This window comes from Pimephales promelas, chromosome 18 (genome assembly GCF_988280905.1).
Source record: "Pimephales promelas chromosome 18, fPimPro1.hap1.1, whole genome shotgun sequence".
Taxonomy (NCBI): Eukaryota; Metazoa; Chordata; class Actinopteri; order Cypriniformes; family Leuciscidae; genus Pimephales; species Pimephales promelas.
The window spans coordinates 31,435,118-31,579,296 of record NC_142786.1 but is presented as its reverse complement, the minus strand read 5'-3'; the positions used below and the strand labels follow the sequence as shown (position 1 = coordinate 31,579,296).

Sequence of the window (144,179 nt, the reverse complement as noted above, 5' to 3'; positions counted from 1 at the left end):
TTCAAAATTTCGACCCGAAAAAAAAACGACAGTGTTACCCCTTTTGTTTTTTTTCATTTTTGGGCGAAAAATTAAGTTTCTCCAATCTTCTCAAAACTCTGGATTATGATAGAGGGCCGCGAGACTTTGACCTGAGTGCAAAAATGGAGGCTCTAGACCCTTCCAGAGCTGAGATATCAAAATTCAAAATTTCGACCCGAAAAAAAAACGACAGTGTTACCCCTTTTTCTTTTTTTTCATTTTTGGGCGAAAAATTAAGTTTCTCCAATCTTCTCAAAACTCTGGATTATGATAGAGGGCCCCGAGACTTTGACCTGAGTGCAAAAATGGAGGCTCTAGACCCTTCCAGAGCTGAGATATCAAAATTCAAAATTTCGACCCGAAAAAAAAACGACAGTGTTACCCCTTTTGTTTTTTTTCATTTTTGGGCGAAAAATTAAGTTTCTCCAATCTTCTCAAAACTCTGGATTATGATAGAGGGCCACGAGACTTTGACCTGAGTGCAAAAATGGAGGCTCTAGACCCTTCCAGAGCTGAGATATCAAAATTCAAAATTTCGACCCGAAAAAAAACGACAGTGTTACCCCTTTTGTTTTTTTTCATTTTTGGGCGAAAAATTAAGTTTCTCCAATCTTCTCAAAACTCTGGATTATGATAGAGGGCCACGAGACTTTGACCTGAGTTCAAAAATGGAGGCTCTAGACCCTTCCAGAGCTGAGATATCAAAATTCAAAATTTCGACCCGAAAAAAAAACGACAGTGTTACCCCTTTCGTTTTTTTTCATTTTTGGGCGAAAAATTAAGTTTCTCCAATCTTCTCAAAACTCTGGATTATGATAGAGGGCCACGAGACTTTGACCTGAGTGCAAAAATGGAGGCTCTAGACCCTTCCAGAGCTGAGATATCAAAATTCAAAATTTCGACCCGAAAAAAAACGACAGTGTTACCCCTTTTGATTTTTTTCATTTTTGGGCGAAAAATTAAGTTTCTCCAATCTTCTCAAAACTCTGGATTATGATAGAGGGCCACGAGACTTTGACCTGAGTTCAAAAATGGAGGCTCTAGACCCTTCCAGAGCTGAGATATCAAAATTCAAAATTTCGACCCGAAAAAAAAACGACAGTGTTACCCCTTTCGTTTTTTTTCATTTTTGGGCGAAAAATTAAGTTTCTCCAATCTTCTCAAAACTCTGGATTATGATAGAGGGCTGTGAGACTTTGACCTGAGTGCAAAAATGGAGGCTCTAGACCCTTCCAGAGCTGAGATATCAAAATTCAAAATTTCGACCCGAAAAAAAACGACAGTGTTACCCCTTTTGTTTTTTTTCATTTTTGGGCGAAAAATTAAGTTTCTCCAATCCTCTCAAAACTCTGGATTATGATAGAGGGCCGCGAGACTTTGACCTGAGTGCAAAAATGGAGGCTCTAGACCCTTCCAGAGCTGAGATATCAAAATTCAAAATTTCGACCCGAAAAAAAAACGACAGTGTTACCCCTTTTGTTTTTTTTCATTTTTGGGCGAAAAATTAAGTTTCTCCAATCTTCTCAAAACTCTGGATTATGATAGAGGGCTGCGAAACTTTGACCTGAGTGCAAAAATGGAGGCTCTAGACCCTTCCAGAGCTGAGATATCAAAATTCAAAATTTCGACCCGAAAAAAAAACGACAGTGTTACCCCTTTTGTTTTTTTTCATTTTTGGGCGAAAAATTAAGTTTCTCCAATCTTCTCAAAACTCTGGATTATGATAGAGGGCTGTGAAACTTTGACCTGAGTGCAAAAATGGAGGCTCTAGACTCTTCCAGAGCTGAGATATCAAAATTCAAAATTTCGACCCCAAAAAAAAACGACAGTGTTACCCCTTTTGTTTTTTTTCATTTTTGGGCGAAAAATTAAGTTTCTCCAATCTTCTCAAAACTCTGGATTATGATAGAGGGCTGTGAAACTTTGACCTGAGTGCAAAAATGGAGGCTCTAGACCCTTCCAGAGCTGAGATATCAAAATTCAAAATTTCGACCCCAAAAAAAAACGACAGTGTTACCCCTTTTGTTTTTTTTCATTTTTGGGCGAAAAATTAAGTTTCTACAATCTTCTCAAAACTCTGGATTATGATAGAGGGCTGTGAAACTTTGACCTGAGTGCAAAAATGGAGGCTCTAGACCCTTCCAGAGCTGAGATATCAAAATTCAAAATTTCGACCCCAAAAAAAAACGACAGTGTTACCCCTTTTGTTTTTTTTCATTTTTGGGCGAAAAATTAAGTTTCTCCAATCTTCTCAAAACTCTGGATTATGATAGAGGGCTGTGAGACTTTGACCTGAGTGCAAAAATGGAGGCTCTAGACCCTTCCAGAGCTGAGATATCAAAATTCAAAATTTCGACCCGAAAAAAAAACGACAGTGTTACCCCTTTTGTTTTTTTTTCATTTTTGGGCGAAAAATTAAGTTTCTCCAATCTTCTCAAAACTCTGGATTATGATAGAGGGCCACGAGACTTTGACCTGAGTGCAAAAATGGAGGCTCTAGACCCTTCCAGAGCTGAGATATCAAAATTCAAAATTTCGACCCGAAAAAAAAACGACAGTGTTACCCCTTTTGTTTTTTTTCATTTTTGGGCGAAAAATTAAGTTTCTCCAATCTTCTCAAAACTCTGGATTATGATAGAGGGCCACGAGACTTTGACCTGAGTGCAAAAATGGAGGCTCTAGACCCTTCCAGAGCTGAGATATCAAAATTCAAAATTTCGACCCGAAAAAAAAACGACAGTGTTACCCCTTTTGTTTTTTTTAATTTTTGGGCGAAAAATTAAGTTTCTCCAATCTTCTCAAAACTCTGGATTATGATAGAGGGCCACGAGACTTTGACCTGAGTGCAAAAATGGAGGCTCTAGACCCTTCCAGAGCTGAGATATCAAAATTCAAAATTTCGACCCGAAAAAAAAACGACAGTGTTACCCCTTTTGTTTTTTTTCATTTTTGGGCGAAAAATTAAGTTTCTCCAATCTTCTCAAAACTCTGGATTATGATAGAGGGCTGTGAAACTTTGACCTGAGTGCAAAAATGGAGGCTCTAGACCCTTCCAGAGCTGAGATATCAAAATTCAAAATTTCGACCCGAAAAAAAAACGACAGTGTTACCCCTTTTGTTTTTTTTCATTTTTGGGCGAAAAATTAAGTTTCTCCAATCTTCTCAAAACTCTGGATTATGATAGAGGGCTGTGAAACTTTGACCTGAGTGCAAAAATGGAGGCTCTAGACCCTTCCAGAGCTGAGATATCAAAATTCAAAATTTCGACCCGAAAAAAAAAACGACAGTGTTACCCCTTTTGTTTTTTTTCATTTTTGGGCGAAAAATTAAGTTTCTCCAATCTTCTCAAAACTCTGGATTATGATAGAGGGCTGTGAAACTTTGACCTGAGTGCAAAAATGGAGGCTCTAGACCCTTCCAGAGCTGAGATATCAAAATTCAAAATTTCGACCCGAAAAAAAAACGACAGTGTTACCCCTTTCGTTTTTTTTTTCATTTTTGGGCGAAAAATTAAGTTTCTCCAATCTTCTCAAAACTCTGGATTATGATAGAGGGCTGTGAGACTTTGACCTGAGTGCAAAAATGGAGGCTCTAGACCCTTCCAGAGCTGAGATATCAAAATTCAAAATTTCGACCCGAAAAAAAAACGACAGTGTTACCCCTTTTGTTTTTTTTCATTTTTGGGCGAAAAATTAAGTTTCTCCAATCTTCTCAAAACTCTGGATTATGATAGAGGGCTGTGAAACTTTGACCTGAGTGCAAAAATGGAGGCTCTAGACCCTTCCAGAGCTGAGATATCAAAATTCAAAATTTCGACCCGAAAAAAAAACGACAGTGTTACCCCTTTCGTTTTTTTTCATTTTTGGGCGAAAAATTAAGTTTCTCCAATCTTCTCAAAACTCTGGATTATGATAGAGGGCTGTGAAACTTTGACCTGAGTGCAAAAATGGAGGCTCTAGACCCTTCCAGAGCTGAGATATCAAAATTCAAAATTTCGACCCGAAAAAAAAACGACAGTGTTACCCCTTTCGTTTTTTTTCATTTTTGGGCGAAAAATTAAGTTTCTCCAATCTTTTCAAAACTCTGGATTATGATAGAGGGCTGTGAGACTTTGACCTGAGTGCAAAAATGGAGGCTCTAGACCCTTCCAGAGCTGAGATATCAAAATTCAAAATTTCGACCCCAAAAAATAACGACAGTGTTACCCCTTTCGTTTTTTTTCATTTTTGGGCGAAAAATTAAGTTTCTCCAATCTTCTCAAAACTCTGGATTATGATAGAGGGCTGTGAAACTTTGACCTGAGTGCAAAAATGGAGGCTCTAGACCCTTCCAGAGCTGAGATATCAAAATTCAAAATTTCGACCCGAAAAAAAAACGACAGTGTTACCCCTTTTGTTTTTTTTCATTTTTGGGCGAAAAATTAAGTTTCTCCAATCTTCTCAAAACTCTGGATTATGATAGAGGGCTGTGAAACTTTGACCTGAGTGCAAAAATGGAGGCTCTAGACCCTTCCAGAGCTGAGATATCAAAATTCAAAATTTCGACCCCAAAAAAAAACGACAGTGTTACCCCTTTCGTTTTTTTTCATTTTTGGGCGAAAAATTAAGTTTCTCCAATCTTCTCAAAACTCTGGATTATGATAGAGGGCTGTGAAACTTTGACCTGAGTGCAAAAATGGAGGCTCTAGACCCTTCCAGAGCTGAGATATCAAAATTCAAAATTTCAACCCCAAAAAAAAACGACAGTGTTACCCCTTTCGTTTTTTTTCATTTTTGGGCCAAAAATTTAAGTTTCTCCAATCTTCTCAAAACTCTGGATTATGATAGAGGGCTGTGAAACTTTGACCTGAGTGCAAAAATGGAGGCTCTAGACCCTTCCAGAGCTGAGATATCAAAATTCAAAATTTCGACCCGAAAAAAAAACGACAGTGTTACCCCTTTTGTTTTTTTTCATTTTTGGGCGAAAAATTAAGTTTCTCCAATCTTCTCAAAACTCTGGATTATGATAGAGGGCTGTGAAACTTTGACCTGAGTGCAAAAATGGAGGCTCTAGACCCTTCCAGAGCTGAGATATCAAAATTCAAAATTTCGACCCGAAAAAAAAACGACAGTGTTACCCCTTTTGTTTTTTTTCATTTTTGGGCGAAAAATTAAGTTTCTCCAATCTTCTCAAAACTCTGGATTATGATAGAGGGCTGTGAAACTTTGACCTGAGTGCAAAAATGGAGGCTCTAGACCCTTCCAGAGCTGAGATATCAAAATTCAAAATTTCGACCCGAAAAAAAAACGACAGTGTTACCCCTTTCGTTTTTTTTCATTTTTGGGCGAAAAATTAAGTTTCTCCAATCTTCTCAAAACTCTGGATTATGATAGAGGGCTGTGAAACTTTGACCTGAGTGCAAAAATGGAGGCTCTAGACCCTTCCAGAGCTGAGATATCAAAATTCAAAATTTCGACCCCAAAAAAAAACGACAGTGTTACCCCTTTTGTTTTTTTTCATTTTTGGGCGAAAAATTAAGTTTCTCCAATCTTCTCAAAACTCTGGATTATGATAGAGGGCTGTGAAACTTTGACCTGAGTGCAAAAATGGAGGCTCTAGACCCTTCCAGAGCTGAGATATCAAAATTCAAAATTTCGACCCGAAAAAAAAACGACAGTGTTACCCCTTTTGTTTTTTTTCATTTTTGGGCGAAAAATTAAGTTTCTCCAATCTTCTCAAAACTCTGGATTATGATAGAGGGCTGTGAAACTTTGACCTGAGTGCAAAAATGGAGGCTCTAGACCCTTCCAGAGCTGAGATATCAAAATTCAAAATTTCGACCCGAAAAAAAAACGACAGTGTTACCCCTTTTGTCTTTTTTCATTTTTGGGCGAAAAATTAAGTTTCTCCAATCTTCTCAAAACTCTGGATTATGATAGAGGGCTGTGAAACTTTGACCTGAGTGCAAAAATGGAGGCTCTAGACCCTTCCAGAGCTGAGATATCAAAATTCAAAATTTCGACCCGAAAAAAAAACGACAGTGTTACCCCTTTTGTTTTTTTTCATTTTTGGGCGAAAAATTAAGTTTCTCCAATCTTCTCAAAACTCTGGATTATGATAGAGGGCTGTGAAACTTTGACCTGAGTGCAAAAATGGAGGCTCTAGACCCTTCCAGAGCTGAGATATCAAAATTCAAAATTTCGACCCGAAAAAAAAACGACAGTGTTACCCCTTTTGTTTTTTTTCATTTTTGGGCGAAAAATTAAGTTTCTCCAATCTTCTCAAAACTCTGGATTATGATAGAGGGCTGTGAAACTTTGACCTGAGTGCAAAAATGGAGGCTCTAGACCCTTCCAGAGCTGAGATATCAAAATTCAAAATTTCGACCCGAAAAAAAAACGACAGTGTTACCCCTTTTGTTTTTTTTCATTTTTGGGCGAAAAATTAAGTTTCTCCAATCTTCTCAAAACTCTGGATTATGATAGAGGGCTGTGAAACTTTGACCTGAGTGCAAAAATGGAGGCTCTAGACCCTTCCAGAGCTGAGATATCAAAATTCAAAATTTCGACCCCAAAAAAAAACGACAGTGTTACCCCTTTTGTTTTTTTTCATTTTTGGGCGAAAAATTAAGTTTCTCCAATCTTCTCAAAACTCTGGATTATGATAGAGGGCTGTGAAACTTTGACCTGAGTGCAAAAATGGAGGCTCTAGACCCTTCCAGAGCTGAGATATCAAAATTCAAAATTTCGACCCGAAAAAAAAACGACAGTGTTACCCCTTTTGTTTTTTTTCATTTTTGGGCGAAAAATTAAGTTTCTCCAATCTTCTCAAAACTCTGGATTATGATAGAGGGCTGTGAGACTTTGACCTGAGTGCAAAAATGGAGGCTCTAGACCCTTCCAGAGCTGAGATATCAAAATTCAAAATTTCGACCCGAAAAAAAAACGACAGTGTTACCCCTTTTGTTTTTTTTCATTTTTGGGCGAAAAATTAAGTTTCTCCAATCTTCTCAAAACTCTGGATTATGATAGAGGGCTGTGAAACTTTGACCTGAGTGCAAAAATGGAGGCTCTAGACCCTTCCAGAGCTGAGATATCAAAATTCAAAATTTCGACCCGAAAAAAAAACGACAGTGTTACTTACCCCTTTTGTTTTTTTTCATTTTTGGGCGAAAAATTAAGTTTCTCCAATCTTCTCAAAACTCTGGATTATGATAGAGGGCCGCGAGACTTTGACCTGAGTGCAAAAATGGAGGCTCTAGACCCTTCCAGAGCTGAGATATCAAAATTCAAAATTTCGACCCGAAAAAAAAAACGACAGTGTTACCCCTTTTGTTTTTTTTTTTCATTTTTGGGCGAAAAATTAAGTTTCTCCAATCTTCTCAAAACTCTGGATTATGATAGAGGGCTGTGAAACTTTGACCTGAGTGCAAAAATGGAGGCTCTAGACCCTTCCAGAGCTGAGATATCAAAATTCAAAATTTCGACCCGAAAAAAAAAACGACAGTGTTACCCCTTTTGTTTTTTTTCATTTTTGGGCGAAAAATTAAGTTTCTCCAATCTTCTCAAAACTCTGGATTATGATAGAGGGCTGTGAAACTTTGACCTGAGTGCAAAAATGGAGGCTCTAGACCCTTCCAGAGCTGAGATATCAAAATTCAAAATTTCGACCCGAAAAAAAAAACGACAGTGTTACCCCTTTCGTTTTTTTTCATTTTTGGGCGAAAAATTAAGTTTCTCCAATCTTCTCAAAACTCTGGATTATGATAGAGGGCCACGAGACTTTGACCTGAGTGCAAAAATGGAGGCTCTAGACCCTTCCAGAGCTGAGATATCAAAATTCAAAATTTCGACCCCAAAAAAAAACGACAGTGTTACCCCTTTCGTTTTTTTTTCATTTTCGGGCGAAAAATTAAGTTTCTCCAATCTTCTCAAAACTCTGGATTATGATAGAGGGCCACGAGACTTTGACCTGAGTGCAAAAATGGAGGCTCTAGACCCTTCCAGAGCTGAGATATCAAAATTCAAAATTTCGACCCGAAAAAAAAACGACAGTGTTACCCCTTTTGTTTTTTTTCATTTTCGGGCGAAAAATTAAGTTTCTCCAATCTTCTCAAAACTCTGGATTATGATAGAGGGCCACGAGACTTTGACCTGAGTGCAAAAATGGAGGCTCTAGACCCTTCCAGAGCTGAGATATCAAAATTTCGACCCGAAAAAAAAACGACAGTGTTACCCCTTTTGTTTTTTTTTGTTTTTGGGCGAAAAATTAAGTTTCTCCAATCTTCTCAAAACTCTGGATTATGATAGAGGGCCACGAGACTTTGACCTGAGTGCAAAAATGGAGGCTCTAGACCCTTCCAGAGCCGAGATATTGAGATCCCACGTAGTAGTTATGCCATAATGGCATAACTACTACGTGGGATCTCAATTTATAAGCTCTGGAAGGGTCTAGAGCCTCCATTTTTGCACTCAGATGTAAGTCCCATGGCCCTCTGTCAGAATCCAGAGTTTCAAGAAAATCAGAGAACCCCAACTTATTCTTATCTCATGGCCATGCTTTGTTTCAATTGTTTGAAATGTTTAATAAATACGTATTAAAAGCTATCTGTGTGTTTCCTTATTTTAGAATCACAAAGAGAGGAATAGGATTAAGGATTATGCACCATGTAATAAGAAAAACTAACCGTGAAGATATAGTATACGCCTTGCCAGTGACATATGAGAAAGAAAAAAAAATGAAAACAATCATTCAGTAATTGTAAACGAATTAACTTGTTCGATTAAAGGGGGGGGGGGGGTTGATTTGCGATTTCGCTTTTTTCATTTTAAATAGTGTGTAATGTTGATGTTGGTGCATCTGCAAACAGTATCTGCAAAGTTGCAGCGCTGATGTTGTGAATATAACTGTGCCTAAGACTTTTGCACAATACTGCACGTATGATCATATTAGAGACAACATTTTTCCAAATACTATTTTACGCATATTTACAATGTTAATTTTCACAGTATAAATTTGGTCTTTGTACATGAATACAAAGATGCTTCTAGGATTGGATGCCTTCAGGTGTATTAAATCTAAAAGAAACCCCTGTGCTAAAGTACATTGACTACGAACATATGTTGTTGGGTGTCTCTTTAGGACGTGGGAATCCAGTTAATTCAATAAAAGAGTGTTTTCGTGTATTTCGGTGAGATGTCACGGTGAACAGAGAGCATTTGCTCTGCCCACTCACCTCAGCACTGATAGTGATTGAGCTCCGGCAGATGGCATGTGTTTATCTCTTATCTCTACATCACAGTCTTTTGCCAAACCAAATTAAACCCAAGCCACCTCTGCCTGAACCGATGGCTTTATTGCAGGGCTGCTGGACCTGGACAATATCCGCCCAGTGAATGTCCTCATACAGACTGTGTGCTGATGGACGAACGCTCTCCATTTCAGAAACTGTTTGGGAAATTACTTTTTAAAATGGAGCAATATACCACAATGAAAGTCATCTATTTTAATAGCATATGACTAGCTTCTGTTGATGTACTGTACATCCACTACATCATATAGGCCTATGAGCAAAACAACCACCTGCTGAAACATCATCATCATCAACCAGAGATTTTATACACAAGGTGATTCATTTTCTTATCCTCTCATCTATTATAATCTGATATTTGTTTGGATGTGTTCTTGAATTATTATTTGAGGTCTGGTTGTGCTCTGGATTTTAAATGGTTCACAGGATGTGAATTTCAGCAAGAGGTGTGCTAGCACAGCATTCGATATCTGCTCAAGACTTCTAGCTCTTCAATGAATTCATTTCACTAGGTATAGGGTTGCACAATGACATTAACCCTATAAAACATGCATCATATTTGATTCACAAATTTCTAAAGCCTCTAAATGAGCAGCATGTTAAAAACGTTGCACAATCTTCTCCACATCACTCCTGTTGTCTGACTGACTTTATACTGTAAAATGTTTTCTGATTTGTACTGATTTAAACCAAAGATTAACTTTAATATTCTTGACATATCAACACAAAAACTTAAAAAGGTTTTAGGTTTACTTTTTATAGAAAAAGTAATATTTTAATGTATTTATTAACATTTATCCACAATCATCATATTTCCTTGCATTATGGGTTTTGTTACAGAGCTTTGATCATAAACAAAGCATTAAAAACCTTAGACATAAGATATAGAGTGACAACTGATATTTATATACATTTTATGTAAGTAATCTGTTAAAGCTCTCGCTTATTTATCTGCAATAATTTCATCTTACATTTTTGCCATTTATACAAATAGTTTAGGATAGATGGATAGATTATTGTAGTGACTTTTACGCTGCACCTGCAAAAATTATGCTCTGGTGACGTTCTTGTTTGACGTTGATTTTGTTTCATGCTCAATGGAAGACATAAAATCATACAACTATATGAATAAATGACAGATTTTTTTGATTATTTTATCCCTACAGTGTTAAAATAGTTTTCAGTAAAGTATTGTTGCATAATATGCATCACTAAAATGTAATTTTGATGTCATAAAAATTACATTTTAGTGGTGCAGTATTGAAACCAGAGTCATGTCTTGATTTGAGAGTGTTTTGAAATGTATCTGACATCCAGGCGCGGAGTTTGCGGGGGGGGGCAGGGGGAGCGTTGCCCCCCCGGTGGCTGAAACGGGTAATCGCATTTTCTTAAAAAAGCTGTAAAAAAACTACCAACCCCAATCTCTTTAAGTTATCGCTCACTCGGTAGATTGTGTCATCTAACTCTGAGAGAAGCTTTTCTGCGATAAATGGGCGTCAATTTGAAATGTGCTGGGGACAGAGACGTACTCGAAAGGGCATTTTCACAAGTGCTGGGTACGCATTCATTCTTTTTCTCTCTTTCGAGTAGGTCATGTTTTGAAAGACGATGTTCTGTAGCTCCTGATGTACATAAATAAAAATGAGCACAATGTCCGAGTATAGTGAGTATAAAGTATATACGCCCTTTATTGCATAAATAAAAATGAGCACAATGTCAGAGTATAGCACTTTTTTTCATGTGTATAGTGAGTATATAAAGTATATACTCCCTTTTTCGTGTATACAGTGATGGTCCAGATCCAGGACTCGGGAGGTTCGAGGTTCTAATCCGCACTCGTAAAGTTTTTTTTTTCCCCTCATCAAAACCAATAGGTAGCCTAATCCCGTGTCTAAAATTTTTTTCAATGATTCATGAAGTATAAATGCGAAATTTAACTAGTTTTTTAATCATTATCATTGCCAGAATGTGTTTTGAAAAAAGGAAAGAAAACTTTAAGGTTGAAGATAATATTTTAACAGTGCAAAAGTGGTCCACATTTCATGATGCGACGCGAAGTGGCTGTTAATGCGAAGTTCTAGCTGTTTACAATGACATAAAGGCAATAAAATATCAGTGTATTGTTTTACTGTTTTTTCTTGGGATAAAAATAAATATGTGTTTATTTAGCATGTTTTTTTTTTTTTTTTTTTTTTTTTTTTTTTGTCAAACTCCGCCTATGCTGACATCAGTAAGCAAAGCCAGAGCTATACATTTTTCAGAAGGAGGTTTAATTTTCATTTTAAAGATGTTTGATTCTGGGAGATTCTCTGCTTTGACTCCAGGGATTTGTGCAGTTATACTGCCTTCCAAACTAAACTGTTAATCCAATCTGACAAACAGAAACCAGTTGTCAGTATCATTTAAAATGATTTTGTAATGATCACCATATAGCTATGCACTACATTGCCCAGAATCCTCTGTGGCGCAACTGCAGTCACTCCTGAGTGACTCCAAATCACCTGCACCTGTTCCAAATCAGCAGCTAGCTCCATATAAACTCCCAGTTCTCACTCAGACTATGTTTACACGGAAACGATTCTCAGGAGAAATCGCGAAAGTGGCGTTGCTTCATCACTTTTTATTCTGCGTTTAGACGAGCGTTTTGGGTGGGAAATCCGCGTGCAGATGGTGACGGAAAAAGTCTGTGAAATTCAATGTAGTATGCACTCCAGGCGGCTAGTAAGCGTGCATACTACAACAACACCAAGCCCGCGCGCCTGCGTACAGCCTTCACAGTCAAGCAGACTTTTCCGTTTTTACCCTTCACACAGGAACGCGACAGTGGAGAGTTTTTAAGACTTCCACTCTGGAGGGTGGTTTCACTTTTATGCGTTTTCAAGCACTAAAATCGCCTTGAAAACGAAAGGGACGTCCGAAAAAATATTTTTACCTTTTCACCCGTCCCGGAATCGTTCTCGTGTAGCTACACAGGTCAAGCCTCCAACAGGAACAGACCCTAACCAGTCTCCAAGGAACGAGTCTGATTCATCCAGCACTAGTAATGTAACATAGTAACCTCTCTGTCCATGTTCTGATGTTCCCAGAATCTGCTCCTTGATCCATGTTTCCTGAGTCCTTGTAATCTTCCTGAGTCTCGTTTGCTGATGGGTGATCTGAAAGAGAAAGACGGGTATCACTGGACTGTTAGTTTGATGTTGATTACACTGAAGAGGATCTGCTCACCTGAATTCACCTCTGAAACGTTGAACACTCACCTTTGAACTTGAAATAAAGATTTATGTTTATTCACTTACCTCTGTCTCCGGGCCTGTATCCTGACAGATATCACTTATCTTGCAGATAGGGCCTCAATCACATTTATATCGTATATGTTATGTATTGTTCTTGGGGTATAAGGTTTGTAAATTGGACTGAAATTCACCATTTCAGACTGGAGGCAATGGGTTTTTATAAATCTATTAAATGTGGATACTGTTGATTACAGATTATCTGAATGTCTTATATTAAATAATCATCAGATCTCATTCCCCATTGACTACCATAGTATGTATTTTTTTTCCTACTATGGAAGTCAATGGGGAATGAGATCTGTTTGATTAAAACATTCTTCCAAATATCTTCCTTTGTGTTCAGCAGAACAAATAAACACATAGAGGTTTGGAACAACATGAGGGTGCGTAAATACTGACAGAAATTTCATTTTTGGGTGAACTAACCCTTTAGTACTAGTTATAACCCAGTTATTGTAATAATAAGTACATGTATATGCAGAACAAGACTGTAAAATAAAGTGCTACCCTATTTAGATTTTATCAAGTGAGCAAAGAATTAGTGTGACTCATTCACTTTACAATGTCAATCACTCCACATTTCCATCCACTGCTCAATTTAGCTCCATCAAGACGTCTGTTAAAGAGCGGAAATCAGTCAACTCACCCTCAAGACCTCCGACAAAAAACTAAGAAACAGCCTCGTGAAAGCACTCAAGCGCCGAGTCATTATGAATATGACATTTCCCAAGAGTGGAATGAAAACGAGTGAAATGCTATCACGTGGCGAGGACTAAATGGCCATTGTGTAGCATTACTGCATTATGCTGATAAATTATACTTTAAAACATCTTTATCTAATAGTTTTGGAAATCTCATGCTGTGCCATTGTATGCAACTGAAAATGGAAATGAAGCAAGAAAGATAATGTTTTTTACTAGTATTTGTGTTTGTCCCCACACCATTTATAAATAAGAGAATATACATCATCATCATGGTCAAACAAATAGCATGTTTGCTTTTGCATGTTTATATGTGCACTCCTGCATATAAACATGCATTTACTGCATTTTATTTACATGCATGCAATTGGCAAAAACATTTACCAAACTGGGAATAAATTTGTTCTTTTCATTTTTTTTTTTTTGGTACAGATCAAAAGAACCAAGTGAACCGAAGTACAACTGTGAAGCCGGTCAGATTTTTTCACTCCGAGTTGAAGTCAACTTGCTTTATCAGTTCAGAATGTCTCCTGCACACACACACACATGAACTGATTTTTGACATACACTTTGACAGTGTAGATAACCACTGCAAGTTTGACACATAAATGAGACGATAAGCTCATTATTGCCTAAGTCTTCAATTTCATATTCAGTTCAATGGCATGAGTTTTCCAAGAAAGATAGACAATTAAACAGCACATTCAGCGTTCAAAAGAGAAGTCAGACAAAACGTTTTTTTTAAATACTAAAATATATGCTATACATATGATATTATTATGCACTAATATACTCAGTGTTACAATTGCTCTTATGCAATACACATAGATCATAGCTAAAATCAAAACTGAAAGACTTAAATTCATTCACATTCACATTTATTGACTGTTTGATAGTAGTTTTTATTATTATTAAACTGGCAAAAACCTTACACTAAAAAAAAATGCTGGGTTGTTTCAACCCATGTTTGGGTCAAATATGGACTAACCGAACCTTTGGATTTAAAAAATGGAGTAGTTATTGCCCAGTTAGATATTACAAATACTTGTTGGTACATGTGGAACAGACCGGTGCTGCCAAAATGTTTTATATTCATAATTTTAAATCAATAGCCGCCTTCTTGTTTCACAGCGTTGTTGTTGCTTCTGTGTGTCCGGTGAAGCATATAATGGTCTGTGTAGCTGTCATACTCACAGTGACTGTTCAGAAGACGCTGTTATGCCACCACCGAAAAAAACATTTGCAAGCTGAGAGCAAAAGGAGATGCTGTATAATACATTAAAACTGCACAGCATCACATAACCAATGGTTGGACATTTTGATCAGACCATGAAGCACATGACAGCATTATTAGCTTCTCCTCAGCTTCTCGCCCACTTACAGGACGGCACACTACGTTAAACTAACTGTATGACTTGTCCAGTGGCAGAACTTGATTTTTCATTATGTGGATGCAAATGGGAAAGGATGAAGTGCAAGCTCCAGGGTCGAGCTAAAGCAATTTTCTCCCAAATAAAATACACTCTCAGAAAAAAAATTACAAAAGCTGTCACTAGTACAATTTCCTTTCAAAAGGTACAGCTTTTTACCTAAAGACTTGCCAAAAGTGCACATAATGGTACCCTCTCAGTGACAGCTTTTGTATAAAAAAAATTTGAAAGTATCTTGATAAATTAAAAAGTCAATAAATATTGCAACCATTAAATCTCAGCTAACTCCAAAAATTAGTGTATTGTAGCAATGCCATAGAAGAACAGAGTGCGTCACCCCCCCTTTTTTTTTAAAAGAAAATGAAAATGCACACTTCAAACAAGAATGCTTTGGAATATAGACGTAAGATTGGTCTCGTTTTAAAGACGACATTTGGCAGATTTTTGTAGAAGTGAAATTAATTTAGAAAGTGAAACGTGAAGTTTATAGAAGTTAATGAAAATGTACAATGTAAAAAAAAAATATATATATATATATATATATATATATTCAAAACCTGGGCGACTCTAAAACTGCAAAAAATATCAAAGCCAAAAATCTGAACAAGTTACGTTTCAAATTTTAGGTTGATATCTCAAAAAAAAAAAATAGCTTTCAGGAAGATTATGTTTGGGTGCAGTACAAAACTTTTTCACTAGACGATAGATGCTATGATACTAGATGATATTATATCACTCAAAACAAATATGGAAATGGAGGCGCTCCCCTATATTTAAAAACAAAATCAGACCTTTTTTTCTAAAATAATTGAATGGATGCTATCTATGAAAGTATTCTTGTTGCAAAACGATAATTTACAGCTCCTCTGTAATTTTGAAAATCAAAATATTACAAAATCACAAAATATTGAAACTATAGATTGTAAGCTTTCAAATGATATATACTGTACAACTGTAGTTTGTCAAAATTAGTCTAGGTTTAGTATGGGATATTAAAGTTTTAAAAATATAATGGATTTGGGCCCACTTAAGAGGTAAAATGAACCTTTTTTAAATGCGAAGAGCATCCTTTTTCCACTATAAAGAACTTGAATGGAAATATTTCATGAATATTAAACATTCTTCATGGAACCATTGATGCGAATATTTATTTTTTAGTGTGCGACTTGTTTAACAGAGAACAACAAACCAACCTTGATCTCAAGAACTTTAACAAACTGTCAAAAGTTATCAGAAGAAATGATCAAGCAAAAAGTTTAAGACAAGTTGGCAGGAACTATGGCACTGATTTAAAAGATTAAATCCCTACGTAAAACAAAACATTTCAGTCAACATGTAAATTTGATTAAAAACTGGATTAGAGCGTGAAACAGTTAATCACATAGCTCTGGCTGTGAATTGTTCAGCGCAGTCAGTAACCTTGGCAATGTTTCTGTCAAACAAGACACATTATTAATTTGTTCACTCACAAGCAGAGGTTTATGGAAACACAATGTGTCAGCCACAGCTTACATCCACAACAAACGACAAAAGGCACACATTTTTTACTGATTCTGGGCGGAAAAATAGTTTAACAACAGATCTAAATTATTTTCTTGTACTGTAATATTATATCACTTCACATAATCTTTACTGTGACGCTTGATGTATTCTGTGTTCACTTTAATTGAACAAGGTTACAGCCCTGAAGAAAAGCAGCAGAATCAATCAAACATTTATATTGTACTGATAGTCAGAAGACACACACACACACACACACATCCATCACGGTTCAGTCCCACTCAGACATTTACTGGCACAAACAATCACTAACGGGAAGAGAAACCAGCAATAATCACTAATCCCAGATGCAAGACCCATACAATAATGTGATAGGAAAGTGCTCTTACTGTAGTTTTAAAATTGCAATGAAATAGACGTAGGCACGGCAAGGCAAACTTATTTATATAGCACATTTCATACGCATGGTAATTCAAAGTGTTGTACAAAGAAGGAAACAAATGCATTGGAATAAAAATGGAAAAAATAAATAAAGCAAAGAATACCCTGAAAAGTTAAGATGGAAAGGTTTTCCAACTGCTTGTTTTTCCCATGTTGATTGTGCTGTTCTCTGTGCCTAAATAATCAATTGGATGTCTCTAATAGATCAGATTTTTCACCTAAACCCATCCAGGAACAACTCTAGGACTCATCCTCCAGTCCGCACCCCAAAGATTTGTGTCCTCGACCACGAGTTTCACTTAAACTCACTACTCTACCACAGACTCAGGTCACCAACATGGTTTCATCTCTCAATTTCCCAATTCATATTTCAGAATAATTTAATTTATGTTTGTCTCCTACATACTTACCAAATGTGCGTTCCATTCGACAGGTAAGTGGACTGCGAAGTGGACTTAACAGGATATTTCGCCATCTTAAGTGAGATTCCAATCCGAAAGGAACGATCATGTTCAGTTCGAAGGGCACTGCAAACGGCGCAGGGAATAAGGGAACATCGATACATCACTTCACAGGAATTTTTTTTTTTTTTAACCTTTATTTAACTAGGAAAGTCACATTGAGGTTAAAACCTCTTTTACAAGTGAGACCTAGTCAAGACAGGGTCAGATAGCAGGATTAAACAAACACTAAGAAACCAAGCAAGACAAGTCATTAGATACAAAAAAAAAAAAAAAAAAAAACACAAGCAAATTTCCATGACAACATACTATACAACACCATGACACAGCACAAACTACAAACATTTAGGTACTGCACCATGCCCTACATAATACTATTCACAGAAAAAATAAATTAAATCATAAGTTTGATAAAAAGTTAAGTGTTAATGGAATTGGCATAGCAACAGCAATTAATAGTGACCACCTCCTGGTCACTATTAATGGAGAGCGAAAATCAACCAACTGTCATTGTGCACCGCATCATCAGTCAGAACTAACCATACAGCAGAGCCATAGAGAGCCTAAGTCCCTCCCCTTCCGGTCGACCACCATGGGACCTTATTTCAGAAAAATATTGTATGGTAGTCAATGGCGAGAGACAACAAATATTTTGATCTCGTTTGAATTGTGCCCTGAATTGCACATATGATGTTTGTCAATTTAAAAGATAAATTTTAAAGTAAAGAAAGTTGCAGTTTGATGTAGAACCGTTGAGGTATAAGACTGTGAAAATACGTAATTACAAAAACTACAAACCCCAAAGGCGCACATTTTCTCTCAATGAATGAGGCTAACTTTACTGAGGCTAATGTCTGTCATTGTTTCTATAATCTTACGTTATAATCATAATGTTACACCGTCATACCTGAGTGTTTTGTACCAGACTGCACACACACGAGCAGCGACCTTGCTCGTTGTTTCGCTTCCCGGGAGATGTAGTTCATTGAGCGATTTTCACATAAAACTAAATGTTACTCTTCTGTTTTATGACAAACTGCGATGTTTTTGACTTTCAGAATTATTTTTTAAATTGACAAACATCATATGTGTAATTCAGGGCACAGTTCAGACGGAATAAAAAGATAAGTTGTCTCTCGCCATTGACTACCATACATATTTTTTCCGAAATAAGGTCCCATGAGCCGGAAGCGGAGGGGCGGGACTTAGGCTCTCTATTGGAAGAGAAGATTTTAAATTTAAATTTCTAACGGGTCTGAGTTTACATACACATTGAGCATTCTTAAATATTGTTATTATTATACAAACTAGAGTGTTTATGAACTGTTTGGGGTGATGAATGTATCTATAGGCCTAATTGATTTTAAATTAGAAAGATATATCATAATCCTGTTGTTGCCTTTCTTTGATGATGTTTCAGGGCATTCCAAATGAGTGATTATTGACAGCCAAGTCCACTTCAACTGATGTACTGTGTTCAGGGAGTAAGGAGCAGTGAACACTGCGTCAAATGGAACAAACCTCAAGTCTCCCAGCTCTTCCAAATAGACAGCAAGCCTTTAGCTTGTAATCATGTGCGTATTCAGTTACTCGAATGCACGGCTGTCTAAACACCACATGTGTTTTCTGTTTCACATGCATGAACATACACCATTATCGTCTCTGCGAGGATGTTAAGACGGCTACACCATCCACAGTGCGGTGCGCCAGGACTCACTCGACTGACGATATATGCTTGGACATAACTCTTGCTTTCTCCGAGTGTCATTAGCTTGTGTATCTGACATGAGTGAAACCCTCCAACCCACTGCATTGCTGCTCATTATGACAGTCAGCTGTATCCATCACCATCGGGACTTCAGGAGCAAAACTCGGGAGAAAATACTGCATTTGCGTCACTTGTGTTTGTGTGGGCTTGTGCAGTACAGCTTCCAAACAACACTTCAGCTGGGCTACAGAACTTACAAGACAGCTTCTGCTTCATCCAATTTCCATTGCAAAGCTCATAGAAATACTGTCCATGTACATTAAAGTGCCCTTATTATGCTATTTTTGAAGTTCCTATAGTTTTGGAGTCTCCTGCAATAGGTTTATTTACTACAAAACTATACTACAAAACTTTAAATAGTACAAAACTATACTATAAAACTTTAAATACTACAAAACTATACTATAAAACTTTAAATACTACAAAACTATACTATAAAACTTTAAATAACTTTAAATACTACAAAACTATACTATAAAACTTTAAATACTACAAAACTACACTATAAAATTTATATACTACAAAACTACACTATAAAACTTTAAATACTACAAAACTATACTATAAAACTTTAAATACTAAAACTTTAAATACTACAAAACTACAATAAAACTTTAAATACTACAAAACTATACTATAAAACTTAAAATACTACAAAACTATACTGTAAAATTTATATACTACAAGACTATACTATAAAACTTTAAATACTACAAAACTATACTGTAAAACTTTATATACTACAAAACTATACTGTAAAACTTTAAATCCTACAAAACTATACTATAAAACTTTAAATCCTACAAAACTATACTATAAAACTTTAAATCCTACAAAACTATACTATAAAACTTTATATACTACAAAACTATACTATAAAACTTTATATATTACAAAACTATACTATAAAACTTTAAATACTACAAAACTATACTATAAAACTTTATATACTACAAAACTAGACATACTACAAAACTATACTATAAAACTTTAAATACTACAAAACTATACTATAAACTTTAAATACTACAAAACTATACTATAAACTTTAAATACTACAAAACTATACTGTAAAACTTTATATACTACAAAACTATACTATAAAACTTTATATACTACAAAACTATACTAAAAAACTTTAAATACAACAAAACTATAGTATAAAACTTTAAATACTGCAAAACTATACTACAAAACTTTAAATACTACAAAACTATACTATAAACTTTAAATACTACAAAACTATACTATAAAACTTTAAATACTACAAAACTATAGTATAAAACTTTAAATCCTACAAAACTATGCTATAAAACTTTAAATCCTACAAAACTATACTATAAAACTTTAAATCCTACAAAACTATACTATAAAACTTTATATACTACAAAACTATACTATAAAACTTTACATACTACAAAACTATACTATAAAACTTTAAATACTACAAAACTATACTATAAAACTTTAAATACTACAAAACTATACTATAAAACTTTATATACTACAAAACTATACTATAAAACTTTATATACTACAAATCTATACTATAAAACTTTAAATACTACAAAACTTTATATACTACAAAACTTTACTATAAAACTTTAAATACTACAAAACTATACTATAAATCTTTAAATACTACAAAACTAGACATACTACAAAACTATACTATAAAACTTTAAATACTACAAAACTATACTATAAAACTTTAAATACTACAAATCTATACTATAAAACTTTAAATACTACAAAACTTTATATACTACAAAACTTTACTATAAAACTTCATATACTACAAAACTATACTATAAAACTTTAAATCCTACAAAACTATAAAAAACTTTATATACTACAAAACTAAACTATAAAAACTTTATATACTACAAAACTATAAAACTTGATATACTACAATACTATACTATAAAACTTTAAATCCTACAAAACTATAAAACTTTATATACTACAAAACTAAACTATAAAAACTTTATATACTACAAAACTATAAAACTTGATATACTACAAAACTATACTATAAAACTTTAAATACTACAAAACTATAAAACTTGATATACTACAAAACTATACTATAAAACTTTATATACTACAAAACTATACTATAAAACTTTATATACTACAAAACTATACTATAAAACTTTATATACTACAAAACTATACTATAAAACTTTAAATACTACAAAACTATACTATAAAACTTTATATACTACAAAACATATCTGAAATTCAGCTCCGGAGGCTTCCTCAGTATTTGTATACACAGTGATAGAAAGTGTAACAATGGCGTTGGTTTTATCCTTTGGAAGCTCATGCAAAGTGGATTTGCTTTTTTTTTGCGGCACAGAAAACAGCGTCTTCTCGACCTGTCAACAACACAAATCAAACTCTTCCAGGCCTCAACTGCAACTACGGTCAAAGTAGACGTTATTCGCGGGCATCTAATGAAGACCATTGGTATTATGCAAATTTGTTACCTGCGTAGGTTCGTGCAGGAAGAAAAACAGAAATGACTAAATCAGAAGTCACTGTAAGCTCACAAGGATGATGGTTAGTGATTCTGAACAAATGACAGACTTGATCTTTCTGCCCAAATTTAATTTAATTTTAGAATGGCTGTTGAGTCACTTTGAAGACTTTAAACTTGCATACAAAAACAATGAAAAATTTATAGACCATCCAATTCTCATCAAAAATTTGTATGGTCACATAACATCCTCTTTGCAGATACAAGAGAGAACAGACAACTTTCGACTTCACAATTAAAACATACAACTAGCTCGCGCTCATTAAACTCAGATGATTTACATAATGTTCAGAGTTTGTTTGGTGTGCAGAAAACAATAATGAGCAATATGATGCTGAGCATCTGACACACAGACGTGTTTCTACAGTCTACACATCAGCTCTCCGCCTTAATTACAAACCTCTCCTGATACATTGTTAATTTTGATTTCTCTCAGAGCAAAGCAACATGATTGTAAACAGGAAATACAGTTTATTCTGAGCTGGTCATGGGAATCGTTATTTCATTCTTTAAGTGCATTGCAGGAGCCAAATGTTTATTAATTGTGCCTTTGTGTCTGTCATTAAAGGGATGTTTTAAAACCATTTAAAATGGTCTCTTCCCAGGTTATTCTCAAATAATCTATAGCCGAATGGATACAAGTCAAAATTCAATACAGCACGTAAGTCAATACAACGTTTCGATTGAGACCTTAAAGGGATATTTCACATCTGGGAAGATGAAGGTGTATTTAAAATGGGTCATTTATGTCTAAAAAATTTGAAATTAGTTTTGAATTTGGAGCTTTCTAGACTGAGAAAAGCCAGAAAATGTATTTTTGCCTTATGTGGATGAAAGACAACAACTCCCAGAATGCACATGCTTCGCTACCCTAGGAGGCCACGTCAAATGGCACTTAGAGGCTTTTGCATCTGAACTCTTCATATATATATATATATATATATATATATATATACACACACACATACTGTTCACTGCATATTTAATCGGGAGACGGCTGCCCTTACCTTGGTACCTTCCTGTTCCAACATGACGAAGCAGGTCCATAAAGGCATGGATGAAGAGTTTGGTGTGGAGGAACTTGACTGGCCTGCACAGAGTCCTGACCTCAAACACCTTTGGGATGAATAAGAAACTGTTATCCAGGTCTAACATCAGTGCCTGACCTCACAAATGTGCTTCTAAAAGAATGGTCATAATTCCTATAGACACACTTGCATATGAAATTTATAATTATAATTTATACCCTCTGATAATGTCTTTTGAAATGCCATCTTTCAAAATGAGTGCCATTATTTTATCGTGGCTGGACCATTATATAATCAGGTTTATGTCTGTCTCTTCACGGGCCAATTGCAAAAGTTCACACAATCTAACCTTATTCATCATGCTTAAGTTGTATTATGTTTAACATTACACGTATCAAAGATTTCAATAACTCAGTAACTTAGGCCTAACATGACATTAGGCTAAAATGATTTGAGAAAGACCGTGCTCTCTTCATTATGTCTTCACGTTATGGAAATATAAAACATCACGAAATTAAAGCTATTACACATTATAGTAGTACATTTTACATGTTTTAGAAATCAAACGAGGTAATATACCACGTTCTGTAAGCTAAACGTGCGTTATAGACCATTCTGCAAGATGTAAACAACACTGTCCAGAAACACTTCCTGTTTCAGTTTGTAAATGGTTTCTTTATTTCAAATGTAAAGAAAACATCTTAGTAATGTTTGTTTAACTTTTTGATTCAGTTGTATATGTTCTGTTTGTTGGTTATATTTTATCCCAAGGTTTATGTAGTGTTAAAAAACTGAAACAGGAAGTGTTTCTGGACCAGTGTTGTTTACATCTCGCAAAATGGTCTTTTGGCATAGACTTTAAAGGAGAACTGATATGAATAAAAATGACATCATGACTTTTGCGTAAACATACACACCACTTTCAAGTCAAGTGGCGTATTATCTACGCATTTTGAGATATCCGCGTGTATGTGGAACTTACATGTCCACGCCGTTAAATGTCCGAGTGATTCCGCGTGTAACTGTTAACTTTATATAGTACACACCATTAACGTTAACTGTCCAAGCGAAACGAAGCAAAATGTAGATCTAGGGAGCGATATTTTTTCCTAGGATGGTAGGGGAAGACTCATAAATGCTATTAACCCCAGTGACGGGTATGTTTAGGGTTGGGGTAACGTTAGGTCATGTTTACAGTTAACGTTAAGTCAGCGGCGTTCTTAAACACTCTGAAAAGCGATTATGCGTGTTGATAGCACGCCAAAAATGGAAATACGAATTGGGGTGTCATACATACACCATTTCATGAGATCAGTCTGAAAATGATGTTAATTCAGCCAGCTCACATACCTCTATTTGCTTCCTGTTTTCGGTCGAAGCCGATAGTACTCGATTGTCGAGTTCATGCGCTCAATAGAGTGCCGAAGTGATGACGTCACTTTGTAGGACAACTCGGAAGCTAGCGGCGCATGGGTTCCCTCAGTTGAAAAGCAATGTATTTTCCCCAATGCATCACATATTTTAGCGCCATCTACTGTTTTAGAAGAGGAAGTGATCATCTGCATAACAGATATGCATTTGTATGCACTATAGGTATTTGTTCAACGGTTACATGCAATTTATTGGATGGTTTGTTTTTATTTGTGGAATATTATCATGGATAATTTAGTTATATTTGTAAAACTAACTCCACTGCATTTTCGCTCAAATTGACCTTTACAAATTCTTTTCTGTTTATTTGCGAGTCGAGTTTTCCTTTCCAAAGCAGATCGAGTTTGTTTGCAAAATGCTGAATTTGTTTGTTAAATTTTGGCACAATTTGCTCCATTAAATCCAGATCCTTCTATTATCTATAAATGTATCCATGCTTTTATTTTGTGTTTACTGCCACAAATAGACGGCTTGAATTCAAGATTTACAAAATCAATGTTTTAAAGTGTTCACTGCATCCATCCTCTGCAGAAACAAAACCTCGACAATTTGTTGACAAAATGTTGTTTTGATATTATATCTAGTTTATTAAATATTTATAAATGTTCATTTTAACAACAAATATGTTCTGTTTTACACATTCAAATATTGTATAGCATAGCTGGCTTTATACTTTTAGCAAAAAATGGCTAGATTTGTGTTTATTAGCTAGTCCATTCAACATTAGCCCTGGATTTGAAAATGTCATTAATTTTGTTTCAAATTAATGAAAAAAAAATTTATTCATTATTTATTTTTTTTTTTCAAATATATTTTTGCAACTTAAATATTTTTGCTCTTCCAACATTTTACAAATCGGCGTTTAAATACAGTAACTGGCTGGTAACACTGCTGTATTACTGTAAAATGTACAGGTAATGTTTAACACCCTGTATTTCAATATTATCTAGATTATAATTTTGTTATTATTCATAAAATGTATATTAATAGCCTATGATTATGCTTCTATTTATTGATGAATTAACACACGCCCATGAGAACTGCTACACCAATGAGACACGATGTGTGTCTAATGCAAAACGAATGACAAAAAGTTAAATATCTAGGCTAACGTTTTGATAAATGGAAAGAGCTCCTCTACATCCCGTCCACGTTCACGCGCAAATGAGCTGGGTTATAATGGGGATAACTTAATTAGTAAAATTAGAGAGGGAGAGAGAGTGTTTTAACGTATTTCTGCATGGTAGTGCTCTGTTATTACTAAGCAAGCAGACTCGGGTTGAGATGGGGACTCGAGTGTGCGCGTGAGAGCAGCAGTAACACCCATTAACAGATCCAGTGTTCTGACACGAAGACTGAGGAACAACTTTAGCAGTTGTGAAGGAGCTATGAGCTGGAGTCAGTCTGATGCTGGAACCAAATCATCCAGCAATACGGATGAAGGAATAAAAGTAGCCTAAATGTGCAAATGCATCGCATCACAACTTACACGTCCAAGCTGAAAATGAGCTGGGCAGCGAAAAATCAATGGGCTTAAAACGGGTAAGTCGACTGTTCATTTTGTATTTTTTTCGAGTTTGTATTTGTTTGCAATAAGTCTCCGGCTCTTGTATGTTTGTTTCTGCGTGCGTTATCGCAATATCAGGTCAATAAAGCACTGCAAATATCCAAAGCTTGCGCGGTGCTCTTCTGACTTCCAAACCGCTATGTTTGGAAATCGCTTGGTTTGAATACAAAATCTATAATTCATATCTACTGCGTTTCATTAGTATTTAGTATTACACTCCTCTTTTTCTCTGTAGATGATATTATTACACGGAATAGAGGAGTTTGTGATTTCAGGCAAATCACGATGTCAAACTATAAAGTTACATAACTGAGAATTTATATTAAATTTAAGCTATATTTAATAAAAACATGGCTTCATTTTACCAGCTCATTGATGAATCCATTTCATATCAGCTGTTGCAAAACAAAATGATTAGATAATTTTTATATAATATAATATTTTAATATGATTGTAATGCTTTCCAAATTTGTACATTTAAGGGTTGCCATGAAACTTAAATGTTCATATAGGCCTATTTATTCATAAATATCACTGTTAGCCTATATTATAAATGACTAAGCAAATACAAGTTAGAAAAAAGAAAACTTAGATGGTTGTGGACAACTGGAATGCATTGCGATGTGTGTTTGAAGAGAGGTGATAGGCACGTCATGACCTATTATTGAAGTGACATAGGCTAATTAACATGTTTATTTTGGTGGAAATTGGAATGGATAGTATAAATTCTTTGGATATAGGTTTTATTTATCATTTGGTTGAGTTGGTGACACATTACTATCTAACTAATGAGTTAAAGTACATTTGGTACAATGGCTATTAACAGTATTTTAATAATGTCTGTTTGAAAATAATTTAAAATAGTTAACCTGTGACATGCATAAGTGTGTATTAAAGTATTGAAAGATAATAAGAAGACTATACTTACTTTTTCTTGTCACTTAAAACTTCTTGACAGTCTCTTGGTTTTCTGTCGAACTTAAATTCATTCATAAATGTGTTTTTAATACTGAGGATCTGACAGTTTTGTATGTATTACTACACTGCTGAGAGAAATGACCCCTTAATTAGAAATGAAACAGACCTGTCACAGTTATCCAGCAGAGAGTCATTTAAATTAATACATTTTTAGTGTCTGAATTGACTCTAAGTATGATGTGCACATCTTTTCTTCTTCATTTATTTTCCAAGCTATGTTATATATATCCAGCTCCTGTCTCTAGAAACACTTTGGTCTTAGGTTCCATTCCCAGGTAATTAACTGATAAAATAAATAAATAAATCAACATAGTTTGTATAAAAGCATCATATTAAAATTCTTAATATTATTTTTATTTTTTAAATGAATAATATGTTTTTGTGTTATGTTTTATGTTTTGTTGAATGAGAGGACTTGCGGTTTTATCATAAACTTTAAGGGTTGCCTATAGCTAGCAGCATAACCCTTCACTCGAGGAGACATAAAACTGACAAAAAAGCAATCCACTTATTGTCTTTTCATTCGTTTTACAGCGCAGCGGCGTGAATAACGTCGTCACCTATTAAGAACAAGCACAAATCCCTCATATTGATTCATGAGTGCCTTAAACTGTCTGTACCTCAAAGTGCCATAGCAGAAATCTCCCCATCAGCACTATTGAATTTCATCTTCCACGGGAGACACACACACAGCACATGCAGCACCGCAATACTCATCATCAGCACCATCACTCATACAGGCCGTTCCTTTTCATCTCGCACCACCCCATAGGACCTCAGCTGTCTGTCTGTGCTGCTGGAGAGTTTGTGTGGCTGTGCTTTAACATACGGGGACCTTGATCAAGTAGTTCACAATGTTACAGGCATCTTAGAATGGATCTGTGCCGATTGCTAATTGTGATGACCGTCTCCAAGGGGCAGATTAACCCAAAGGCTGCAGTCTAGGGGCCTACCTGATCAGGGGCCTCTGTTGAGCAGCTTTTACAAAAGAAAATTAAAATTAATCTATTTCTAGGGCTATACAGTTATCTAGTGGTTACTTAATATTTGCATAAGTCTCCCATTTTGCTAGATGTAAACAACACTGGTCCAGAAGCACTTCCTGTTTCAGTTTGTAATTGTTTTCTTTATTTCACATGTAAAGAAAACATCTTAAAGATGTTTGTTTAACTTTTTGATTCAGTTTTACATGTTCTGTTGGTTGTATTTTATCCCGGCTTGGAAACAGGCTCTTACTCGCTCGATTTCCGGGATTGTATATAATTGGGGGGGGGGGGGGGAGTGGGGGGCCTCCAAGGTCTTTAACCATCGTTCACACAGACCAGCTTCAAAACCTCCTTCTTACTTCAATACAGACCCACAGGAGTAAAGAAATAGACTGGAAAGGGAAAGAAAAGAAAGAAAGAACTAGCAGACATACAGCTCTGCCCACACTGTCTCAGTCTGAACTCCCTCTTACACTCTTTGCCTTTAGGGATTTTCATCTAAATGTTTTATGTTTTCACTCCTCTTGTGCATGTTTTTATATTGTACATTACAATAGATCTGTAAAAAACATTCAGGGTTTGTAAGATGTTTTAAATGTTTTTTTTTAAGTCTCTCACTACATTAGGTTGATCGAAAAAGACAGTAAAAACAGTAACATTGCAAAATGTTAATACTTTGTAAATTGTAATACATTTTAAAATGCATTTTATATTTTATTGCTGTGATGGCAAAGCTGCTTAACAATTAATGACCGTTGAAAAGACATCCCGTTATCTGTTCTGTGTTACACATTTTTACTTATTTACTGTAATTGTTACATTTTCTCTTTACTCTTTTAAAATGGTTAACTTTTAATTGATTATTACTCAAATCTAATTTGTTAAATTTAATTAATAATATTGCTTGTAATCTTTTGCCACAATTGTTTTGATTAGATAAAGCATTAATTTTTACAGTGAGAACGAGTAACTTTAACTAGGCCTATAATATAGTGAATTATTACATTTTTTTATAGGCCTATGTGGAACATTATCTGAATTGAGAGAGTTAGAGTATGTTGAGAGTTGAGAGTATGGCAACATTTGGAGGTTACTAGGTTTGTCCAAAAGTCGCTAAATTTGTCGGTAGTCGCTTTTTGAAAAAAATGTCGCTAAAGGGGTCTGAAAAGGCGCTAAGTTGGCAACACTGGCCTCGTTTGCATTTTTCTAAATGCCTCGGTGCCTACTTCAACTGGCACATTATGTGCAGTTTGAGCTCATTCACAGTATGAGCTTCATGCAGGAAATGCTGGGTCATTTATTGAGTCATGGATTGAGCGGTAACACATGGCATGTCTCAGTTAGACACTGATTCATTTGGATTGACAGAGGCCTCTGTGCTCAGGCAACATGTTGAAAAATAAAATTACAGCCCAGATGAGACAGAAGCTGTGTCATGTACGATGTTCGGAAGTTTCTTTAATTGCTTCTTATATCATAACTTAGAGGAGATTTCATTTATAACATTTAAAATTGGGCTTGAAATAAAGCGAGCTTTAAAATTCTGCCTGCTGCCGTAATATTCACTATGATAGCACCACCTTTCATTATTCATTTCTGACGTCTTAATAAATATAACGAGGGAGACAACAGTCTGAGATTCCTTATAAATATAAATCATGCTTTAATTTAACTAGCCTTTGTGAGACCGATGGCTTTCCCCCAGAATTACAGATTGAATCCTCTGGCGTGAGAAGGTCTGTTTCATAAATCTCTTACTGCAGTTGCACTAATTATACCCAATGTTCATTTGAGCGCATTGGACCTTACCCTGCCATTGTGTAGAGAACATGGCTCATTTAGGAACTTACCCATGAATAGAAAAGAAAACATCATAATTAATTCCTCTGCTTTGGGATTCAACTTGTGTTGTGACGTGAATTTACTGCATCCCGAGACTCGTGAGCAATTACGACTTCCAAAGCCATGGGACTGATGGAAGAATCTATATTCACTACTGTTTGAAAAAAAAAAAGCAAAATTAGTCAGGAAAATGTGATGTATTTGGAGACAAGACGACGAATATATTAGTATGAATATATATTGTGATGCTTGAAAACCTGAGTATTTTTAGTATAACCTACTAGGGACCGTGTTTACTCCTTTCTTTTCAACCATTGGATAAGATATAAAAAAATGGCTGTTGTAGCTGCACGCTGTTAAATATACGTGAAAACCTACGCTGCAAAATAATAAATAAAATGCTTTCTTAAAAAGGCAAAGGAACGCATGCACGTTTTCTTAATATGATAATTAAAAACCAATAGACTGATGAAAATGCGGGACATTTCCTCAATATGCGACACGTGGGACAAGGGGTGAAAATGCTGTGCAGTAGGCCTACAACGCAAATGTTTCTAACTCAGACATTCAGGGAAAACATTTAAATAACTGAAATACTGAAAGAGTTATCAAAGCTTGGATGGCAGTAGAAACACATTTATTTATTTTAAATCTGTGCTACATGACAAAGAGAAAACCAAAAATACCCATAATGCATTTTCTTCCTTTCCGTCACTCCGACTGTCCATGGGTGGGAATTTAAAAACCAATGTCCAATCTGTAGCTTGTTTTGCATCATCTGGTGGATATTCGCAGACAATTAATAGGGATATCTGGATGCAGCTAACGAAGAAAAAGTGCTTTTTTTCCCGGTGTGTTTTGGATATATCTTGACCAAAGAATCTTTTTGTGTTGTGCCCGTTGTGCTCGGACCCTTGGGACGTCTTCATTATTAATATCTGCCTCTTTTATCTCTCAAAGCTCCGGCATGATGCCCACCGTGACCTGGTAGACTGTGTGTTCGTGGAGTGTACGACCTGCACAGCCACGCGGCAGAGATGTACCAAGAGGTGGCTTTCCTAGCAGGCAGCACTGATCATCAGTTTACCTCCTTCCACTTTAAAACTTTGGAGAACCCCCATGAAATCAGCAGCAAAAAGGGTGTGTTCTACAAACGCGTGCAAATTCAGCGCAAGGAGGACGAGGTTCGCCGGGATCGAGGGGCTGGAGCCGACGAGGGTGTTTTAGCTGACCGCACTGCCATCATCAATGTGGGCGGCATCCGTTATCGCATCCCATGGTCCACTCTTGAGGAGTTCCCACTGACGCGCCTGGGGAAGTTACGTAGCTGCAGCAATGCGGAGGAAATCCTCGACCTGTGTGACGACTACGACGCGCACTGCAATGAGTTCTTCTTCGACCGAAGCCCCAGCGCCTTCCGCTCCATCGTCACGTTCCTGGCGGCCGGGAAACTCCGCCTTCTGCGGGAGATGTGCGCGCTGTCCTTTCAGGAGGAGCTGCTGTACTGGGGTGTGGAGGAGGCCAGTCTGGAGTGGTGTTGCTTGAGAAAACTGCGTCTTCGGCAGGAGGAGCAGCGGCAGAGAATCCGACAGGAGGAGGAAGAGGTGGAGCTGACCTCACCCCAGTCGTATGAGGAGGCGCCGGGTGCCGGGGTCCCAGAGGAGGGGCGTTTGGCGGGGTGCATGCACAGCCTCCGAGACATGGTGGAGAACCCTCACTCTGGGATTCCCGGGAAGATCTTTGCCTGCCTCTCGGTGGTGTTTGTGGCCATCACGGCTGTTACGCTGTGTGTCAGCACCATGCCTGACATGCGGGAGGAGGAGGAGAGGGTGAGTGGACACTTACATGATCCAGACTGGGGCTTGTGTGAGTCAGTCTAGTTTTCCAGTTATCTAAACATCCTTAAAAATATTTTCAGGGAACACATACTGTATAGATTTTTTTTTTTTTAAGGGTGGCTTAAAGGGATACTCAACCTACAAATTCTTTCATCATTTGCTCACGACTCGACTCGGTTTCTCAACTCGCCACTGTATATTTGGCCATCTGCTAACGTCTTCTGTCCACTCCACTATAGTACACGGATCTGGTAGCCGGATAACATTTGATAAAGTTAAAGGATTAGTTCACTTTTGAAAAAACTTTTGCTGATAATTTACTCACCCCCATGTCATCCAAGATGTCCACGTCTTTCTTTCCTCAGTCGAAAAGAAATGAAGGTTTTTGATGAAAACATTCCAGGATTTTTCTCCATATAATGGACTTCAATGGGAACCGGATGGTTCAAGGTCGAAAAGACAGTTAATAACAGTTTCAGATGCAGCTTCAAATGTCTTTAAACGACACCAGACGATGAATAAGGGTCTTATCATGCGAAACGATCAGTTATTTCAAAACTTATTCCAAAAATGTAACTTTTCTAAGGACAAATGCTAGCCTTGCTCTATTCACTGAGGCGCGTTTGTAATGTCACGTAATACGTGATTACGTTCAAAAGGTCACGGGCGACGTAGGCGGAAGTACAGAATCAAAATCGTCCGACATAGTTGTTTTTCTTTTTAATTCCTTTTTTTTAAAACGGTGTTTGAGCTAGTTTTCACGTTCAACCTATGTGTTCAACTGTTGTAAACACTGACTCTGTACTTTCGGCTACGTCGCCCGTGACCTTTTGAACGTAATTACGTAATACGTGACGTTGCAAACGCGCCTCACAGAATAGAGCAAGGCTAGCATTTGTCCTTAGAAAAGTTACATTTTTGGAATAAGTTTTGAAATAACCGATCGTTTCGCATGATAAGACCCTTATTCATCGTCTGGTGTCGTTTAAAGACATTTGAAGCTGCATCTGAAACTGTTATTAACTGTCTTTTGGACCTTGAACCATCCGGTTCCCATTGAAGTCCATTATATGGAGAAAAATCCTGGAATGTTTTCATCAAAAACCTAAATTTCTTTTCGACTGAGGAAAGAAAGACATGGACATCTTGGATGACATGGGGGTGAGTAAATTATCAGCAAAAGTTTTCAAAAGTGAACTAATCCTTTAACTTTTTGAAATAACTTTCTCTGTCTGTGTTGCTTCCGCTCGCGTAGCTTGACACACTGCTGATTCTCGTCATACTTCCGTTGCCAATATGCGCGCATACATAGCCATGTCATCATTGTGTACAAACAGTAAAAGGGTCTATATAATGCAAGTAAATAGATCCCTCAAAGTTAAGGCTTCAAAAAACATACAAAGTGAACATGACTAATTTATACGTCCCTGGTTTGCGAAACAATGTCTTCTAAAGCTAAATTATAGCTACTATGTGTGCATATATATATGTGAGCCATTCTCATCATATACTGACACTTTTGCCAATGCGTATACAATGCACATGGCACCCTTTTGCGTCAATATGAGACGCAGATATATATGTGCCAGAACACGCCTCCTAGTGGTCTAACCCTAACACTACCCATAACTGAAGCGTGTTATATTGACACTAAAGGGTGCCATGTGTGTTGGATGTCTACACATTGGCAAAAGTGTCAGTATGACGCCTTGGGATGAGAATGCGTTGTGTGTATGTGTGTATATATATATATATATATATATATATATATGAAGAGTTCAGATGCAAAAGCCTCTAAGTGCCATTTGAAATTTTCTTCTAAAATGATCATTTTTATCAAGCTTATAAATTTAAATTCAGTAATTGCACTTAAATGACAATGAAGATTACATATGAATTGCCATTTAAGTGAAATTACTGAACTTAAATATACAAGCTTGATAAAAATGATCATTCTAGAAGAAAATTTCAAATGGCACTTAGAAGCTTTTGCATCTGAACTCTTCATATATATATATATTGCATTCGACAGTTGAGTGGAGGTGTGTGTGTTTTTTAAAGCATCAAATTAGGAGGTCCCATGCACTATATGGACTCAAAAAGATGGATTATTATTTCAAAAAATCTTCATCAGAAAAAAGTCATTTGCATCTGGGACGGCATGAGGGTGAGTAAATGATGAAAGAATTTTAAATTCTGGCTATACCTTTTAAATGTCTAAATTGGGGTCAGTGTGGGGTCTTATTCATTTTTTCTTCTTAAATGACATGTTTGTTTTTTTTACTATGAAACAAGACTTTTAAAAAAGGATTGTGAAAAAGATTGTTCTGCTATGTAATTACCTAATTACCAGGCAGTATCAACGGTCTGACAGTACGTTTGTGTGTGTGTGTGTGTGTGTGTGTGTGTGGCTAAGGAATGAAATTTTGAATATCCAAAAGTGTGGGTTACATTAACATAGACGGTGCAAAACAGATATGCCCCCTCACTTATAGTTTCTGTCTTTTAGTCACACATGGTTAGTTTCAGGAGTCTTCCTAGAAGTTTGAATGAGTTTTGACTGGTTTTTGGATGGTGAAAAGTCTAAACAGAAGTTAATTAATCTGCCATAAAGACAGATTATATATTAAAATGGCTTTTATTACACTTTTTTATGGTTGAAAGCTCCAATACTGATTAATTGCTTGGAAAATGAATAACCAGTATATTCTTTAAAATGTCTAATTTATTGTTCTATGCAAGAAAGAAAACCAAATGGATTTGGGATGGCATGATGCCTGGATGTTCATTAATGGGTGAACTATCCTTTTAAACGTTAAACTGAAGATAATTATACAAAATCAAAGTTTGATGCAGACTTGCATGAACAGGAGCAAAACTGCAGAAAACTTTTTTTTAATAAAGTCCAAAGTTAATGATATTTGAGAGAGTATAGTCACTTAAAACACCTCTGGGCATAAAACCAACCATCAGTTTGGCCTTTGACAAAAACTGAGTTCTCCTTCATCTCTGCAATTGATGATGTGAATCATTTTCTCTGTAAACAATTCAGATATGATGTTTGTGTAAGCTGTGTGTGTGTGAGAGTGAGTCTCAGTAGCTAAACTGTGTACTGTAGGAGGATTTTTTTTTTTTTTTGACAGAAACATTCATGACAGCCTGGGGGACAGCATCTCAAGTCCAGGGCCCGATCTCATGAATACCAAATTAGCCATATATACCACAGAACTATTGTAAAAGCCTGGCAGCTGTTCCTCTATCACTAGCACACATGTGCTTACTCAGTCACTCACACACACCAACACTCATTCACACAACTTTGTTTCATTGTATTCCTGAGGACATCTCTGAGACTTCTATTGTTTAAAGTTAATTAATTACTATTGACCAAATCAACCCCTAAAACACTAACATTTCAGACTTTTAAACAACAGTGTTTTCTTTATTTACGAATCAGTTTAGCAATTGAAGACATCTCCAATGAGAGTTTTTTTGTCACTTTCAGGGACTAGCCGAGACCCTAAACGAAATTTTAGAGTGCTAAACAACAGCATTTCTTTATTTATAAAACATTTAATAGTTTAGAATGTCCCAGAATAGGGAGGTTTTGTCAAATTTCATAAGCTTTCTGGGACAAAATCCAGTTTGTATAGTTTGTCCTCAAACTATATACAGTTCCAGCCCGTTCTCATCCCAAGGATTCATATACTGACGCTTTTGACATTTCGTCTACATCCAAAGCACATGGCACCCTTTAGCGTCAATATGAGACGCAGATATATATGGGCCAGAAGGCGCCTCCTAGTGGTGTAACCATAAACCTACCACTAAACCTGAACCTACCATAACCGAACAAAGCTCTATGCGCCTCATAATGACGCTAAAGGATGCTATGCGTTGGATTTAGACGAAATAGGATGAGAATGTGTTGGAAGTTTTGTGTATTAGTGTAAACTGTGACACTTTTGAAATTTCGTCTAAATCCAACACACAACAAACTTTTTTACAGTATCAATAGTAGTACTAGAATTTGTATGAGCGTATTAAATACATTTACAGTATTTGATTCTCCCACTTCATCCATTTTTCACTCAGCTTGTGGTTCTTAGTTTTTCTTGCAGCATGCAAGTAGCATGCAATGCCACATTAGGACTTTAGAGCTTATATCGTGATGGAGACTTCTGTTGCTTTTATATATAGTATGCTATTATATTCCAAAATCTCTTCCCAGCACACATTCATCCAAAGTTTTTTATCTTTGCTTTTTGGTCTGTATCCCAAGGAGCTTATTTTCCTAAGCAGCTTTAATATTAAATGACGCTTTATTAACAAAGTTCGGGAGGATCATGCTCAGATAATCATCCTTATTAGCACAGGAGGAGCACACTCAGTTAATCAACTCAATTAGCGTGACAGGAGGTATACATACAGCAGAATTACCTCTGTCCCACGACAGTTTGCTGCATCCCTCCACTACCCCAACAATGGGTGGAGCCCTCCCCTCGGACAGCAGCCTGATTATATGTAAATGTGAACTCATTAAACTCATTAAAAATTTAACAGTAGAACAGAATTAGTCATATATTATCTCAAATACACTCTTTTATAATGTGCTAATCAAGCCAAGACGTGTAATATCCCCAGTTGTACGAGCCTATTATCTGAAATGCCTTGACTATTAGTGATAATATTGACATTAGATGTAATAAGAGTTTAAGGAAAAACTCAAAAACGATAATAATCATATATATATATATAATAATAATAATCATATTCCTAATCATATTCCCAGGGCTTGTCCTAGCACTTCTAAATCATTCCAAGTTATGAGTGTTTGTGTACTGGAGCACAGACCTCCGAATGACATCAATAAAGACGATGGAAATTGAAGCGGAGAGAGAGAGAGAGAGAGAGAGAGAGAGAGAGAGAGAGACAGAGAGAGAGAGAGAGAGAGGTGTCTTCCACAATCAAAGGGCCACACTGAAGAACAGCAGGAGGAATCCAGGGAGCTCTTTATCTTCAAAGAGACAATCAATCACTGCCAGCAATGAATTCGGCTCCTTAACCCTCCGCTTACACACACACACACACTGAAACCGACAAATGAATTTCCATGTGAACACATCCATATACAGTGACCATGTTTTCATGTTTTAGGGGACTTTCAATATAGACATAATGATTTTTATACTGTGCAAACTATATATGATTTATATGTTGTTTTCCTCATGGAAAAAATGTCCACACAAGGACAAGGATTTCTGAGATTGCCATCTTTGTGAGGACATTTTTGTCCCCATAATGTATAGGATTTACCAGGAAACACATGCACACACTTTGGGTTTCTATGTTCCATTTTTGTAGACCATTTTGTAAGATGTAAACAACACTGGTCCTGTTTCAGTTTGTAACTGTTTTCTTTATTTCACATGGAAAGAAAAAATCTTAAAGATGTTTGTTTAACTTTTTGATTCAGTTGTACATGTTCTGTTGGTTGTATTTTATCCCAGCTTTTATGTAGTGTTAAAAAACCGAAATAGGAAGTGCTTCTGTACCAGTGTTGTTTACATCTTGCAAAATGGTCTATACCTTCAAAAAAATAAATAAATAAATAAATAAATTAAAAAAAAAAAATCACAATATAAGCTGATTTTCTCATTAGGACCAAAAAATATCCCCACAAAGTCAAAGATATCTGATATGCTATCCTTGTGGTAGCATTTTATCCATATCTAAATTGCTTTACGGCACGACGTCACATACATCAACAACATATGAAGCAGCCTTTATGGAAGACAATAGCACGCATTTCAGACGTGAATCATGGAAAGTCAAGGAACCGAAAACCGACGGCTTTTTGTGAGTGGTATTTACAACAGTAACGTTAAATACAAGTACTCCACGGTGACTCTAGGGGTCACTGTTTGAGAAAAATGTAAACTGCATAGTGTGCCTTTAATTGTGTTGAATGTGCACTTAGTGTAATTCAAATCTTAAAAATAAAAACCTATCCTTTTGGATAAAAGTGCACTTTGAAATCATGTCAAAGGAGAGCAGCCCTAGGAACTGTCCATTTGTGTGGCGTCTAATACTATAGCCTCAAGTGCTACATTACTGTCACAATAAGTGTACAAACTCAACTCAAAGCCTGACCTAACTCTCAATTCATACATTATACAACAGCAAACAATTACATTATCACACTAGACACATTATCAGTGGCCTCTGAGGAAACCTGCTGTTATCTATAATGAGTTTGTGATGCACTAAAATGCCTCAATTAGAGAATTAGTTGAGCAGCTCGGAGACAGACTGAAAAGAGAAAACACTTGATGAGTTCTGCGAGTTGCTTTTCTCGCACAGAAGACGACGATAAATGATTATTTCACAGATGCTGTGGCCCTTGTCAAACAGAAGTGCACAGTGTACTTCACATCTTAAAAGGGTTTTTTTATACTGTATTTGCAGATAATATAATATTAATGAAATAAAAGGGCACTTAAAGAAAAGTATACTTTCATGACAATATTTTTAACACTGACGTACACTTTGAAATAGTGCATTTTGTAATGTCAAGTTTTACTTTAAGATGCATTTTAAATCATGTTGTCATGCTTTAAAGAAGTGCACTTATTTCAGTGTTGAATAGCATTAAAGTACTTGACTATAATTTAAACTGTGGTGTTTAACTGTATGTTTAAATATGCAATTACACATTTATTTAAACGCATGTAACATTTAATACACTTTTCATTGGAAATTACATGAACTCTGAACTACATGAATCTGAATTACATGAACTCGAATCACATCAACATGCCAGTGGGCTAGCATGTCATTAAAAAGCCTCAAGAGAAGCCAGTTGATAATCTTAGGCTATATGTTTCTATTGATATGAACAATCGGGTACATTTTACAATATAGCTGGTTTATGATATATATTACGATATTGCCTTTCTCCACTGACGTTCGAAATTAATAGTCAAAGCGTCTGTGATGATTGTTAGAAGACAGCTGTCTGACTGACATGGCGAACAGGAACATGGTTCGTGTAACGTTAGCAACACATCATTAGCTGTTTGATAAAATAGTCAAGAAGAGGCTAATCATATTAATTGAATTAATCATCATACTGTTATGTGTCCGGCCGACATTGTAAAGAGAAATACCGTTGTGCAGCGTTTACCTCAGTAAGTTGGCCGAGTGAATCTGTGAGCTGGTGAGTGGAGGATGGGCTAATTTGCATATTCATGAATCCGCATATGCTAAATGAAGCAAGAGTGTAGAGTTACATTCAAGCTATTTTAAGGCATAGAGACATTTTTTCACAGGAAAAGAAAACATTTAAATATGTCATTTAGGTGTTCAAAGTGAGTTTTAAGGGATACAATTATTCACTACAGTGAGACTTTAAAGGGATAGTTCACTTTGAAATTAATTTTTGATTTGTTTTAGCTTACCTCAAGGGCTGTGGTTACACGAAGTAAAAACAATACTGTTCGTTTTCTCACACAAACCACTCGTTTCGTGTCTTAGGCCGTCAATGTGTACATTTACAAGTCATTAAATCATGTTTAATTTGGACTTCTCTGTGCATGCTCTTTGCATTATATGACTGAATATCAACAACGGTTTGACCGAAAAGTGTAAAAATTGAAAATACTGAGGAAACAAAGACGCATACATCTTGGATGCCCTTGAGGTAAGCTAAAACATATCAAAAATGTATTTCAAAGTGAACTATCCCTTTAAGACTGAAACAGTTATTGATAAAAATAACGATTTTGCACTCACACACACCTTTATACAACAGTCAACTGGTCCCATCCATCAGCTCAAATGCCCCTCTGAGATCCTGAGCAAGCTCTGACAAAGAGAAGAGGGCGATATTAAAGTTGTCAGTCTATTTAGCATCGAACAGAGTACTTGACCTTGAGTTATGATGTCTAGCAGCTGCTGGGAAAGAGCTAGAGGGTCCAGTGGGAGAAAGGGGGACAGGTCTCACAAAACATTTTGATCTCATACGATTTTAAATGAATATTGACAGAATGACACAAGTAAGGTAAGGTGAAAATGAAAAAATATTGAGATTATCATTAAACCTAAATGACAAATTTACTCCCGTCACTCATCAGATAACAAAGCTGTCAGCAACTATAGGGAAGGCCAATTATGTACTGTTGGATTGGAGCACCAAAATCCAGCTGAAGCACTCAGACGTGCTCACACACTCTCAGACAGGAGAGCACTGGAAACATTTGACCCTGACTGAGAGAAGGAGAGAAAGTCAAAGATGATTGCCGAATTGCTGCCCGATTTAGAAGGAAATAAAAAGGTGATGATGGACAGAAGTCATTTCATCCTGAGAACAGTTACGCAACCACATCAAACAGCACCAAACACATCTTTCCGATCAACAATGATGAATGCATTTCTTTGTTCGCCTTTTAAAATGAATGCGCTGTCGATTTATTTTACAACAGACTTGATAGCGAATCTATATATCTCAATTCTCCAGCTGCAGTGAACTTTGAGGGAAACCAGTTCAACCCAAGCACTCTTTGATAACGTGATGACGTAACTACATATCATCTGTTCATCACCCTGGCAATTTGATTGGCCCGGCAATTTCTGAACCGATCATAATGGATCGAGTCCAGACCGAACTTCCCGACCAAAAAATGTTTTATGTGGACTTTCCATGCACGTAATGATTTTATACTGTATCCCTATCCCTCTACAGATCAGAGAAAACTTTCCGCATTTTTATGTTTTCCTCATGGGAAAAAAAGTACCCACAAGGACAAGGATTTCGGATATATCCATCTTTGTGCGGACAATTTATCCCCATAATGTAGGGTTATCTAGGCCACACACACACATATTTCATTTAACACTACAGGAACAAACTAAACTCTTTGCACAAAACACAATGTAAAATTAATTTCATAGCCTGTGAATACAAATGGAAAATATATGAAACACATATAAACAATGAATTACAGATTTCTGTTTCCAAATTACGTGCCAAATGTGCCTGGAGAAGCACTTCTGTTTATATGAGAACATTCCCCTATATACACGCACATATTATGGACAGTAAACCCATGCCTTGCCACTGATAAAAAATGATTTTGTGGTGAAGTAAATTCTAGGAAAAAAAAACTGTAATTTCTACATGAAAAAGTTAGTTCAGGCGAGAATTTAAAAAACAAAGTAAATTATAGTGCATGTAGAATTAAAAATTAAGTAAAATTACTTAACTTTTCTGATCCTGGTGTTCCCATAATGCACTGTGCCTTGATTTTTTACCTTTTCCAGCTGTATTTACAATGTTTCATCATTGCTTTTGTTGTTAGGATTTGTAACTTGCCATTTTGTGACATTTGGAGTTCATTTTCTACTCAAAATGACATTCATATATATATGATCAATCAGATGTGCCATTGTGTATTGTGTACCGAGTATTGCTTTCTCTGCCTGTTAAGGAGAGTAACCTCAATTCCATATGTGAAATTGTATTAATGTTTTTTAAAGTTTTTGCTCGCATATTTTTACTTATTGTTCTATCTATAGTTTATCTATAGTTTGCCCACAAAATAAATATTGTCATAATTTATTTTAACCAACCCCCTTGGCCCTCCAAACTTTCTTTGACTTTTTTTTTAGGATTTGTTTTTTTACTCAAATTTCAGTCTGATCGCCACTCAAAGCCATCATAGGGCCTTAGAAGACTTGAAATATAGTCAGATGGACCACTTTCATCATGCTTTCATTTTTTTGGTCAATTTTAGTACTTGAAATATCCAATTATTCACTTTCATTTTATGGAAACAAGCAACATGGACGTTCTGCTAAAAATCTCATTTTGTGTTCCCGAGAAAATGTAATATTGGGGGAGTAAATATGGCAAATTTAAACTATTTATTTTACCTTAAGATAAACTCCACGAATAACAACTAAAACATCTTCTTCATCAACTCTTTTCATTATCAGGCAATAATCACATTTAATTATACCTTTAAATATTAATGCAGTTCATTAACTCCATGCAAAGCCTGATTGTTTCAGAGGAAGCTGGGGATCATGCTGGGCTAGTAAGGAAAAATGAAACCTTTTATAAATTAGAAATAGTTTTCTAACTGCCTGCCTGATCTGTGACGGGAAAACATATTTGTCTGGATGAAGCTCATTAATACATTTCAATCAGGGCTTCAGAGTGGGTGCGTTTTTTTTTTCCTTAGAGTAATTTGTAATTAAACATGGCCTGCAGAATTGTACAAGTCTGTTCCCTCAGAAACAGCATCATGCGTCAAACAGCTCATGTATGACTTTGAGGTCTACTGAGTAATTCTTGACATGCCCATTAAGCAGAAATGTCAGTTTGATATACTCACCAGTTTGCAGTATACGTGTCAGTCATAACATATGAATAAGTTATTAAATAGGAAAGGGTTGGTCCCACATGTGGCATATGCATTTCTAACTTTTTTCTGAAAATGTACTCACCCCCATGTCATCCAAGATGTCCATGTCATTCTTTCTTCAGTCGAAAAGAAATTAAGGTTTTTGATGAACACATTCCAGGATTCCGCTCCATATAATGGACTTCAATGGGGTCCAAACGGTTCAAGGTCCAAATGAGAGTTTCAGTGCAGCTTCAAATGGCTTTAAACGCTTCCAAACGATGAATAAGGGTCTTATCTAGCGAAAGTCGTTATGTAACCGACCAAACCAGACAGCTATGGAAGTGCAGAGGTCAGCTGGGCCTTTTTTGCAATACAGCAAATATGATTGTCCCACTTCAGGTCCTGAGAGATGGTATAGAGCCCAGCAACCTAAATGGCTCTTCATGATGGTGAGTGGGGTAATGCTGGGGTGGAGGCCACAATCATCTCCACTGTTTTGAGCATGTTGAGCTCCAGGTTGTAATGACTGCACCAGATTGCCAGCTGTTTTGTTCGTGTACAGGGGGAAGAGCAGTGGGGAAAGCACACATCCCTGCGAGGCACCATAACTGATTGTGCAGGTGTCGGATGTGAATTTCCCTCGTCTCACTAGCTGTTGCCTATCTGTCAGAAAGCTGATGATCCACTGACAAACAGAGCTCCTGTAGGAACAGAGAGCTGGACTAAGATGCGTTTTGGTTGATCGGATTTGATTGAATGGATTGCTTTCTTAGTGCAAACGCTCATGTGGTTGAATGCGTTCGAACAGCCACTAAAGACTCTCCGCCTATTGACCTAACGTGTAATCATTATGCGAAGTGCGCTAGCCTGACTGGATTTAAACTTTGGCGACTAAAGACCCAAGTTTGGTTTGAAGACTAAAAACATACCAAGGATGATGTTTTCTCATTCTCGATGTTTACTCACCGCATTCGCCATGGTCTTGCGGCTGTCTGAGAAGAAACTAAATATGTAAATTGCAAAAGCTTATTTTGTCCATTAGATCAAAAGAACTGGAAAAAACTTCCCTCAAAGAAATCAGGATAGAAGTGGTTGAAAGTGGACAAAAGAAACAGATTAAAATACCAGATGTAAACTGGGATGTGTCCACTTGTGTACCGATCAACCAAAACGCATCTTAATGAAGGTTGTAAACAGGGCCTTAGTCTGAGATGATAGTGTTGAAGGCCGAGCTGAGGTCCACAAACAGCATCCCTTGTTTGTCCAGATGTTGCGGGATATAATGCAGTCCTATGTTGACTGCATCATCCACTGACCGATATGGCCGATGAGCAAACTGCAGGGGTCCAACAAAGGTCCTGTGATGTCCTTTAGGTGGGCCAGCACCAGTCTTTTAAATGACTTTATGACCATGAGATTGACAGGATTGTAATCATTAAGTCCCGTTATTTGGGGGGATGGGGATGATGGTGGAGTGTTTGAAGTAGGAAGGGATGTCGCACAGCTCCAGTGATCTGTTGAAGATCTGAGAGAAGATGAAGTCCAGCTGGACAGCACAGATTTTCAGACCGGCTGCTGGGGATACACTGTCTGGGTCTTCTGTTTCCTGAAGACCCAATGCACATTCTCTTCACTGATCTGAAATGCAGGAGGTGGAGGGGTTGCTGGAGGTGTTGATGGATGTGCAAATAGACCATCAGAGTTGGTGTGAAGTGATGAGAGACTGGGATTTTCAAATCTGCAATAATCATTCAGGCTGTCGGCCAGTTGTTGATTCCCTACGTAATTGGGGGACAATGTCTTGTAGTTTGGAATTTCTTTCAGGCCTTTCCACACTAACACAGGGTCGCTGGCATAAAACAGCTTTTTAGAACATAAATCTCGTTTGTCAATTTGTTTTTGGCCTGATTGGACAAGATTTTGCACCCATTCCTATAGGCTTCCATTTTTTTTTTCATTTGTTCCAATTTTTTGAGTTTTGCATGTGTTTGTCGTTTTTGTATTTTAAAAAAGTCCCAGTAGGAATGTACATATCTATGGAAGCTTGTTTCCGTCACAGAATGAAAAATAAAAAAGGTAATTGCGACTTTTTGTCTCACAATTCTGACTTTTTTTCTCACAATTGCGAGTTTACATCTTGACTATTTATACGAATTGCGAGATGTAAAGTCAGAATTGCAAGATATAAAGTTAGAATTGTGTGATATAAAGTCAGAATTGTGTGATATAAAGTCAGAATTGTGGAATATAAAGTCAGAATTGTGTGATATAAAGTCAGAATTGCAAGATATAAAGTCAGAATTGCAAGATATAAAGTCGCAATTGCAAGATTAGGTGAAGAATACTTCACCTTCAAATATACTGTGATGGAAGGAAAACTAGGATGTATTTATCTAGTATAATATTTATCCAATATATTGAGACATAACAACCATCAAACGAAGACTCTAAATGACTTGAGAAATTCAACTAACCTGTGTTTCCTCTATCAGGGTGAGTGCTCCCAGAGGTGCTTCAACATCTTTGTGCTGGAAACGGTGTGTGTGGGCTGGTTCTCCCTGGAGTTCCTGCTCCGTTTCATCCAGACACAGAGCAAGTGCGTGTTCTTGCGCACACCCCTCAACATCATCGACGTGGTGGCCATCCTGCCCTATTACATCACTTTGATAGTGGACTCCCTGTCTGTGGGCGACCGTCCGACCGGCTCAGGAAACAACTACCTGGAGAAAGTGGGACTGGTCCTGCGAGTTCTTCGAGCGCTGCGGATCTTCTACGTGATGCGTTTAGCGCGTCACTCTTTGGGGTTGCAGACGCTGGGGTTGACCGTACGCAGATGCACTCGAGAGTTCGGACTGCTGCTGCTGTTCCTGTGCGTCGCCATGGCACTGTTCTCCCCTCTGGTCTTTCTGGCCGAGAGCGAGTTGGGCGCCAAGCAGGAGTTTACCAGTATCCCTGGGAGCTACTGGTGGGCCGTCATTTCCATGACCACAGTTGGATACGGCGACATGGTTCCACGCAGCATTCCTGGCCAGGTGGTGGCACTCAGCAGCATCCTGAGTGGAATCCTGCTCATGGCATTCCCAGTCACATCCATATTTCACACTTTTTCACGCTCCTACCTGGAACTAAAAGCGGAACAGTGTCGGGCCACGCGGCACAAGCCCGATTCACAAGACAGCACCAAGTCCCAAAACAGTGAGGATTCACAGGACACTGACAGTTCGTTACATGGAATCACAGAGACCGCTGCAGTCAGTGCGCACCATCGCAGATCTGTAGCTGTGGCAAGTCAAGGAGTCCCACAGGTCAGGCGATTTCTAAAGTCATAATGCAAACAATTAAGACTTAAGGAAAAACTCACGTACAAAGACATACTACAGGTGAGCGGCCATATATAGTACCTGTTTAAGCAGGTGACTTGACAATACTAGACTGGGAAAGGAACATTAAAATGGACAGGTTTGTTGTCCAAAGCACAATTCTTTAAAGGAGTTAGTTCACCCTAAAATGAATATTCTGTCATCATTTACTCCCCATCATGTTCCAAATGCATGACTTTCTTTCTTCCATGGAACACAAATGGAACTGTTGAAAGTGAATGGGTCTATAAGTTCCAAAAACAATTTAAAAAACACCATATGATGGAAAAGATGCAAAATGTAAGCTATTTTCCCCCTACTTAGTAGCGAATAAATATCATTTTTGACTCAGAATTAAATGTGTCATGCCAGGTTTGACATAAGTAACACGAAACAACATAGAGGAGTGAGGTCTACCACCCGCCTAAATCTCACTCTCATCTGGGTCACGGCACAAATTTTTACCACCCGCCTAAATCTCACTCTCATCTGGGTCACGGCACCAATTTTTACCACCCGCCTAAATCTCACTCTCATATGGGTCACGGCACCAATTTTTACCACCCGCCGAAATCTCACTCTCGTCCGGGTCACGGCACCAATTTTTACCACCCGCCGAAATCTCACTCTCATATGGGTCACGGCACCAATTTTTAATACCCACCTAAATCTCACTCTCATATGGGTCACGGCACCAATTTTTAATACCCACCTAAATCTCACTCTCATATGGGTCACGGCACCAATTTTTACCACCCGCCTAAATCTCACTCTCATCTGGGTCACGGCACCAATTTTTAATACCCACCTAAATCTCGCTCTCATCTGGGTCACGGCACCCATTTTTACCACCCGCCGAAATCTCACTCTCATATGGGTCATGGCACCAATTTTTAATACCCACCTAAATCTCGCTCTCATATGGGTCACGGCACCAATTTTTACCACCCGCCGAAATCTCACTCTCATCTGGGTCACGGCACCAATGTAACTGGTCCTACTTGCACCACTACAAGTGGGATTCGAACTAGCATTAACCGGCATGGGAGAAAGGCTAGCTAACAAGGATTTTAAAACTAACAGCCCCAAAAAATGTTCTAAGGTCAGGGAAGTGAGGTTTACCGGCACAGCTCGTAATAGCTGGCCTCTTTTATATATGCAGCAACTGTGTTTGTCCCCATTCACTTTAATTGTATAGAAAAAAAAACGGCATGAACATTCAGTTAAACATCTCCTTTTTGTTCCACCGAAGAAAAAACATCATATGGATTTGGAATGGCATGAGAGTGAGGGATGACTGATTTTTATTTAAGCTCGTGTACCTGGTAGATGGATGCTCCTACCTGTGAAAACTGTATGACTGTGAAGATTGACATTTTGCATCCACCTTTAAGGTAAAATGAGCTTTTCTCTGGTGTAAGAGCATACATTGTGTTACACTGTTCAAAACAGGCTATTGAACTTATTTATGTTACTATATCCCTGGTTTGCAATAACTATGTTTATGAAAACACATTTCAAACATATTTCTGTATAATTCTGCTTTTAGATGCCATAGTCTCAGGATCTGCCGGTTGTAATAAACACAGTGAAATACCCTTTAAAAGAATAAAGGTTTCTTATTTTCAAATTGTCTTGAGTGATAGCTGTTTTTTAGGATATACTGTATATGTCATTTTTAATTAGAAAGGAAATTGGTCTCAAAATATGAGGATACGTTCCATGGTATATGATTTTAGTAATCCTTTGGTTGCATGGCATTACCAACTGATACCGTCAGATTCTCACGGTTGGGTGTTGAAATATTCCTGAGATGTGTTTAATGAGTCCAAACTGATCTATTCCTATAAGCGATTAAATGTATGACAGAAGGTCAAGACCTCATAACATTGATCAGTGGTAGATACATCTATATTGATTCCCCCGAGAACCCTGTGCTCATAAAAGCATTGAGAGACCTGCCAGCACTATAATGACCACAGCCATAATGAATGCACACTCAGGTTTCCATTAGAATGAAACTCGTTCAATGCCTGTATTTTATAAATACGGGCTCAAATGTTCACAGCAATAACGCTTAAATCATTATACATCACAACCACCTGATTAGAAACTTGATTTTTAAACTGTCATTAATGTCACAACAAAATTGTGAGATTTTTGGATCAACATTTTGAAAATATAGCTTGATAATGGAACATCAAATAGATAATTTGGAGGAACCTGACTGCAAAATATTTTAAATTACTTTGAACTAAACATCTATTAGTTTAAATGAAATAGCAAAATCCAAACAGCCCTCTTTTTAAAAAAAATGTTTATTAACAAAACTCGCTATAAAAGTTGCATTGCATTGAGTGACCAACAGTATCTATGCTAACATGAACTGAACATTTGGCTAGAAAGAGACTGAACAGAACTGTTTAACAGAACAATAACCTTTAAAAGAAGACAGTTTAAAATAATGGCAATATAGGTACAAAAACGAAATAATATAAACCGGCTATAGTATCAAAATACAGCACAACGAGAAACAATATATTTAAATGAAGTTGAAGTCAAAAACATTTTAGAATCAACCAGGTAAAAAAAGACAGAATAAGATAGAAAATAGAAATAAATAACAGCAATAGCAATAAAAAGGTTTTTTTTTTTTTTGGTGGTGGTGGTGGTGGTGGTGGGGGGGGGGGGGGGGTTAAATTGGGAAAAAGTTTATCATAGATATTTTTTTCATGGTTTTTTTTGTGATTAATGAATCTGGACATAAAATAATGTCATGACATTTGGACAAAGCAAGAGTGGAAATATCACGCCAAAAGGCCATGAATTGTGTACTATTCCCTATTAAACAATGAAACCCGTTTACCTATATAACATTTATAAGCAGCATCTCACTTATAACAAAAGCGTGTGACATTCTGGAATATAACTACTGAACCAGTACTAATCTGCAAAATAATAATGTTCTTAAAAAAGTATTTGCCTACAAGTATTTTTGTAATTTTCAAGTCAGACAAAACTGGGGAAAAAAGCTTTTTTAAGCATTAGCAAAACATAATAATAAGAAAAAAAAATTACTGGAAAATGACTGACTTGAAGAAACACACAAAAATTTTTTTAATTAAAATTAACCCCCAAAATGCCACAAATACATTGTTAAAGTCTTTAGAGGATCAAAGGTCAGGATATGAATCTGGTATTTTCCTAATTTGTCATGGTAACTAAAATGATTGCACGCAAATGATCTTTGACCGCTATTCATATCTCTAAAAATAACATTTGGGGGGATACATTTCATCAAGTCTTGTAGATTTGTGAATTGAATGAGGACTGTCACCTACTATTAAGTGGGTTTTTTTTTGGTTCAAATAGAGACTTCCTGTGATCTTCATTTGGCCTTCACTGCATACTGAGGTAAAACCTTATCCAAATAAAACTACACTAACTGTATCAATCTCTTATAACAAAAGCTTTGTACATTCATCCATCTAACGTCAGATGCATTTCTGGTTATTCCGAAAGTCTGTAAGGCAAAAGTTTTCATCAGCATGGGCTGGTGTGTAAATACAACTGCATGTCTTTATGATATTGCATGTAAAGGTTGGTTCTACTAATAGTTTTACAGTAGCACCAAAAATAATCAGAACACTTAAGCAACACTAACTGTATGAATGTCATTTCATTGCATAAAATATATATTTTTTTTAAAAAAGGTGCTATTGATTTTATGAGAAGATAAATTGTGAGAAAAGCTTTAGCATCATAGTTTGATGTTTTAATATTCTAATGCAAGGACATTCAAACATATTTAAGTGTGACTTAAGTACCCAAATACTTTTAGGGGAGCCTGTACAAAGATCTTGTATGTATGCATATACATTGTAATATAGATTTGAGCACATGCAGGACTTCATAGGGCCTTGGCGCTGGTGGTGTGTGTGGTGTGTGAGGGTTTCTGTGGGTAGAGGCTGTAATAGTACACTTGGAAAAGAATAGCGACGTCCACGCACACCTGAAGGAGGCCGCAGATCCAGAACTGCATGGGAGCCTGAGTCAACAGGAAGTAGCCTGTCTTGAAAGTGTCTCCACTGGTCCACATCAACACCATCTTAATGCTGGAGGCACAGGAAGTGAGAGAGAGAGTTAGAGTCGGAGTGTTGTTAAAGTCTGGAGATGTGAGAAAGAGAGGCAGACTGATCAAATTCACTGAAAATGAGAGAACTGTCAAGAGTTATGCTCAAAGGTTAACACTATAGGGTTTGTTAACCTCAAGTATGAGCAGTAACGATTAATGAAATTTCACAATTCGATTCGATTTCGATTCACAAGCTTGCAATTCGATTCGATTCCGATTCGATTCAATATCGATTATTTTGGATATCAGACAGTTACAATACATTTTCTCAAGGAAATCACAATGCTGTAAACTATGGGAGTCTAGTTGTAGGCTTCATTAGCCTAACATGAAGGTAATAATTAATTTTTTTGTAGCTATACAAACATTTAAATTACACTTTTATTTATTTGTATAAGAAGAAGATTATATGAAATATAAACGTTTAAATGGTGGCTGTCAATAAAAGTTGCCAGATTTATTAAAATATACATTTGGACATTAAGATTATAATGCATATGTAATATGGTGTATATATTTGGCAAAATGCTCCTCTCTGGAGTTAGTTTTTCTAGCTGACTAACGAGTTGATGTGGGTTTTCTGAGGTAAATATGACGATACATGACATTGATTACAAGCTGTTTAACTGACGTCTTTCCACGGTTGAAACGCTGATTGAGCGAATCAATGTGACATGATACGGATTTCGATAAGTTGAACTCTATCTTTAACACACTTTCAGATGCTCATTCATGTTTATTTGGCGCTGTGACTGGTATTATTAAGCCGGAAGAGAGATCAGCGCTGCTGCTTCTCCAGAGCGATCTCACGCCACCGCGCCAAAACGTTATTTCTGTTTTTGAATTTCTAAAGAAAATGGACGTAATTTGAAAATTGAGACTTTATTTCATATCAATAGTAACAAAGGACAAAGATTATTGCGATTTTTTGGATGTGCGCAGCCGCGATACAATGTCCCATTCAATGACACAGGATGACTAATCGATTCTTGAGATTTAAGAATCGATATAGGTTCGTAAAAATGAGAATCGATTAATATCGAGAAATCTATATGCCCTACTCAATTCGACTTGACGAGCGAATGAGGCGTATTCGCGTCTACCACTCTACGCCTCATTCGCGCCGCAGGAATTTTTCCACACGTAACACGTATTTGCATTGACTTAACATTAAAATCTCTCGCGCCTGACGCGCTATTCGCGTCCGGTGTGAACGCACCATTACAGACAGCTGTAAGTTAAAGAGTCGATTTAGCCGCGTTTTATGTACTCTTGTCTTGTTCAGAGGCTTTTTCGGTTGTGTGGAATCTGCAATCTCTAAGTCTGACCAGTTTTTTTGCTGCTCGGTCATTTCCAAGGCTGCGATACGCTATATTTCATGCCAACTGGCATCCCGGGGTGTTGAAATACAATTAGGTGAACACAGGCAGTGGGCGAGATCACACAGACAAAACAAAACCCGACTGACAACACAGAACGTGTTAAATAATAAGTATAATAACTGGCTGTAGAAGTGTTTTTCAGAGAAACGGGTATGTGAACTTTGCATGTTTCCTAACTATCTGCTGCAAACATACAGTATGATGATATTTATGCTTTAGTAGAGTAAAAAAAAAGTTACATAGCACCTTTAAATATATTATTTTAAAGTGTATTTTAAACTGTAACTTCTTTTTCACAAGGGAAACCGGAATACTGAGTTTGTGGGCTGAGATTAAGATCAGTCGGATTCAGTATTGTGAGTCATTGGAAACGATTTGTTCACAATTGCCACTTCTCAAATGCTTGTGCCCAAGGGAAACTAACTCATTGTAAATTTTGTAAATTAAAGCCATCATATGACATCAGAATACTTGGTATAGCACATGAGTTATGTGGTTTACTTTTATGGTGATTTGTCCTTTACACCCCCAGTGCTCACTTACATTAGTTAAAGCAAAAAGAGTGACCAGGATATTCTTCAAAATGTGTCAGTCATACAGAATTCATGAGGGAGAGTAAATGATTTTCAATGTTGGTTGAGACATTTTTAAGATTGCTCCTCAAGTGCAGAAACCCTTGTGCACTAATTTTAGGAAGGAGAACAAACAAACCTCTTTTGTGCGGCCATTTTTGGTGCATCAGCGTCTTCACGCACAACTGCACAGAATTACAGAACTGTAATTCCACCTGAATAAAGCTTTTCCACCGTCTTAATAAACAAATAAATTATTCAAGACATGCATTTTTTTTTTCAGACTTCCCAAAATACAGCGCTCCACACTACAGCAATTATTCATCTCAGATGAGGCTTGAATCATAAATGAATGTAAACAAATAATCAGGTAAGCCACACAGCCTGGAATAAAAGGAACATAACGGCATCATTATAATAGTGTGTGTCGATTTTAACATGACTGACTGATTTAGAAAAGTAGGATAAATTACTGAAACGATATTATATTTTACAGTACGTGAACTTCATAATTAATTAATTTAATTCATAATTTTTATTTCGGTCAGCTTCAAAAAGAAATTTACAAACAAATGAAGAGTTCAGATGCAAAAGCCTCTAAGTGCCATTTGAAATTTTCTTCTAGAATGATAGTTTTTATCAAGCTTGTATATTTAAGTTCAGTGATTTCACTTAAATGACAATGATAATTACCTATTAATTGTTATTTAAGTGAAATTACTGAACTTAAATATACAAGTTTGATAAAAATCATCATTAAAGAAGAAAATTTCAAATGGCTTTTGCATCTGAACTCTTCAAATATAGAAACAAAAGTGAAAATACAAAATAAACAATAATAAAAAAAACATAAAGACAAGAAAAGATGCTTGACCGAAAAAGGTGTCGGCTGAAGCTTATGCTTATTGCGCCGATCCTTTTTACATTTTATTTATTTAACACACAGTACCGTACAGTAAGTCATTTTGCGAAAATAATAACTAAAAGAAAGGAAAGCTAAACTTATTCAGCTTTGTATAATGTGATCTTTTTTTATATACAATTTCTTAAAGCTGCCTATAGATTTACAAGTACTTCATGTACTTATAGTGAGCTTACCTAAGAAAGTACTGATTGATGAGGTAACTACATGGGTTCAGGTTAGGTTTAGGGATAGGTACAGGCACTGGACATGTTGTGATAGGAACGGAGAAGATTATCCTGGTGAGTCAAAAGGATGAGTAAACAACTGGCTGTGAAAAGCAGACCAAAGCTGGAGAAAAGGAAACAGAATACAGACAAATCTTTTCTTGCCCAAAAGAAATTGAGTCAGGGGGTGCGGTAGGGGAGCTGAGGTAAACACGGTTTTCTGTTCTTTGTTTGGCTCAGTGTTACACTCAAAGCAAAACCAAGAGGCGGCTTGATCCATGGCATCTGATAAAAGGCCACTCTGAAAGCTTATTAGAGCAGCGCGTCCTAAAGAGATGAAAGAGCACTCTTACTGCCGCCGGGACACACCGATCAGCCTCTGTGCCGGAGCAATAAACCACTCCACACTCCACACAACTGAAGAGTTTAATGACTGTGAGCTGTGACGAGGACTGATCATGATCAGATCATTAAAGCTAAAATAAAAGTTTCCCACTTTAGAGACAACAAACAAATGGAATAAAATAATGATTGTTTCCCGACATGTTTCCCAAACGAGCCCATTGTCTGAGAGCTACTTTTTCTGCACTAGTCGCATGCCTCAATTTCTAGACAACTGTAACCAATCCCATAATGCACTGCAATAAGCTTTTCCACTTCCACTAAAGGATTAGTTTACTTCAGAATTAGAATTTCCTGATTATTTACTCACTCCCACGTCATCCAAGATGTTCCGGTCTTTCTTTTTGAGGAAAACATTCAGGGTTTTTCTCCACATTGTGGACTTGCAGTTTCAATGCAGCTTCAAAGGGCTCTACACAATCCCAGCCGAGGAATAAGGGTCTTATCTAGCGAAACGATTGGCCATTTTCTAAAAAAAAAAAAAAAACGTAATATCCTTGCATACTTTTTAACCACAAATGCTCGTCTTGCATTGCTCAGCGATGCGCCACACGTTATATTAAATGGTACTCAAACCAGTCCAAGTAACGTTTACAAGGTTTTTCTGAGTAACGAAGGCATAGCATGCAAACAATACAGATTACTAAGAAATTTTAAGTCAGTTCAACAAATTATTGGACATTAAAGGTGCAATACCTAAGATTTTATGCCGCTAGAGGGCGCTACATTCAAAACAACAACAACGGCTTTGCTTGATGACGCCGTGGAGGAACGTGGAATGATGGGAACTGTTGTTTTCAATAAATCAGTCAGACGGGAATCGAAAATTAGTTGTCATGGATGAGGTAAAGTTTGATTTCTATTACTGTTGCGTTTAATGACATGCTTGTTTTTCATTAAACTGAAATAACCTCAAGAAAAGTAAGGTTTAAAAGTAAATTAGTTATCACAGATGTTAGGGGAGAGTCGGGACGGTTGAAACACTTTTCAGATAAATGTCGTTTTCTAAGATACAGCCAAGTTTCTAAAAATTCTTAAGATTGACTGGCAACTCACAGCTCACTCCTGCTCACACGCCCCGTTTCCTTGGTTCAAATCTCAAATTTCTCGCGATATAAACATTGTTTGAAACATTTGGAATATTGTAAGTTATCATCTTAACTAAATATACAACACTGGCCTTGTGATTTTGGGATATTTTAATGCAAAAATCTTAGGTATTCCAACTTTAAGTAAAGCTAACAAAAAAAATTCTTAGTAAGAACAGTATTAGATTTTACAGTGGGTTTGAACAACTGTCATACAGTTTTATGCATGTGTTTAGTATTATTTGAAATGTCTACATAGAGGCTGACATTTTTTCGGGATGGGAAACAAAATCACTATGTATCATGGGATTGAGGCGGGGAAGAAAAAAAATGTCACCAGGAGCGGACGGGACAGGGAATTGTAATAAAAAAACTTGCAATTTGCTTTTTTAAATTTAAAGTCTGCACTTTGATGTAAAGAACAGGTTGAATGTTTGAGTGTGCCATCATACTCATTGTGGTAAAATGAAGAGAAATAAAAGAGAGGGCAGTGACCAATCTTAACAGCTGCCATGGAAACCATCAGGATTCAATGAGACTGATGGTTGCCATGGGTTTCATGATAGAGTACAGTATAAACAAATTCCTCTTTTCATCCTCACTTTGAGCCACTAAGCTAGACTCCAGCAACAGTTACCAGAGAGCAAGGACTAACACAAAAATCAAAAACAAATAAGTATAGCAGCACTGCAACACTAAGTTGGTTGCCACTACAAACAACGATCGGTTGCTTTATTTCACAGACCGAGGCTTGTAATGCCACACTAACACCCACACATTAACAGCCACGAGAGAGCTGAGATGAGGACATGAAAGATAAATATTTTCAAATATAGTAAATGGGATGGTTTTTGTTACTTATTTCTTTTTTTCTTTTTTTTTTTTTAGAAACTAAGATTTTAAAATTTAGTTTCTGAGTGTAAACATTGGGGTTGGCATCTTATGTGGATGACACTCATAGCAGAATATGTGTGCATGTCTATGAAGGCACTGGGCAGAGGTGGATTTCTGCAAAGCTATTTACTCGTATATAAATCTTTATCTCTATCTGTCTCTCACACACACACAAAAACACCTCAGAAACACTGCCACTAACACGTGTGACGTGTGTAGAATTTTGCTGAAAAGCCCAGATAAAAGTTAAAAGCTACTATTTTGTGTTAATCCATGGCAGTTCGACTTCACAAGTGCATTTCTTTACACACACACACGCGCGCACACACAATCTGAGACAGTGGAAGCATACTGGTGTGAATGCACACACTTCTATGGAAGACTGTTGTAACGTTTCGACGTTAATCTCGAAACTTTTCGACGTTAATCTCGAAACCTTTCGACGTTAATCTCGAAACCTTTCGACTTTAATCTCGAAAAATTTCGACGTTAATCTCGAAACCTTTCGATGTTAATCTCACAACATTTCGACTTTAATCTCGAAACCTTTCGCCGTTAATCTCGCAACAATTCGACTTTAATCTCGAAACATTTCGACTTTAATCTCGAAACATTTCATCTTTAATCTCGAAACACTTCGACTTTAATCTCGAAACCTTTCGACTTTAATCTCGAAACCTTTCGCCGTTAATCTCGAAACCTTTCGCCGTTAATCTCGCAACAATTCGACTTTAATCTTGCAACAATTCGACTTTAATCTCGAAACATTTCGACTTTAATCTTGAAACATTTCATCTTTAATCTCGAAACACTTCGACTTTAATCTCGAAACCTTTCGACTTTAATCTCGAAACTTTCGACTTTAATCTCGAAACTTTCGACTTTAATCTCGAACCTTTCGACTTTAATCTCGAAACATTTCGACTTTAATCTCGAAACATTTCGACTTTAATCTCGAAACATTTCATCTTTAATCTCGAAACACTTCGACTTTAATCTCGAAACCTTTCGACTTTAATCTCGAAACTTTCGACTTTAATCTCGAACCTTTCGACTTTAATCTCGAACCTTTCGACTTTAATCTCGAACTTTTCGACTTTAATCTCGAACCTTTCGACTTTAATCTCGAACCTTTCGACTTTTATCTCGAAACCTTTCGACTTTTATCTCGAAACCTTTCGACTTTTATCTCGAACTGCTAGATTTTTATTTATTTATTTTTTTAAAGTTGCGGTTCAGCGCTTCCGAACAAAACAACAAAAATTAACAAAACTAAAACAAAACACCAAACCAAAACAAATCAAGTAAACAAACTTTGCGAACAGTCTTACAAACAAAACAATAGCAACTGAACAAAAAAATATATAAATAAATATAAGTCAAAAAAAAAGATAAAAGATATTTTTTATATACTTTGTGTTGTGTGCTTTGGACTGTGGGCAATCAAATGCAGGAGCCGGGGGTACAACAGAAGGCGGTCAAAAGCCTCTTGCTGAGAGGATGTGTTAGATGTCAACGCCATTAACATGCCACCAAGAGCCTGAGAAACAGGGCGTTCAGCATAAAGCAGTCAACACAAACACACTGCTGTGAAATACTGCTGTCCCGCACAGCTTCTCCCGACAGAAGCACAGAGGGCAACTTCCTTTTGTGGGAGCGTTCAATTCACCCAGCACCTGAATCAAGGCTCAAATCTACAGGGACGCACAACTTAATGAATGATTTGTTTACAGCCCCGGGACACAAACCAGCTTGCTACTCAGTAAACACATATACTGTAAAACATTTGTGTAGAATTTCAGGGTGGTCATGAGATAATCCAGATGACTAAATAAGGCACTGAGGGTTTTCAAAACGAACTAACAGGACTCTGGCAATGAACTGTGGGGGGTCACCACTTTCCCTCCCATTCATTAACGTTCGACTGATGGACAACACAATAGATTCATTAGGTTAGAGAGGTTCATCCACAGCAACAGCTACTTACGAGTTAAACAATGAAGCAACTAACAATGGCCGAAGAGCTAAACAAAACAAAACAAACGATGGCTGAAGAGCTACAAAAAATTATATTTTTTTTTCCTTTTTATTCCTCAAAAGGCAAACAATGAAGCAACTAACAATGGCCAAAGAGCTAAACAAAACAAAACAACTAATGGCTGAAGAGCTACACAAAAAAAATAATAAAATGTTTGACTTTTTATTACTCAAAAGGCAAACAATGAAGCAACTAACAATGGCCGAAGAGCTAAACAAAACAAAACAAACGATGACTGATGAGCTACACAAAAAAATAATAAAAAAATGTAACTTTTTATTCCTCAAAAACATTTTCCTTCACAGTCTTTCAAAAAAAAAAAAATTTAATAATGGCTGAAGAGTTATTGAATAGCTACGATAATGATTAATGGAAACAAACAAGACTGGGAATAAGATGTGGTACATCTGTTTTGATCAGTGCAGCAACAACAACAACGACGACGACGACGACGACAAGAAAAAAAAATATTCAATTTAGTCTTGCAATTCAAGGCTGTCTCCAGGAGATGAATCATCTGTGATTGTGGTGGGTCTGCACAGAACACGGCGTAGATCTGAATCTGATAAAAATGTTTCCCATGCACTGCAAGTAACATAAAGGGATAAACATAAGGGAACGTAAACCATATAAAGCAGCACAAGAGTGCAATAAACATCCTAAAGTCAGACGGAAGATTCTGAAGGTCTCTGGCCTCAACAATGCAAAGGCAAATCTGTACAACTGTTCACAGCAGTAGCTCAATACCACGTACAGATGAATGTTGAGAGATTTTGTATTTTCAGTCGTCAGATTCATTTACATTGTGACTCTGCCTTAGATTTAGTCAACTGTGCTTTAGATGTATTCATCTGTTTCTGTAAAGGTGTATGGCCCACAGAAACTGATTTGTGCAATGCTGTTTCTTTGTCATTCACACCAAGTAGAAAACAGGGTAGATCGATCTCCTGTGGGAGGCCCTAACAGTTTTCTATTGTTTGTAGCCCATCATGTATAAAGTTCTGTCTCTGGGTTAAGATTGTTGAAGGGTGTCATGCTAAAATCACTGCTACACTACATTTCTTCTCCCCACAAGATTACTTATGTTATGTATTGGCGAAATAGAATACATTGGGGAGCCACCAAACACACCAAAATCTAATAAAGTGCATACATGATTCATTGTAAAATGTACTGCCATATGTCATAATACAGTCATGTGAAAAAGAAAGTACATCCTTTTGGAAAAAAATAATAATTTTTGTATTTGGTTGCACTGAGTATTTGCTGCATATATGTTGTTAAACTGATGAAGATGTTTTCTTAATTTACTCTTTTGTTTTTTTACTGTTTGCATGTTTTCTTCTGTTTCAATGCGTTGATCTCTCGGCCAACGTATTTTTGTTCATTTTTGTATCTCATTATTTAAGCATGCCACATACACTTCTTTTTTTAAATTGCATAATTGCATTATTTTTTGTAACATTTTAATTTATTGCTGTCTTTTTATTATTCATGTATTGTGACACTGTAAAAATGTTCAATTCAAGATTTGTTATCACAACATATTTTCTTTTGTTGAATCAACTTTATAATAATTTAGTTGAGATAACTTTTTTTTGAGTTTCTGATGATTAAATTAATCCGCCAAGGAGGAAATACATCAGCAATGATCTTCGAGAAGCAATTTTTGCAAGAGTAAGAAGGCCATTTCCAATCAACTGTAAGTCCACCATTCTACAGTAAGGAAGATTATTCACAAGTGGATAACATTCAAGTCAGTTGCCAAGGAGTGGACGTCCACTTCTCAGGAATGGACGTCCCAGCAAATTATTAAATATGAGGCCATCTGTCCGACAGCTAAAGCTTGGCCGAAACTGGGTCACGCAACAGAACGTTCAGACTGTTAACTCTGTGACAAGTGTAGCCTATTTCAAGACAAAGACTGCATCCGTCAAGGATTATGAATTTCGAGTTGTTGATTATATACATTTAGTTACAGTTATACGTTATTGCAGATATACTCATTATTTAGTTAATTGTCAGGTAAAAACAGATTATTCATATTTTATTAAGCAGGGATGTATTCAACTGATCAAAAGTGACAGTAAAAACATGTACAGTATAATGTTACAAAGATTTTTTTTTAATTAAAATGTTGTTTTTGAACGTCCTAATCGAATCCTGAAAAAAACATTTTCCACAAATTTTTCGTCTTTTTTCATTTCGACAAAACTATTAACTGTTTTCAAAACTTATAATAATTAAATAAAAGTTTCTTGAGCATCAAATCAGCATATTAGAATGATTTCTAAAGGATAATGTAACACTAAAGACTGGAGTAATGATGCTGAAAATTCAGCTTTGCCACGAGAATAAATTACATTTGAAGATATTTTTTTTAAAATAGAAAAATATTATTTTAAATTGAAATAATACTCCACAATATGACAGTTTTTAATAGGGATGCACCGATATGAAAATTTTTGCCGATACCGATAACCGATAATTCTTTATATTTGAAAGCCGATAACCGATATATCGGCCGATAAATTTTTATCTAATTTTGAGAGCCTGATTACAAATACAAAAGTCTCACAATTAAATCCATGTCCCAAGCGCACAATTATAATGATGTTCTCATGATAGTGTTGTATAGCCGATATGACAGATTTTGCGCTGCACATGTTGTACCGAACCGGATTTTCATTTTTCGAAGAGATTTCAATCATTTTTCAAGAAATTCAAAAACATAAACAGTGCTCAACAAGCGTCTCATCTGAAGGGAATAATACATTATTTATCGGTTTTAATATATCGGCCACATTTTCTTACCAGTCCGATAACAATAACATTAAAAATGAACATATATCGGCCGATACCGATATGCTGGCCTATATATCGTGCATCTCTAGTTTTAACTGTATTTTTTATCATAATAAATGGAGCCTTGGTGAACATTATAAAAACTTCGGTAACACTTTACAATAAGGTGCATTTACTAAACATTAGTTACCTATATCCTTATACCCTTCCTCCGTTTTAAAACACCCCCACAGCTAAACCTACACTACTGTCACCCACAAAGCAGCAAACTTCAATTTAAAAATACATAAACATAAGCATATACAAATAACCCTGCTTGCATTGCATTCACACAGATACATACAATCCAGATACATGCTATCGGCAGGTTTGCACAGATGTTTAAATACACACACACACAGCAAGCAGAAACCCTCATCTTGTCAGGTTGGCATGATGCCAGCGGCAGCTCCCTGCCTGTGCCATCAAATCAGTGCGAGTGAATGGACACACACACACACACCCCAAAAAACAGAGCACAGGATGGCATCTCACAGTGTGAGCTGTTACCAAATACACAAAGTCACACTGACAGGACGCGTCTTTACAGCACACACACTGCATCTCTCAAAAGGTTATGGAAGATAATACACCTATACAATCATGAAATATATTTTCTTTTTTAAATTAAAAAGTCCACTATTCCAGTATAATAATCCAGAAATTAAGCCAAAATGGGGGTCAACATTAAAACAGAAGCAAACTCAACTGCTTTTGTATCCTCAATATGTTCTGAGTAAGGGAAAAAAATCCACAAAGAATCCCATTAGGGGAAAGTTTCAACCTATTCATTATTTTTCTCATGTGAATAGAGTAAAAATTGAGATGTTGATTTTGATTTTGAGTTGATTACTTGCATCAAGACAAAGAAAAAATGTATTAGAATTTTTCTTTTTAAATGTATGCATGCAAATTAGCACATATGTAATTTGCTTATGCACCGTTTGCTCATGTTAACAAACAATTTCACAAAACTTGTAATACATTTTTTGTCTTGATGCAAGTAATCAACTCAATTTTCATGATGATATCTAAACGCTAAAAATGTTTACCCCATTTACGAGAGAAAAATAACGATTAGGTGAAAGAATAGGCTATAATTTGGGTCTTTTTCTAAACTTTCCCCTCTGGGCTTTTTTCTTTCCCTTACTCAGGATACAATCTCAGTTGAGTTTGCTTCCGTTGCAATTTGTTCAACCTTTTTTCATAATATGACTGGACTAAGGTATCTATGTCAGATTCCCGTAGCTTAGCAACAGTGTTTCATAAACCAGTTGAGCAGGAAGTCTGACTAGGAAACATCAAGGAGTGACTGTGCCGCCACGTTTCACCTCCCATGCTCCTCTGTTCAAGCACTAGAGCAGTTCTGGGTTCACTCACTGGCGCAAGAGAGAGTACAAATTAACATCAAAGTGCTCATATCAGAATTGTTTTCCCTCCTAAAGGTCCACTAATAATGTAATGTTAATCAAGGTTTATGTCATATGCACTGAGCTAAATAGAATGACTGGATAGCTAATGACATCATAAAAATCAATAACGCAGGGTTTCCATTGGTTGGTCCAGTTGTGCCGTCCCGTCCCGCAGTCACATGATTATTATTATTTTTTTAATGCGCATTGAGGAATTTATTCTGTAAATGTGTTTCCATTGTATTTTACGCACACATGTGTTTTTTATGTATGCTTTTACAATTTATGCACTACATGGTGTTTCCATCCAGCATGTGATTTCCTAAAATGAGCATAAAAATAGGTGGAAATGGACTCCAGGGTTTCACTGTAATACGGTAGGGGTGTTGTTACGGATCTTCTAGAATAGTACAGTATATCTGGATACAAAAACAAGTGCATAAACAAGGAGGAGTGATATTGCTTGTGCACAAGTAAGCTAACATGATCCCCAAACATTCAACAACATTTAATTTAAAACTGCCTGGTGATATAGCGGGAAAAAATGTCGAAACCAACAAATGGTTACATTGATGGACTAGATCTACTCTGTCTATGTTGATTATATGGGTGGAATACGATCTGAACGAGGTCTTTGACAAAACGTATTGATCAAATTCATCATCATCATAGCTGTGTTTTTACAAGCAGAGGCTCTGTTCTTTCTTTTGACACATTTACTTTTTATGTATGCAGACAACAAAATATTCTGGAGGCAATAAAAGTTTTATCAATATGGTTAAAAATGCAGGCTCTGGCTGGCAACTTACAAATTAAATGCGTTAATAGGTTAATTAAAATCTTAAAAGTATAAAAAAAATACTCCCAACACAGGGGTTGAGTGAGTTTGGGACATAATACTCAGGAAACCATCTTATTAGTTTCTTTAATTTATTAGTAGAGTAAAGAATGTTAAACCCAAACACCAATTCATAATAAATGCGATCTTTGGGAAGACAAACGTCTAGATTAAACTATTAATATCACTGAAGAACCCCTTCTTTTTAGGTTAAGAACATTAGCAGGACAAACCTCATTCCTTCAGTAGATTTGTTCTGGTAGTTGCAATAAAGCTGTGGTGTTCCCAGCATGGCCTCTGTGAACACAGCAAGGAAACCCAGGGTCTCTACGAACAGAACCGATTCCAGAAGCAGGTACGTTACGTAGGTGGCCAGCACGGTGAACGCCAGCACACACTGCAGGTAATCCACAAAATGACTCCAAAACCAGAAGTGGCTCCAGTCAAAGTCTAGAATTCAGAAAGAAAGAGAGTATTAAAAAGTAATCAGTGCATGAAAAACTTCAATTCGTATTGGTTGAAAGAAGTAAACTTGACATTTCTGGAAGTATTTTGGGAGATTATTTTGAGTTCTGAAGGGTAAGTATCAGTGTTGTAGTCGAGACCACCTCACTCGAGTCCGAGTCAAGACCGAGTCCATAGAGAGTCGAGTCCGAGTCCAGACCGAGATCAGAGAGAGTCGAGTCCGAGTCAAGACCGAGTCCATAGAGAGTCGAGTCCGAGACCAGAGACGGTCGAGTCCGAGTCCAGACCGAGATCAGAGAGAGTCGAGTCCGAGTCAAGACCGAGTCCATAGAGAGTCGAGTCCGAGTCGAGTCCGAGACCAGAGACGGTCGAGTCCGAGTCAAGACCGAGATCAGAGAGAGTCGAGTCTGAGTCGAGTCCGAGACCAGAGACGGTCGAGTCCGAGTCAAGACCGAGTCCATAGAGAGTCGAGTCCGAGACCAGAGACGGTCGAGTCCGAGTCAAGACCGAGATCAGAGAGAGTCGAGTCTGAGTCGAGTCCGAGACCAGAGACGGTCGAGTCCGAGTCGAGACCGAGATCAGAGAGAGTCGAGTCCGAGTCAAGACCGAGTCCATAGAGAGTCGAGTCCGAGTCGAGTCCGAGACCAGAGACGGTCGAGTCCGAGTCAAGACCGAGATCAGAGAGAGTCGAGTCTGAGTCGAGTCCGAGACCAGAGACGGTCGAGTCCGAGACCAAAGACGGTCGAGTCCGAGTCGAGACCGAGATCAGAGAGAGTCGAGTCCGAGTCAAGACCAAGTCCATAGAGAGTCGAGTTCGAGACCAGAGACGGTCGAGTCCGAGTCGAGACCGAGATCAGAGAGAGTCGAGTCCGAGTCAAGACCGAGTCCATAGAGAGTCGAGTCCGAGTCGAGTCCGAGACCAGAGACGGTCGAGTCCGAGTCGAGACCGAGATCGGAGAGAGTCGAGTCCGAGTCAAGACCAAGTCCATAGAGAGTCGAGTCCGAGACCAGAGACGGTCGAGTCCGAGTCCAGACCGAGATCACAGAGAGTCGAGTCCGAGTCAAGACCGAGTCCATAGAGAGTCGAGTCCGAGTCGAGTCGGAGACCAGAGGCGGTCGAGTCCGAGTCGAGACCGAGATCAGAGAGAGTCGAGTCCGAGTCAAGACCGAGTCCATAGAGAGTCGAGTCTGAGTTGAGTCCGAGACCAGAGACGGTCGAGTCCGAGTCGAGACCGAGATCAGAGAGAGTCGAGTCCGAGTCGAGACCATAGAGAGTCAAGTCTGAGTCGAGACCGAGACCAGAGACGGTCGAGTCCGAGTCGAGACCGAGATCAGAGAGAGTCGAGTCCGAGTCGAGTCCAAGACCAGAGACGGTTGAGTCAGAGTCGAGACCGAGACCAGTGAGGGTTGATTACCTAATTTACTTTTATTTACTTAGAGAAATCCTTTTTTTTTTTTTACTGAATTTACTTAGAGTTAAAAAAATATGATCAGTTTAGGGTAAAAAGGCCACATAGTAGGTGGTGTTAAAAGTAATTTTATTACAATTTGTCATGCGCAGTTGCGCACTAGAAAATCACCAATCACTGGGCGTGTCAATCAATTTAAAGAAATATTTTATTAACATACATTAATAATCCTGAAAAATATTTTGAATTGAACCCGAGTGGACTCGGGAATAAGTCCGAGTCCTAAAAAAAATGTTCGAGTACGAGTCAATTCCAAGTCCAAATGCACACGAGTCCATGACAAGTCAAAGACCATTAAAATATGGTCTCGAGACCGAGTCCGAGTCTCGAGTACTACAACACTGGTAAGTATTTTCAAAATACTCAGATCTTCTTTAACAACGAATGAAATCATTTTGTTTTTCATTTTCAAGTTCCTCTTTCAGCAATATGTTTTGTAGAACACTGAAAACAATGGAGATTAATGATTATATTAGTATGGATGGAGGGTTGAATCAATGTCAGATCAAGTTCAGACCAGAGATCTTCTAAGACCGCCTCAACATCGTAAAGGAAGAGCTTTGTCATGATCATCCAATTCCCAGCATTCAGAGAACTCCACAGGGTTGAGTCTGACTGGTCTCTGACCCCAAATAATCCACTTTTGGTTATTATTTTGGCCTTGTGAAACTCAAAGATCTCAGAAGCCAGCAAGTCATCTCTCCACACGAGAAGAGCGTGTCTAATCAAAGCACACTGGGAGCTTCAACAACAGTTACTATAATTAAGCGGCAATGGAAATGTCGAAGCGACAAAGTGCAAGCGGAGGCCAAAATGGAAGCACGAGGACCACAGAGACGACAAGAGTGTCATGAAGATGTCAGGGCAAGCTAAAGCGAAGAGAATGACAAAAGAGCACGGCTGGGTTTCGACTGGACTGAAGCAGGGGAAAACACACACATTCAGTGAATAACTGAAGGGCTGGATTAGGAAAACATGATCCCAGCAATTCATTGTTCGGTGCGCATCTCTTCGGATGCCAGCTGTGCTCACAAAACATGATGAAGAGGGGGCGGCACGGCTTAGATTCAAGAGTGTTTGGGAAAACTGTTTTGGTAAAGCATTTTACATCCAAATCTCTGCCTCAGTATATACACAATCTTTGTTTACTCCATTCAAAGCACTAGATTAGTTATCTACACTAAAGCCCCTTTTCCACCAAAGCATTTTAAATACAGCCAGACCGATATATCGGCAGGCCGATATTATCGGCCGATATTATCGGCCGATATTAGCCATTTCCCAAACTATCGGTATCGGCAGTTATATTGGCCGATAAATTAGTATTTCAAAAATAAAATAAGAACGGACGAAACACGCTTGAACCATGTCATGAGTGTTGTGTAGTTTGTCCACCAGAGGGCACTCTACACCATTCCTGTTGGCAACACTCGTTGAGTTGGTCACGATAAATACAATGATTAAATAACAATTCGGTCGCTCTAATTTTGAGAGCCGGTTCGGAGCCGGTGCCTGCGCGCGAACCAGTTATTTATGTTTCGACAGCCAAAGAACCGGTTCTCGGTCAGGAGAACTGGATCCAAAGCGGCACCAACTCTTTGCTGGAATAGAACCGTTCTTTTACCACGTCATGCTTACGTCGGGGTTTAGATGTGTCCTAAACATCTTTTCTGACCATAATAAAGGATCGCAAGGCCAAGAGAAACATTTGCAGAAATACGATGGAGTCCGCCTTTGTAATTGTTATGCTTGAAGTTAACGCAAGCGTTTCTATTTTTGTCATTTTTTTTATTTAAGACATTATAATCAAAGAAGAAAAGTTATTACAGGGGTACATAACTTATCAGAAAAGATTACATATCCAAACGAAAAGATTAAAAGACTTACATATTTCAATTGTTTTTAAAGCTTTCTTGGTACACGAGTTAGAGATAATCCGAAAGTAATGTTATATTTGCGTTTCTAGCTAAGACGTATGGCGACGTACACAGTGACGTAACGACGTCGTTCCCTGGGCGCTCTAGTCAGTGGAAAAACAAACTGAAGCGTTCAAGTTGAACCAACTCCGAACCAGCACCAGGTCTGAACCAGTTCTTTTTTTGGTGGAAAAAGGGGTATAAGAGGACCAGTCACCACAACTTAAAGGGGGGGTTTACTGTTTTTCTTTGCATGATTGTGTTTAGAGGGTGCAATTTAACATGTATTCACGGATTTTCTTATTTTTTCATAAATTTCACCTTTATTGTAAGACACTTTCTCCTCTGTTATTTGAACGACCGGTTTACATCCCGAGTCTATGAAACTACTTCCTCAGAAACAGGCAGTGGGCTCAGATTGGTTAGTTTGGGCCGGTGGGTTGTGATTGGCTAAACTGTAGTGCACGTTGTCCGGATACTTAACATCCATTACCTTTACAGGCGAAAGTTGCATGTGTTCCTGTCAAATGTAAATAATGGTGTCCAACTGCAGTATCAGTATGAGTCAGAATCAGACAAAGAAAGCGATGATGAAGAGATTCAAGCAGAACCTCACCACACACGGCTCTTACTAAACGCTTCTGAATGGTACATTTGCCTACTATGTTTGCATCGTGCATCAACAATAGCATATAGCATCGAACTAACTGGCTACTATATACACAAACAGCGTTGGCACTTGTTTATGTTCTTGATCAAATCGAAAATAACGTCATAAAGTATATATATATATATATATATATATATATGAAAAATATATTTACAACATTAGTGCATATAACTAAGTGGCTATCAAGCCAGCGCTGGCATTTGATAAAACTAAAACTTTACGTCTGGAATTATACATGCAATTACATTTAAAATGATGAAGTCTTAGCCTACTTACAGGTTGTGGCCCAACAACTGCTGCCTCTGGTTTTAAAGTTGGAAATGCTTCATGTTTTAGTAACAGTTTCTTGTTGAATCCGGCTTTGAACTCGTGGGGACAGAGAGCTAGATTACGATCGTCATTTTCGGGAACATAATCAAACATAAATTGTATCCATTGTTGACGAAGTACAGCGTCCGTGGGAAGTTCGAACACAGAAGACCTGACAGCTGCGTGAACAACACCCTCGACAAGCCGCAGAAATGCCCTTTTTTGCATTTTACAGAGGGAGGGTTGATGCAAATGTGTGGGTTAGTGACGTCTAAAACCCGTTGTAGTCCTAATCGAGTCGTTTTTGTAGGCATTAAACTTCCTGATTTTTAAAAGATGATATCTCTGCTTACATTTAACTTTCAGCGCTGCAACTTTGCAGATACTGTTCATGCACCAACAGCAACGTTACACACTATTTAAAATTAAAAAAAGTGAATCAATCACCCCTTTAAATAAATGCATGGTTGCAAGTAAAAAAAAGGATAATTTATAGATTGAGTTCTGTTGACTAATGTAGATCATTTCATTAACTTTGAGCAATTTAAACTACAATTGCTGCGTTAATTGATTTTTTTTAAGTTAAGTTATTTGTTTTGATACACACACGTGTTGGAAGCGTTTAGAGAAGGCATAACTGAGTATGTGCTTTGCATTGAGTGTGAGGTCAGCCGTATTACACTAATGAACGTGGCCGATGTGGGACTCTCAGTGAGCCGGTGGTGTCATCACAAACCCACACAGAGAACAGCGTGACTGTCGAGCACAGACAGCGCATCGTGATGCCAGAGATTTTCAAATGAGTAACTTTACCACTCTCTGTCATGACTTATTATCTTAACCGCACTTCACAAGCAATTCTGGAAAATCAACTCGACATTAATTCCCAAAATGCAACACCGGAAAACAGTTTGAATATTTGATGCGGAGACAATGATAAATGGATAATGCAAGAGAAAGTGAGGTCAATGCTTTCCCAGTCTAAACTGTGCATTATCGTAAACAAAAAAGCAAACGTGATCTCCATAATGAGACATTCAATATTGAAAAGGATTTATAAAGCATCTCTTTTCTCTCTTCTTTGAGAAAAATTATGTCTGTCCGGACTCGGAGAGAGAAATATTGCAAATGTTTAATCATGTTAAAAGACTTGGAGCTAATGGTCAGCCAGACCAGTTTTATAATATCTGGAAACCCTATATAAATAATCTCAGGGTTGAGTTGTCAACTATTCTGGAGAAAGGTTTCCCCACACAAATGCCTTTTGAGTGAGTACTTATTCTGTCTGAGATTGTTTGTACCTTTATTTATTTTTTAACTTTAAAGTGGCCTATGTTGAATGTGATTGGTGTCATTTATGCCTTTTTTTTCATGGTTGTAATCCGTGTAGTGTTTTGTTATAATTTGGAAAATGTTCAATAAATATACTTATAAAATTTTTTAAAAAAGACTTAGAGCTAATGTCCAGGTCATACTTCACCCTAAAATTAAAATAAATAAGCAGTTATATTGTAATATTTTCTTCTTCTTTTTTTTTTTCGCACTGTGATTTTTTTTAACAATTACAGTTCTCATTTTTGTATGGTTTCCTTTATTCTCAATGATGCTACTCATTAAAATGACTGATAAAATTATTTGATAATAAATTCAGAAAAAGGCAGTTTAACAAATACTACCATAATGAATCTTAATAAATATTTCTTTTTTTTTTAGTGCTTAATTTTCATGAGAATTCTGTCAGCATTTTTTTTTTAAAGATTCAAATATGTTCTTGACAGGTTTCATGAGATTAACCTGCCAAGGTCTAAGATGGATCTGCGATTAAACCAGCCGTTATCCGAGTCGTGAAATGTTATCGCGCTGGCAAACTCAGTTTGACAACACAAAAGACGTTGATTTGGGCCTGGCAGACCGTTATCTTCTAACTAACACACCATCAGAGGAGAACGATAGCCAGTTTATGACATTTCAAACAGATTTATTGAAGTATTGATAATTAACGACACTGACATTTGAGATGACATTTTAAAATCAGATCAATTAATGTGCTTTTGTCTGCGGCCTGACAGAGAAGACAGGTGCAGGGAGTGTCTGCGTGTGAGAGAACATTATTTAGCTCGACAGAAATATTATGAAAAAATCTCTTGTGCAATATTTAATTGAATGACTGATCAAGTTTCAATGCAGTGTGTCAACATAACACATCTTCAGCTTTCAATATAGTTAAATATCTTTATATTATATCAATATAATACCAAAATTGATACTCAGTTAACATTTTTTTCCCCTCAAAGCATACACTGAAAAAAATAATATGCTTTATCTAATCAATAAAATTGTGGCAACATATTACAAGCAATATTATTAATTAAATTGTACAAATTAGAATATTAATTTGATTAACTATTACTCAATTCTAATTTGTTCAATTTAATAAATAATATTGCTTGTAATCTGTTGCCACAATTTTATTGATTAGATAAAGCATATTCATTTTTAGGATTTTTCAAGTTATTACTTTTGATGACAAATATATTTTGCTCTTGAATAACATGCACTGATAAAAAGTGCACAATAAGATCAGGCCAGCCGATCTCACCTGAAAATGTAAGTATGTTAATGAGGTGCCGATTTTGTATGAATTTGTATTTGAATCCTCAGAAACGTACGATTATTAAGCATGAAGATCCACCCCAAACCTTCCCCATAAACATCCCCATCACTGGGCGTAACAGATGTACAAAACCGTATTTGTTCATGCGAATTAGCCAACAATTCGACAAAACATAATTTAATAACATGACTTAAAGGGATACTCCACTTTTTTTGGAAATAGGCTCATTTTACAACTCCCCCAGAGTTAAACTGTTGAGTTTTACCATTTTTGAATCCATTCAGCCGATCTCCGGTTAAATAGGAAAAATAGCGAAACACTTTGGTAATTTTTTTTGGGGAGAAATGCTAATGGTCTTGTGCACTTCAATGATGTATGCTAAGCTACGCTAAAAGTGGTACCGCCAGAACTAAAGATCGGCTGAATGGATTCAAAAACGGTAAAACTCAACAGTTGAAGTTGGGAGTTGTAAAATGTATTTCCAAAAAAAGTGGAGTATCCCCTTTAAAAAAACATCCTTAGTTGCAGCAGTATTTGCAATATTGTGCATCAACGTTATTATTGATTGTTGCGTTACATCTCATCTCTGTAAGGAGCATTGACACCCTTGAGGAAAACCTGATGTAAGAATCACACAATCTCACGCTGACCATTTCACACTGTCTTTTCACAGGAAGCGGCAACTCTTTTGAAAGAAAAGCCTTTGGCAGGATATTTATAGACTTCCTTCAAAATGTGCCAAGCGCTCTGTGTCTGTATCACGTCTGTCATGGCATACCTTCTCCAGTCTCATGCCCTAATATAAAGGAAACAGACATCACATCACTGTCTCTCACCCATCAGCGGGCAATGGCATACAGTACTTGGGCCTGGAAATAGCTTTCGGTGTGTCAGGCACACAGATAACAGGAGTAAACACCTACACCTGGGCTTAGATGCAAAAGGACGTCCATGATACTACCGACATGACACCAGCACTGTGCCAGACGCCTATCAGCAGGTTTGAGATGGCCAGTGCTGAACTCATCCCACTTCCGAGATATTCGACAAGACGAAACAATGTTGAAGTTAAATAGAAACTTGATTTTATAGAAGTGACTAGATCAAAGTGGTGGAAAGTAAATACAGATGGGATCTATTTTGAATTCGTGTTGTCTTATTAACAAAAGTTTTTTTGGGTTTTACAAATGAAGAGTTCAGATGCAAAAGCCTCTAAGTGCCATTTGAAATTTTCTTCTAGAATGATAATTTTGATCAAGCTTGTATATTTAAGTTCAGTAATTTCACTTAAATGGCAATTAATCGGTAATCTTCATTGCAATTAAAGTGAAATTACTGAACTTAAATATACAAGCTTGATCAAAATTATCATTGTAGAAGAAAATTTCAAATGGCACTTAGAGGCTTTTGCATCTGAACTCTTCAAATATCCTGAACAATTGTTTTATAAATATTTTTACATTTTTAGTGCGTCGAACCACATGGTAGGGCTGTCAAACGATTAATCACATCCAAAATAAAAGTTTGTGTTTACATAATGTGAAAATACATATGTGGGTGCACTGTGTATAACTATTTTGTATATATATATATATATATATATATATAAATACACACACATGCATGTATATTTAAGAAAAAATATTATTTTTATATATAAAATAATGATATATAATATAAATTATATATATATATATATATATTAATCTATATAAATGAAAATATTTTTTTAAATATATACAAGCATGTGTGTGTATTTATATATATAAAATAAGTATACACAGTGCACCCACATATTTTCACATTATGTAAAGACAAACTTTTATTTTGGATGCGATTAATCGCGATTAATCGTTTGACAGCCCTACCACATGGCATTTTACAATCGAACAACATGACGTTTTACAACGTGAACTAACATCAGAATTTTTACAATTATCCTGAATTACCATTTGATAATTATTACATTTTTACAGCCAAACATGACATTTTATAACTTGAACTAACTTTGAAACTAATATGAGATTTAGCGTAATTATCCTGAATTGCCATTTTATAATTATGATTACATTTTTAGTCGACCCACATAACATTTCTTAAACTTACAATCTTAAATCATTTTTCCTAAATTAACATTAGTTTTTTTTACAAACTTTATGCATTTATAAATATTGTCATGTTTTTGAGGAGTCGAACCACAAGACATTTTAAAACGAACTTACTTTCCCCAAACTATTTTCAGATTTTTTTAAAATATCATGAATTACCATTTACAACTATCATTACTTTTAGAGTCAAACCACAACATTTTACACATGACCTTTATGATTTTAACTAATATTCGATTTTTTTTTAAACTAATTTCTTGTTTTACAAATATCATTAAGTTTTTGGGGAGTCAAACCACATGACATTTTATAATCTTAAATAATTTTCCCAAAACTAATATCAGTATTAGTACAAATATCATGAATTTACTTATTACTTATTTACTTGTTTTCGTGGAGTCATTCGATTACATTTTACGATGTACGAACATGTCACACCATAAACTTATTTCTTTTCTCTTTTTTTTACCATTACAAATATAATGTATTACTATTAATTTTGGGGGAGTTAAACCACGCGCCATTTTATAACCAAAGCTCATGACATTTGACAACATTAACTAACTTTGCCTTGTCATAAAAAGGTCAAATTATCTGACATTTTAAGACTTATTGACCTTAACACGCAGTCAAGAGGGTCTGCAGGAGTCCTTTCTATGACATCATTTCCTGTGTTATGTTCCTTTTTCTTCATCATAGAAGAGGTGCATTTATGTGACTGGATGCATGAATTGTATTATGCATTTTTAAAGCAACAGATCGAGAAAACAAAATTGAGTGTCATTGCCAGTTGTAGCTATAATACTGTAAATAACTAAATTCTCTGAATAGAATGAAAATCGCACACACACATATATATAGAGAATGTGTGTGTGCGCACACTGGGCTCAGGTAAAGGGCTCTTTAACGCTGTAGGCTATGCGTGTGGAGAGGGCTGGATCAAAGCGGCAGTTGTGCGTGCCACAGTGTATCGTGCCTTTTGAGCGTTATGCCACTGCATTACCCCGCTGTGCGTGTGCATATCGCTTCTGCCAGCGGGGCAGTGTGTGGGAATAGACTGCCACGGTTTTTAAAACAGCAACCCCACCAAGCTGAAGCTCGTCCTCTATTTCATCTCACCCCCACAGTCCTACGTGCACAACGACAACTGCAAAACACAGATACTATACAGCAAACATATAGGAGAATGCTGGAAATATGCTGTGAAATTTCTGCCACACTTTTAATGCATATTGGGCAAGATTTAAAGGAACTAAGCACCAATATATCTGTCAAGACATGGGTATAGAGTTGTTAAGAAACTGTTATGTGGTTTCTAAGGAGTTCTTAGCGGTTTCAAGCATGTTGCTATGCTATTATCTGTAGTTGCCCACCTACAAGTCTCTATGATATTCTGATTTCTAAACATATAGCTCAGTTTATGGGATTTTAAACTCAAGTTTAGAAGCACAGATTTCTTGCTAAGTTTGTTGAATATATGGTACAGCACACCTCTTCTCAACAAGTAACGTGATTTGATCTATTATTCATCTTGACAGCACAAATGGGGTGAAAATTGCATGCGAAGTTTAATACTTGTTCAAATGCCTAACTCTAGGAATGAGCAATATTGATGTTTTCTTAGTAAACACCACAGTGCCTTTCAAAAGTTTGAAGGCAAACTTTTTTTTCTGTGAAAGAAATCAATACTTTGATTCAGAAAGGACACATTTGTGTTTTCCAAAAAAAAAAAAAAATTGAAGCAGCAATAAGGATATAAGTAATGTTTTTTGAGCAGAGCCAGACCGATATTATCGGCCGATATTAGGCATTTTCCAAAATATCGGTATCGCCAGTTATAATGGCCGATAAATTAATATTTCAAAAATAAAATAAAAACGGACGAAACACGCTTGAACAGAGTCGGCGCCAGAGCAGATCTACTGGAGGGGCATTGGGTCATCAGCGGGGGGGCACTGCCGTTTAAGAAATATTTTGACGCAAAAAAACAAACAAACAAAAATTAAACACCTTTTATTATTATAATTATTATTTATAATTATTATTTGCGAATTTCCCCACCACTTTTTGCCAGGGTCGATGTTGTCCCGGCACTTTTATACATCTCGATCTCGCGGCACGGATGTACCAATACAAATAAATAAAACATATCCGGTTACCTAGCAGAGCATTCATTTGTTAAATAAGAGGCGATATAGCACGCTGAAATGTGTTGTTTTTTAAATCAAGTGATCAAAGTGCTCGGTGACTCGATCTGTGGTGCTGAAGTGTTCTCTTGTGGCTCGCGCTGCCACAATAAACATCTTCACACGGACGCGCGCTTGATCTGTTGCGGCGAAATCTCTATTCGTACCGGTGAAATCCAAAGTGAAATGCACTCAAACATGTCCCTGCTTGACAACCACTGATAAACATAATCGGTTTTAATGATGGGGGGAAAAAAAATAATTATGCGAGTGTGGGTTAGAACCCAAAATCTCTCTGGGGGGAAAAAAAATAATTATGCGAGTGTGGGTTAGAACCCAAAATCTCTTGCACGCCAGTCTAAGGTTTAACCACTGGACCACTACAGCACTTACAAAGAAAAGTCGGATTGGATGTATCTATTTCTTCATGTGAAAATTCTTGGCACCAACACATATTAGATCCACTTAGACAACAAATTAAACACAATGTACTATTTAAATAGATTGCTGAACATTTGGTATTGTATAGCCTACATCTGATTTATGATTTAGAAACTGTGGTAGGAGGGGCATCAATGAGCGCTAGGGGGGGCACGGCCCTCGAATGCCCCACCATAGCGCCGACCCTGCGCTTGAACCATGTCATGAGTGTTGGAGTTGAATAGTTAGTCCACTAGAGGGCGCTCTACACCGTTCCTGTTGGCAACACTCGTGTATAACGCGCCACACATCCTGCAATCTGCTGATCCAGGTTCCAGGTTGCTTATAAGGCAATGAAGGGACTAATTATTATTTTATTTATCAGAACTTTAATATATTTTAATGTTCATCTGTTCTGTTGTGACAATAAAAGAAACAAGTTATTTTTTAAAATGCATTATCATATTATTTTAGTTAAAACTCACAAATAACTAATGTTAGGGAAATCTGTTAATGTTTTGTTGCGCGTTTCTGAAATAAAATAAAAATAAATATCGGCCGATATATCGGATTTTAAAACCAACAAATATTCATATCGGTATCGGCCTTCAAAATACTTTATCGGTCGGGCTCTAGCAGCAAATCAACAATTCAATGATTTCTGAAAGAGCATGTGACACTGAAATTGTAATAATATTTCACAATATTACTGTATTTCCTCTATTTTAATAAAAAAATACACCTTTGAGTAGAAACTTCACTCAAAAAACAATAAAAAAAAATCTTTCTAACCTTCAACTTTTGAATGATGATGTAGCATTACATTCATAAGCATTACACACTAAAAATCTTTCTACATGGGTTTCCAAATAGACCAAATAACCTCTTTTCCTCTAAAACCTTAATTTCCTCAGGGTCTGTCCTTTTCATGCTGCCTAGTGCCTCCTATATGAAGTTTCACTCTGTCCATTTATAAATGAATAAAAGAATGGCTTTCAGGCCAGGGGCCGAGAATGATTGACGTACAACAGAGTGGCACTACTATTTGTCCATTGCTTCTTTCCGCACAGCTTCAGCCCACATGCCAAGAGACATCTGTCAGTCCCAAGCTTTTAATAAGTGTATAGAAACGATGTGTCAAAGAGGCCTTTGGATGCTGAAATGAATGACAGTTCTGGATCTGAAGGGTTTGCTGGTCTTCATCCAAATCCACAGAATCTGTTCAATCGCTCCTCTATCTATTATAAACTGCTGCTCATGTCGACTGACTGTAGCTAACGGCAGTCACCATCAAACGCTGGATTAAGATGTTATCGGGCTTGTATACGCCGGACTGAATTCACTCACCAGAACAGGAAACAAGCAATTTGTCTTGCTGTAACAGCATTTACAGTTTGATACTGTTTGTATTGTGAATGTTTTGGTTATTTGTCAGCATTTATAATACAAAATTAGGGACCTCCTGGACCGATCTCAAGCATTTTTTAACAATGAATAGTTGAAATAAAGTCACTATTTTTGTTTGTTTTTTGCACACAAAAAGTGTTCGTCATTTGATAAAGTTAAGATTGAGCCACTGAAGTCACTTATTAGTATTTTAACGATGTCTTTAATAACTTTTCGAGGCTGGCAAGTTTCAATCCCTCAAGAAGCCTATGGACTAGTATACAGGAGTGATCTTAATATCTTAAATATCTTAATTTGTGTTCCGAAGATGAACGGGGTTGGAACAACATTTTTCATTTTTCAGAATTTTCATTTTTTGGTGAACTAACTAGAGCCCGACCGATACAAATATTTTTTGGTTTTAAAATCCGATATATCGGCCGATATTTTTTATTTTTTTAATTTCAGAAACGTGTAACAAAACATTAACAGATTTCCCTAACATTAGTTATTTGTAGTTATTTATGAGTTTTAACTAAAATAATATAATGCATTTTTGTTTCTTTAATTGTCACAACAGAACAGACTGATGATAGTGGCATTAGCTAACTTTGTGGTTAGCTAGTCTATGATGAGCCATAATTTAGCAATTTAGCAATATTTTCAATATAACAGGCCAAGGAGAGATGATACGTCTCATTTCTATAACTGTCACGTGCTATTAAAGAAATACTTCAGTCACATTGTCAAAAGTTAAAAGGACAGTCAGTCGACTACACTGTAACAACGTAACGTTACTATTACTAGCTAATTCCGCTTCACTCTCGGCTTATTTAACAGCAGCAAAACTGGACATGATAGTCACACATTTTATCATGCTTATTTGAGTTATGTTATTTTAATTGTTATTCAAGCAATGTATGTATCGTGACCAACTCAACGAGTGTTGCCAACAGGAATGGTGTAGAGTGCCCTCTGGTGGACAAACTATACAACTCCAACACTCATGACATGGTTCAAGCGTGTTTCGTCCGTTTTTATTTTATTTTTGAAATATTCATTTATCGGCCATTACAACTGCAGATACCGATAGTTTGGAAAATGCCTAATATCGGCCGATAATATCGGTCTGGCTTTAGAACTAACCCTTTAACGTTTCCATAATTTAGCACAACTTTAGTCTAAACTTTGTTATAATAAGTCCCTTCAGAGGAGACTACGGTGGATTAGTGTATTAAAAAAAATTCTCACCAAAATTGTACAGTCAGCAAACTTGGGTCAATTTACTGTTTACAGTAGCACAGACTGAGCAGTTTTGGGAAGTTTAAGAGATTCATATTTATTTGAAAGACCCCATTCTCCGATAGGAGTGATTGGACGCTAATTGAGGCGGCTGCGGTGTCCTGTAGGGATAATGTAGCGGAGCCGAGATTGTGTGTGGGAGGGCCGCTCATTTACCTCCATTACTGCACAAGCACAAGGACCCCAGCCGTCTGCCCTACATGAAAAACATTAGGAAATCTCTGCCAGAGCCTGGACTGAATTACAGGCAATACAGCCATCAGCAGTTAACAACAACCACCTGCTTCAGGCTTCAACCACATGACAAATACGGACGGATCAATGGAGATCTGAACACATTGAGTGCTCAGATGTCATTCAAGAGCACTATTTGTACTGCCCTCAACAAGGAAACTGCTCATTCCAGCTTAACCTTTGACCTTTGGATGGATTAGAGCACACCTCCATTATTCAGATCCATTTAATCAATGAGCCTGTGAGCAAAGCAGCAATTAGCAAACACCTCTCAGCCTCTCTGTTGAACACACTTCTAATGAGGTGTGTGAGGGGCCGCTGGGCGTTTCTGATCAATGGAGCGAGCCATGAGAGAGAAAACAAATCTACTTAAGAAATAACCCTTTCTTGTAAAAGTGTAATAACAGTTCAGGCCAACAAGTTTGAACGGAAAACAGCAAAAATAGCCAAATTTGTTGCTGCTCATTTTCACTTGCGAATCTTAGAGAGATGGTCATACTCTATTCAAGTATGGGAATTTGAGGTTAAATGACTGGACATAAAACTGGACTGTCGACCCTCACAGATGCTCAGAGAGAGGAGACAACAATAACAGCTGGCTGACCATCACAGGAACTGAACTTGAAACAAGTGCATCTTTAATAATAACACCTGACATCTGCCACCTGTTACAGTCAATAACAAGATTCATTATTCTGCAACCTTTTAAAAATGATGGACATATGGAGGCCATACTTAAAGTAGAAAATAATCTAAGCGCATATGTGCAGGAAGTCAGCAGATATGGAAGTTTAAGCAAAAGAGTTCATCAATCAGCAGATCTCAGGTGTAAACCACTAGCGCCACCTGCTGTTCATGTGGAAAAACGGAAACCAAGTGTGCTTTGAGTATGCTTTCAGTGAAAACATGCCTGTTGGTTAACCGTCATGTGACATTGCAGTTGTTATCAGCTCAGCACCCAAAGCCATGGGACAATCTTCTGAGACTTAAAGGAGTAGTTCACTTTTAAAAAACTTTTGCTGATAATTTTCTCGCCCCATGTCATCTGAGATGTCCATGTCTTTCTTTCTTCAGTCGAAAAGAAATTAAGGTTTTTGATGAAAACATTCCAGGATTTTTCTCCATATAATGGACTTCAATGGGAACCAAACGGTTCAAGGTCCAAATGAGAGTTTCAGTGCAGCTTCAAAGGGCTTTAACCTGTTAACTGTCACCCCCCCTTTTTTGAATAGACATGAAAATGCACATTTCGAACTTAAATGGTTGTAATTAAGGAATGCTTTGGAATATAGACATATGATTGGTCTTGTTTTAAAGAAGACATTTGGCAGATTTTTGTAGAAGTGAAATAAATTAAGAAAGTGAAACAGAAAAAAAGTTATAGAAGTTTGAGTTTATGGAAATGTACAATGTAAAAATATTAATTATTCATATTTTACATAAAATATATATTTTCAAAACCTGGGCTACTCTAAAATGGCAGAAAGATCAAAGCCAAAAATCTGAACAAGTTGTGTTTCAAATTTTAGGTTGATATCTCAAAAAATGAGCTTTCAGTAAGATTTTGTTTGAGCGCAGTACCAAACTTTTTCACTAGGGCACAATCAGACTCCATTACTGCCCATATAAGGGCGCCTGCATTTCCATTTGTGTTTTGAGTGATATGAACCATTATTTTCACAATTTTCATACAATTTCTGAAGTAGAGATCCTATTCAGAAGTAGCATGGGAAGTTTGGCAGATTTTGATATGAATTGAACCTCTAAGAAACACATACAAAGAACATGCATGTAAGTCATAGCTAGCTGCCACGTCACAAATGGTGAATTTATTATTTTTTTCTTGATATTTCAAACTTTTCAGACCTTTTTTTTCCAAAATAATTGAATGGATTCTATCTTTTGAACTTTTGGCATGAAAACAAACTGAGGTATCTACAATTTTTTCATGATTTTTCATGTTTACTGCTATTTTAAAATAAAGGTCTGAACACGCCTTATGAGTATGAAAAATTCTTGTTTTATATTGATAAATTATGGCTCCTCTGTAATATATTTTGAAAATCAGTCACCAAATATGGAAACTAGAGATTGTAAGCTTTCAAATGATATATAGTTTGTCAATATTATTTAAGGTATTTACTAAGATATTATTGTTTTAAAAATATAGTGGCAAACGTCCCACCTGTGGGACGGTGACAGTTAAGTGGTTAAACGATTCCAGATGATGAATAAGGGTCTTATTAAGTGAAATGATCTCTCAATTAATAAATAAATAACGAAGTTTAAGTTTTATAAGCTCAAATGGTCGCCTTGCTCTGTTCTGTGATGTGCATAAGTGACTTTCCTATTTGAACTCATTCATCAAAATGAACAAATCTTTTCCTGAGTCAACTCGTTCATTTTGTTCGTTGAATGAACCAAATGACATGAAAAATGATTCGTTCATTTTGATAAACGAGTTCGAACAGGAGAGTCACGAACACGCATCACAGAATAGAGCAAGGCGACCATTTGAGCCTATAAAAAGTTTTAGAGACCCTTATTCATTGTCTGGAATCATTTAAAGCCCTTTGAACAGTTTGCAGTTTGCACTGAAACTGTCTTTTGGACCTTGAACCGTTTGGTTCCCATTGAAGTCCATTATATGGAGAAAAATCCTGGAATGTTTTCATCAAAAACCTTAATTTCTTTTCGACTGAAGAAAGAATGACATGGACATCTTGGATGACATGGGGGCAGCAATTTTTTTTTTTAAGTGAACAACTCCTTTAAAGGGTTAAGTCAAAATTCCACCAATTAGAATACAGCAGTATAAAATATGATTGAATAACTGATTTTGCAACAGGATAAACAAGCTGTTAGAATCATGTAAAACTAAATTATTATAAGGTCTTCTAGACAGGATAGTTCATGCAAGCCATACAAAAGCTAATATCAATTGAAAAGCAGTTCATGATCGTCAATCTGCATGCCATACTAAAATTTTAGCATCCAAAACAACAAAAACATGCAAAACTGCCTCTATCACTAAACATGCGTTTGTAATTCATTGTTATGACTCACATGTGTGTTTCAGGTACATGCGAGTGAAACATTAGGGTTAATAGACAGTTGTGAATTAATGACAGGATTAGATGAGTATTCTGGGAGGAAATGACTGTGGTGGATGATGGGAACAAAAATCTATATATAATAAAAACTGGTGTTTTGTGGGGAAACACATCAGTACATACCCAGAAACAGCCTCTTAGGAACTTTGATATCTTCGTCCTTACTGTCTGTTGCTTCAGACAAATAAGACAAATAAACAAAAAATAAGAACATGGGAGAGCAGGGGGGAAAAAGAGATTGCATCGCTCCATTTTCATGGAGACACTGAAAGCCCTGAAGAGAAGGAACTCATGAAAACATGTCCGAGTCATATCCCACCCTAAAATCAAACGTTAAGATGCTAAATTTTGCATTAAGTAAACAAAGCATATTTTTAGAATCACTATTATACTTGGCATTGTGCATTAAAGGGATAGTTCAGCCGAAAATGAAAATGTTGTCATCATTTACTCACCCTCATGGTGTTTCCAAACCCGTATGAGTTTCTTTCTTCAGTTGAACACAAAGGAAGATATTTAAAAGAAACTGATGGATCCCATTGATTTCCATAAGAGGGAAGTCAATGGGTGCCGTCAACTATTTAGTTAAAAAACATTCTTTAAAATATCTTATTTTGTGTTCAACATACGGGTTTGGGACAACATTAGGGTGAAAAATGTTTGGGTGAAGCATATATTTTCCCAACACGTTCTCATTATGGGTTTGACCGCATAGGACTAGCTAATTAAATAAACATGATTTAAATAATGATAATAAATCACATTACAGTAATGGTAAAAAAACAAAACCCTTTTAATTTTAGCAAAATATTATGTCACTTTGGGTTGAAACTGACTGGTACACTACACTATTTGGGTCATAAATTTTGGAATCATTAGATAAAAGCCTTAAAACAAATATTATGCTCATGAAGGGTGCATTTATTTAAACAAAAATATAGTGAAAACTGTAATATTGTGAAAAATATTATTACAATTTAAATACTAATTTTCTTTTTTAGCATATCATGCATGCAGGTAATTTATTCCTGTGATGGTAAAGCTGAAATTTCAGCATCGTTTCTCCAGTCTTCAGTGTCACATGATCCTTCAGAAATCATTCTAATATTCTGATTTGCTGCTCAAGAACCATTTTGTATTATTATGATAGTTGAAAACAGTTTTGCTGCTACTTTCACTTCCACTCAAAAGTTTGGGGTATCATTGATGTTTCTTGAGCTGCCAATTTCGAATGATTTCTGAAGGATCACGTGACACTGATGACTCCTGAAAATTCAGCTTTGCCATCACAGTACAGTAACAATAAATAAATTAACATTGAAACAAGTTATTTTAGATTGTAATTTTTCACAATATTAATGTACATCAAATAAATCGCATGTAAGAAACATCTTTCAGAAACACTGGTAGCGTAGCGCATGTTCTTGACATAAATAATGAAATATAATATTATGATTCAAATAATTATGCAGAAGTGACAACGTCAGCGGTGTAAGCTAACTCTGAGATGTTGTGTCAGTCTTAAGACAACAGACAGAGTACGCAAGCAGTACTACGTCATACCAAAAGATAAGAAAACTGTTTAAACAGGATGTCTCAAGTGAGAGACTATTGGTTTAAGGCTTCATCAAATTTGTCCAAGGAGCGTTTCTAAAGCCAGAATATGTCTGTACATTTATGCACCGTGTGTTGTTCTCTCATAGTTATTGGTTATGATTGAATACTATCATACTCCACCAATAACTTCAGCAGTATGTAAAATGCATTTTCTGTATGCCCAGAATCACTCAATGAAACATTTATGAAGTAAAAGAATCATCATGCCACCAGTTCCGGTTCCACAGAGAGGGCTTAGATTAAACCAGGATTAAGCCTTAGTTCAATATTAGGGCATTTAAATAGCTTTTATAAACGTGCCTTTGAAAAAAAAAAATCATTATTGGTGTTCATCTTGAGATAAAACAATGGCACTGTCTTAAGATTGTCAGTGCAACCTGCTCAGATAAACCAGCTCAAACATGCATTTCAGTCTGGGACTAGGTTTAAGCATTGCCAGTGAAATCAAGGGTTAATTTATAGTGCATCACATACTAATCTTAAAAAATTTGTATGCAGTATACAGTACATTCGCAAACATAAAGTTCAGTGTTTTGGCTCATTTGAGAACAAGAACACAACTCAAGTATAAATAAACCCGAGACTGATGTTCACTAAGCAGTGAGCAGGTCAAAGTTCATCCACTTCAAAGGCCCTCCTTGTATGATAATCTCGTGAAACTGTTCAAACAGACAGACCCTGACCATGTGACTGTATCTACTGTAATTCAATAGCCTGCAAACTCAAGTACCAAACTCAACTGACTAGAAAAAAAAAACATTTAAAGAAAGAAACCATAGATTCATTAATTTGGGAATTAAAAAAAAAAAAAAGTGTTACACAAACGTTATCTTCGACATAATGCTGAAAATAACACTCATTCGGAGGCTGTAAAGAGTCATAAAGATTCCCACCTGTGAACGAGCGGCGTTTGGTGTTGAGTTCAGTGACCATGCGGACGTTGGTGCACAGGTTCAGCATGATTAACATTGTGATGATCATGATTATACTCTGCCAAAGCAGCGGAGTCTCAAAGTAACGTCCAAACCTGGAAAAAAATAAACAAATCACAACACACGTACATATATTGGTCAGAGCTTTTACCTTGCTTCAAGTTGTTACTGATAAATGGATGAGGACTTTTAAAAATCATTGTGGAGATTTTGTTAGGGCAGATTTTATATACTTCTTTATTATTATTATTATTATTATTAGTGCACAAACCAGACAAAATATTTGTGCACCAATAATACATTTAAGTACCTCTCAATATTTAAAGGGTTAGTTCACCCAAAAAATTGAATCCTGTCATTAATTATGTCATTCTAAACCCGTAAATCCCTCATTCGAAATCAAATTAAGATATTTAAAATGAAATCCAAGAGATTTCTGACCCCCCATAGACTGTAATGCAATCACCACTTTCAAGGCCCTTTCAAAAAGGTATTAAAGACAGTTAAAATAGTCCATGTGGACTAAAATAGTCCATCTATCTATGATCCTCATGTTTTTAGCATGTTATATGTTTGGCAACAGTTCTTCAAACCATAACTGATGGACTGTGAAGCTGTGTTGTCAATACAAGGTCTTGATCAAAAAATGATGCGCCTCTTGATGGAAATAAATGTTGTGATGTTATTTATTTCCATCAAAAAGTGAATTTTTTTTTGTGCAAGAGTCAGGCACTCAATAAAGTCAACTCCAGCACAACCCACAGACATTCAATTAATTTAAGATCTGGACGTGCCATTGTCATCCTGAATCCTGGATTATATGTCATGTAGGCTATTTTACACTGTTTTCTCATATAGCTGTCATGCAAAACTCACCTAAATAGTATTCTTAATATGTTGGCAACCAGCAGCACAAGGCAAACATATGTGGAGAATCCTTCAGCATTCTGAGTCCTGCGGATATCCCTGTACTGAGGGATGTATGGCACAACTCCTCCAAATATGATGGCAGCAGATGCGATCCAAGACACCGTTTGATGAACAACATACATGATCTGATCCATAAGCACTTCATCCATTTTTGAGGGACCTATCTATCTGTCCTTTATAGTTAAATCAACTGAATGCAACTACAAGCTCACTAATTTAATGAAACAGAAATAATTACTACTTTGCCCATGTTGTTCACATATTAAAATGCAATTTTACAGTAGCTAAATGTACTTTCATTGTCCCTGTCAACATCCTCTGACTCATTAGAACTAATTCATTCAAGTGCTTCCCTTTTTCCAGGAAAGAAATACTTGCTAAATCGCTGGAAACGGTGAGTCCACATTAGATGGTGTGTATCTTCTGTCTTGTGATCTGTGTAAAGATGAATGGAGGGCTGTAAATCATTTTAATGCCGCTGTGATCCTCTCTGCTACATCTGGCTAATGTTGAAAACAGAACTTCCGTGTTGCGCCACGTCACGACACGCTCATTAATATTCATGAGTCGCACGGTCCAAGTGCCAGTCGGCTTTTTTCTGACGAGAGAATGACAAAAACAATGATTCGGAAACAAATTATTAACCATTAACACCAGCATTTCATCATTTCTAAACGTAAGCAAGGAATTAACCATCTTTCCTGATTTTAAACTGCTTTGGGCTATAAATACTTAACTATGACACAAGATTTGTTTGGAAAAAAGAACTCGAAATCCAAATAAAGTTGCCATGCTTAGCCCCTATCAGCAGTCAGCGTTGTGTAAATCAAAATTGTATTTTTCAAAAGTGGACTAAAATAAAATAAAATGGTTAAATGCGAATTTAAAGGGTTAAATGCGGATATGCCGTCAGTTCACAGTAAGTTTTGAAGCAAAAAAGATGTGCTTGTTGATCTTTGAGGGGTTTAGCTGACTGAGGACGTCCATACAGTTTAATACAGTTTAATCCAAAGACGACACTTGTTTAATCCAAAGAAGACACTTGTCAGGATTTGACTTCGGCCAAAAAAAATAAAATTATGTCATTAATCACTCACCCTCATGTCATTCAAAACCCGTAAGACTTTCGTTCATCTTCGGAACACAAATAAAGATATTTTTGATGAGATCTGAGAGCTTTCTGTCCCTACATTGACCGCAACGTCATTTGCAACTTTTAAGGCACACAAAGTGAAAACATAACATTTTAGATGTTTCTATATCTTGTGAAAATATACCTTATCCTTACCTTATTTTTCACTATGAACTGATCAGAACAGAACTGTTAATTATTATGGTGTACACTCCAATATATTTTTCAATACATTAAATTACTAATTTTTGTCAGAACAAATGTCTGACTGTAGAAGTTCTCGTAGTAGTATTCAATGGGGAATGTCCCCTACTGTAAGTTCATGTTTTTATATGTCTGTGGTTTCATTAGAAAAGCATGTAACCTTAAATATTGGTTTGCACATTCAAACGTTTTCTCGTCATGAATGCGGAATGCAAGCTAATGCATTATGGGTTATGATTCAATGTCAAGGTCTCCATTGAATACTTCATACTTTTTACTTATGAGTATAAAAAACCCCAAAATCACAATTTGCCATTGAAGCAAAATTTGATGATCAGTAAGGAACTGGTGCGCATGTGCCAAATGTCCATCCTGAGCTTTAAAAAATTGTATGTTGAGTCAACGTAACTCAGTTAAGGTAAAACAGCATGCCCTTGATTTATGTTACATACAACTGATTGAAATGTTACAACATTGAACATATCATTTGTAGAATCAGGTATACAATACCTCCTTGACGCAACAACTGCACGTTCACTTTTTAACAGTGGGAGCTGATGTTGCAAATGTTGAGGAAACACTTATTAAAAGTTATCCCGTGATCAAATCCAGTTATCTTCTAGACATTGATTAGCATATTCTGTCTTGATAAATCGTGTCCCGGGGCAGGGTTTTTGTAAATTTTAGGGTTAGTGATGAGTTAAACTCGCTTGTGTACTCAAACCATTTGTTGTCTTAAAAAAGCAATTTCTTTAAAAGAAAATATCACCCTTTGCTTTGAACTTTGAGCACGGTAACTTTGCAGATGTTTTTTATACTCAAACAACCACCGCTTTAATTTGGAGGATTGTAGCAACTTTGGCATCACCAATTTTGTGCGAGTCAGGTCACGTTCACATCTCACACATGACTAATCATTCAAAAACATGACACGGGAGGAGTTTATGTCTGGGTGTAAATTTTACTTTCTCTTTCAGTTATTTTTAGCAGTTTATAGATCTACATAAAAGGAGGTTGTATTTACTTTGTCCTGCTGTAAAGGTTTCTTTCTCACACTGGATCAGTCATGGAGGAAAGCTTCCCTTTCAAGTACTCTTTATTGGAATACCTGTTTACATTGTTGGGATTGTTTTTTTTCCTGGCGGATATAGCACTGGACATTCGGACTGTTGTGAATTTTTATCAGGATGGAGCCTATGTGTATATGACGGTGATGATCGTTCTGCTGCTGGGATCTTCAGTATTGTTACAGGTGTTCAGCTGGCTCTGGTACTCAGATTTCCTGGAGACTAAGCTTGAGACTAAGGTGGAGGAGACTAAGCTTCAGCTTGAGACTAAGGTGGAGGAGACTAAGCTTGAGACTAAGCTTAAGCTTGAGACTAAGGTTGAAGAATTTGCTAACAGGAATAAACTGATCAAACCACTCCACTTCTTTCAGCTTGGAGTCTACCTCAGGTCTGTGACAGATTTGTTTTCAATTTTCCTTGAATAGTCTTGTGGAAAACTTTTAAAAAGAGTACTTTTTATAGACATGATGTACTCTAAAAGAATATAAAGTGTAAACTGAATGTAATGTTTTAACTTGTTTCACTGTGTTTATTGCAATTACATGAAAATGCATAATAGTTTAATTTTTAAATGTAAATTGTTTTTTTACCCACTTAAATAGGACTTAAATACAGCATTGTATGTAATTTCATAATTCTTTTATTTTTTTATTAAATATGGTTTAAGTGTACTGTAAAATGTACTGACAAGCATTTATGGTAAACTACAGTAAAACTTTAATGCAATTTCTATTGACCTGAATGTCACATATTTTAACATATTTGTATTACACTTTTGTAATGATATTGTTTCAATTTAGCAATATTAAAAATATTTTAACTTTATCACAACTTTAATGAAATACTAAATAACACACTTCAGTTACAATTATAACAAGTAGGCTACTTTGTGTTCTTTACATGTTAGTCAATATCAAAAAGTGTGCTTATTTAAAGCACAACACAACATTATTAAAACATAATTACTTTAAAGTAAAACTTTTAATATGACATTATTACAATGTGCACTCTTATTTCAAGACACTATTACAAAAAGTCATGAAAATGTATTAGCTTTACTTAAGCGTGGCCTTTTATTTCATATATTATATACCTTTTTTATGTGTTTAATATTTGAATTGCTTGTAATTACAAGTGAACATTCAGTACAACTAAAGCACACTTTATCTATAAATGTATGAACACCTAAAGGGATAGTTAACCCAGAACTCTCATAATTTACTCACCCTTTATAGTTGAGGCCTTTATTCCCATATAAACACTGTTCAAGAGCACATCAAATATGGCAAACAGATTTCACGTTTCAGTTTCCGAAATAATCAGCGAGGTTTGTTCTCGTGTCATTAGAAAAATCCTCATTTGTGTTTCGAAGAACAGCATGAGGGTGAGTAAATGATGACAGAAAGTCATTTTTGGGTGACCATTAAATCAAAATCAATCAGAGCTATTTCTTAATCCTTATTTAAATTTTAGATCAATTGATTTGGTTAAACACATTTAAATAAAACAAGTACTTCATATCCAAATTGTGGCTTCTGTTGGCTATTGTAAAGTTTTGGTGTATTAAATGTTGCTTAAGTAAATGCATGTACCTTGTGTTCACAGGTATGCTGGGGTGGTAGAGGTTTCCTCTATACTTTGTTTTAAAAAACCGAATAGATTCACAGAGGGTGTGGCTGTATTGATGAACCAGGACCTTCAGATGCTTCGTTTCTTTGAGGCATTTTCTAAAAGTGCCCCAAAACTCATACTTACGATGTGTAAAATGTTACAGAGCGGAGAGCCGGAGCTTATTACAGGTCTGTCTCAAATCCAGAACACTTTAAATCTTTGTTTCTTTCAGATTAGAGTTCTTATAGTTCTCACCTATAAAGCCACCATGAAATCAAATTTGACAGATCATATTTTTTATAGAATACTGGCATATTTATTTATTCTAAGACTTCTGATTCAGTTGATCATGGATTGTTATTGACCAAACTACATTCAGTTGTTTTAAGTGAGAAGGCTGTTGCATGGTTCCAAAATTATTTTTTTAGATCGTACTACTGTACTGTATGTGTTTATGCTGAAGGTTATAAATCTGATTTTCTTGAGATAACTAAAGGTGTCCCTCAAGGATCAATCTTAGGACCCATTCTGTTTTCAATTTTTTTAATGATTTGGACAGAGATGTTCAAGCCAAATACGCTGATGATACAGTGGTCTACAACAAGGCTTCCACCATAGCAGTGCAGGAACTTCAAACTGCATTTCAAGCTTGCAAAAGGTGCTAATATGTGCTAATATGTACTATTAAGGTACCAATATGCACCCTTAAGGTACAAAAGTATAACTTTTGAAAAGGTACAGCCCCAGTGACAGCTTTTGTACGTTTTTCTGAGAGTGTACTGAGTCTAAAACCGGTTATAAATGCACAGAAAACAGTTTATGGTCTTCTCAAAAGCTCAAGCACAGCTACTTGATCACTTTGGCCTCTTGTCCTTCAAATCAATTGACAGTGTCTTCATACAAGTTCTTGGGGATAAGGATAGATGATAAGCTCACCCTCAATAAACATATTACTGCTTTGTCAAGAAACGTAAAGTCAAGCTTGCCTTCTATTTCAGGAACAAACTTACAGAAGAGGGGTTAATTCCAAACATAGCAGTGCCAATGTGTGTTTCTAATAGTCTGATTGTATGCAGCTCACTCATATTTTCTAGAAGGACTATTGCTTGTGTGATATTGTTTAATAATAATTTGCAATGTTTTTTTGTTTCAGGTTTAAATTCCTTCTCATCAGCTGTTTCAATAGCCTTTACCGTAGCCTTGTACCACCGCAGCATGCGTTCATATCTTCAAGAAAAACACAAGATAAGCTGGATCTCCACTGGCGTCTACTTTCTGTGGAACTTGTTGCTGATCATTCCCCGTGTAGCCGCTCTGGCGCTCTTTTGCAGTGTATTGCCATGCTACATCATAGCCCACTTCCTGTCTTTGTGGATGCTGCTGGTTTTAGGGGTCTGGAGCCAAAAAACAGATCACATGGAAAGGCCTGGTTGGGAATGGCTCTTCAGAGCTACTATTGGACTCATCTGGTACTTCAGCTGGTTTAACGTATCAACAGGAAGCATGAAAAGAAAGACTGTTCTCTATAATGCTGTCATGGGGTTGGACACGATGATACTGCTGGGCTTCTGGTGCTGGAAGGTGTTTGAGTTTACAGGCTGTTGGAGCTCCTCAAATCCTTACGTAGTGATCCCGCCACTACTAGGTTTGCACGTTGCTGGAATTCTTGTGGAAATTATATACTACAAATGGTTTCATCCTAACTGTGATGAGCAGAAAATATCTAAGCCCAGTAAACATCAGAAGAATAGACACCATAGAAAATATTATAGGATGAATGCCATGCAACCGGTATCTGAAAATAGAGCTCCTGCTCAACCTGAACCTGAACCTGAACCTGTCACTGGTGGTCTGAAGAGGGGGATGAACATGGCTGCTAATTTCTACTACTAGTTCTATAATATATGACTATAAAAACTGATGCAATCTCAGTATTGGCTTTATGCACAGCTGCACTACTTCCTAAACGTCAGCCAGCTCCTTGTTTCTTGTCTGCCATTATTGGGCAAACTTGATTGATTCAGGTGTGTCTGATTATTGTTGCCATGACTACTGAGGTCAGGCACACCTGAATTAATCAATTTGTCCAATAATGGCTGACAGGAAACAAGGAGCTCGCTTAAGTTCAGGGAGTAGTGCAGCTGTGCATAAATTTTCACTTGTCTGTTTTGGTGGCTTTATAAAGAAGAGTGCAGAAAAACAAACACTGAAAAGAGGAAAAAGTCCATTATTTTAACCTTGGAATAAAGTATTCTATTAGTTCTGTTCAATCAAACTCTGCAAATTCAAAAAAAAAAAAAAAAAATACTATTAACCTTTTATTTTCTTAGACTATATCATTCTTGAAACATATCCATTGTGAAAAAGAAGTGCAGTTAATTGTACTGAATGTGCACTTCTAGATTACTTTAAATCTAAAAAGTATATAAAAAACCCTGTAGTTACATTTATTGAAAAACATAAAAGTTTACTTTACTACACTTTCATGACTAGACTTATATACTCATTTACTTTTCAAAAGTGCTTTAATATTTGTGTTTGTCATGCTTTAATGTAGCCTACCTACTACTAACATACTAAAGAAACATGTTAACTAAATTATGATTTTTAGTGTTACACATTATTACATTTAAAGGTAAAATATTTTAAATGTATATAGAGCTTTTCATCCTTATTTCAAAAACAATAATTAAAGGTGCTGTGTGGTATTTTTAGCGACATCTAGTGGTTCGGTTGCGAGTTTGCACCAGGTTTGCACTAAGGGCTCAGCCCACTGCTCACCCCTCCCTTTCGAAGAAGCTACGGTTGCTAAAACGAGACAAACAAACATCTCGTCGGCTGACTGAGACAGCTGAGAATAGCCATAGTAAGCCAAGAGTGTGTAACATTGTCACTGTTTCTATACCACAGTCCATTATAAACCACATCACGGATACAGTTTACAAAGCCATAGTCGGGTGAGGATCAAGGGTTTTATTATATAATTTAATGTAATGATAGTCAGCTGATCGTCTCACAAGCGTAACCAGTAGCACTTTTTCTCCCCACAAAGCAAACCCATGATACAGCGAGGGAGAAGAACCACATGATAACTATGCAGCTATATAATTTTTCTAACAGGGTAATAGTTTAGCTAGCTAATGTGAGCTGTTACTGTGGCTGAGGTAAAGCGCAAAGCCAGTTTGCTGGCTGTTTTTCTGAGAATTATTTTACTATTTAAAGACGCAAATCTTTATGAGAGATGTCGTTACGGAGCTCAGGGACAACATGTGCTGTTCGCGGTTGTACGTATAACCAGACTAAACTAATTCAGTGGCTTAAACGTGTTTTGAACATAAGCCGAAAATGAAATCAGAGTGATCCTGCCAACGACTGTAGTTTCCATCACCTCCCAAAAGACGACAAATCTTCCTGTTTACATTTGTTTAAATTCTTAATATTCTATAAACTCTATCAGCATGTGATTGGCTGTTTGCTACTGATGTTACAACTAAATGTGTCAGTTAATGTATTCAAGTAGCACATTCATTTATAATTTTGAATAAACTCCAAACCACAATGACTAATTGTGTATTTTTTTTTTATTTTAATTGTTTGTCAGCTCACACAACTGTCTGTCATCATGCCTTCATGAGTATTGATTATTAATAATGTTAATACTCCCAACCAACTACTGCGGAGGGTAAAGGTACTGTTATTTCACCCTTTTGAATTTCGTTGAGGTTGTGTTCCCACATCGTTAGCTAGTTTGGATCGCTATAACTTGAATGACTGTCAACTCTTGAATGAACGAGTGTCAAGCATGTCAAGTCGCGCTTTGTTTACTTCCAACCAGAAGACGCGCCTACTTTTGACGCAAGGCCTCATGGGGCGTAGGAAACTTGTGGATACTCGACCTCGACGCGTCCGCTTGAGTCCAAAGGTCGGAGGTGCGCGCGCTGATACTATCATGTCATCTTTGCCGCACGCGCACCTCCGCATCCCATAGACATCATTTACTACACACAATAGGCTTTTTCTCTGATTTTCAAAGCTCTTCGCGGTCGACTTAGATCTCTTACGAGATCGACGGGTTAGTGATTGCAGTAACATACTGTTTTACGGTCAATGACATGAGGACTAATCAGCTGTCTCGCGAACGTAATCAGCACATTTATCCCCACATTAAAAAAAAAACCATAACACAGCGAGGAAGAACTAAGTTACATGAAACAATCCAACTACATATTTTACACCACTCACAAGGAAAAAGTCACTACTCACGGAGTGTAAGGTTAGGTTCCAGCTTCCCGCTGTTTCCCATTCAAGGTAGTGATGAAACGCGTTCTGTAGCGCTGTTTGTTCGCGTTCGGCTACGGTAGAAATATGGCGTCACAATATGGCGACCTTCATAAAAGGGGATTCCCGCGGTTATGTATAAATGTCTGATTCTAAAGTAATAAAACATTACGGTTAATTAAGTAAGCTCTTTATACACCACTGAAAACATAGTTATGGATGTCATATTGCATTTCTGTTTATAGATACTCAACTTTTTTACACATTGCACATTTTAGAATTTACATACATGTACTTTAGTAAGTGGGTCAAAAAGCACCCTAAAGCTCAGATAACTGCATTTTACATACGTACGTTTACATTTAATTGCAACTTGCATCCAATTAAGCGTCCAAACACATTATATTGTTCTTTTAAAGTGAAATAATTCTGTAATAAGGACTCTTTTTAAAAGTATGCTTAAGGCATTTTGAGTCGGAGAGAAACAAGTCAAGCAGGTAGGCCAGCCACAAAGTATTTAATGAACTTCACTTACACAAAACCATAAACAGTGTAGGTACAGATATTTGCTTCTTCAACCAGTATCAGTTTGAATATGCCAGAGGTTCTCCAATTAAGCTAAAAGCTCAAGCGTAATTCCAGGGCTAGATCAAGCACTTGTTCTCTAGCTAATAGAGCTACTACATCCCTTGATTGTCTAAGCATTAATAACAAATCCCTAAATCTCATGACAGTCACATATCTTCCATTAGGTGTAGATAATAGACAGTATACAGGGACTAGATCATTGTTTTGTTTTTCCTGAAAAATGCAGGAAACATAGAAGAAAAAAGCACCAGAAGAGCATTTTTTTGAGATTCAAGTGAAAGAATAACAGCATCTGATTGGCTGGGTTATGGAGGAAAATTATTTATGAAGAGATGAAGTCGGCGCACATCAAAAGTACCAAACTAAAAGAAAATGACGGCTAACGGCACAGGCCTTAACACTTCACCAAAACAAACAATACAAACATATGTTTGTCATATCTCAGTAATTCCCTTTAAGATAATACATTTACTGAATGGTGATTATATTTAAAAGGCACAATATAAATATGTACAGGAAAAGAAACACATCTACGCAAACAAATGAAGAGTACACATTCTTAATTGTCAAAGCTGCTTGAGTAAAAATGCTTTTTCTTCAGGCTCAGTAATGTTCAGTCACAATCTCACAGCGGCCGGGAATATTAGACCCAAACTGCTCGTAAAACCACCTTCAACCATTATTGAAACAATCATTTATCACTGATCAGAAATGTATTGCACACTATCGCACAGTTGTCCTCCCAAACACGTATGAACGAAAGCAAAAAGGTCACAGGCTGGGGCCCCGTAGCTTCAAATCCATGGGTAATTTTGGCTTTATGCAAGAGGTAATAATACAACATCCCACTTAGCCACACGACTTGCCTCAGCGGACAAGAACGCAGTTAGTTCATGTGGCTCGTAATTGCATTATAGACATTTAACAGATATATTTCTAATGGGACGTTTACTTCCAGGAGCTTAAGTTTTCCTCAAAACAACACCTTTATATGGATTTTAAAATATGGAGTTCAAAATTCTCATTTACCTATCCTCATGTTGATTCAAACCTATATAACTTTCTTACGTGGAACGAAAACAGAAAGTGTTGAGCTGCTCTTTTCCATTTAATTAAAGGGTGCAACTGCAATCCAAAAGTCATCAAAAAAGCCTCAAATTTAGTAAGCCATTCATTGAAAATCCTCCGTCATAGGTCTGAAATCTCAAATAATTTGTTCATACAAACACAGCAGGGAAAGAAATGTCACACCAAGTTGAGCAGTTGATTCAGTCTCACAACTGAAACGAACAAAAGGGAAGGCTGTTTGTGTATAAATCAATTCGTTTAGAAAAAAAAAAAACTTTTAGGCAGTATGACTTCAATCAAATAACATGGTAGACGTATTTGACTTATTTTAGTTATTTTATGGTGATGTTTGGAGTTCAAAAACCATAAAAATTTCACTACGGAAAAGAGCAGCACAAACATTCTCCTTTTGTGCTTCACGAAAGAAAGTCAATCAAACAGGTTTGGGACAAAGGCAACTTTTTGTGTGTGTGTGTGTGTGTGATTAATTCTTTCAAAAAAAAAGGAACGAAATATACTGAAAGAACTATGGTTTCTTTTATAATATTGCCAAAATTAAAGCAGAAATTAAGTGTGTATGAAGGGTAAAACGCATGCAGACCCCTGGAACTGAGGAAAATTCATATACATACAGTAAAAAGGAAATGTGATCCATGCTAAACCCTGTAGGTACCATCTGAAGACAGATATTTAACGGGCCACGTCGTGATCCGCTTTAAGAACTGAAAAAAAAATGCATCATTTCTTGGGAGTCATCTAAAAGCATGTAACCTGCCATCTCGTAAGAACCAATATCCTGACCTTTGGAATGAGCGCAAATCAAAATGACTTTTCAGCCCTTTAAAAAGTTTGAAAAAAAGAAAAGAGAACAAAGTTCACTCCTAAGTTTCGGTGTCAGTGCATTTGGTCATGTTTTTTTTTTCCTTTGGCGAATCCAGTTACGTTGAAGATGGTAAAGCTACATCCTTTTTCCAAGAGAAAGATGCAGTGAGAACGGGAGACAGTGTTTTCCTCTTTTGTGCACATATGGTTCAGCCTAGTGGGGAGGATAGCTGCCATTGAGAGAGATTGCGTCGTGTCACAGATCTTCTTGAGTTCTTGTCTATGAACGCTAATATTCCAGACTCTACTTCAGCTGCTCCACTGATGCGATGGATAAGGATGGGTGGATGGGATTGCTGATGGGTGCAAACTCAATCTATAAGAAGTCCAGTTCCAGAGCTTGGTGAAGGGAAATCAGGTCTCCATGAGAAGAGATTCGCCAAAATGGCATGTTGTGCTAAACAGTGATGTGCAAACTTATTAGATTAAAAACACGTAGAATACATTTGAGAGAATTGCTTAAAGGTGCCATCTGGCACATAAAATCAAATCATATTCCATATTCCGTAACAGATGGGGGCAGTATACCACACTGAACATGAACACTGTTGAAAGATACAGTATGCTACAACTTACCAAAATGTATTCCTCATGCATAATATCCACCAATAATTTTTTTTTTAACTCTTCCCTGAACTGAAATGTAGTAGTGGGCTGTATTTCCACACGACTGACATCAGGTTCAAGTACACACACAAGCCGCGCGAGTTACTCGTCTATTGCAGTTTGGCTGGTGGTTATGTTGCATACCGCCTCCCATGGCCGAAACTGGTATTACGACACCTGCCGGGCCGGGGCTAGTAATTTAGCATGCTAATTTAGGTTTATATCTCGGCAGCACTATAACTTGTCAGTTTTTTAATGACATCATTGCACTTATTTCTTCTCATTCTTTTGATGCGTGTAGCAAATTTTTTTTTTGGATATTTTTACCTCAATTATTACATATGGCACCTTTAATAAAATGGATTTAAATGTCAAATTAATACAAAAAAGTAGCACTTGCGAAACTGTTCAGGCCTATTGAACTGGGAGAGTCAAAACATGACAATTCACTAGCATTCAAAAGTTTGGGCTCAGTACGATTTTTTTGGGGCAAACAATGTATACTTTCATTTAGCACACAAATCCTGAAAAAAGTATCACGGTCACAGAGTTTGAAAGAAAAAAAAAAAGAGTTTGGAAAACCTTGAATAGCTGTATGATTAGGAATCTCTTAATATGAGGTATTATATTGTGATCATGTATACTGTGTGTCCAAATGCCGCTATTGTACCTGCTTTGCTGCAAACTCTTCATCACGGCCGTCCCCTATAACAACATAGGTCACTTTCTTCCCAAAGCGAGCGATGATGCGTTCAAAACAACTCTCCTTTCCTGTTAACAGACGAGTCATTCAGCGTTACTCATGCGTCAATTTATGCTTGATACCAATGATTTTAAATGAAGAGGATGTTTAAAATGAACATACTGGAATCATTTATTAACCCTCATGGTTGTTCAAAATCATATAACTTTTCTTACCCTGAAACAAAAGGTGAATTTCCAAAGAATATTGTGACTAGAAAGTTCCAAAATGAGTGAAGCCTTCATTCCAAGTCTATGTAAGACATACGACATCTAATGGTGACGTATTATTGCCACAGTCCATGTTTTCTACAGATTTTATTTTGCCAAATGGAAGTATATGTGGAAATGTTGATTTTCAAAGTTTTAACAGCTTAGTTTACATGTTTTGGAGCTTATTAGACTTTTAAAACCATTTTTTAATCTTCAACATTCTCCTTTTGTGTTCTGCAAGTGTGGACCATCTGGCTTTGGAATGACATGGGGGTCTGAATTTTTATTTTTGGCAAACCAAAAGGGTTACCTATTTTAGTAGCACTGTAGATGTTCTCGATGGGAAAGACGTCACCCAGTCCATAGAGAAGCACTTTAGCCAAAGCAGGAACTAGCTGAGTGGTGGTGACCAGAATATTCATACATCTGCCCCTGTGAACAAACAATTAGCCAATGTAAGCGTGTACACTACATTTGATTTAAGCCGACAGATACGCACAGAGAAACCAGTTTGGCATGTTGCTGTAGCACTTCACACAGTGTTGCATCAATGCCTCTGATGATTTCCTGTAAATCATGCCTGCTCTGAGAACAGAGACAGATGTAGTAGGAATGGGTAATAGGTACAGAACAGATGTCCTGATTCAATTCAATTCCAGTTCAAACAATTCAATTCTATTTATCTTTGAATATCAACGTGGTTCTCGATTTGATTCAATGAATATAGATTTAATACAAATAAAAAGTTAATTGTAGAGACCATTGGTGACTCTACGAGCTTCTTTTGGAAAACGGAGATGGATTATACATTTACATGTTACTTGGAATCATTAACGAAATAAGTTTTGTGAGTAATCTAGCAAGCTCTTTTTTTCTTCTTTTTTCCCAGTGCATTTAGTGGTATTTGGTGGTTTAGGAGTGTGTTTCTAGGATGTTTTCAGGGGTCTTTTATAAAGAAAATGCTTAATTTATTTGAATATAATTGTATTGTAACTATGACAAAAAGGTAAAATGTAGTAACAAATCATATTTATAAATAATTTGTACTCTCGTTTGATGACTGATTTCTCACCTTTTTTATGTACACATAAGCATTAACAACCTGATCCAGGGAATATTAATGTTTTTCCCGGCCTTACAGCGATCAATAAGCACTGAAAAGACAGCAATTTCTCCCTGAAGTCGGAGGAAAAGCGATGGGTAAGACTCGTTCCGCATCAAAGAAATCGACATGCAAGTGTGTCGGTATGTAGCCGAAATAAGAAATGAGCCGCTTTTAGGACGACGGCAAGCTTCTTGGCTGTTCAATGAGAGTTGTTTGATGACCCCACTGCATTGATCACCATGAGCTTAGAGTTTGCATCATAACCTCTCCTTAGTTGCTGGTTCCCCTGCCTGACTTCTTGCGCTCCCTATTGTTGTGGCCGGTGTATAATTGACAAGTAAACGTCTAGACCCTGAATACAAGACAACCATTTTTTCAGATGCATTTCTAAGAAAAGAAAAATATATATATTCTTAACATATACATATTCTTATTTTTCCTCAAAACTTAAAGAAATACATTCTTGAGAACCAGCTGTGTCAGCATCAGTGCATTTAATGTATATATTATGGGTAGAGATGGTCTTTTGAATATGTTCTCTCATCTTGTACATCTGATTGTTTTTATATGATCTTCATAGACTAATATTATGTGTAGCTTATATTACTATTGATTGTTGTTTTGTAATGCAATGTTTTAATGTCTTAAATTGTGTGCACCTGCCCGGGGACTGCGGATGAAAATTAGCTTCGGCTAACTCTGGCACAAAGCATCTCTTCGTAAGACTAATGTATTTTGTGCATTGTCCCTGATAAACAAATAAAGGGAAAAAAAATATACGGCAACTGAATTTTTTTTTTTTTTTTGCCCAGCCTTAGATGCAGGTTTAGTGAATCATACCTTGACTGTACGAGCAAGAGAGATTTGAGGGCAGTGCTCCGCCAGGCATCTGTAACCGTCTCAATCTCGGAGCGAAGCCTGAGCAGTAGGTCTCTCTTCATTGGGCTCAGCAGACCTAAAAAACAGCAATGTTGACATTAAAACTAATTATATTATATTTAATATGCAGTAATTTAAAGATACTACTGGACTTTGTATAATATAAAATCACATGTCTTTAAATATAATAGAAAAAGATACCATTTAGAGGTATTGAGACCCTGCCTGTGTGAACCTGAGACACGAGACACACTCCTACCTCCCACGTTCCCTTGGAATCCATTGTAGATCTCTTTGAGACGGCGATATCTGAAAGCCAGCTTACGCATCCACTCTACTCCTCCCTGTACCGCTGCAGTGGAGCCCGGACCACTGCCCGCACTGGGCGCGCTGAAGCCATCGCTAGAGAAGTTGTAGTTGCTGAGCCAGAATGATCAATATTTGATCAATATTCAATCCAGAATGATCAATATTCAATACATAAAGCAGCTGTTTTTGTCTTCTGTTTGTTTTACTGTGCACAAATAGGGACAGGTATTACAAGATTTTTTCTTCTTTCTGTTCCTTTTTTTTCGTTCATGGAAATAAAGTAATATGTTGTAAAACGGCATGAACGAATAAATAAATAAATAAAAATTAGATACAATATAGACTAATCGAAAAACTATTACAAAAAAAAAATGTGTTTTGTGTTTCAGCAATGTGTGTTTTGATGATATAATTAAAACACAATTGAAAAGGAATTTGCTGGTGTAATACCTCAAATCCTGCCCATTGTCATCTGAGGCAACGTCATCAACATGGACTTGATCACATTCCTGATTTGAGAGCAGAGGTATGTGTTATTATTTTCATGAACCTAACAGACAGCGAAATGACCCGTGTGTGACACTTACCTCCAGATCATTGAAAAAGAGATGAGTGTCTGCAAGCTCAAAGATCAACTCCTCCATCTGAAGACCCAGATTGAGAACTGTTGCGGGGTCCTGAATAAATCAAAACATCCCAGAAAATAACAAAATGTCAACAAACCAACTGCAAATCTCTTTAAGATGACAAAAAAAGCAATTTGCTGTACCTTGCCAAACTTCTGTGCAAATGAACCAGTAAGAAGAGAGTGGAAAATGATAATGGTTTCATCCAGATCCCACAAGAAGATACGCTGAGAAAAGAAAAATACTCGTGTCATGTTTGCTGCACTTGGCTGTTACCTAATCCATTATGTTCATCTGTTTTCTTTGTGATATACATTTACAATATATTTTCATTATATATTTTATATTTATATTTTGCATAGTATTGTTGTTGTTTTTTTTGGAAAGCACTTTGGTTCACCTTGAAAAAGGGCTGTAAAGGGCTGTATAAATAAATATTGATTGATTGATTTCACGATTAATCACTTTATTTTTTACATTAAGCAAATATAAAAAAAGTAAAGCTCTGTTTTAGCTAAGCAAGCTCAATTTAAAGAGATTGTTCACCCAAAAATAAAAATGCTGTCATCATTTACTCACCCTCATGTTGTTCCAGACCTGCATGAAATTCTTTCTTCTGCTGAACACAAACGAATATATTTTGAAGAATGGCAGTTACCGAATAATTGATTGACTTCCATAATGTTTTTCCCCCATAATATGCTAGGCAATGGGGTCCATCAATTGATTGGTTAGAGGTTAAATTCATTTATTTTTTCCTGCTCTTTTCTTTGGTGTCACTAATTGCATCCCTGTTTCTCTTGGGTTATCATTATCGTAATGTATCATTACTTTTTGTAGTTATTTTCACTTATGTATAATAAATTACTTTTCTTTTGCATTACTTAATTGCTTTAGAATGTTACTTTTAACCCTAGACCACAAGAGTTTGCGACCCCCATATTCTACAAAATATCTTATTTAGTGTTCATCAGAAGAAAGAAATTCATACAGGTTTGGAACAACTTGAGACGAGTGAGTAAATCTTCATTTTCTAAAAAAAAAAAAAAAAAAAAATGTCTTCACTAAATTTTCATTTTTTGGGTAAACTGTGCCTCAACTGTGTCAGAATGCAATGCAAGTAAAAGTGAATTTTTCAGTGCTGTTTCTATTTAGTTTCGACATGGGCATTCCTTTTTAGAGGTTAGAATATGTCTCTAAAACTATGCAAGCTGCTGCATTACCTCAAGGTCATTGTCTGTGGACTGGGAGCCGTCTGGTTTCTTGGCTTTGCCTTTAGATTTGCTAGGAGGGTTTTTGCGGTTGGGCTCGTCCTGGTCTTGTGCTCCTGTGGGAAGGGCCATCCCAGCAGGCAGAGCCACACCAGTTGGGAGCGTCACACCTGGGGATGCATCTGGAGGAATGAGCAAAAATATGAACAGCAGTGAGAGCCAGAGAAGAGTGAGGGACATTATGACAATATGATCTAGACAAGGACCTGTACACACACAAAAAAAAAAAACATTTTTGCTTGCATTTAGTATTAAAACTTAAAAATAACTAATGAAATTAGTATTATTTTTTTACATTCAAAATAATCAAATAAATGAATTCATTTATTAATTAAAACTTTTTTTAAATAGTCATTCTGAGTAAAGTTTGTGAGTTTATAATTATTATTTTCAACCATCTGTCTTTTGTAGCTCACCAAGACTGCATTTACTTGATCAAAATATTATTACAATTTAAATAACTGTTTTCTATTTTAATTCAATATTAAAATCATTTAATCCTGTGGTGACAAATCTTTGGTGTCACATGATCCTTCAGAAATAATTCTAATATGCTGGTAATATTTTTGTTGAAAATCTTTATTTAAAATTATTTTAAAATCTTTATTTAAAATCTATATTTAATCTTTATATTAAAATTATTTAATCCTGTGGTGACAAATCTTTGGTGTCACATGATCCTTTAGAAATAATTCTAATATGCTGCTAATATTTTTGTTGAAAATCTTTATTTCAAGACACTTTAATAATGAGAAAGTTCAAAATAACAGCATTTATTTGAATTAGAAAGCTTTTGTGGCATTTTATATTTATTTACAGTAATTTAAGATCAATTTAATGTGACCATGTTAAATAAAATGATTTTCTTAATAAAGAAAAATACTGATAACATTATAAATTATATATATAAAAAAATAGTACTCGTACATAGAACGTTTTAAATTGAAAAGGTTTAATGCAAATTAGAAAAGATGATAAACGCACCTGTTGTGTTGGGCAGGTTTGCAGAGGCACTGCCTTCTGTCTTAATGGTTGGATATCCAGGTGCCACTACACCTGCTCCATCTCTATCATTGCTGGGCAGCCCGGCGGACAGGTAACTGGGAGGAGGCACGTAGTACTGGGAGAACTGACTCTGGCCAAGAGAGCTGTAATTTGAAAACTCCTAGAAAAATAAAAAAGGGGACATCAGAAATGAGACAATATACAGTATTCATATAAATTAAAATATTGTTTGTTTAACCAAAAGTAACCAAAGTAAACTGCTTGTTTCAAGTTTTACTCTTTCAAGATTGTTAAACAACCTGCTTTTCTGAAGCCTAATAAGTCTGTGAAAATGTAATGGTTGAAATGATAATTAAATGTTTAAAATCTGAGAATCTATTTTTTCTTTGTCTATTTTTTTTTAATCACTTCATAAAAATTGTATATTGTAACATATCATGCTCAAGAACATGTTTTTGCATTTTTAACTTTGTTTAACACTGTATAATATCTAAGCCATGACATTATATCCACATACCTGAGCTAACTAAATGAGCAGAGCATTGCATCTACAGACTTACAGAAATTGTAGTTAAAGCAAGACAACCTGTTTAACAAAATATGACTTCAACTTAGGGATACTCCACTTTTTTTTGGAAATAGGCTCATTTTACCACTCCCCCAGAGTTAAACAATTGAGTTTTACCGTTTTCGAATCGATTCAGCCGATTTTCTGATATTTAGAAGAATATCAGTAACCAGACAGTTTCTGGTCTCATTGACTTCCATAGTAGGAAAAAAATATACTATGGAAGTCAATGAGACCAGAAACTGTTTGGTTACTGATATTCTTCTAAATATCAGAAAATCGGCTGAATACATTCGAAAACGGTAAAACCCAACTGTTTAACTTTCAGTTTAACTGTTTAAAATGAGCCTATTTCCAAAAAAAAGTAGAGTATCCCTTTAAGAATCCTCAAATAAGTTACCCTGTCCTTTCCAGTATTGAGTTGTGTCCTCCACACTCACCTGATGTGTGCCAGTGGCTGTGGTCACGGCAGTTCCTGGGGGGATATTAGTGTACACACTGGATGTGGTAAAACAGGAGCCTGAATGGGGAAGAATTATTATTATTATTATTATAAAGGATGCCAAAAAGACGTGCAGTAAACAGCTCAGTACTAAAAACGATTGGCGATCATGATGAATATTTCTGAATGAAATGCTGTGCGAGTGTTAATGAAAAGGTTTTGGCGGCTGGAGCTGGACGGATCTGTTTCTTAGAAGTCCTGTAATGAAAAGGCTGTGAGGCGCAGAGAGTGTGTAGAGACACACACAGAGAGAGAGAGCAGTAGCAGGCTTGCCTTGGCTGGGGTAGGAGTAGTGGATCTGGTTGGGTTGGGTCGAAGCATAGGCTGAGCTGAAGCTGAGAAACCCCGTCTGGCCAACAGGGGGCGCCTCGGGCAGCCGCGACTCGGTCTTTAAGCCCGGCCACATGGAGCCTGAGGCCGTGCATGGATAGATGGCGCGAGAGAGGGCAAAGAGTGGAGGAGAGAAGGGATGCAGAGACCAAAGTGGTGATTAGAGGATGTAATGTAGACGTGAACTGATCTGACTGCCAGCGTACAGTGTGAATGCAGGGTGAGAGTTTAAGTGGAATGAGTGTTCAGATGAATTAAAAGCACAGACAGCAACTGGGTGAAGCACAGACCAAATGGTGGCAGTCCGTACGTCTGGCCGGACTGAGGGAAGCCGCTGTATACGGTCGACTGGCCCAGGGAGGGGAAAGCCCCTTGGCTGGCATACGCAGTGACAGCCGTGCTGAAGAATAATGGAGGAGAGTTAACAGCTGAACATTAAAAACACCACTGTACTTAGAGAGGCTGCTATAGACAGAAGTGTGGGTGGGTAGACGATTTTATTTAATTTGACTTAAACAAATGAAGGCGCAGTCTGTTCAATGTGGTATGAGCTAAGTCAATCAAATCTTTCTTAATAATGTTCCTGGTCTTATGAACAATAATCTGTGCATGTTATTTCAAAGAAGAACAAATGCGCTTAAAAACTTTCTATGTAACTAACAATACATCGCAATACACAAGTGACAAGCTGTATTGTGCGTACTTCACCCAAAATAAAAATCAGTTTTAGTGTCAGTACTACATTAAACTTACTAGCCTATATATGATGTTGAATATACTGTATAATAATGCAATAGGGGAATATTTGTGTGTCCTGATAGTGTTACCAGTAAAAAGTGGTCTACATTATTTTAAATATATCTAGTCAGTAACATATTCATCTAAAATAATTCTGTATTTTCAGCTTTAGAATATCATATATATTTTATTCAGGTGTCACCATTGTCCTGTGGATTGGGTTCCCAGCACCGAGTCCAAGTCTATTTATTTCCACCCTCCAATGTAATAACAAATTTAGCATTTTAAATTAACGGTATGTTTTTTGTTCACCTTTTACCATACGTCTTGGACTATTGTGAGTTTAGTATCGGGATATGTAGCGAACCAGAGTTACCAGGGTTTTTCCTGGCTCAAAACTAAAACTAGTATATATATATATATATATATATATATATATATATATATATATATATATATATATAGTATAACTCTCCTAAATAACAGAAATACTGTATCATGGATTGAAACAACATTTATTGATGTATTATGTACATGCACAGTAAGTAAATTTCTTAAGCAAGCAAAGAGGGTCGATTCTGATCTCATATTTATTCCAAATGACATGCTTGACTATTCAGATCAAGTTTCATTAAACCGATGACTGATTGTTTTTTGTTGTTTTTTTAAACTACTAACCAGTTTTAAGATAACTTTCAGTACTTACTTGCTTCCTTGGTAGATCTGTGAGGTATATTCAGTGGCTGTGGTTGTGGTGAGGTCTTTGCACGTCACTGCTGTTAACAATGGAGTTTTGGGAAATTGGTGTATTACGCTTTAAATCAATGTCCGAGCAAGACAGCATCTCTTGTCCTGATATAATAAATTGGTCTTACCATTGTGAGTATATGCATTTTCTGTGACACAGCCCTGGGATCTTGAAATCGTCTCTTGATTTGACTGATCTTGACGTCCAGGCACTGTTTGAGACATTAAGGGGGTGGATTACATTTGCACGTCAAATGCGTGCACGTATCGTATGGTATCGATAATTATTGACATTTTTTATTGAAAAGTTAATTTAAACCACGTTTTTATCCACATTATTAAGGCAAACAACTAATTATATTAGTTTTAGCATTCCAAAACAAAAACTGTAAACAAAAATATCGATCGTCGATTAATCATTGACATCCCTAGTTTCCTCTGCTGTTGGCTTGACAGTATCGCGGTATTACAATATTGCGGTTATTAAGACAATATATTTGCCTAGCAATAGACACATGCATCTTTTACCACCCTAAAATAAACAAAGTATTTCAGATGATAAACATTAAAGCAGAAACCTACTTACTTAAGTGCAAGTGAGCAACAGATGATGGTGGATATGAATTGACCTCTGACTGTGCAGTTGAGTCGTCCCGGTTTGGGGAGTCACTGCTGTCATTAGCAACCACACTGCAAAAGAATAACTTTTAGAAATTTGTCCTGTTGTCCTCTTAATATCTAACGACACAACAATGCAACATGAAATGAGCTTCTGAGATTTGGTTTGAAAATTGTCAGCTTCCAGATTTCACACGAGTGGCTAAAACACAAGCTAGCTGTTCTAAAACGAAATATTTTCTGACATGTCTGACATTTTGATAAAGATAATGAATTGTGACTGAAGAAGGGCAATTATCCAAAAGGGCATCATGCTTTACTTTGACAAGACACTCTTTGTTCTTTCTCTTTTCCCCTTAATTGCTCAAGGGCACAACAGTATTAGAGCAAGATTATGATCTTATGTCCAGTTCCTTGTATCTGTACCGCTCAGAATAGCATCCTAGCAGTCTAATCCTTAAAAAATAATGTTGTTTTTTGCAACAGACCTTAAGACCTTACTGTATTGTTAGGAGCCACAGGTATTAATTTTGTTGTGTCTGCATATGTTTTTTTGAATCTCGAAGTGATTGCACCCATTGACTTGCATTATATGAATCAATAGTAGTATTTGAGTTTATTGCCATATCACCATCACCGGCTAATACATGGCAGACCAAAATTAAACATTTAACAACATAATATCACAAGTCCAATATAATGAAAACAAACACCAAAATAAGTAAATATACAAAATTAATACAATTCTATAAAATATTCTGGATCCATCCTTAAAAGTTAGGGGGTGAGTAATTTAACAGCAAATTAAAATTTTGGGGTTAATTATCCCTTTAAATAGTATGCTATTTAAGCCTATATTTAAGCTACACATACAAATATGAAATACACCACACCCTATAATAAAAATGCATATGAAAATATGTAATGAACCATACACCGTAATGAAAATGCATATGAACTTACCGTGAATCACCTTCCTGATTCACTTCTGGATCATGCCGAGCTTTCTTTGTCTATTCAATAAAAACAACAAAGAAAAAGAGCATACATTTATATATTACGTCACCGTGTTTATTTACAGTGGCTGATGGCATTTGACATAATATGTAAAGCATTTCATGCAGTGACAGATGCATCCAGTAGTGTGACATGCTTTACATAATCTTGCACAACAGCGACTGATTTCATTAACGTTAAAAAGAAATTTTGCAATCCAGCAATTCACTCAAGAAAAGTCCTCATCAATTTCCCATTTGTCGGACAACAGGGCTATTTTTGAAACAAATACAAAAGCTAAAAGGCGACAAAAATGAACCTAAAATAAATGTTTTGATGCTGAACAAGAATAAATTTATTCTGTTTGTCAGCTACGGATGAATTTTTCTTCATTCCTGTACTGGTGTGTGATTAAGTGAAACAATATAACAACACATAATAACTAACAGCTATATTTATTAAAAAGAAAAAACAGATTTTCAAATAAGTGTCATATGGACAATATGAAAGATATCAGCATTGTACTCACAGGTAGCTCAGGCACCTCCTGCGACTCGTTCATGGCTGTGAAAGATGACGTATCCACCGTCAGCCCAAGTAAATCCGCGCCGTCAGTCTCTGCAGTTGCTGCTGCTTCTGCTTTGGCCAAGGCCCTGCGTGAAAGACAGAAGCCAACACTGTGAGACATCTTTATATATGCTCTCCACCTCACTGGGGTTGATCCTCGTCATTTGTGCTGCTGAGAATCATGGGAAAGTCAGGAGAAAAAGTGGGGCTTGCGGGGCCTAATCCCAGTCTCACCCTCGAGGCAGGTGAGCTCGGCACCGGCACGTGAGATGCCCCACAAAAGCACCAGATGTTTCCCCAGTACCATCCCACTCTTCAGCGCACATGCCTGGATTAGATGTCCGCCTCTCCTTACATGTTTACTATCCTACATTTGGTGAAAACTAGGAAGCTTGTATTCTTTCCTGATTATATCAAAAAGGTATTAGGTGTTTCTGCGCAAGCTGTCACATCCAAAGGGTGGGCGAGGATAAGATCTAACCTAATTTTATACACCTCATGTCTTCTTTAAACTGCATTTATATAATTGGTATACGAAGCAGGAAAGGGAAAAAGCAGGTCAGACGCTCACTTACACTTGAGCCAATTTAGCAGACGCTTACCTAAGCGTCATTCATGTAAATGTGGGACTACAATGTTAAGAAAAACACGTGAAGCCCTGAGCAATGCCAATGTCCCAGGAACGTGATGTGGAAATGGAAAAACAAGAGAACCAAAAATCTGAAACACTTTTTCTGAAATAAATGTCAAAATTTGGGTCAACCATCTATAAACCTTTTTTTTTTTGCACCGGCGCAATAAAATATTCACATCAATAAAATTGCCCTGTAACGTCACACTTGACTTTACATTGTCGTCTTCTGTTCATAAATAATTCTTCCTTGTGTTAATTTCGTGAAAAATATTTAGTCCAACATTTTACTCTATCAAACTTGTATTAAATTGGCAATAATTACTATTTAGTCAAATACATTTTTTTCTATATAATTATCATTGAACACAATGAATATTGTTGATGGGTTCACATCACGAGAGCACAACACACATGCACGTGTGTTCACGAGAGCACCATAACACAGGCATGTGAAGAGCAGACGTTACGTGAACACACGTTGGAGATAATTATTTTGTAAATAAAGTAGCAAATTATGTTTCCAGCAAACAAAGCACTCGTCTCACTTCATTGCCACTGTTGCCTTGGCTTTTGGCTTGCTTAGTTGGAGACATTTAATATTCAGCAATATTCCTTAAGGTGGACAAAGACTCAATTTTCTTCTAGAGACAAACTTTGTTGTATTATTTTCATGTTATCACTGTGAAGCTGCTTTGATACAAAATGTATTGTAAAAAGAGCTATATAAATAAAGGTGACTTGACTTCATAAAATGATTATTTAACCTGTTAAGTGTCACACAACCCCCTTTTTTTTTAATATACATGAAAATGCACATTGTTGATAATTTACTCAGCCCCATGTCATTCAAGACGTACATGTCATTCTTTCTTCAGTCGAAAAGAAATTAAGGTTTTTGATGAAAACATTCCAGGATTTTTCTCCATATAATGGACTTCAATGGGAACCAAACGGTTCAAGGTCCAAATGAGAGTTTCAGTGCAAACTTTAAACTGTTCAAAGGGCTTTAAATGATTCCAGGCAATGAATAGTGGTCTTATCAAGTCAAGTTTTAGTTTGAAAAACACCCATGTCAGATATAAATTTATAGATTAGCTCAGCTAGAATCATTAGACTCCTCATTAGGTCATCCTAGGCATAACAGTGTGCTGAGTGACAGTACAGTACAGCATAACCCTATCAAACTAAACACAGTAGCAGGAGGATCACAATGGCAAAGTAATTAATGTTTTAAGATATGATCCTCAACATACACTAAACAGGACTAACTCGAGGATGGCTGATCAGTGAAAGTGAGGATCTCACATCTTACACTCTGGTATTTCGTTACAAAAACAATGCTTTGCTCCCATGACGCCGAAAAGTGCTGCCTAGGTAGGTAACGTTAGATAAAAAGGATTTGAGACACAGCCAGTGTTTCTCTCCAAAACTGTGGCCATTTCACCGGAGATGTCCACATACCACACACGTTAAATATGGTCACGTTATCACTGCTGGCGCACAAAAACACTGTTTTCCAGTGGTCGCAGAGTTCATGTAGCGTTTAGCACAGTTTGAGCAGTTAGCCAACGCGGCTCACTGACCTTACCATTTCACACTAAACCGCTCATTAAAGCACTCAAAATCACAGTGCGTGACGCACAAATAGGAAAGAAACTCTTACCATCTCACCAAGTGCTACTTTCGAGGAAACTTTATGTTTCCTTGAACTGAAATTCCCTCGGTGGGGCGCCGTGTGTTGTTAGGGACAACTATTTGGCAGGAAGTCGCTACAATCCCCAACGCGCATGCGCAGAAACGACAAGGGCGACTCGCAAAACGGTAAACCCTTGCAAATTATGTGATGACTGAGTGCTGAGGTAAGCATTTCTGTCACTACGGCTTCGTAAAATATTATAGAGATAGGGGTTAGACTTTACTATGTAAGCCCCCCCAGAACATCATATATAAAATGCAGTTTAATTAAAGTAGCATTTGTTATAGCATTTGTTTAATTTTCTTTCTAAAAACAGTTTAACTGCTTTGTACAAAATTATAAATTATTACAGGCGATAGCACCAGTACATAGAAAATAATTCACCCCCCCTAAATCTACAAGGATAAATATCAGGGCTACTCCCCCTTGTGGAATGACTATGCACTTTTTTGTTTTTTCACATGTAATAATCAGTCTATCAGGCATCTTGGAACACTTTTCTTTATTATATTAAACGACAACACCAATTTAAGAAACGTTACCCTTTTTTCAACTTTTAAAAATCCAAGCTCTCAAAAATGTTCGTCATTTAGATGCAATATTTTTGGTTCGCTTCGTACTACGACTAAACCAAAATTTTGCAGCATAAGCCTGCACTAATGCTCCAGCTAACATTTTTAATGTTTGAGTATTTAGAAAAGCCACCTGTCTTACTGAATGAACAAAAATAGCCATATTTTCTCCTGTCAATATCTATTCTAATACATAACTTACCAGAGTTACTTAACTTACTGTTTTGGTGTAATGATCAAGTCACCAACCTTTACCTCTAATCTGGAGCTTTTTCCCCCACCCATCCATATTGAGCAGCACAATTGTTTTTTAACATTGATTATAGTAGAACAGTTTGTTGAGCAGCAAATCAGCATATTTGAATGACCACGTGACATGGAAAACATGGAGTAATGATGCTGAACATTCAGCTTTGCCATCAATCACAGGCCTACATTTTATTTTGAATATATTAAAATAGAAAACTTCAGTCTTACTAATATTTCACAATAGTGTTTGTATTGTGTGTAAGTTTGTATTTTGGTCAAATAAATGCAGCCTTTTTACTCCATTTATCCATTTCCTGTCACATAGGGTTGTGGTGGAGATCTCAGGTCGTGGGCAACGAAATACCCTGGGTGGATGACATGAGCAGATTCACAACACCAAAACTGAACAAATAAAACATCAAAACAAAAGTGAAGAATAAGTAGACATGTCGGGATTCATTTTTCAAATATTTATTTTGCATTCAAATAGATCATTCTTCAATATTTCATCAATCTAAGAATTTTAATACTCTGATCATTAGAGGTAAAATATGCGACATGTAAATAAATATACATGGAAAAAATATTTAACAATATATGAATAACTTCCAAAAATGGAAGAAAATAAACATCATCAATATTGCCATGTTTGTAGTCATCTAAAAAAAACATTGTATAGCACATAACTGGTCCAATGATATGAAATATATTACAATTAAAATAGGGATGCGTTTCATGAGGGCATCCAAACCCCTCTTCTTCATTAAGTCGATGCCACTCAGTCGTCTCAACAACGCCTTGCATGACAAATTGTTCACATCTCTTTCAAGTCACCATTTCTATTGCACAGCATTCCATGTCCCTGTCCAACCCAGAACGATGCTGACAGGAATGATAGACACACATGGAAATGCATCACAACATACATAAATGAGCTGAACAGGCACAATTTTAACAACAGCAACAACAAGACAGTTCCTTTTGGGCTAGTACATATAAATACATATAACATGATGCAGGTGCTTTCAATACAATCTAATCGACATGCTCGACAGTAAACAGCGATCGCTTCAGGTTGTGATGATAAATGGATGTTTAAAACATACATCCATCTCACTCAATGTATGATAAATGAATGCGATGTATGCCTTCCCAAGAAACAGTGTCTGGCATGTTGTGTAAAATGCTGGTATTGGAGAAAAAAGGAAAGAAAGTGCTTGTAAGACAAAATATACATTTTAGGAGGAACACAGGATGTCTGACGCTTCGTAATCTAAACTAATTTCCCTTCTAATATAAAATCTGAACAGGACCAGAGTTAAGCCAAACCGCACTAAAATAATGCAGTATTATAAATATTGCAGGTTTTAAATGAACATTTGTCAATCATAAGTGTACTCATTAAAAATGTATTGATATTTGAGCCGTATACAGCCTGTGTATCCTCTTGTACTGGTAGTGGTTGGTGTATGCCATCCATATATTTTGTACATTTCTTGATCCTTTACCTCCACTGTGCAACGATGCATGAAAAATGCAATTAAATAAAACATCATCCAAAGACAATTTGATCAAATGTAAAAGATCAGAGAAGAAGGCATTTTGCCCGGTAGCTGGTGCCATCATCTTCGGCAAGCCACGGCCAATTTGCCCGTTTCCCTCGTCTCACAGATCATCAGTTAAACTCTCAGGCACTTCTAAGCTCTCTCTCTCTCTCTCTCTCTCTAGGAGCTCAGGTCCTCTTTGCAACCATTGGCACACATGTCATGTTTTCTGGAAGTTGTTACTGTAACGTCCCATGTTCCTCCTGGGCATGCACAAGTATCCGGGTTGTATCAACGTCCCTTTGTGCTGCCAGGTCGTACTTGCGAATAAATTGGAAGAGCTAAGTGTCCCACCCTGTGGTCCTTCTTCTGTCCCGATGCTGGAATGGACATTCTGGATGGTGTCACAGAGGCTGTTACTGGAAGGCATGGTCGGCCGGTGGACCATAAGAAAAACCTGGGAACGCTCCAGCGGCCTCCCGTACGCTGCTGGTCATGTGCAGGTTATCAGTGTTGCATAGGGAGCTCGACACGGGTAAGTGTGTGAACTCTGGGTCAAAGTGCCGAAGGTCAGTGGGACCACTCTGTAGATTTAATAGAGACAACGTATTACATCTCTTTGCAAAGACAAGGATTTATAGTAAACTAAAATATACTTTTTTAAAAAAACTTTTGCTGATAATTTACTCACCCCCGTGTCATCCAAGATGTCCACGTCTTTCTTTCTTCGGTCGAAAAGAAATTAAGGTTTTTGATTAAAACATTCCAGGATTTTCTCCATATAATGGACTTCAATGGGAACCAAACGGTTCAAGGTCCAAATGAGGGTTTCAGAGCAGCTTCAAAGGGCTTTAAATGATTCCAGACGATGAATGAGGGTCTTATCGAGTCATGACTCGAAATGAACGGGAGAGTCACGAACGCTCATCACAGAACAGAGCAAGGCGAGCATTTCTGCTTATAAAACTTAATTTTTTTTATTTTTGAAATGAGCGATCGTTTCGCTTGATAAGACCCTTATTCATCGTCTGGTGTCGTTTAAAGCCCTTTGAAGCTGCACTGAAACTCTCATTTGGACCCCATTGAAGTCCATTATATGGAGAAAATCCTGGAATGTTTTCATCAAAAACCTTAATTTCTTTTCGACTGAAGAAAGAAAGATGTGGACATCTTGGATGACATGAGGGTGAGTAAACTATCCGCAAAAGTTTTTTTAAAGTGAACTAATGCTTTAAGGCAAAACACCATTTTTTCGTGCATTGGTCAATTTTACGATTTTGGGCAATTTTGCTTTCATAACACGTAGACTACTGGAAAGAACGGTGTTTATTATTATTATTCTTTATGCATTTGCAGCTGTAGATTTCAAATAACACAAACCTTTATAGGCTTTTCTCTCAAAAATTAAAAAGATTCTAAACCAGCAATCTTAAACTTTAGTAGCTCTTGGATACACCAAACATACTCTATTCACCTGTTGTGTATTGCAATTGCACATTTGTAATAATTAAGTTTATTTAAAAATATATTAACTTTAAATGTAATAATGAAAAACACGCCACAATACTTTACATGTGTTTTAGTATACTGTACGTTAAGCCACTTCTTTTTAAAGCACAACATAAGGATTGATTTAAAATGTACTAAAAAGATTAGTATTAGCATTATTGCAAATTATCACCATGCAGGTAAATTATAAACTTACCACTGAAGGAATGAAAGGAGGGATGATCTTTTTGGCCATGAGGTCATCCCAGTTGATGGGAGAGAAGAAGCTGTGGAACTTCATCTCCAGCTACAAATAAGCAAAAGTTTGAGTAAGAATCGCAAATCTCAGGAAAATAAACCATATGCGAGTAGCACTGGTGTGTTTTTCCACTTACAAAATCATCTTTGGACCCCAGTCTCTTGGTACGGTCCTTCTGCAGCAAACCCTCCAGCAGGTCACGGCCAGAATTGGACACGTTAGGCTTCAGGACTAGAGGCTTGTGAAGGATGTTGTTGTACATCTCGGCAGTGTTGCGACTGTAGAATGGAGGCTAGACAAACAAAGTGCGAGAGATGAATTGATTGCTAAATGTATCATCCGCTACAATGTAATAAAAAATGTTTTTTCAAGTTTCAAAACGCCTCAAAATTGTAAGTTTAGTCACGAATTCACATTTCAAGTTGACTAAACGTACAATTATAAGGCGGCCTGAACACTTCTTATATTGAAATAATAATCACGTATTCTCACCAGTCCATACAGCATCTCAAACAGTACTGATCCCAGGCACCACCAGTCTACTGTACGATCATACGCCTGTTTCTGGAGGACCTCAGGTGCCAAGTACTGTGGGGAAGGACAATTGAGAGAAGAAAGAAATCAAACCACTGTTTAAATCCGAATTTCTTGTCAAGTATAGACAAACTTCATCTTATATTCCCCTGTGAAAAAGAAGTACACCTTTGGATAAAAGAGCACTTATTACAGAAATAATATACTTTAAAATTATACTATTTATACTATTTATAAAATTATACTATTTAAGTGTGAACTGAACACTGTGGAATTAAAAGGAAATGTATAAATGTAAATGTATGTGCTAAATTATAATAATCTTTAATTTCATTTTTATTGAAACTTGTTTGTTTAAAAATAGTTATAATGATGAAGTTGCAAACTAATATACAAACTTTAATATAATACGAGTACTTTACATGTGCTTTAGTATGTTAGTAAACACAAAATATGTGTACTTTAAAGCATGACAAAAAAAAAAGAAAACAGAATTATTTAAAATGTACTTCAATGTAAAACATTTAGTTTGATATTTTAAAAGTGTACTTTAAACAGTCATGAAAGTAGGGCTGTCAAACGATTAATCGCATCCAAAATAAAAGTTTGTGTTTACATATATGTGGGTGCACCGTGTATAATTATTTTATATATATAAATACAAACACATACTTGTATATATTTAAGAAATATATTAATGTATTTAGAATTTATATTTTATATAAATATTTTTTTTAATTAAATATACATGCTTGTGTGTGTATTTAAATATATATATATATAAATATACTGTGTATAATTATTTTGTGTATATATATATATATATATATATATATATATATATATATATATATATATATATACACAAAATAATTATACACAGTGCACCCACATATATCATGTTAACACAAACTTTTATTTTGGATGCGATTAATCGCAATTAATCGTTTGACAGCCCTAAATGAAAGTGTACTCCCTTTAAGTGGCCTACACGTCAGTGGCCCTCTATTTCATTATTTTAATATAAACTTTTTCATTACTTTAATATAACCTTTTTCATTATTTTAATATAAACTATCTGCTAAACTTTTTAATTTGAAGTGCACGTTCAATACAATTAAGCGCACTTCTTTTTCCACAAGATACTCATTAATGGACGACCTACCTCAGGAGTTCCACAGAACGTTGTAGTTGTGCCATTTGATTCCAGTCCCTCTTTGCACAGACCGAAATCTGTCAGCACAATGTGACCCTGACAGTCCAAGAGGATGTTCTCCGGCTTTAAGTCTCTGTGAAAATACCCCATGGTCACCACCATCCAATATAATGAACAGAATCAAGTACTCAGTTCAACTACTTCTCCACTAGAGGGCACTGCGGGCATTCACATACCTGTAAACTATGTGCAGTGAGTGGAGGTAACCGAGAGCACTCGCTATCTCAGCTGCGTAAAACCTTGCCCTGGGCTCCAGAAACACCCTCTCGCGCTGGAGGTGGTAGAACAGCTGCAGAAGAAAAACACCAAGAGTTCATGAATTCAGTCATCTATTTTAAGCTGAGACATGACCTCTTTCAGCCCACGAATGCATTGTTTACTAACCTCGCCTCCATTGACGTAGTCTAGCACAAAGTACAGTTTGTCTGTGGTTTGGAAAGAGTAGTGCAGCCCAACCAGGAATGGATGCTTGATATTTTTCATTAATACGCTCCTTTCCGCCATGATGTGCTTTTGCTGAGAAAACATTTTGAATGTCATTGTTATTACTGTATGATTGTGGCCAAGTGCGTTCACATCCATATGAGAACATTGCATTAGGTCTTACCTCTTTCTTTTTCAGAATGATTTTCTTCTGTAGCACCTTCACAGCATAGTACTGTTCGCTTTCCTTGTGCCGCGCGAGCAGAACCTGTGGAATAAGACGCCGTTAGCATTCACAGTTTAGAATATGACAAATGTTTACACCTTGACTGTATAAAAAATAAAAGGTTGCCCACCTTTCCAAAGCTCCCCTTCCCGATGATCTTTAAGTAGTCAAAATCTGAAGGTTTGATCCTGTTATGGAAATAAATTAAAAAAAAAAAAACACATCAGTAATGCAAACAGCCTCCAATTAACCAAACAAAAGATGGGAAGAGTAACTACGTACTGAGTTTCTTCAGCCAAAGAGCTCCTGGGATTGGTCAAACACAGGTGATTCTCTTCCAGCTCCTCATTCTGGTTTTCATCGATTTTTAAGAATGAATCAACGTCATCACTAGAGAAAAGAGATTGAAAAAAAAATATTAGGGATTTTATTTCAGATAAAACAAAAGTTTTTTGTTTAAAAACAAAAGACAAACAAAATATTGTGTTGGGCTTGGGTTGTCAAAAAGGTTGAGAACCACTGCTTTACATGACTTATTCCTTGTAATGCATTTGCACACAAATAGATGGCAGTGTTGTTGAAGTTCTGGTTTTGGAACATTCAAAATTACTTGATTAAAATCTGAACCCGACAAGACAGCTGCACTCGGTGCAAGAAAATTGCATTACATAAATCTACTAAATTATAGATCAAATACTATTATATTAAAACCAGATAAAATCAGTCCTCCTGCCTCCAAATTAAAGACTTTAGTCTATTGAGGGACACCCCCAGCATCTGTGGAGCATATGGAGGGAAGAGATGCGCTGACATATTTTCCACTGGTCCGACCTGAATAAGACCAAATGGGCCGCGCTTAATTGAGTCAGGCCCTTATCCTCGTCTGGGGACATTAGGGATTTTCTCAAAGGTGCTTATGCAGCCAAGCGGCGGCCTGGACAGCTGCCTTTTGCAGAGAACTATTCTTGTGCTTGGCTTTATCTTGCCGGTACAGATTAACCTACACAATTAGCAGAATGTACAGCTAAAGTCCGATGATGGGATTACAGGTTACACCAGAGGTTACAGTGTTGCCTTCGTGAAGTGAATGAATGATGGAAATTTCCTGAACCACTTTCTTGCTGATTTTGAAAGACAGAAATCATATGCTCTCACTTGTTCAATTGTCTGAACAACATTCATAGGTTAATTTCATATAGGTAAAAATGCAGCCTCATGCTTTTTAATTTCTCATATAATTAAACATCTGGATACTTACTGTTGACAAATGGGAGGGTTGGAAACAAGCTTCTGGATGAAGTCGTTTAAGCCCATCTTCCTTTCTTTAATAAAAGCTGAAATGAAAAAAGAAAAAAACCCAAAAACATTTAGCCTACGTCAGAAGGAAATCCACAGCTGACGTCATTAACACCCGCATTTGAACTGAATGAAATGCCAATGTGAAGGGAAACGTTTAAAAAAAAAATCTTAGAGGTTATCGACAAAATAATCATTTGCACGTCAGGTCTATCTATATACAATATACATGCTGTGATTCAGGATCCGTGTGAATGTGTTTAATGTCAAGAACGTCTCAGTGTTACGTTACACAACAGACCGCATTGCTCACTGCAATTGTATACACCTACGATACTTCATTTCTTTCATTCTCTTGAAATACCGACCACCTAATTTACTTAGCCAATATAAAAAACAATCAAACCCGAATAAAAATGCAATGCAATATTTTTTAAAATGCGACTAGCGAAAAAAAAATAATAATTATAGACGGTAATTCAAATAGACTGTAGGCTACAAACAGAACAAAACCTCTAAAGACATTTGTTTTCTCCCAATTCAGTTGTTTAATTGCATTTTTGACATATTGTTTTTTTTTTTTTTGTCTAAAGCATAATCATAACTCAAACAACTCGAATAACTCAAATCTGTTGAGAGAGACATACCGGTGAGGACGGACACGATCCCCCTCATCTTGCAGTATGTCAAGTCGCATCCAGCCTGAGTAACTGCCATCACTATTATTGTCAAAGAATAAATCCACAGTATGAACGTATTCCTTTAGAAGCCTTTATAGCAACGCGCTGATGTCCCAGCCGTGTGAGTTTGACGAAGCGCACTAACTGGTCTTGATGGCAGGCTGTTGGATGGGCAGCGCTACTGTCTTTCCCCGCCAGCGCTGGGCTTGTATTTTTATACAGAACACGTGGTTGTGGAGGCGAGGCTCTGACATCACTTGGGTAACCGAGGAGACTTGAAAAATGTGATGTCACGGGATCCCACGAATCTCTGTTTCGCCGGTAGGAGGCGATGCAAAGGGGGCGGAAGCGCTTCCATTCAAGTGAACCAAATCACACGAGTATAGTACGGATTTAAAATTTGAGTTATTACTTCATGACTGCTAAAAAGTGTGTTATATAATCATATAACACACTTATAGCCTATCTGTGTGCTATCATATGCTATCTCTATATCCGGGCTATCATATGCACACCAAAATCTCGCTGGAAGTAGAAGGTCGTCCAGGTACTTTTTTGTCTACTGTGAATTTGGACATTCAGACCTACTGCTTTTGTCACATCGTTTTTCGTCTAGGGAAGTATGCGATTTCGGACTCTCCCTCAGTTGAAACTTGGCTTTATGCCCTACTTCCTGAACTTAAGCCAGCTCCTTGTTTCCTGTCTGCCATTATTGGACAAATTGATTAATTCAGGTGTGCCTGACCTCAGTAGTCACGGCAACAATAATCAGACACACCTGAATTAATCAAGTTTGGCCAATAATGGCAGACAGGAAACAAGGAGCTGGCTTAAGTTCAGGAAGTAGTGCAGCTGTGCATAAAGCCAGATGCAAATTGCTACACATCTGGCTCACATCTCATCATAGTGCAACAGATTAACTTCTAATCCTTATCAGTAATGACGAAGAAGAGCGTGAAGAAGTAATAAATGAGAAGTGAAATGCATTCAGTAAAATTAGGGCTGGATCATGCACATGATGACATGAGATTATAGTTAATGGAAGACATTCCTATGCTAAATAGATTTGATAAAATATTCTCCCCATTAGGCCTATGACGTAAGCTACAATATTAATCTGTTTAAGCCTGTGTTTTTAACAGATTCTCATCCGTGAACAAGCCGCCATGTTCAAGCAATCCGACCGGGTCAAGGGTGAGGAGGCCACATCATTTAGTTATATCAGCCTTTCTCCATATGTGGTCCACTGACCCTGTAAGTTATATAAGTTTGTCATCACATGATGCCATACTCGATTTGGGGTTGCAGGGGCCCCACAAGAGAATATAAAGGGGTATGCAGAAAAGATGTTTACTGTGAATGTGTCTGTGTGTGTGTGTGTATATATATATATATTAGGGCTGTCAAGCGATTAATCGCATCCAAAATAAAAGTTTGTGTTTACGTAATATATGTGGGTGCACTGTGTGTAATTATTTTATATAGGCTATATAAATACACACACATACAACAATATTATTTATACATAAAATATTGATATTAATATATAATATAAATTATATATAAATCTTTATATAGTATATGAAAATATTTCTTAAATATATACAAGCATGGGTGTGTATTTATATATATATATATATATATATATATATATATATATATATACACACTCTTAACACATTTAAAATCTCTGTTTCATTTTCTTTTTAAGTGTAAAGTTTAATAATTTTTTTGTGATATTCTGTGATTTTTATTTGTATATATAGGCTATAAATAGTATACATACAAATACAAACACACACACACATGCACACACACACACACACACACACACACACACACACACACACACACACATATACAGTATATATATATATATATATATATATATATATATATAGGGATATAGTTGATCAAATTTTAATATTTTTGTTTGTCATTTTAGTAGCCTGTGTCAAGTTAAACTAAATAAAAAGAAGAATGTTGCTTTAACAATAACCCTCAGGCACATGATTTGCATTTCCACTTCCATAGAAGCATTTGGCACTTCCTCTGGAATGTATAACCTGTTGTATCTGTAAATCCAGTCTGCACATAATGCCACTGGAAATTCTTTTTGAGAGCTTTAAAATCACCTGTCCTGTAGATTGACCTGACTTAAAAGGTTATTTCACCCAAAAATGAAAATTATGTGATTAATGACTCACCCTCATGTTGTCCCAAGCCCGTAAGACCTCCGTTCATCTTCTGAACACAGTTTAAGATATTTTAGATTTAGTCCGCGGATATTTTTCAATGGAGGGAGAGAAAACTCTCGGACTAAATCTAAAATATCTTAAACTGTGTTCCGATGACGAACGGGCTTGGGACGACATGAGGGTGCAGTCATTAATGTCATCATTGTCATTTTTAGGTGAACTAACTAACCCTTAGTATCCAACCATCTATCTTTCAGATAGCAGTTAGGAGGAACCATGCTGGGAAATTCAGCTGGAGCAGGTTTCAAATAACACAAAAGTTATTCAGTGGAATACTGGATAGTGCTTATCAGGTTCCACTGTATTTCAGCAGATGAATAATAGACAGATGTAAGAAGCCATTTCGATGTATTCCTAAATTTAAATATACACCCAAAATATCTTACTCTTCTATGAAAATAAACAAAAAATATATGCTGACACTAGGACAGAGAATCAACAATATTATCCATCAGTTGACTATCTGGTGGTTCAGCTTTAAAACCTTTTCTTTTCTTTTTTTTGTGTCTCGTGTCTTCTTTATAACCTCCCCATATTTCCACATAACTGTGTTACTGTAACAGTATCTCATATGCCAAGCGCACAGCAAAGTCTTTCCGCTGCTCACCGAATGTCCTTTGAATGAGTCATTTTGTCATGGTTGTCAGAGATCCAATTATTACTATTTATTTCCTGTTACTATACTTGCCACGTTACCATGGAGACGCAGGTCGACTGAGAGTGAGCATTTGCATAACAGGCCGAGTCTTTCGGTCAAATACCGTCTGCCACACTCTGGTGGGCAGGAAGTGAATCATCTGAAGAGATGGGGGAGTTTATTCTTGACTTCTGCACCTCCTTACACTGCTCATGATAGATTGATTTCTCTAGCTTAGTCCGACTCATGTTTTTTTGGGGGTTTTTTTTCCAAATTGATTCATGATTCCCCCTATTTGCATTTTCTCTCTCCTATCTCATCCATCATATGCCTCTTCTATGTATTGTTCTCAGTAATGTGTTTGTAGCTCAATGGGAGCTGTGTAATGGGTATTAAGGCATCTGTAGGTGGGTGTTCTTAACTGTTAACTATATTGCAAACTATGCTGATTACAATGGAGACACGACATGAGTAAGAAAACAAGTTACATGAATATCCTTGGTGGAGCACTTCATTGCCATTTTGTGGCGAATCCTGCATTAAGACGATCCATAAATTTAATATAGCCTATCAAATAGCTGCAAAGAGGAAATGGAAACTATTTACAATAAGGTTCAGTAACATTAGTTAATGCATTATGTATTATTAACTAAAAACACTCAACTTTTATTTGACAGAATTTAGCAGTTAATGTAAGTTTATAAATATATTTTAATAAATAAATGTATTTTATGAAATATATTTTAATTCATAAATATTTTTTTATTTTATATTTTAACTATAAGTTAATTGAATATCAATTTTAAATTAAAGAAATTATTAGTTGTACAGTCAGTTCCAGTTGTAAAATAAAAGAGCTAAATCAGAGCTAAATTAATTAATTTGTTCAAATTAATTTAATATCAACCTAAATTAATGAATGTACAAGCGTACTTCATGATACCTGTAATTCATTAACTAATGCATAACATAACCAACTGAACCTTATTGTAAAGTGTTAGAGAAAATCTATTGAAAATGGCCTGAAATAGTTACATAGACATTTATATAGATTAGCCTAAGCTTTTTTTCCACATAAAATCATTATATCCCAAAGCTAATCTTCTTTATCACTGCTATAACAATAGTCAAAACAACAATATGACAAAGTCTGCTGAAATCTTTCAGTGTTCGTGACATTAATGCCTCAGTTAGGGCGGTATTTCCTCTAAAAGGATTATATTAAAAACACCTCATTTAAAATGTGACCTTATTTTCTGTTTCATAATGAAACAAGACATGTGAAGGAAAAATCAATAATCAAACAATGGAGGACAGTGTGCTGATGAATCATACACAATTAAGACTATGTGTAGTTGTGTGTTGAAGGCTCATGAAGTAGGTTGAATGTAAAAGTGAAACAGAGCATCCTGTTGACCCAGGTAACAGATGAAACAAACAGAGATCAACGCCTAGACAACTAAATCAGACTAAAGTGGATTATGTCTGTGATTAATGAATGAATGGATGGAGTGGCAAAGCTGATCTTCCAAACACAATATGTGCTATGATAATGATTTTATCTGTAATATTGCTTCCTATTGAAAGCAAAATGAAAGACTTGAAAAATGAGGGCAAATAGAAGGACCTCATACAATATCCACAATGTCAATTGACCTTTTTATAAAGGTGGTGCAAATGTCACATTTGAGAAAATGATATTTAACCTGCACTCTTAGAAGAAAAGGTTATAGAACCTTAAAAGGTTCTATCAGCGCTACGTATTTGGAACCCCTAAAAGGTTCTATACACTCTTAAAATAAGGGTTCCTCTGGGTTCTATATTCCGTACTTGGCCAATAGAACCTTTTACCAAAAAAATGCTTCTATATAGAACCATTTTGGAGTTCCATATATGAAGCGGGGGATGGAACCATTTCTGGTTCTAAATAGAACCATTTCTTCTAAGAGTGTGGCATCAAACATTTATACATCCAATGACTTCTGCCACCCTTAAAGTGAAAGTTAAAAAGTCCCATCACTTGACTGGTGTTTATTTTCTAATGACGGCAGAACATCCTTAACAAACACCTCGGTCACCTCTGCTGTCAGCGAGAGATGGAGAGGACGAGGAGGTGTGTGAAAATCAAGCCCTGCCCTCATATTCAGTTTCCCTCAGAAATACATAACAATATGGAAGTCTTCCGCAACATCCGGTTCATTTAACATGGGAATTTTATGTGTCTTACCTCAGAGCTTTTGTCTTTTCAACTGCAAATTTGCGACACCTAAGAGCTAACATATTCAGATCTGTTCTACAAGATGATGAGAAGTGCATTTTCTCATTCTATCTATCTATCTATCTATCTATCTATCTATCTATCTATCTATCTATCTATCTATCTATCTATCTATCTATCTATCTATCTATCTATCTATCTATCTATCTATCTATCTATCTATCTATCTATCTATCTATCTATCTATCTATCTATCGTTATTTTAAATATTGAGGTGTTAGCTGCATTTATCAAGAACAACTATTCAACCCTGTTTCACGAGTTACTGTAAATGTTGTTCTTTTATTACTAATATATATTTGTAAATGCATTAACAAGTGTTTGGTCCTCAACTATAACCCTACTTAGTGACAGCTTAATTTAGGCCAAATTTACAACCCTGTTACTGTTATCCTGCTACTCGTATAGTTCTTAAATATTGTCCATGTGATATTGATGTTTATTGCATGATCATAAGCATCGCACAGAGCTTTATTTAGACATGTCCCACAAATTTGGAAACAGGGTTGCAAAAATTGCATAAACAAATGAGCCTAGGCGCACAGCATCACATTTCCACTGTTACAGCGAGGACAGTTTAAGGCCTAGATAAAGAATTAGTACAATACTTATTGTGTTTATATGCTGTATCAAATCAGTTTTGCTGCTATTGAGGTGAGATACAGGTAATGTTAGGGACAGGTTAGGTTCAGAAGTTGGTAACAACAATACAACAGTGTAATTATAGACGTAATAAATATGTATTTATACATAATAAGTGCATTGTATCAAATGTATGAATTTAAATGTTAGCACAGACGTCCTAATATAAAGTGGGACCAAGTTTTATTATAGTTTTTTTTAAAGACCATTACCTATTCTTTTTGACCCTAGCTTATATAAATAAATGGTCCATTTACTAAAATAGTGTAATATGTTGACGTATTCATACGTTTGATGCAGCTCAGTTTCAATAAATGGTCATTTTGAACCAAAAAAAAGAGAAGGTTTTGGTTCTGAAAGAGTACATCTACTTTTCTCAAAGATCAATGAAAATAAAATTTCATCTTAATAAATCTCATAAAATTGGAGCAACATTTCACATAGTTTAATGGTAACACTTTACAATAATGTCCCATTACTTAACGTTGATTAATATCAAACAACGAGCAATATTGTAACCGTATTTATTTATCCTTTTTAAGGTTAGTTATTAGACATAAAATTGAAATACACAATAAAACTGTATATTGTTAGTTCATGTTAGCATGTTAACAAACGAAACCTTGTTGTGAAGTGTTACCTGTACTTTGTTACAACTAGGGTGATCCTGGTCAGTTTATAGTTGAAAAACTTCCTACCTATGAATGATTTCTTCCCAGTCTTCATGGTCATTTAACTGTCAGACAGTCCAGAGTAGATCCTTCTTCTTTATTGTGCTTTGACAGAAATCCTTGTAAAAGCTGATTCTAGTGCAGTCTCCTCAGCAGTTCATCATTTTGAAACATTTTGCATGCGTGTAGGTGTGTGTCTAAATCTCTCTAGTGCTGCGGGATTGTTAGAGGCGGTCTCGTCGCTTCAATTTCAAAGATCAGCAAATTATTGGCCTCATCACTCTTTGCTCTGTATCTCTTCGCCTCTCCTTTTGCTCTCCGTGTCTTTCTCATAGTTCAATGATAACTGAAACCAAAAACTGGTGACGTATCTCCAGCCTCCCTTGTTCTTGAGTCTCGCAAACAAAACAAAGCGACAGGTGTCGGATAGCAGCTCGTCTCACGAGTGTCCAGGTACCGCCCTAGGGAAACCAGTTTCCAGGTTACAGCAGTCACTAGGGTAATACCTGCACCATCTTCTACACTGGTTTAATTGTGCCATATACTTCTAATGAATTCCCAGGTCCCAGGGAATATCTTACATGAAAAAAAAAACCTGGATAAAAACAATGACTTGGCAAGTTTTTCTAGTTTCTTGCTGTTAGAAATTGCCAGGGCAGGCAAATGTGCAGCTACACCTGGCCAGGATGGTTTGTGTAAATAGGCCAGAGGCGGTGCATTTATTACATAGACTGGCTAATATACAGTGATGTGAATACGTTTGGACACCCATGCTAAAGTTGCCTAAAAAGAGGAATAAAAAATCATCTTTTGGATATTGATCTTAATGCCTTAATTAGAAAAATTAGGAAAACTCCAACCTTTAAGGACACCAATTTTCTTTGTGAATGAATAATGTATCATAAATAAATAAATGTTTTTCCTTAAAATACAGGGTGCATAAGTCAGGACACCCCTATGTTAAATTCCCATAGAGTCAGGCAGATTTTTATTTTTAAAAGCCAGTTATTTCATGGATCCAGGATAATATGCATCCTGATAAAGACCCACATCATCACACACCATTCACCATACCTTGGCATGGTTTTACTTCAGTTAGCCTAATAGCTGGTTTGATTTGCATTGAAAGATGATCTTATGGTGTGTGATGATGTGGGTCTTTATCAGGATGCATATTATCCTGGATCCATGAAATAACTGGCTTTTAAAAATAAAAATCTGCCTGACTCTATGGGAATTTAACATAGGGGGGCAATGACTTAAGCACCCTGTATTTTAAGGAAAAACATTTATTTATTTATGATACATTATTCATTCACAAAGAAAATTGGTGTCCTTAAAGGTTGGAGTTTTCCTCATTTTTCTAATTAAGGCATTAAGATCAATATCCAAAAGATGATTTTTTATTCCTCTTTTTAGGCAACTTTAGCATGGGTGTCCAAACTTATTCACATCACTGTATGACGCATAATCAGCTATGACATCAAAGGATTACAATTTCATTCAGCTTCATAAAAAAAAAAATAATTTGGAAGAGATTTTTAAAGAGACAACCGGACTTTTATTACTGATTTCCTGCCCAGTGCACATTCATCTCCCACTGTAGAATAGTTTTATGTTAATGGCCTTTCGGGTAATAGAGTGCGCCTCAAATGGCATCGGCTGTTCTTTCTAAACGGCTGGCTTAATGGCACACTGGAAGTTTAATGAAACCATTATATCCTCATTATTGCCTAGCCCTTTCTATAGGACACCTCAATATTTATGTCTTCATACGTTCTGCAAACCAATTCAGCCTGGAATCAAAGGAAGGACACAAAAGCAATTTCAGCTAAAGCTTTCACTCATCAAACTGTTGCGAGAGACGACACAACTCTAAATTAGGATTTTGTTCATCGTTCATAATGTTCTTATTCAGGTTTTTGAGTGGTGTGAAGGTCCATCACTGTATTTTATTGATGACTGTATTAGCACCAAATCTATTATAAAATGGCATTTTAAAGTGAGGACAATGAGCTGGTTGTCAAACCGAGTGGATTTTCCACTTTCTATTGACGTTTTCACATCTTGAGGTCGCATAGTGGGTTTTTTTTTTTTTTTTTTTTTAGCCACGAGCATTACCCCATGACGCTTTTAGCAAAGGAACCGAAAGTGTTGGCAGTTTTTATTCATAGATATCTATATAAAGGCTAGATGTCTTAAGGCGGAGTTTCTATCGTCATCACCGGCGGCCATCTTGTCACAGGCAAGCTGATGTAAGATGAGTGGTCAGGACGAACACACAAATACCCTTATCTCGTTGAAATCTTGACGGATTAACAAACGGTTTGGTTTATTAACGTGGCTATAATTATCTGGATGATTATTTATTTATACACTTATTATTCATAAGTATGCTGTGTCATAACTACATCTCTGACGTTTATAACAAAACAAACATTTTGAAAATCGGTAGAAAATTGAGCAAGTTATGGTTATTTACATAGTACATATAACATTATGTTACGAGTGAGCGAGCTGCCTGTGACAAGATGGCCGCCAGGTGCAGACGTCGACCTCCATTGGCCAGCAGCGTGGACGACATATCTAGCCTTTATATAGATATGTTTTTTATCAAACAATGGCAGTCACTTAAATGTAGCTCAATGGGATAATTCCATGTGTGACTGGAACATTTTTCCATCTCTTGACAAATCTAAACTAACTAAATAACTAATTGTTGTCGTTGAAAATCGTATTATTATAATTATGATTATATTTGAGCTCCTCCTTATCAACACTGCAATGAATATGCTTTATCTAATCAATAAAATTGTGATTAAATTGAACAAATTAGAATTGAGTAATAATTAATCTGAATAATTCCTTAAAAGTTAACCCTTTAAAATTAGTAAAATTTACACACAAAAAAATAAACAAAAATATCTGAATAACAGATGAATGAAGGACTGTTTATTTTACATTGCCAATATTGAAGACTGATGTTAACAAGCCGAATCACTAAAGGAGAAAACCATAATTATAAGTCATCATTATGGTGATCAATGTTTGTTTTAGTGTTATTGACTTTAAGTTTTGTTTGGCTGATATGCCAATATGTTTTAACATAATATAAATATATATATTTTTTTACAATCATTTGTCTGGTTAACTTTTACTCATTACGGGTTAACTTTTAAGGAATTAATTTGATTAATTATTACTCAATTCTATTTTTTTTTTTAATTTAATTAATAATATTGCTTGTAATCTGTTGCCACAATTTTATTGCTTAGCTTATTTTTTACAGTGTATGATATCTGGTCACCTAGAAAAGTAACAGCAAACTCTTCAGTCAGCCACAGTATTAATGAGGCATCTATACAGCAAATGACATGTTACACAACTAATACTTAGGTGGGAGTTGGTTTGAAAGCCCTAAGTAATGAAAATAAAGAGGTCAGCAATGTCCTGGGATTGTAAAACATACAGTGACGACGTTTGTTACATCATGGTCTTACAAAGAGCAAACAGCTCTTTTTATTTATTTATTATTGTAACTGATTTAAATTGTATTCATATTTTCAGACTGTTAACATTCGCAATAATCCGTGAATTGGGGCTGATGACAAGCCAGCAGGGTTTTTTTTTGTAAGCCCAAGAGAGTCAGTACTGTTTTTGTTGTATATCAAAGTTCAAACAAGTTCAGCTACTTTCAGTTCCCCATTGTACTAGAATACTAATAGATAGGCTATAAGAAGATTGGTAACACCCTGAACCTGAGATACAGTGGCCAGGGTCATACAGAGGTTTTCCACTGTCCCTTGACAAGATATACTAAAATGTTTGCTGAAATGTGAGGGGTGTACTCACTTCTTTTTGTGACCCAAACCATATCTAGGGACCATAAAAACCTAGTAACCACCCACAACCCACAATTAGTATAATGCTCTTGCGTTTTACCAAGATTTTTCTCAGAAAATCCAATTGTCTTTTAATACTTGAACTGTGAACTCACGAATAACATGTAAAATGCTGTGCATAATCGTCCAGTGTGATAATTAGTTCTGATCATTCAGTGGCATATGAGCTGAGGATTGCTCACTCATGCTTATTCATGATGAGGAGAAGAGAGACAAAGCAACATGACATTTTAAACCTGCATGAACACCGTCTAAGGCGCTCTTTAAATAGCCGTTGACCGTCTCTGTACTTGGGACTTATAGACAGGATTGATTGGACTTATGGACAGGCACTTAAATCACGTTACCCTTTTTAGCACACGGACGGCTAACACCAACAACTCATTCACTTTTAAATGGTCAATTCAATTTGACTTAAATGTGTGTTATGAAGTTGATTTAGCAAACTAAAAATGGCATTACAGCTCTGCCCTGACCTCACACTGATCCCGATCTCACCTGATCTAGAGCTGCAAACTTGTGGCAAAAATAGCCTCACACTTTAAAGATAAGCCGTTCCCTTTGAGAATAATCTAAGTTAACAACACACAGTTGAGAGATCTATTATGTGATGTCCTCAGACGCCATACAGATGTTAATTAAACAACAATCTATGGCTGCTTGACATAAAACAATGAGATTATAACGATTATTCTTTTCTGGAACTAATAAGTCCAATTTATTCTGCTTTAATGACTAATATTAGGATAAAATAGAGCACATGGCATTTAATAATTTTAATTACTAGTGGCCTTTTAGATTATATATGCATAATAAATTAGTAATTAATGAACTTGCAGTGCAGCCGTATAATCTTAAAAGTTGTTGCATCGCTCATACTCCATGCACTGTGAATGGGGTGTTAAAACATTTCTCATATTAAACCAATTAAATAGCTGTATAGGGACCACTGAAAGAACTTCTGGGGCTACACTCTTAGAAGAAAAGGTTCTATATAGAACCTTAAAAGGTTCTATCAGCGCTACGTATTTGGAACCCCTAAAAGGTTCTATACACTCTTAAAATAAGGGTTCCTCTGGGTTCTATATAGAAACTTGGCCAATATAACCTTTTACCAAAAAAATGGTTCTTTAGAAGTTCCATATATGAAGCGGGGGATGGAACCATTTCTGGTTCTAAATAGAACCATTTCTTCTAAGAGTGTAGTCACACCCTTGAGTATACTATAATTTGCATTTGTAGCATAGTTGTCTGCACATGTTTTAGGTGCAATCATCTTTCTGCTCTGGATATTGTTGAGTTCTAAGAAAGGCTCGCCATTCATTCCAGATTAGGAGTGAAGGATTATTGTAAATCCTTGTGAGAGGCATGTGCTAGCCTTCATTACATGAGAAAGGTTAAGTCTACATTCTTCAGTGTCACTTGAGATACTTTTTTTTTTTTAAATGTTTATTAGGTTTGGCTATGCACATTTTATTACGTCGGTCTTAACATCTGAGGATGGCCCTCAAGGGAGTTTAATTGTGTTTGGGTGTTTGAGCTATGCTGTAACATTGCAGCGATGGAAAACACCAATCCCAATCTAAAACCCAGAGGCCCCCCATGAACTTCAAGCCAGAGCCCACCACAGACCCTGAGCCGAACCTTGTCATGAGCCGGCACCAACGTCCGTCCTGCGCGGTTAACGCTGTAATTCCTCCTGCGTTGAGAGTACAGGCAATGAGAGTAACTCTACTAATGAGAGTTAGTTCATTTGACATAATTGCAAAGTTACTTTTAGTGTCTAAAGTGGGCCATCGAAACAAAGTGTACCCCTTTTTTTATATTTTATATGAAATGTCTTTCTGAAAATCTACCGTCATTAACAATTTCCTATTTAGATTAAGTAGCTCTCAGAATTTTTGTTAACTTAAAAAGAGCTCAGGATTTGATATTAATGTATTAATTCAAGTTTCATGTTTCATATGAGAAATGTACGTCATCGTTATCGCAGTGCTCGTTGTCTACTATTATATTAGACAAATAACATCCATGAAATACCTTTAAACAGCCAGGGTTATTATTCAACAAAAATCAAATCAAATAAAACAAACATTAAGTGAAATAAAATAAAATAGAAAGCTTATTTTATTTCAGCTATTTAAGACAACGTCTATCATTAGAATTTAGTTTAACTTGATGTACTAAACTAAAACTAAGACTAAAACAAAAACTATTTAGACATAAAAAACGAATAAAAAACACAACAAAATTACTAACACTTTAACTAAAATTAAAATTAAAACAGATCATACAAAACGAAACAACTCAAAAATATAATAATATCTCAAAAAAGGACACTACAACTACAGTACTATGCACAAACGAAGAATAAAGTATAGTATAGAATAAAATTTTCTAGCATTTTCTTATTGATAAAATAACATTTTTACTGTGTACTATAATTTATTATAACTTTACAGTTTTTTCCAATTGCTAACGCACTAAAATGACATGCACAGCACAATTATTTAAATGGACACACAGAGAGCAAAACTTCTTCAAGTTTCCAAAAGTCTAAACACATTTTCTGCTTTACACACATTGTGCATTTCAAAATGCCCCTTTTTAAATGCACTGAACACAGTTCTCTGCATAAGAATCTGACAAAGTCACATGTTTGCCATTTCTAAACACTACCATTCAAAATGACACTACATGAGCTAATTGGCCAATTACATGTGCCATCTGGCCAAACACCTCAATGGTTAATTGTTAACACTTCAATCAGGATGTAAGCAGCACTATAAAAACTATTAAAAAAAATGTATATTTTCCTTGCCACTTTTTTTTACTGTAATATATTTTCTGGAAGTTTCTTTTTCAGTTTACTGTTTTTTGTAAGTAATTTTTTTTTCAGTCCCATGTAAATATTTCTGCTGTGCACACGTTGCACTGACTTGTTTACTGTAGTGAAAAAATACATTACTGTAAAATGAAGTTTCAACAGCATGTGTGTGTCTGAACAATCTGATACATATTTTAGTATTATGGCAAAGCATACTAAAGATATGAGTGCTTTTCATTATGCCCAACAGTGTGTAGTTGATTAGGCAAAAATCTGGTTATATGAATGAAGTGTGTGCCAGTTCATGCAAAAGTTTGATAATGCTATGTATAGTTTTGGTTGCAGTGCTTCATTTTGCAGGATATATGAGGTATTTTGCAGTTTGGGTGTGTGGTTTTGTGAAAACCAGACTAGTTTGCAAAATTGTGTGTTAGCAATTGGAAAAAACTGTAAAAACAATTATTTACAATTAATAAAAATATATTTTTTGTATATATCTGTTGACGTATTCTGTGATCCTGACATGATGAAAACTTCCTTTACGAGATGAGCATGTCTCTTAAGAATCTGTGACCGTTCAGATTAATACTTTGTGTCTGGTTTAGCTCTGTGCACGATGTAAAGAATGACCTAACATTAAAATAGCCCATGCCCACATGCGTCAGCAGTTCTCAGAAATCCAATAAATTGGACTGGCCTGATTAATAAAATGTAATGCCAACATTATCATTGCATCACATCCCCCCACGGAAATCCCAGCTCTCTTCTTAGGTAATCTTGACATAATGATCTGCCACTGTCATTCGAAGATGCACTTACGTCATGCTGTCATGTCTAACGTAAAGCACTATGCAGTGTAATGGTTATGACACTGTGATCTAGAGGTTATACAACAGTTCTTCATCTATGCGGTCATGTGAATGGGATTATGGATTTAAGTAGGGTTAGTGAAGGAACTGATGCTATTGTCAGAGGGGTTGAAACACAGCCGGCCTTCATCACGTTTGCATGCAGTTACTGGAATGGCTGCAGGTCAAATTGCAAACAGGTCACTTGCACGTTACATCACACAAGGTAAAGGACATCATAAAGTCATAATGCAGTTAATTCAATTGATGAAGATTGGGATAAGTTGACATATAACATCAAAATACATATAGTTTATGTTGATTAAATCTGCCTTTCCACATTTCCACCTTCACCAGCGTGCTTTCTTTGGCAACAGCACAAATGCTTCATTGATCAGGAGCAGGAAGACTTACAAAATCAAGTGAATCATTGAGGGAGGCGACATTTAATGATTCTAATTACAATCCGGTCTGCCTCGATGCGCTCTGGGGAAATGAGCCATCTCTCTTACTTTATTTGAATTATGTTGAGACGGCACACATTGCCAGCCTGTGACTTTTGACTTTCTCCTCTGCTCTTTAATAAGCTTCCATCATAGATGAACTAAAGAAAGAAAAAGGTTGTGCTGTGTCGACAAGGAGGGCTCTATTTTGGAGAGCGTATACGGTACGCTGACCCTTCAAAACAATAGTGAACATGTGGAATCTGACAAACAGAGGGAGAGCTTGAACCAGGATAATCTCACTAGGAGTGTTGAGGGGATCAGGTTTTGACAGGCTAGGGTCTGATTGTAACCCACCGAAGCTAGTCATGTGCAAACAAAGCATGCTGTTATGCAGTCCCAAGTCTGTTTATAATAAGACCGTGATGATATATAGTAATACTAAGAAATGAAACAAGGCTCATTTCATAGTCTAACTCATAGTTGGAGGCAAGAGAAAGGTCAGATTCTTGTGAAAAAGAAGTTCAAAGTATTGTTCTCACTTTATATGTGGCTTTAAGTACTATATTTACATCGAAAAATAAATACAATTAGCTTATTGTGTTCGTGTTGTTTTGTAAAACACTTCTGATGTTATACGAGTAAGGTTATACATAAATTAATTACAGCTGTTACACGCTTGTATTTTTAAGTGCAATTTAAAAACATGTATGTATAATAAACTATTAATTTAAATAAAATATAATAATATAATATAATAATATAATATAAAATAAAAATGTAGTAGTACTTAAAGCCATTTAATATAAAGTGGGACCAATAGACTATGGCTATATATGCACAAAACTATAGCTACCGTGTCCTTGTTACATGTTACATGCAACTACAAATGATGCATAATTACATGGATCTAACCCTAAACCAAACTCTAATCCTAACCATATAATTAATATTACTTAATACTTAAATGTATAATTACACTGCAACAAGGACACCTTAAAATAAAGTGTGACTGTACTTATAATAGCCTATTAATTAAAGAAAAGGCAATTTAAGTGTACTTAAAGGAGTAATTACAGTACTATTTTAAGTACACTTAAGTAATTACTTTGTAATAATGTCAAATTAAAAGTATTACTTTAATATACATCTTAAATATGCTTGCTTATTTTAACTGCAGTGTGTTATTCGATATTACATTCAGAGTAATATTTTATTTTTTCATGTACTAAAATGTAACTTCATTACAAATACACAACATACAAGTTTCAATAGAAATTCCATGAAAGTAAATAAAAATGCTTGTCACTATTCAGCATATGAAATTACATTAAAGTTGTACTTAAGTAGGTGGGTCGGAAAAATTAATCATGTTTAATCTAAATCTGACCAATTAACACATGCAGTGCACACTTAAATATATTCTTTTCAAAATTAATATGTGTCTAATCAGTTATAAAGAGGAACTTCTTTTTCACAAGAGATAGTTAACCTAAAATAAATTCAGTCATCATCTTGAGATAGCCTATGTTTTATGCTCTTCAAACAAATACTATGTTCAGAAAATGAAAGGGACCAAAAGAGAGGGGCTGTTCTAGAACTTTCTAACAAAGAAAAGTAGAGAGCGCCTCTTCATTATTTACGAAGGGAACACTGCATTCCGATACTTGAGCCGATAGAAAGATAACTCTAGGGGTATCACTGTTCCTGTATACCTCCCTCGGCCTCCTCTTGTCGTCTCACAAATAATTGCTAGTTGCTACCATAGTGAGGTCAAGTTCCACGCACATGTGAAATATGCGGTTGTAGAGTCCCAGCGGAGAAAGAATGTACTGTACACGTTACAAACTGACGTCACAGATTAACATCACATGCCGACAACCCTCGGGGTTTAAAAGTAAACGCACATAGAGTCAAACACGCACCAGCTGAAATGTGCCTTTGGCGCTTTTATGAAAACATCTTACGTTTAAACTCCAGAACTTAGTGACACCACAGTGCCTGCACTCTCAGAAAAAGGTACAAAAGCTGTCACTGGGGTTGTACCTTTTCAAAAGGTACACTTTTGTACCTAAAATGAACATATCAACACTTAAAATGTACATTTTAGTACCTGAAATGTACATATTAGCACCGGAAATTTACATATTAGCACCAAAGATTTACATATTATCACCAAAAATTTACATATTAGCACCTAAAATGTACATATTAGCACCAAAAATTTACATATTAGCACATAAAATGTACATATTAGTACCTAGAATGTACATATCAACACTTAAAATGTACATAATAGCACCTGAAATGTACATATTAGCACCTAAAATGTACATATAGCACCTAAAATGAACACATCAACACTTAAAATGTACATATTAGCACCTAAAATTTACATATTAGCACCTAAAATGTACATATTAGTACCTAAAATAAACATATCAACACTTAAAATGTACATATTAGCACCTAAAATTAATATATCAACACTTAAAATGTACATATCAACACTTAAAATGTACATGTTAGCACCTGAAATGTACATATTAGCACCAAAAATGTACATATTAGCACCAAAAATTTACATTTTAGCACCAAAGATTTACATTTTAGCACCTAAAATGTACATATTAAAATAAACATACCAACACTTAAAATGTACATATTAGCACCTAAAATTAATATATCAACACTTAAAAAGTACATATCAACACTTAAAATGGACATATTAGCACCAAAAATTTACATATTAGCACAAAAAATTTACATATTAGTACCTAAAATGGACAAAAGTGTACCTTTTGAAAAGGTACAGCCCCAAGGTGACCGCTTTCGTAGCTGTTTTCTGAGAGTGTGACGAAAACAGTGCTTACAATCTTGTAATGTTTCAAATGGTGGTTTCACTGAATTTAAAAACTCACTTTGAGATGTGTAGGACACTCAGAGGAAATCTTTAGGAGACTTGTTTTCTATAAAGTACTGTATATACGTAGACCGCATTTACATTATGTGGTTCAAGTGACCCAATTATGATTTTTCTTACGGATGTGACCCACAAACATGTAAGCAGGAAAAAAACACATGGATTCCGGTATTCTCAGAGAGGTTTCAGGCCTCATTCTGTCACAGTTCTGTCACCCTTGTCTGGGTTTCTCTTGATTTAGTGACAGAGCTGTGCCACTCCTGGTTTGTCATGTGTTTGTTTAGTCTGGTCGGTTGTGAGCACATGGCTGTCATGTTATTTCCTTGTGCCATGTGCTCTCCTGTCTATTGTCTAACCCCGCCCATCTTGTTATCTCGTTATTGTTTTATTTCCCCCACCTGCCTGCCTCGTTACCCTCTTATGTTTGTTCCCCTATTTAATCTCCCTGTGTTTGCAGTCCTGTGCTGATTCGTTGTCCATGTTCCTAGTGTTTCCTGTATCCTGCCTGATTCTGTCTAGTTTTCCCCCACGAGGGAGTTTTTGTTGTAGTTTTGTTTTGTGTTATTTACTTAATAAATATACCCATTGTTTTGCACTTGAGTCCTCGCACCTAAATCCATCCGTTCCGTGACACATTCAGAGGTGAAAATAAATAAACAGTCCATTTGAGTTCGCCATGTAAGCCGACAGATCGGATATTCCCCTGACAATGCGAGTCGTACGACATTGAAAACGTTATGGTGGTGAATGACGTCAACACATGTGGTGGACTCCAACCGTGATCACATGACTCTTTTTAATGGCGGAATGAAGGATTAAGTCCTACCCCAATGTTTTGCTTATGATCCATTGCAAAAAAAGATGTCAAAAATTGGGAATAAAGACTTGCAGTGTAAATTCGGCCATAGAGATCTTTGTCCAAAATTATTCATAGTGCATACCATGTGATAGCAAGATGTCAAATGAAAACCGAAAACACCAAACAGCCTATTTCACTACAGATGCGTGCAGGCCTGGCAAAGTATTAGTCACATTCCTCACTCCCCCACACAATCTTGGCTGGCACAAAAAAAAAAGAAAAAGAAAAAGTGATAACAATGTTATTGAATAGTGTGATGAATATAACGACCTATCCAGCTGTGAGTACATCACTGTAGCATGCTGGGAAATTATGTTGTAACGTTGCATGAGCAAGAAAATCTAGTCTATGATGTGACATTGTTTTATGTCTATTCTCTCAAATATTCAACACACACCACTGAGAAAACACCAGCTATATAGACCATTTCACAAGATGTAAACAACACTGGTCCAGAAGCACTTCCTGTTTCAGTTTTTTAACACTACATAAAAGCTGGGATAAAATACAACCAACAGAACATGTAAAACTGAAACAAAAAGTTAAACAAACATCTTTAAGATGTTTCCTTTACATGTAAAATAAAGAAAACAGTTACAAACTGAAACAGGAAGTGCTTCTGGACCAGTGTTGTTTACGTCTTGTGAAATGGTCTATATTCTCTGATGAAAATGTCAGTGATGTTCGCCAATGCAAAACTTGCCACTATAATTGAATTATTCTGAAAACTAATGTTGCTATAATATTCATCGATGGCCACTAGGCAATTGTAAGGCATTTGCTGAGGTGTTTGGGTTGTTATAGCATTCTGCGTCAAACTCCGCTCCTGGATGATGACCAATACTGCAGAGCTCCACCCAACTCTAAAACACCTGTCTGGAAGTTTCTAGTAATCCTAAAGACCCTGATTGGTTGGTTCAGGTCTTGTTCTTGTTTAATTAGGGTTAGCGCTAAACTCTACAGGTCAGTGATCCTTCCCTAGGGCATTTTTTTGACAGCCCTGCCCTAGGGCATTGACAGGTAAGGTGTGCTCGGATGGTTGCTAGGCAGTTGCTAAGGAGTTCTTTCTTGTTACGAGGTTGTTAATGTTTTTGAGATGGTTGTTGTTAGGTCCTTCTTGGTTGCTATGCCGTTTCTATGCAGTTTCAAAATGTTCTGAGTGACCATTAGGGTGTTGATAGACGGTTGCTAGGGCACTGCGAGGCAGTTGCTAAGATATTCTTTAGGGCTTTCTCAGTAGCTGAGCCATTTCCATGCAGTTTCTAAGGTGTTTATAATATGGAGCTGTGTGATTCTGGATAAATTGAGAATCACTTTTTTTTTGCTTTCTGACGATTAAATCAATCTCCTTCATTGTATTAACTAAATTTTTCCATTTCAATGAACTTAAAATTTTAAGGCAACCAGGTTACTTATTTTTTACAAGTTAAACCAACAATATTTTTTTAAAGTGTGTGGTTGGCATGTTTGAAATGGTCCCAAGGGCCTTCTTGGTTTATATGCCATTCCTATGTAGTTAACCATTAGGGTGTTGTTAGATGGTTGCTAAGGCATTGCCATGCAGTTGCTAAGGTGTTCTTGGTTTTTGTCAGGGCACTGCTATGTGGTTGCTAATGCACTGTAAAAAACTTGTTGTTGGTTTAACTTAAAAAAATGAAGTAACCTGGTTGCCTTAAAATTGTAAGTTCATTGAAATGGAAAAAGTGAGTTAAAACAATTAAGGAGATTGCTTTAATCATCAGAAACTCGAAATATTAAGTTATCTGAACCACATTAAGTATTTAAGTTGATTTAACAAAAGAAAAAAATGTTGTGATTACAAATCATGAGCATTTTTTTACGGTGTACATGTTAAAAATATGTTCATGATTTGTAATCGCAACATTTTTTCTTTTGTCAAATCAACTTAAATAATTAATGTGGTTCAGATAACTTAATATTTTGAGTTTCTGATGATTAAATCAATCATTGTGTTAACTCAATTTTTCTATTTCAATGAACTTTTTACTTCATTTATTAAGTTCAACCAGCAATATTTTTTACAGTATGTGTTTTCGCTGGTTACTATGTCATTTCTATGTGTTTGCTAAGGTGTTCTGAGTGACCATTAGGTTAGCACTGACAGAAGCACAGCTTATGTAAATTCGTAGGCCTGATTATCCCTTCCAATAAGACTGAGTTGAGTTTTTATTTGAACAGATTGTCCAGCCTGAAAGCAAAGCACATTCTCCTAACTGTATTTCATTACATTATGGCATGATGTCATCATATGTGAGGGATTACAGCCTTGCAGACTAGTATGAATATAAAATGTCATTCAGCAATCATCAAAAAATCGGGGTGGTATGAATGCCCTGATTATGGAGCTGTCAGTGGATAATTACTTTTAAATGAGATATCTTTAGGGTGACCTAGTCAAGGCAAAGTTTTATGAGGCACTGGCACTGACCCTCAAGAGACCCTCAATTTCCCTATTTATTGCTACACCGTTCGTTGTCTATGGCAGTTTATTTTATAATCCAGTTTCAAATCTGTTTTAATTTGTCACCTAAATCTTTTGATTATACTTCAAAAACGTCCTATCTCCCAATTTCATTGACGTCAGATTTAGCTCTTACATAAACATATGGCTTGGGACTGCAAGACATTTTATCCACTGCTTTTACGGTGCATTTTCCTCAAAATCAGCCCTTGGCGTCTCACCAGCACAGCTCAGTGACGTTGTTGTTCTCTAGGTTTTCTTTCTCATTCCCACTTTCTCTTTCCTCCTGTCTCTGGACATATCCACTCTAACTCTGGGGCTTCAGGTTAAGTTGAGTTAAATTAAGTGGTTGCGTAAGCTGGACATGAGAGACATTTCTGTCAGTTTGCCCTGGGCTTTTTTTGGTCGAATGACGGAGACTTTGGAACATCAGGTACAGCTGAGCTGTTGTGAAATGTGATCGATATCAGACAGTAAAACATCTTGATGCATTTGATGTTAAAATCAAATATTATATGTGTAAAAGCATGTGATTTTTTTTGTTGTTGATATATTTTAAAAGTGTTAAATTAAGTTAAATAGTTCTACATTTTTAGGTCAAATGCTCTTAAAAATGTTGTTGTTGTTGTTGTTGTATAATAATTTCACTTTTATAATTCACTCTTAGAAGAAATGGTTCTATTTAGAACCAGAAATGGTTCCATCCCCCGCTTCATATATGGAACTCCAAAATGGTTCTATATAGAACCATTAAAGGTTCTATACCTATATAGGTTCTATATCTTTTTTAAGAGTGTATAGAACCTTTTAGGGGTTCCAAATACGTAGCGCTGATAGAACCTTTTAATGTTCTATATAGAACCTTTTCTTCTAAGAGTGTTGGATCCTGGCCAAAGATGGTGAGATTCAGCCCAACTAATTTCATCAAATCAGTGGATTTAATACATTTCTATAATATAATCACATATTTTTTTTTTTTTGATTAAAGATTAGCAGACAAGTGTGGGCAATTTCACACTTTGACACACATTGATATTTGTTTTTTTATGCAAATGCTTCTTTTTGCTAGTCAAATACTGTTTCCATTTAAGACTGAATTATGTGTCCTGTATTTCTTTTTTACAAGCAGAGAAATTCAGGAGAGAGTTTAACCTATTTTGTGATGTATAAGATTCATGACATAACAGTCCTAACATGGGAGCTCATGAGGTCACTTCATAGTTTGGTGGATGTTATCCAACTAACATGACACTATTTTCTGCTTGAACAATGTTACATTATATGCCTTTAGGAAGGAAAGAGAGAAAGGTTGGATAAATGCAACAGACCTTTTAAATCAACTGAATTTTTCAGACTGACCATCATATCAATTAGCCCAGAATATAAATAACTAATAATACAATGCCTAAAGCTGTCAGAATGGAATGCTTAGACAGTTCAGCTATTCTGAACAGGGTTGCTGACGTGAACCTCTGGTGATTTTCGTCATGGCAAATTGGAAAATTTGTATTAAATTGATTTCCTTTAGGCTCCCCACTGGACATGATGTCCACATACAGCAGCAGTCAATGGGGAATTGTTTGCAAATGTGCCGCCCAACCACGCACACCCTCATTCACCATGAATAGAGCTTTTATTTATAGGCCTCCAGATTGGGGTGATGCCGTGGCTACGGAGACAGCGCTCCAGCATCCCCGTCACACGGGACAGTTCTCACAGGGCTGATGTGGCTATGAAGCATCTCATTACCATGGAGAAGAAGAACACGACCTTGAGTCATGGAAAATCACAGCTGAATCACCCAGAATCTCACTTAAAATAAAAGAGAGGATCGAGATAAAGCGAATAACAGAGATAACCCAGATGGGTTTATGAGGGTGCCCAGGGCTGAATATTAGAAATGTTGCCAATGCAGACAATGTTCCTGGAGCACCACCCACCTTTATTTTATTACAGCGAATTCAACAACAACAACATTTGCTGGATATATGTTTTCGTTTTGTTTGGCCCTTGCAAACATTGTGTCCACAGAATTTCCATCTTATTTTCCATCTTGTGAAAAAAGGCATAATACGGGACCTTTTACTTGACTATGTTATCAAAAAGCTGTTCCTGTTCATCATCTCAGAGTCAGATAACTGCCTTCTATAAATCAACATCCAAATGCTTTGAACAACTCATCATAACATCCAGTACATGATATACATAATTCACCCATTATATTGCTAAATGTACCCGATTTTTCATATCAACAGAAAAAACAACAGGCTTCTCTTGAGACCTCCTGCTTCAGTCCAAAGTAATTGATATGCTATAAATCCCGCCCGCGCATTGACGTAAGGTATTTTGAGAAGTAGAGAACACACTCTCAGAAAAAAAAAGGTACAAAAGCGGTCACTGGGGCTGTACCTTTTCAAAAGGTACACTTTTGTACCTTAAGGGTGCATATTAGCACCTAAAATGAACATATCAACACTTAAACTGTACATATTAGTACCTGAAATGTACATATTAGCACCTGAAATGTACATATTAGCAATAAAAATGTACATATTAACACATAAAATGTATATAGCACATAAAACGTACAAATTAGTACCTAAAATGAACAAAAGTGTACGTTTTGAAAAGGTACAGCCCCAGTGACAGCTTTCGTACCTTTTTTCTGAGAGTGCACCTGTGATTTCAAACCACATTTTAGAGACTGATTTTGGTTCACTGCTCTTTTATAAAGCAAAATTTTATAAAACAGCCTATACAATTTAAGGCATAATGAATGTATTCGTGTAGATCCCTATGCACAAGTAAATGTTTAGCCAAACAAGCACCATTAATGATTTTGTAGTAAAAGCATTGGTATTAGAAAAAGAGATCTCACAAGTTTTCACAGCAACGCACCAACTTCACAAGCACACCAACCCTGAAAAGAGGCCACAGTAAATCTCTTCAATCTCTGGGCTCAATCTTTAAGCTTTACATGTTATATCACCAACGGCTCTTGTTCAGCAAATTGAAGGATTTTTTTTTTCTTTTTTTTCGCTGTGCCATTTATCCTAGAAAAAAAAATCCTCTAAAAGGAAAGAGTCAGATATAGGGTAATACATTTTTCTAGCTTTTAATTCATGTTCTTGCCCTCACAATAGAAGTGTGATGCATAAGTGGTTTTGGAAATCAATTTGCAACTAAGATGATGTCATCAGTTAGCTGTCAATGTTCAGATTAGTTTTTTATAGAATGACGACAACAGTATTTTCATCACTTTATAAGATTATTAAACAGTATTATAATTATTATTCAGGAATATTCTTTTATTTATTTAGATCATAATTTGTGTTAGGGATCTGAAAACTTAACTATTAAACTCCTATGCAGTTCCATTGAGAATCTAAACAGGCATTTATTAAACATTTAGCAGAAAGGGTAAATAACGGCACGGTCAGAATGTTCAATGGTGACGATATTGATCATTTTCTGGTTACCGGGTTTAACAGCTGAGTCCGGTTGCAGATGGATAGGTGAGGAAGAGGACACACCATTGAAGGAGCAAAGTTGGTAACAGGTGAGCATTTAATCCAAACAGAGATTGTTGGACTATACTAGAGATATGGTTCTAAACTTGGAGATTCAGCTTGAGTTCAACGATGGAGATCACTGCATAATTACAGGCCAAACCACCAAGGAGTCTGTATCCATTAGTGAAGGAGTATCCAAACAAGGTGCGACTGAAAGGTGTGTGCTCTAGACGCTTTCAGCAGTAACTTCCAGCAGACAATCCATAACAAGTAAACTTAGTATTAGCTGCTATTTTTTGCCAGTCAAAGAAAAGTAATGTTACTTGGCCAAACTGAAATGTGACACTTTCAGACCCGTTGAACAAAAATTGGAGACAAGAATGTTTTTCTACCGACGTGTCTGATTTACCGCATCACTCTCAGAAAAAAAGGTACAAAAGCTGTCACTGGGGCTGTATCTTCAAAAGGTACACTTTTGTACCCAAAGGCTGCATATTGGTACCTTAGTGGTACATAGCACCTAAATATTAGCACCTAAAATGTACATATTAGGACCTAAAATGGACATATTAGCTCATGAAATGTACATATTAGCACCTAAAATGTACATATTAACAACTAAAATGTACTTATTAGAACATAAAATGTACATATTAACACCTAAAATGTACATGTTAGCACCTAAAATGTACATATTAACACTTAAAATGTAATATTAGCACCTAAAATGGACAAAAGTTTACCTTTTGAAAAGGTACAGCCCCAGTGGCAGCTTTTGTACCTTTTTTTCTGAGAGTGCAGTGTTCAAAACTGTGGCGAGCGCGGCGGCGGGGCTCTCCTTATTAGCTAGACTTCTTACATGCTTGCTAACCTTTTTTCAAGGTGGGTCTCCATGACAGCATGTTGGATGGATCTGTGCAGCGTTGCGTTGTTTATGATAGGCTACTAACTTTTCAATGCTGAATTCAAAACTATTCAAAACTGGTCCGCTGTCAATGTGTTTGCGTGCGAATATGCGCTGCATGCAACTCTGCAGTCAAATAGCTACAACTTTTCCCATCTTAAATTGTAAAAACACGGGAATCAATATGTGGCGGTCAGCGTGGGCTGTTGTTGGGCTGTTGTTGTGGGCTGCCACTAAATGTATGGGAAACACTGTACTGGATATCACTCAGATAAACATAGCTATTTTAACACCTCCGTCTCCCTCTTTGTTAGAAAACCTTAACATTTTTATTTTTAAAAATTGCGTTTGCACCCCACAGCTCAACAACCTGCTCATCACCTTAACTTTCACTGGATTAAGTAGTCAATGCCATATTATCTAGTAAACACGAATAAACAAATAGAACGGAAGTTGGGCCAGCTCATCACCATGGTAACGTGTCTGATTGAGGTGCTGATGAGAGACAGGTGCAGGTAAATAGTATTGGAGTGAGGGGGAGCACTGTGACAGGCAGGATTTCTCATCCACCTCCTCGTCTGTTCATCACAGCTCTCTCTCTGAATCATATCACATCACTCCTCCACACCCTATGGCCTCAACTCTCTTTCAGAGCTGCTAGAACATTCATTGGTGTGTGATGGACAATTCTCCTCAACATTGATCAATGTTTGTCAAGGAACTTATTTCAAGGAATTTATTTCATTTCATGCATGTCAACTGATTTTATTTAAAACTTTTTTAAGGGGCCAAATAGCTGGAAAATCTTAAAGGTGCCCTAGAAAGTGTTGAAATAATATTTTAATTTTGTCTCTGATATATCTACACAGATTTGACTTATTTAAGGGCATTAAAATGGTTTTACGGGTCCATTTTCAAATTGTCTCTAGAATGAAATGGTCTGTTTTTACCTTATTTGGAAGCATCATGAAAAATAACGAGGAGTTCTGCTCTGATTGGCTGCTTCACTGTTCCGCTTCACACACACTCTGAAATACAAGCGTGAAAAATAATCATACGTCAGTTTTCAAAAGTTAAAACATTTTAACAAGTGGACTAACGTTAGATGCCTCTATCTGTGATCAAATAATGTAGCTTGTTGATTGAATAGATGAAAGCACAATTATTTGACAAAAGGGAATTTACATATGTATTATTTTGTAGATTTATACAGGCAAGAAATATTAACCTCAGTGTAAATACTTTGTCATATACTATTTAGTCATGTATGCTCGTTTCTTGGAGTTTGCTATTGTTACTGTACTAGGATCTTGCGAATTTTGTGAATTTTGTGATTTTTGACCCTATTTTATTATGTAATGTTTTAAAAAAGTTAAGCTTGCGATAATGTTAATTAATATAATAAATTATTACTGAATTATTATTGAACCTAGACCATTCACTTTATTTACCTGATATGGTCATATTTCACACATTCAACCCCTATAGCATATTTGTTTAGAGTATTAGACTACACATAAGAACAAATATATCTTTCCTTTTTAAAAAAAATGCGCTTAATTAAGTTTTAAATGAAAATCTTAAAAGTATATTTTTAGAAAGCTGTACTTACTGATAGTATTAATATACACTTAAGGGTACAGATTTAAAAACTGCACTTTCAAATTATTTTTTGGACAAGATTATTTTTTTAAATTTGTTTAAAATTGGTAAAAGTGATAACAGCAGGTTAAATTCAGATTTTGACGCAGGTGTTGTTGACATCTCTCTTTTTTTTTTTGCTCTGTTATTTCTTAAACGACCATCGTTTTTCTTCTCCTTTTTTGTTGTCTGTTTTCTATCTAACCTCATTTATCTTCCCTGCCCTCATATTCTGGAATGTCCATGTTCATTTGCAGAGCTGATTTTTCCCCCCGGGCACCTACTCTTCTGCCACCGCCCAAGAATTCCTCAGATAAAGAGACAATACAGAGTTTGTACAGCATGTTCTGACCCTGGCTCTTCGTGTGATGATAGGATTAGCGGACATATTTTTTCTTATCTGTTTTCATTGATTACGAGTTGTTGAATTGGGCCACGCTCATTACACTAACTGTGAATTTCTCAATTTACACATTGATAGAGATGTACTGTAGGTCATGTAAAGACAACATAAAATCAGTTTGACCCTTTTGACTGTCTTAAAGGTCCCCTGACATGGGCTTATTTTATTATTTTATAATATTTCTTGGGTTGCC

General features: G+C 36.4%; 5 protein-coding genes across 10 annotated transcripts; 2 read left to right on the top strand and 3 right to left on the bottom strand.

Annotated features, from left to right (window-relative positions):
- The first annotated feature begins 24,978 nt into the window (after positions 1-24,978).
- Positions 24,979-46,518, top strand: kcng2 (potassium voltage-gated channel, subfamily G, member 2). The gene is made up of 3 exons (XM_039681178.2): positions 24,979-25,447; positions 30,239-31,107; positions 44,018-46,518. Exons 2-3 carry the CDS (start codon positions 30,316-30,318, stop codon positions 44,852-44,854), a joined length of 1,629 nt encoding a protein of 542 aa, XP_039537112.1. The 5' UTR covers positions 24,979-25,447; positions 30,239-30,315; the 3' UTR covers positions 44,855-46,518.
- Positions 46,519-47,184: 666 nt separating this feature from the next.
- On the bottom strand, positions 47,185-83,837 carry slc66a2 (solute carrier family 66 member 2). Of its 2 annotated transcripts, XM_039681102.2 has the most exons (5): positions 83,235-83,837; positions 82,320-82,453; positions 79,933-79,983; positions 61,851-62,067; positions 47,185-48,999 (listed from the first exon to the last, which is right to left on the bottom strand). In XM_039681102.2, exons 1-5 carry the CDS (start codon positions 83,435-83,437, stop codon positions 48,795-48,797), a joined length of 810 nt encoding a protein of 269 aa, XP_039537036.1. In that variant the 5' UTR covers positions 83,438-83,837; the 3' UTR covers positions 47,185-48,794. The 2 variants fall into 2 exon arrangements, with proteins under 2 accessions (XP_039537036.1, XP_039537039.1); XM_039681105.2 differs by lacking the exon at positions 79,933-79,983 and having other exon boundaries at positions 83,235-83,836.
- Positions 83,838-85,550: 1,713 nt separating this feature from the next.
- Positions 85,551-90,859, top strand: LOC120485032 (XK-related protein 8). Its single transcript, XM_039680524.2, has 4 exons — positions 85,551-85,963; positions 86,009-86,079; positions 87,297-87,490; positions 88,456-90,859. Exons 1-4 carry the CDS (start codon positions 85,691-85,693, stop codon positions 89,193-89,195), a joined length of 1,278 nt encoding a protein of 425 aa, XP_039536458.2. The 5' UTR covers positions 85,551-85,690; the 3' UTR covers positions 89,196-90,859.
- A 2,842-nt stretch (positions 90,860-93,701) lies between these two features.
- eya3 (EYA transcriptional coactivator and phosphatase 3) lies at positions 93,702-108,371 on the bottom strand. 3 transcript variants are annotated; one of them, XM_039680975.2, is made up of 19 exons: positions 108,237-108,371; positions 105,902-106,025; positions 105,340-105,389; positions 104,345-104,448; positions 103,887-103,970; positions 103,718-103,787; positions 102,564-102,673; positions 102,217-102,354; positions 101,882-101,961; positions 100,853-101,033; positions 99,821-99,990; positions 98,741-98,824; positions 98,559-98,648; positions 98,422-98,480; positions 97,922-98,082; positions 97,624-97,738; positions 95,989-96,110; positions 95,395-95,495; positions 93,702-94,515 (listed from the first exon to the last, which is right to left on the bottom strand). In XM_039680975.2, the coding sequence occupies exons 2-19, from the start codon at positions 105,932-105,934 to the stop codon at positions 94,435-94,437; spliced, it is 1,833 nt and encodes a 610-aa protein (XP_039536909.2). In that variant the 5' UTR covers positions 105,935-106,025; positions 108,237-108,371; the 3' UTR covers positions 93,702-94,434. The 3 variants fall into 3 exon arrangements, with proteins under 3 accessions (XP_039536909.2, XP_088978668.1, XP_039536910.2); XM_089122542.1 differs by having other exon boundaries at positions 103,718-103,784; XM_039680976.2 differs by lacking the exon at positions 102,217-102,354.
- Positions 108,372-109,545: 1,174 nt separating this feature from the next.
- On the bottom strand, positions 109,546-142,911 carry LOC120485289 (serine/threonine-protein kinase Sgk1). Of its 3 annotated transcripts, none has more exons than XM_089122540.1 (12): positions 142,893-142,911; positions 116,039-116,114; positions 115,063-115,170; positions 114,911-114,968; positions 114,739-114,822; positions 114,516-114,647; positions 114,308-114,420; positions 114,081-114,204; positions 112,874-112,969; positions 112,518-112,673; positions 112,340-112,429; positions 109,546-111,218 (listed from the first exon to the last, which is right to left on the bottom strand). In XM_089122540.1, exons 2-12 carry the CDS (start codon positions 116,092-116,094, stop codon positions 111,051-111,053), a joined length of 1,185 nt encoding a protein of 394 aa, XP_088978666.1. In that variant the 5' UTR covers positions 116,095-116,114; positions 142,893-142,911; the 3' UTR covers positions 109,546-111,050. The 3 variants fall into 3 exon arrangements, with proteins under 3 accessions (XP_088978666.1, XP_039536908.2, XP_039536907.2); XM_039680974.2 differs by lacking the exon at positions 142,893-142,911 and adding an exon at positions 123,270-123,573; XM_039680973.2 differs by lacking the exon at positions 142,893-142,911 and adding an exon at positions 116,724-116,955.
- Between the last annotated feature and the right edge of the window lie 1,268 nt (positions 142,912-144,179).

What these genes read in the sequence shown, in the direction of transcription:
- eya3 (XM_039680975.2), bottom strand. Translation starts at nt 105,934, where the DNA reads ATGAACGAGTCGCAGGAGGTGCCTGAGCTACCT. An exon ending in CTACTCCTACCCCAGCCAAG is followed by an intron (nt 101,962 to 102,216) that starts GCAAGCCTGCTA and finishes TTCCCCATTCAG; the next exon opens with GCTCCTGTTTTACCACATCC. An exon ending in AAACCTGCCCAACACAACAG is followed by an intron (nt 99,991 to 100,852) that starts GTGCGTTTATCA and finishes TCATTCCTCCAG; the next exon opens with ATGCATCCCCAGGTGTGACG.
- LOC120485289 (XM_039680973.2), bottom strand. Translation starts at nt 116,793, where the DNA reads ATGGCAGTTACTCAGGCTGGATGCGACTTGACATACTGCAAGATGAGG. An exon ending in CGTTCTGTGGAACTCCTGAG is followed by an intron (nt 112,970 to 114,080) that starts GTAGGTCGTCCA and finishes CCTTCCCCACAG; the next exon opens with TACTTGGCACCTGAGGTCCT. An exon ending in CTCCTTTCATTCCTTCAGTG is followed by an intron (nt 111,219 to 112,339) that starts GTAAGTTTATAA and finishes TTAAATCTACAG; the next exon opens with AGTGGTCCCACTGACCTTCG.
- kcng2 (XM_039681178.2), top strand. Translation starts at nt 30,316, where the DNA reads ATGTACCAAGAGGTGGCTTTCCTAGCAGGCAGCACTGATCATCAGTTT. An exon ending in TGCGGGAGGAGGAGGAGAGG is followed by an intron (nt 31,108 to 44,017) that starts GTGAGTGGACAC and finishes TTCCTCTATCAG; the next exon opens with GGTGAGTGCTCCCAGAGGTG.
- slc66a2 (XM_039681102.2), bottom strand. Translation starts at nt 83,437, where the DNA reads ATGGATGAAGTGCTTATGGATCAGATCATGTATGTTGTTCATCAAACG. An exon ending in CAAACGCCGCTCGTTCACAG is followed by an intron (nt 79,984 to 82,319) that starts GTGGGAATCTTT and finishes ATTTGTCTGAAG; the next exon opens with CAACAGACAGTAAGGACGAA. An exon ending in TCCTAAGAGGCTGTTTCTGG is followed by an intron (nt 62,068 to 79,932) that starts GTATGTACTGAT and finishes TCTGAATTCTAG; the next exon opens with ACTTTGACTGGAGCCACTTC.
- LOC120485032 (XM_039680524.2), top strand. Translation starts at nt 85,691, where the DNA reads ATGGAGGAAAGCTTCCCTTTCAAGTACTCTTTATTGGAATACCTGTTT. An exon ending in CAGCTTGGAGTCTACCTCAG is followed by an intron (nt 86,080 to 87,296) that starts GTCTGTGACAGA and finishes TTGTGTTCACAG; the next exon opens with GTATGCTGGGGTGGTAGAGG. An exon ending in AGAGCCGGAGCTTATTACAG is followed by an intron (nt 87,491 to 88,455) that starts GTCTGTCTCAAA and finishes TTTTTGTTTCAG; the next exon opens with GTTTAAATTCCTTCTCATCA.